This window comes from Coturnix japonica, chromosome 9, assembly GCF_054131305.1.
Source record: "Coturnix japonica strain WE chromosome 9, WE-NBRP24, whole genome shotgun sequence".
In the NCBI taxonomy this organism is placed as follows: Eukaryota; Metazoa; Chordata; class Aves; order Galliformes; family Phasianidae; genus Coturnix; species Coturnix japonica.
The window spans coordinates 26,216,862-26,357,104 of record NC_140671.1 but is presented as its reverse complement, the minus strand read 5'-3'; the positions used below and the strand labels follow the sequence as shown (position 1 = coordinate 26,357,104).

General features: G+C 48.6%; 4 protein-coding genes across 11 annotated transcripts; all 4 read right to left on the bottom strand.

Moving 5' to 3' along the window:
- Window positions 1–29,929: 29,929 nt before the first annotated feature.
- Window positions 29,930–115,975, bottom strand: EPHB2 (EPH receptor B2). Of its 5 annotated transcripts, none has more exons than XM_015882707.3 (16): window positions 115,773–115,975; window positions 87,775–87,839; window positions 83,630–84,314; window positions 58,678–58,833; window positions 57,727–58,062; window positions 46,816–46,940; window positions 43,235–43,397; window positions 42,508–42,616; window positions 42,049–42,164; window positions 39,365–39,487; window positions 38,917–39,164; window positions 37,830–38,045; window positions 36,624–36,773; window positions 34,832–35,025; window positions 34,389–34,544; window positions 29,930–31,752 (listed from the first exon to the last, which is right to left on the bottom strand). In XM_015882707.3, the coding sequence occupies exons 1-16, from the start codon at window positions 115,855–115,857 to the stop codon at window positions 31,644–31,646; spliced, it is 3,036 nt and encodes a 1,011-aa protein (XP_015738193.2). In that variant the 5' UTR covers window positions 115,858–115,975; the 3' UTR covers window positions 29,930–31,643. The 5 variants fall into 5 exon arrangements, with proteins under 5 accessions (XP_015738193.2, XP_015738195.2, XP_015738194.2 ...); XM_015882709.3 differs by having other exon boundaries at window positions 42,097–42,164; XM_015882708.3 differs by having other exon boundaries at window positions 42,049–42,161.
- Window positions 115,976–132,813: 16,838 nt separating this feature from the next.
- C1QB (complement C1q B chain) lies at window positions 132,814–134,784 on the bottom strand. Of its 3 annotated transcripts, none has more exons than XM_015882828.3 (3): window positions 134,621–134,784; window positions 133,991–134,238; window positions 132,814–133,507 (listed from the first exon to the last, which is right to left on the bottom strand). In XM_015882828.3, the coding sequence occupies exons 1-3, from the start codon at window positions 134,773–134,775 to the stop codon at window positions 132,933–132,935; spliced, it is 978 nt and encodes a 325-aa protein (XP_015738314.2). In that variant the 5' UTR covers window positions 134,776–134,784; the 3' UTR covers window positions 132,814–132,932. The 3 variants fall into 3 exon arrangements, with proteins under 3 accessions (XP_015738314.2, XP_015738317.3, XP_015738315.3); XM_015882831.3 differs by having other exon boundaries at window positions 133,991–134,162; window positions 134,621–134,687; XM_015882829.3 differs by having other exon boundaries at window positions 133,991–134,159; window positions 134,621–134,687.
- A 1,265-nt stretch (window positions 134,785–136,049) lies between these two features.
- C1QC (complement C1q C chain) lies at window positions 136,050–137,586 on the bottom strand. Its single transcript, XM_015882834.3, has 3 exons — window positions 137,500–137,586; window positions 136,855–137,044; window positions 136,050–136,677 (listed from the first exon to the last, which is right to left on the bottom strand). The coding sequence occupies exons 2-3, from the start codon at window positions 137,033–137,035 to the stop codon at window positions 136,121–136,123; spliced, it is 738 nt and encodes a 245-aa protein (XP_015738320.1). The 5' UTR covers window positions 137,036–137,044; window positions 137,500–137,586; the 3' UTR covers window positions 136,050–136,120.
- Window positions 137,587–138,301: 715 nt separating this feature from the next.
- C1QA (complement C1q A chain) lies at window positions 138,302–139,984 on the bottom strand. 2 transcript variants are annotated; one of them, XM_015882826.3, is made up of 4 exons: window positions 139,920–139,984; window positions 139,725–139,775; window positions 139,329–139,500; window positions 138,302–139,246 (listed from the first exon to the last, which is right to left on the bottom strand). In XM_015882826.3, exons 3-4 carry the CDS (start codon window positions 139,489–139,491, stop codon window positions 138,681–138,683), a joined length of 729 nt encoding a protein of 242 aa, XP_015738312.2. In that variant the 5' UTR covers window positions 139,492–139,500; window positions 139,725–139,775; window positions 139,920–139,984; the 3' UTR covers window positions 138,302–138,680. The 2 variants fall into 2 exon arrangements, with proteins under 2 accessions (XP_015738312.2, XP_015738313.2); XM_015882827.3 differs by lacking the exon at window positions 139,725–139,775.
- Window positions 139,985–140,243: the final 259 nt, after the last annotated feature.

The following is a 140,243-nucleotide window of genomic DNA, read 5'->3' as shown; positions in this document are numbered from 1 at the left end:
GCAGCCGCACACCAGAGTTTATCCTCCTGTTACAACAGGGAGACCAGATCCACAAGAAGCCAGAAATTAAGGAAACACAGGAAACAGAAAGCAGTCTTCCTGAAGACTTACAAAGGGTGATGCAAGCAAAATTCTACAGCAAAAGATGAAAATATCGACACCTGGGTGGGATAAAATGATTGTCCAAGAAACCATTTCCTCATTAATCAAGAGGACATAATGACTCAGAGAGGCTGTGGATGCCACATCCCTGGGGGCGTTTGAGGCCAGACTGGATGGGCAACTTAATTTAGTACTTGATCTAGTGGTTAACAACCCTGGCCATGGCAGGGGGTTGGAACCAGGTGACCTTTAAGGTCCCTTCCAATCCAAGCCATTCTATGATTCTGTGACTCAGTTTTTAAGGATACAGTAGCTGACATCCTTTTTCTCCCATCTTACACACAAATGCTTTTGAGACTAGCTGGACATATCTTTCTTGTTTGTAAAGACGCATGTGAGAATGCAAGAGGGCAGACTCAAATTACTTGGAAAGTTAAATTAAATCATGTCCTTTTCTGATTCCTTATAATTGGTACAACATTTCACTTTCAGCATACACTGAGCTCCTTCCCAGGCTTTGCATTAGATTGCAGAATGGAGCCTTTTTGCATTCTTGCAAAGATATGATGCTCCCCAGGGCAAGTTTGCATGAGTGAATAGACATATTTCCTCCACAAAAGGCTCTGTCTCTGTTCCCTGAACCACAGGTTGCTTGTTGCAGCTTGCATGCAAATATCAAGAAATATGTATTTCTGCAGATGTTTTTCATGAGAAGCAGAGGTGAGCAGGCCCAGGGCCTCCCAAGGGGTTAGAAAAAGGCCAAGCTGTCTGGTCTGAAGATACCTGGCAGCACAAAATAAAGAACATACAGACAGTATGAAAATTGCATTTCTCAAAGCATTTCGAATGCTTCTCTTTTGCAGGGAGCTTTGTCTACTCACCACAAATCAACAAGCACTAAGGGGGTTTGCCTTTAATCATAGAGTCATTAAGGCTGGAAAAGACTATTAAGATCACTTAGTCCAACCCCACCTCATCCCCACCATGACCATTAACCATGTCCCTCACAATGTTAGCTGCATTCACAGTGTCTGTTGCTGGAGAAGATTTGCATTCCTTCCATCCTGAGATCCTGACAGGTGAAATACATTCATGAGATCATCACTGATTGCACCCTCCACTACTGCTAGAGGCTGGAACAAGATACACAATGCTCTGCTAATGAGAAAGAAGCTGACCAGGATGTAGAACAGACACTTTGTGGAGCATCATAACGTTGTGAACAGCTGAGTCCTATAAAATCCATCGGACCTTTGTCTCTAAAACTTCCCACGGATGTGAAAAGGATGAAGATCATTGAGAAGGCTGGAAGAGTGAGTTAATCAGAGATTGTCAATCATTTTAGTTCTAGCTGCAACTCTGTGCAGTGAATATCTCCTTAAATGCCTCCCCTTCATGCTTCAACACAAAAATACCTGTTTTTTAAATCCAGGGTAATGCTGTCTTTGGCATACAGTGATGTTGTCCATAGTCTGTCAGCAAATGCTACTCTACTATACACGAGAGGTACTGGTGACATTTGTCTTCATGCTAATCTGTACCTCTGGATGTGAGAAAGCACCAGTTATACCTGTCACTCAAAGATCAGTGCTGTCAGCTTGGCCTAAAGGAACTGAGAAATGCATTTTTAGGACAGAATATGCTGATAAAGCAACCTGAGCACCTGATAGAGCTGTAAGTGTCCCTGTTCATTGCAAGGGAGTTGAACTAGATGAACCTTAAGAACCTTCCAACTCAAATGATTCAATGATTCTATGAAACACAAGTACTACTGAATAGTTTTAATTGTAGATAGCCTTCCACTTGTATGGACCCTTTCTAATCTTCAGATAATTATAAGTACTTTCCTAGGCCTGAATCTGCTTCTTGCATAAAGCCTTCTGCATCCTGGTTGCATACCTGCCCTGTGTGAGCACTGATATTCAACACACAGCTTAGAAATGCTGTATGGTTTGACAAAATCTGCCTGAGTGAAAATACTTAGACAGGTGTCAGCTCATACAGCAAACCTTTCTTCTAAGCTAACAAATTCATCAAGCCGTTTCTCATAGGAAACCATTTAGAAGTGCATGTTTGCAAGCTGTAGGATAAAACAAAAGTAGAGCAAGTAGTTGGATAAATGGTGTGCTGAAGAGAGTAGGATGGCATAACTCTGGGATTTCTTCTTGTGACAGCAAATTTAAAGCCATGTTGCCTTAGGTCATTTACAATTATTTTTTAAGGAAATTCATTTTTTTTATCTTGACTTATGTGAGCCCTAAAGAGCAAAGAAAAGGGGAAGGATTCAGTGTCAGATGTCTCGAAGCTGTAAGGAGTTAACATATTTATAAGCATACTCTCTAAAAGGTACTCAGTAAGGATGTGTAAGGTACCTCATGAATAATTCAACATGTGTATGTAGAGCCTGGAGCTGCCTAACACATCCATTCCCCCTGAGAAGCACTGAAGAAGGCAAGGATGGAGGGGGTGAGGGAAGCTCTGGTCTCATGGGGATCACAATGGAGGATTGCTGAGGTACAGAGATTTTTCTAGCACTGGACTTCAGCCTTTGGTAGTTTGTTAACTGGCAATCAGAATTAGTGCTCAATGAAACACTGCTTCTTCCTTAGAGCCCCTCCAGCCTGACCTTGGGTGTCTGCAGGGATGGGGATCCATCATGGATCTGGGCAGCCTGTGCAGTGCCTCACCATCCTCACTGTAAACTGAACCAACTCTGCAGGGTAACTCTGGTTGGCTGTGTTGGCTCCTTGACGGGGACATACAATTCACAATGTTAGTCTAATGCATGTCGGATCTAACTCCAAATAATGTGCAAGAAACGAGTCAAACTTCTTAATAATGGTTCAAGCTTCAATGGGCCTGAGATAATCTAACTGTAAGTTAAACTCAGTGCTGGAGGCATCACCGAAGGTCTGCATAAGTGCTTGCAAATCAGGCAGCTATCTCAACAGATTTCCCTTGTGGATTCCTGTTCCTGATCAACCAGTGTGTGTTTCTCTGTAATACTTGCATGTAGAGTCCCTGCTACATGCTATTCCAATAGTGGAAACCTGTAGGTTCAGGGAGAATTTCAGCTCAGAATGAATAAATAGGGTTTTGATTTTTGTTTTTGCTGCACAGATGTACAACAGTGCATCTGGGTTGTCAGTGCTCCTGCTTGCTTCCTTGATGCAAAGCCTGCTTGCAGTCATCTGCACCAACCTCTACTCAGTGTGATATTTTAGCAACTAAGCTACTAAAAATAGTAGGGTTAGAAATGGTCACTGTAATTACGGTCTTTACTTTCTAACACATTTCACTTTTCAGGCATTCTCCTCAACTTTTGAACTTCCCTGTCACTGTGCTGAGACTCCTGGGGATGTCATTCTGTTACATTTTTATCCTGGTGTTATCTCCACTTATCTCCATCACCTTGGTGCTAACAGATACCCAAAGCCCACACAGCTCATGGCACTGAGCTGTGAGTTGATGACCCTGATGTCACACACACAGTCCTGGAGGTGACTGCAATTGGATTATTGTGCCTATGACTTCATAAGGGGCTACTCTCAGCTGTAAGTACCTACACAATGAATCTAACACGGACCACTTCATGGTCGGGGTGTGCACTCTGGATACCTTATGGAAGACAAGAGATGGACTTTCAGCACTTTGCTGCTGAAAAGGATAAGTATTTTTGCTCCCATACATGTTCAGCTTGCTCTTTTGGAGTTCTTTGCCTCTTACACACACCAATAAACTCATCCTACTTCCTGGCCATGCTATGGAGAGGTGGCTCATCCATCTCTCTGCTCCTCTCACAACTCGGGGTCATCAAGCAGAATCCTCCCCCAGCCTCTCTTTCTTACTTCTCAGCCCTGACATTCTGTTTGCCCCAGGACTCTGGTTGGATTAAATCAGGCCTTGCACACAGCCAATTCAACACCAAGTGTCATCAGAACCATTTTTGAACAGCACACCTTCGCATGATTTTGACAGACAGAGACCTAAACCTGTCTTCAGTGTGACAAGTCATATTCTTCCCTTCATTGGGACATGGATGGGTCAGGGCTGTTTCTCACAGCTTTAGTTTTTCAAAGGCTCTATATCAAAGGCAGCCCTTGGTTTCTGCAGTTTCTTTAATATATTTCACAATGGCCTTGGCCTTGTTAAATCACAGAAACAGTTTCAGCTTTTTTTTTTTTTTTTTTTAACTTTCTTTTCTTTCTTTTCTTTCTTTCTTTCCTTTTTTCTTTTAATCTTTTCATTTTGGGGAACATAGAAAAGGGGAAGTGGTTCTTGAGGGAGGGAGGGAAGGAGGTTTCTTCCTTTCTTCCATGACATTTCTTTAGCATCTTGCTTATCAAAGCAGTGGAAGGAACACACCAAGAGTAATGCGTGCACATGAATTAAATGCTTTTTTCCCCCCCTTCCTTTTAGCTTTGGAGATATTCCTTTGATTCTTTTACTCTCCTACTTTTCTCCTCCACCTCTCATTTTCAAATCTGCAACTGGGAAACTGACCCACACTGCCCCAGTCACCCACAAAATATCCTTTCCATTTTTCTGGCCATGGGCTCAGTGGAAATTTCTATAAACCCCAAACTGAATTTGAGACAGTCAATTCTGAGCGCACACAAACCAGACACAGGTTTGGTCTATCCTGGGCCGCCTGCTTTGAAAAGTGGGATTAATCTGACCCAAACCAGGTATATCATCTTGTGTTAAGACATGGAGTCCCTGTTGGTCATTCATGTCAACTCCCACTTGTCCATGGAGACCCAGAAGAGGCCATCTTGTCCAGGGTGCCACACACTTCCAGGCAGGGATCTTCTACATTTGTCATCCTTATTCTTTAGCTTTTCACTCTTTGCTCTCAACTTGAAACTGGAAGTTTTCCCCAGACTCCTACTTCCACTGTGCCTTATGGCCTCTGCTTTCCCGTCTAACCTCACAGAGCATCCACACCCAAAATGGGGCTGTATTAGCAAGAGCTCAGCTGGCAGGATGGGGATGGGGCTCATTACCCCTTCCTCTGCAATCTTGTGGTTGCATCTAGAGAACTGTGGACAGTTTGAGGGCACTCCAGTATAATGAAGATGTCAGCAAACTCTGCACAGTCCAGTGGATTGTTGCTAAAATACTGAGGGGTACTGAGGGAACTGGGTTTGTTTGACGTGACTAAGGAGGGTATATAATGAATAATGAAGGTATAATGAAGGCTTGGTCAAAAACCTCAGCTCTAGGTTGTACTGGTAGGAGTTGCTTCCTATAGCACACTGTAAGGGATAACACAAGCCTTTCATGGTCATTTCTCATACAAATATAGCCAAGTGATCAGCATATTTCCTGCAAAATGTAATGTTGCTTGTATCCCTTCCCTGCATGGTACCCAGGTGTTCCTGACATGGAAAGCGATGAGAACAGAACAGTGTCTAGAATCTTGCAGAGAGCAGGGAAGGGGTTATTGCCTTTTCTGATCATCTTGCCATGACAAAATTCCTCCAGCATTTTGTTGTTCCTGTCTGTAGGTACACAGACTGCGGTTCTTCAAACCCAGTCCTAGAAGCTGGCCTGAATCCAGAACAGTTCTGTTTGCTCAAACATGCCCTTGAGCAATTGCTCAAAACTTGTCTTGGACAGAGATCAAGCACTGCGACAGTACATCCTAACCTTACATCTTATCACAGGTTCAACCAGTCCAGACAGGAAAGATATCTCAGTATTAACATTCTGCTTCCCTTCCCCATTCAATCTCTACCATAAAGCCTGACAACTTCTCTTGATAATCTTTAGGTATTAGAGAAGATTAAATGTTCTCAGATGTGCACAAATTATTTCAAAATATCAAGACATTACAGCAGGAATTCCCCACCCCATCTAGGCCTTCCATTCTCCATGTAAGAAGCAAAGGAAAAAGCTGCTCCCCATAAGACCCCATTTGTCCCAGACCTCTCCACAGCTTCATTGCCCTTCTCTGGACGTGCTCCTGTTCCTCATTGTCTTTCTTGTACTGAGGAACCCAAAACTGAATGCAGCACTCAAAGTGCTGCCTCACCAGTGTTGGGTACAGATGCTGCCTTCTGGAATGGCTCAGTGAATTTCTGCCCCCACTCACTTTGTAATAGGCTTTTGAAACAGACCTGTGGCAATCTCCAGTGGGGATACATTCTTGGGCAAACCAAAATTACACATAGGTAGGAGTGCTGGAGATACAGCTGATGTGCTGGGATGGAGCAGAAGAACCCATTATGCAGTCAATGATGGCTTTCACAAAAGGCTGGGTAATGGCTGGGAACAAATTTATTCACCATTATCGCTACATCTCTTGAAAATGTGTCTGATTAGGCATCTCACCTGCTATTAAGCTTAATTCTTTGCCCTTAGCAGGCATCTTTAGTCAGAGGGGTGAGAGCCTCTGTTTTGAAGATGGTGCCATGTGCGTGTCCATTGGGAAGGACTTACTTTGCCCAGTAGGTGCTGGGTGTTTTCACACTTTGTGTGCTCCCCCAGGCCTTCACCAAAGGTGTCAAGGTGAATATCAAGCAGACCCGAGGAGCCCCAGGAACCAGGCTAAGGAGGCAGTTGCTATGGTAACAGAGTGGCTTATGGCAGATGATATTGAATGATATGTCACATTCATAAACTCACAGCACCGAGGCAGCGTCTCAGAGGAGCCATTAAAGCAAAATCAAGGAACAGAGAGAGAGCTGAGCTGAGGGTTGACCTCCTGCTGGCATCAGGGCGTGCGCATGGAAATGCACGTTGCATCCATGCACTATGGGGATCATGCAGTTTTCCTGCATGCTTGCATGGTTGTGCTCTGCCACCAGATCACAGTGTGCCTGGGGCGGATCACAGCAGTTACTCTTTCCTGTTTCTTGCATGCAAAGCAGTACCAACACTGTGATGAAGTCACCAAAGCATAGTAATCAGATTTTCAGGGGCAGTGATTTTCTTCGTATCTGGGCAAAGACAGATCCCTTTTGCTCATTTCATAAATGGTGCCCAAATCTCAGGGGTCAAGTGTTGGAGGACGTGGAGTTCTAATCATCCCCACAAGCTTTGTCTTTCCATCATGGGATAGTGTTTTTATACCATGCTAGCTCCCACTGAAAGGAGTTGGGCTAGATGATCTTGGAGGTCTTTTCCAACCATAATGGGTCTGTGGTACTATGAATTCATGCAGATGGTATGGATATAGTTCATGTGATCTGGTCTCCGGTACCATGGGATAGATCTACCTCCCATCCAGAGCCTGGACATGGCTGGGGTATCCACAGCTGCACCAGGGTTGGGTAAAGATGTTGGTATGAAGATGATAGGACTGTTGGAATGTAGGAATTAGGTCCCTGTGCTTCTGGGTGTCAGGATCTTTCTGCAAGTGCAGGGCTGATTCAGTGTTAAGTTCTGTAGCAAAGGGTTTCACTCTTGCTCACTCACTGGCTTAGTAGAGCACCAGTTTATATTGGATGATGTAGCAAACTCCTCACCTGTATGAAGGGACAGATCCAACTGCAGATTGCCCACAATTTTGTGGTGAGGCAACAATCAAATTGGAGCTGTTCCCCTTGGGGCATAGAGACTGTGTGAGAGGAACCCTCTTTGTATCTCACTGATTGAGGCTTTATAACAACAGCATTGTATGTCAACAACAAATGGAAAGAGCAAGAGAGATGTTCTCCCTCCCTCCTCTCAGCCATATGGCAGCAGACGGCTTGTGGTAGAATACAGGTTCAGAGCCTCAGGGAGAACAGGGATTTGAACACAGGCTTCCCACAGTCTGTGTCACTGCCTTCCTGAGCTGGGCTTTGGCTGCCTCTTTTCTTTTTGTTTTCATAGATGATGCTGAAATTTGGTGGGGAAGGACCAGCTTAGGGAAAAGGGAATGGCAATGCTTATTTGTGGACAATGGCAGCACAAGAGCTTCTGCAGAGAAAATTGTCTCATTGCACCTGGAAGTTTGCAGTCTTTGTTGATGCTCTGTATGGTATAAGAACAACAGATGGATCAGAATCACAGTGCTATACTTTAAATTCATGTAATGACATAGCTTTACTATAGGCTTTACAAAGGATGGCTGAGTATGAAAGAAGGGACAGACTCTTTATCGGGGTCTGATGTGATAGGACAAGGGGAAATGGTTTCATACTAAAACATAGAACAGATATTCCTTTCAAGATTTGGAGGACTTTTAACAGGATAGATGAATATTCTTGACAAGGATTGCGGTCTGTGGTGGATCCACAGCAGAGCAAACATAAAAGGAAAGGAGAGAGGATCCCCCTCCTCTACTGCACATTTCCCCAGTGAATGGATTAAGCACAAGCTGCAGAGGTAACAACAGGTGGAAGATGTGCTTGGAGCAAAGCTGACCCTGGGAGGGGAGGAAAAACTCTTTCCCCTGTATGTGTCCACTCTTTTTTAGCAGATATGTAAGTCTTCCAACATCAAAAAGAATGTTTTTATTAGGCTTTCTTTGCCAAATGTTGCTTTCTGTGAGGATCTTCTCATCATTACATCATTACCACTTCAAATTGTGTTTCACCCACAGCAGTTTTAACTGTAATGCTGGACCTCTGGTCTTGGAACTGAGCCATGCATTACGTTCAGCAGAAACTCTTAACACGTTCTTTATTGGATAAGTGGACTTTGAAATGCCTAATGGCTTTAAATCCATAAATATCATTTTGATTTTAGTGATATCACATGTTGTAAATTTTTCTACCCCCTAAGCTGATCATTCAAAATCACTTCCCTAATAAAGTCCATGCTCACAATTCCCTTTACCAACAACAAAGAAATCACCTAATTGACCACACAGTGTTCATCAATCTGTTTTACCCACATACACAACAAAACAGATATACATACCTGCTTTTTGCATCTTTATTTCTCAGTGAAGCAATACCCACCTCATATTGGATCCCTGTCATTACTGGAATTTCTGTTTCTAATGTACTTGCATTTCTCAACTATACTGATTGCAACTGTGGATTTCTCCATGCTGATCTCAACTTCTTTTATTAACTATCTATTCTTTTAAATTCCTTCTTCTTTAGTGATTTTTATCTATTCACTGCCTTTTATTTATATCTTTTATTTTTTTCAGTAGTTCAGTTGTAGACAACTGGGAGGTAAGGAGTCAAGCAGTGGGAACTGGTATTGCTACAAAGAAAAGATGGGCCCTGAGGAAAGAGGAATGTGGGGCAGACAGATGGGGCAAGATGTTGGGGGGAGGTTTGACTTGAGGATACCTTGAGGGTCTGGGAAGAGAAGAAATGGATGGATGCCTAAGAGATGAGATTGCTCTAGGCAGCATCACAGCTACACGCTGAAGAACTGCGACAAGCAGTTGAGAAATGTGAGTGATTGGTGTTCTGCTGTTGGTCTGCAGCTGTGCTCCGTAGCTATAGCTGTGATTTCATCAGTTTATGGTGTAAGGGATGTTGCCACTTCACTGATCAAGGCAATGCTGTCCAGCTGCAGGGAAGGAAGGCGAGACACAGGGAAGAAATAGAGGGAATGGAGAAAGCTGCTTAGTCTGGATATGCACAAGCAACAATGAAGTCAGTGCTGGGTGAGAGAAGACAAAGGGAAAAAGAAAACTCATAAAATTGAGAAATAGGCCGGAGTTAAAGAAAATAAAACAAAGGAAAAGTGGTGGAGAAAACACAGGTCCATCAATGTTGCATTCATACTGAGTGCCGTGGTTTATTGGTATAGCTATGATGAGTTGATAGTTGGACTGTGTAGTCTTAGTGGTCTTTCCAACCTTAATGATTCTCTTATTCAATGTCCAGCTACTGGAAGTTACTTTTAATGCTTTGTTTCTAAGGCCATTGGCTGCTTCCTCTCCTTATGTCCTATGTAGGACATGCAGTCTATCAGAGAACATTGGATAGAATAAGACAGAATAAATCTCATCCATGGGGCAGTTGAGCGTGCCATGGGCTTGGTCCATCAATCTTCTGGAGTCAGAAGCTCTGGTCTCAGTGAAACAGTCTAATTAAGAATCAGATAATTCAGCATTTAGATGAATGCAGTGTCGCTTGGTTGTGTCAAACCATTGTGGTTTCTAAAGAGAAAATCATGTCTTGTCAACCCAAAAAAGTTAATAAAATCAATGAGCAAGACGACCAAAGTACATGTAATTTGCTTAGATTGCTGCAACGCTTCTGATAAGGTTCTTCATAAAAGACTGTTAAGAAAAATGGGTATACAGTAAAGGAAAATGATTCATTGGATTAATAACTGATTTCAATGCAAGATGCTGCAAGAAATCTAATAGAAGTTTTTTGTTTTCCTTTTTTTTCCCCCATTAAGTAGCAGATATAGGAAAAAGCTTTTCTCAGGGAGCCAGTGTTGTTTTTTTTATATAGTCCTTGATTAAATATTAAAAATATGTTAATTATATTGTCAGTGCAAAACATGAATTTAAAATATAGGAGATGCTGTACTTCCAGATGTCTCCTGTGACAGGGCTTTGAACTGCCTGTAGCTTTCAGGTGGATTTTCTTGGTCTTCTTCCAATAAAAAAAGACCCAACAGCCCACAAAACAAATCCTAAAGGAGCTCCTCTTAAACACACTCAGAAAATAAAAGAGATTGTTTCACACTTTTTCCAGTCTGTTCGGCAGATACCACAACTTTCTGGATTGCTGCAATCTCTAAACCATTAACAAACAACCCTATTCTGGATGGAGCCATCTGAGAAACAAGAAGGAATGGATATCTTGAAAGGATGGCATTCCTTGCTTGTTGGTGTGAAGCCTTCAACTGGTGGCCCATTGGGCTGAAATACCCTCTAACCTCCCCTTCTGTCATCAAGATCTTGTGCCTACCACACTGACTGTGGTCCTTTGCTGTTTTGTGGCCAGTACAGTACAATTGTCCTGAGGACTTTACCAAGATTCCGGTCTCTGAGAAAACTACAATCCTTGTGGAAGAAAGGAGATTCAGAGGATAAATGCTTCTTATGCTACCGTGTAAAGTATTTCCTATATTTTATCCTTTGCACTATGTTATTTATTTATTTATGCTGTTTTGTATCTGAAGACGTGCTGTGAGTCACGATGTGTGGATATCAGCTTAATACATTGCACAATGGTGCAATATTCTGTGAAGAGATGAAAGGTCTCACTGCTTTCTGCACAGAGAAATGGGCGCCTGCCACTGAGAACCCTCTGTCTAATCAAGAGACATGAAGGGCAGAGCTTGCTGGATTGCCAATGACAGTGAAGGAAGCCGCAGATGACATATCAGACTGATTAAAAAGTTATTTAGCTCAGGGCATGGCTAATGATGCAGAGCTGGAGTGGTTTGATGATTGTAATTACACTCCCTATCATTGTTATTTGTTCATAGGATGGTAATGCCTAAAGGTCCCACTGGAGCCTGGAACGAAGTTGTGCTGGGTGCTGTACATACACACATCAGGAGCAATTTGAGAGCTAATGATATGAACAGCCAAGACAGAATGGAAGGAGAAACAGAGGGACAGAGATAAGCAGAGCTTCCTGCAGGTCATATCAGGTATCAACCGTGTGCTGAACCCATACAGGTCTCTAGTGCTCTGCCTGCTCAACCAAGTGAATGCAAATCATTCTAGCTTTGGAAATATTTCTTCTAATTCCGTGGCCACAATTTCTATATTTTAGGCTTTTTTATTTTTTTAATTTTTTTTCCTAATTGTCACTGGAAAAGGTGAACATATTTTTTAATGTCAAAATAAAATTGTCATTGGCGTGTTTCTAATTTGTTGACAAGATTCATACGTCCACCCTTCATTGGAAGGAAAAGCTCATATCATAAAATTGGGAAGTCACCAAAGACTGCAGTGCTTTTGCATACAGGTGAAGGGAATCCATTCCTTTCTCTAAGCAGAGAGAATGACTGATTTTCAGAATGATATAGGGGCAGGACAAGGCCCAGCTGCTTCTATTGAAGTCCCTGCTTGTATGGACTGGGAAGATACTGGATCACCACAGCAAGAGACAGTGCCACAAAATGAATCCAATGCAATCTATTTAAAGTGATAGAGAGCAATGAGAAGAAGACCCAACTGCAAGGTGAGCTTTGAGATGATGTTATATTGGAACCAAAACAGCTCTGGAAACAGGCTGGAAACCAGTGCAGATGGACAGAATAAGATGGTGCTTCAGAGGGCAGAGAAATGAAATGGGTTGATACAAATCAAAGTGGGTTGCTTGAGAGAAAGGCAGCCTTGCCAGGCTATCCTTTGGCCCTGACTCCCTCCCAGTATTCTCTCTACAGCCATCAGACTCCTAAACAATAATGGGAATTATGGGAGACTTTAACTTTCAGCAATGGATTGAAAGATAATTACCACTTATGTTGGCTCGGATGTTTTAGATGATGGATTTCTTCACAAAAGTGGGAAAGTATAAAACCATTTTAGCCCTGGCTCCCGTATGGGTTTAAATGTAGTAAAATTTGAATAAAGCGTTATGAGCTGTCTTTTCTCATTTCACATTTCAAGATGGACGAAGCCAGGTCTGGAATAAAGGCTCGGAGGCTTAGAAAATCAAACTTTAAAATCTAAAGATATGAATTATTGAATCTGACTAAGCAGCTCTGGGATTTGAGTGCAGAGAAGGCACGGTTACTTAAAATTCAAAATTCAAAAGGGAGAGAGCAGTGAAAAGAGGTATATTTCAGAGAGTGCAAGGTCTAAAAATAAAGTAAGAAGAACTGGGAACCTATTTCACATAGGAAATCAAACAACAAGAGTAAATAGTTCTTAAGCCACAGAAACCAGGGAGAACAGAACAAAAAGTCAAGTAGGGACAGTGTATGAAGTGTGATGTGTAATTATGCAAATCATGGTTAGTCCTCAGAAAGAGAGCGTAACAAACATAATTCATCTGTCCGGAAGAGGATAAAGAGGGATCCAGACAAGCGTAGGCCTGTTAGTTTGACATCAACACCACACAAAGGTTTTTGGCAAGAAGAGCTAAGACCAGAAAAGTAGGAAAAGTGTGTAATTTACAAGATAATTTATCGAATCTGAATTGTTTCAGAATAACTTATCAGCTTTGTTTTGTAGATTCAGTGCTCACTAACACGGGAGATGTGCAGGAACTGAATCAGTCTCTCTTTCTGTGAACTTCTGAGACATTAACCATGGATTTGGGTTGATGGAAACGAACAAAGTGAGTCTGCAGCAGTTCATGCTGAAGAGAGAATTACCAGAAAAGGAAACATTACCTGTGGTGATGCTCAGTTCTGAAACCACAGCTACTAAAGTAGAGACTCGTGGAGAAATGTAGGCTGGAAGGTACGGAGACCCAACCTTCTGCTCAAAGATCTGACTTCAAAGCTGGATGGGTTCAGTGTGGCCGTGGTGACTTAGACTAAAAATTAGGAATGAGCTTTGGAATTTGCAGGTGATATAAAGTTAGGAGGTACTACCAAGGCTGACAGAGGAATGAGATAACTCTGTTGATTGAAATGGTTCAGGGGGAAGTGAGATTTGGTAATAGAAGGCAGAGGCACATCCTTAAAGAGTCTGAACTAAGGGCTGAGATGTTCAACATATAGCAAATATTAGCTTTCCTTCTGGACAAATGTCTCAAATCCATTTCTTCTTCTGTCCAATTCATCTTCCTCTTTCTTGAAATGTGATTTTCTACACTGGCAGTCGTACTCCCACGGTGACCCTGCCAGTTCTGAGCACAACAGAAAATTTACTGCACCTGCCTAAAGAATGGTAGTTATATATATATAAATATGTATAGATATATATTCCTCTTTCCTCTTTTGACAGTAATGTTTTATGTCTGACTCATGTTTGCCTTATGATCCATTACTGACTCCCAGTCATCTTCTACAGCATTATTGCCAAGTTAGATTTTTCCTGCCCATTACTTGCTGGAATATTTATCCTTACCTAGGAGGCACAATATGTTGCATCAGTGTCTGTCACTGAGTTTCTTCAGTGCATTTCCTTGTGTTGTCAAGATAATTCTGCATTACAAGTGTCCCATGACTGTCCACTCTCAAATGGAGTGGACAAAGGAAGAAGACACTGTGAACTTTGCTAGATAAAAATGGCAGCAGTAAGAAATCATGAGCTCTGATAAGGCTTTGGTGGAGTTTTGAACTGCAGTCATTGGAACTGGCATCCAGAGGTAGTCTTGGCCTTCATTCTAATACGGTATGTTTGTAGTTCAGATGTGTTGTGGATGACTAACTACGACTAATCTCCTTCCTTCTATCTGGCAAATAAGGTTAGAGTGCAAAGAAAACTAACTTCATTTACTTATCAAGTCTATGAATAGGGCTGATCTGCTGAGAAAAACCTGTTCATCTCTCTCCATTTTCCCTAGTGAATCTCTATACCTTCAAAAGATGGGAGGGAATGGCCTCAAATTCCCCATGGGAGGTTCAAGCTGGATATTAGGGAAGATTTCTTCTCCAAAATAGTGGTAATGCATTGGAATGGGCTACCCAGGGAGGTGAGGGAGTCACTGTCCCTGGAGGTGTTCAGGAACCATGGAGATGTGGCACTGAGGGATGTGGACAGTGGACATGGTGGAGATGGGTTGGTATTGGACTGAATGATCTCAGAGGGCTTTCCCAACCTCCGTGATTCTATAGTTCTGCAATTCTAGGATCCGTGGATGTACTCACATGGCGTAAGACATACCCTTTCAATTTGAGCTGTTGTTAGAAAGAGGCAAGCAGATTTAATGGCTCATTATCTCAGCTAAGCGGGCACAGACCTTCATGTTGGAATACAAAACACACCTCATCTCGACCTTCATCCCCCTTTGCCCCTCCACCCTCTTTCTCTGGAAAAATCCCCACCCTATCGTGCAATGCTGTGAATCAGCACCTTTCTCTGGAGCTCTCCAATTAAGATTCAGCGGTGCTTGGAGAGCAGCAGTCGGCCCACACTGGACTAATTAATTTTTCCTGCCTGAATAATTACAGTCCAGAGGTGACCATGAAAACCAAGCAAATCAATTTGTGTTTTACTGAGATCCTCATCAGTCACGGAGCACTAACCAAGAAGAAAAAAAAATGACCAGAGACAGAGCTGGGCCCCAAACAACAAATAACAAAGATTGCTCTGAAACTGCCTGCTGACCTTCCATGCTGGAGGCAGCAAAAATAGCTCACATCATCTTATTTTTCTTCCCTTTTCCCCCTTTTTCAACAGTAAGTCAGTTGCCACAGTCATCCTTTAGAAAATGTAAGCTTCGTCTCCTTTGCTGGCACTCGCATCCCATGCATCTGATTCACACTGTAGCCAAAACACACTTCAAAGCTCAGTTTGTAGAGATGAGCAGGCTCGTTTTGCAAATGTCTTAGCAAGTGCTGGGAGTGATATTCCCGCTTTCCAAACAGAGACAATCTGCTGCTCTACTGAACCAGTGCATTGCTGTCAGCAGCTAAAGATATTTTCCAAGGAATAACTTTTCTGTATGTGCCAGGGATCCAAGCAAACAACTGTCTCCACCTATTGCTTGTTGTAACAACAAACACTCATGAAATGTCTCAACTTTAGCACAGACCATCCTGGATAAATAGTCTCCTGGCATCCAAAGTTTTGTTCTTTCTCATCTAATATTTCCATGAAGATTTCATGGAGATGATCAAGATTTTTTTCCTACATGGGAAACAGGGAGGTGTTGGAGGTGATCGAGACACATGGAGATGTGGCACTTAGAAATGTGGTTTAGAGGACATTATTGGTGACAGGTAGATGGTTGGATTAGAAAATCTGAGAGGCCTTTTCTAACCAGCCTTCATAAAGTGCTGTACTCAGCCGCATAGGAAAAAAATGCTAAAAGCTGCCTTACCTCGCAGAGGAAAAAGCACCTCCGCCTCCAGCAGTGTGAGCATTAGCAAATACCTGCTGAATTTAATTCAGAAGATGATGAACAAAATGATTTGATGCTCACTGTGGCAGTCAGATTTTCCAGCTCTTCTCCAAGAAAAGCCATGCCAAGAAGCTGAGAAGCAATGTCATCATTTTTTTCCTGCAGTGCTGGATACTGGCAGCTACAGACAGTCCACTGGACATTGTTGCAAGAAGATGAATATTAGGGGAAGCTATGATGACCTCCAAGGAGCACAGGTTCTTCAACCAGCCCCATATCCATGAGCAGTCAAGGGAGGCACAAGGTTTTGGGTGCCATAGAGGTAGCATGACTCCATACCTGTAGTACAGTCACAGAGCTGAATTTTTGCTGATGCCCAAACTGAACCTCCCAATCAGAAGCTTTTGTCTGTTACCTCTCGTCAGAGATCCCCTGCAACTCCTGCAATTCTGTGATTCTGCAATTAGGTCTTCCTTCAAGCCTCTCTTGTAGAGTGGCTTGACTCTACATTTTAATCTGTATCCTTGATGACCCAGAGAAGCCCTTTATTACAAAAAGCTATTCTCACTAACTGCATTGAAGTTGTTGGGTTGTGGTGTTGATGGATTTCTGGTGGGCACAGGGTTTTTTGCTTTTGTTTTGTTTCTTTGGCAGCTGATTGTTCTGTTCCATGTTTCCCAAGCACATTAGGTGGCTAGTGGTCATTTTCCAGAACAAATTTTTGTTGCCAACACATTTGATTTTGGCTTTCGAATATGAGGAAGTTCTCCTTTGGATAGACCCAAGCACCATGTTCAGCAAGAATTTGTGAAGAGGGTTGAAATTGTTGGGATTTTTCGCTTTGCTCTTTCTCCATGTTTTCTTCCCATCATCCTCCCAGCTGTCAAGAGAAAGATCTTGTCTCCTCAACTCTACCAACCTCAGCGAAGCGGAGACTGAGGGACCCCGAGGCGCTGCTACCACAACAAATGGCGCGCCAAGAGCTTTTTGTCCTTCATGTAAGCGCCTCCCGCGTGGCAAACCCTCTCCATTGGGTTACGGAGGTTAATAAAAACACAACAAATTATTAATCAACACGGGCGTTCGAAAGGCGCTGTTGGTGCGAAGTACCACATTTGCATCCCAGGGTAATTATTGTTGGCTATAAGATGAAACCCGCCCCAAAATTCGCCCTCCCTTTGCGCCATGGCGCCAAGAGGTTGATTTCTCCTGACGCGCTGAACTTTTGAACCCGACGGAGAAATCTTCTCTTTTTTTTTTTGTTATACAAGAGAGTCACCGAAAGTTCATTGCCCTTTCTCACATTTGCACCACCAAAGGGACATAAGGAAAAACATCAAGTGTAATATCCATCAACGTGAGAGAGGCATTCAGAATACATCACCGATGCATAAACAAAGCAAATGAAACTCTGGTGGCAGGAGGAGGTTCTGGAAGAACGGAGATCCACAACGATATTTAATTATAAATTGCATCAAAATGATTGTCTTCACTCATCAAAGGACTTCTCACAATCATCTCTTTGGTTCAGATGTAAGCCTGAAATCCTGGGTGCCTCCATCCAAAAGCTCTGTATTTTTCTTGGTTCACTGGCTACTTTTTTTCCTGCCAAAGCTCATAAAAATCTAGACACCAATTTACTTAACACGAGGGGTGTGAAATCCCCACTTAGGGAACGTGAGTTTAATTGGAAAATAAAAAAAAAATCATAAATCCAGGCCACTGAGCAGTTTGAATTGGCAAGCTCCCCAGTGACCTTGATTTTTCTTTCTTTCCCCTGATATGTTTTTCCCAATGGAAGTTGGATGGAAAAATCTTTGCTGAAATGACCAAGCTTTTCCTTTAAACAGAGCATTGGGGGTGTATACTTTGTGTTAGGCAAACACTGGTGAAAGGTCTTCTAATAGAGCATGCAAAAGAAAGCAGATAACCCACTTGTTCAGACGGCCCATCTAATGGGAACCTACAGCTGCCAAGTAGTTGCCAGCACCAATGTGTATGGAAATGTATGTATCTGGAGCATTTCTGTAAGTAGAAGAGTAAGTAATTTCAGGTTGGATACTGGGAAAAACTGCTCCGAAAGAGTGGTGATGCACTGGAAAAGGCTGCCCAGGAAGGAGGGGGAGTCACCGTCCATGGAGGTGTTCAAGAAAAGGGTAGATGTAGTACTTATGGATATGGTTTATTGGGCAACATTGGTGGTAGGTGAATGGTTGCACTGGATGATCTTAAAGATCTTTTTAACATTAATGACAGGTATCTCAGACAGGTAGAGATAACAGTTACCAGAGGTCATGACAGTGAGGCTGGAGATGTGGGCCATGGTTTTGCACTGGGAAGAGTAATGATGCACAATTCCTATTTGTGCATTAAGTGTCTTCGAGTTCTTAGAATCACAGAACCATTTAGGTTGGAATAGATCAGTGAGGCCGAAGAATCTGCCATTGTTGGTAAAAGCACTTTATTGTTCCATTGATGCTAATATATTCCTTGTTGTTGGAACAAGAGCTAAACATAGACAAAATCTGATGGGTTGGCAGGGGAATAGTAAAGGCAAAACAGCTCTGAAAATGTTGCTCACAAGACATGAGGCTTCCACAATTTCTGGTAGCTTCTCAGTGAGTCAAGAAGTAATTCTGTGACTTTCAGAGGGTGAGTAGCTGTAGAGGAGGTAGAGGAAAAGCTACCAGCACTATTCTCTGTAGGACTATCAGTGTGTTGATTTGAGGAAGTGGTAGGAGATCAGAAATCATGTTGGGTGATCAAGAGACCATATTTAGCCTGAACACTGTGTTGATAATATTGGATTGTGTAATTAACATCTACTTCAGTAATCCACATTAATGATACTGAAGAAGGGCAAATAAATAGCACATCTGTAAAGTTGGGTGTGATACCCAGCTGGCATCCAGAGAGTCATGAAAATGACAGATAATGAAAAAGAGAGGGTAATAGGAAGGTGTAAATACAGAAGGAAGAGAACCGAGGCTCAGTGTAGAACGTAGATAAATAATTGTTTCCTACCTTTGGGTCTTTTGGAAAACTTTTATTGGAAAAAGGTGCAAATGCACTTCTCTCCCATATATCAACATAACAGAGGAATAAATCTCATATCTTTCCAATGAAAGAATGTATTCTTTGATTAGTCTTTCTCTTCCTCTTGACAAACATTGAAAAAAGATCTTTCAACCTACACTGAGGAGTTTTTCCATATTGGTTCATCTTCCCATTTTCATTATAGTGGGCTGCGCTGTCCATATGTATTTATTACAGCTCACTGAGATTTGCTGATTGTTACCACGGTGCAGAGGATGTTTTATCTATAACAGCCCGTTGTAATTTCCTCAGTACCTGGATTTATGCTGTTATTTGCTCTATATAAATTATTCACACTTTTTTTTCCTTACATGCTGCAATTGATCAGAATTGCTGACTGTTGGGTTTACATTCGTGGAGAACAAACTGCCATTGGGACTGAACACAATACACATAAACATATATGTTATTAAATACCAATTAATAGAGATATTGAAAGAGAGTATATATTGATCTCCCTGAAAATCTTCCCCTATTAGTTAGATCTCTAGAGCTTCTTGTGAATAATGTCCTCACTAACATGAACGTGGCACTTTTGTACATGTCCTACTCTGTTTAGTTGGGATGTTATTTCATTCTGGCCATTTATTTAGACAATTGACCTGGAATACCTTTTTAATTTGGTTATATCCACAAATCCAGATAGCTGCAGCATTATTTTTCATTGTGTTTGCAGTCACCCTGGGTCTTCACCTAAGCAGTGCTGCATTTTCTCCTTTGATGGATTTCTCCATCGCAGTCAGAACAAAGCACCTTCCATATATGTTCCAATGTTTAACAAAATATGGCATCAAGAAAAAAGGGTGAAATGCAAAACCACACTTATTTAAACAGATACAAATGGGCAACGAGAGGTTTGAGACATGGGGAGAAACAAAACAACAAACAAACCGAACAAGAAGTAGAGAAATGGGAAATAGCTTGGATAAGAACTCAAAAATAACAGTAAAATGAACCAAAAGGAAAAAGATTAACAAAATAAAAAGTACAAAAAAATGTTTTTACAAAAGCCCAAATTCAGCGCTAATTGTCAGTGATGGTTTGGACAGAAGAGGGTTAAATGAGATCATTCTGTCTAGTCAGATAACAGTTGGGAGGAGAACATGATGTCTCTTTATATTTACATCTCCTGAAGACCTGTGGCGAGAGTTGTGAGTTGAGGTCTTGGAGGCACAACTTCCAGGGTCCTTTTACTCCTCCCCTAGAAATACAACCTAGCATGGTGAGGCCCTGGCACTGCTGCCCAAAGAGCTGTGGGTGCCCCATCCCTGGAGGTGCCCATGGCCATGGATGGGCCCTGGGCAGCCTGAGATGCTGGGGGGCACCAATGCAGGTGTTGGGGGTGTATGGGCTTTAAGGCCTCCTCCTACCCAACCACTCTGTGATTCAAAGATTCCATGGTAAAACTGAGCTGCTTGATAGCATACTTGATGGGCTGCCACTCCTTGGAGTCCACCATCAGATGGGCTGCCACTCCTTGGAGACCACCATCAGCTCTGTTCTCGTTCCCCTTTACTCTGTCCTAGAATGTCACACAATGCTACGGTGCTGTGGGAACATAAGGGAAACTGTGCTGCAGACATCCCTGAAATGACCTGAAACGTCCAGATTTTGATGTTCTTCGACTTAAAGCATGTTAGAAGGAGCCTTGTTGAGGACAACAAAGGCTCACACATTTATATTGTGTGTAAAGCTGGTAAGCACAGGATGAACAAATCTAGAGGAAAACAGAAAATATAAAGCTATGAGGCAAAATTGTCTCAGAGTTGTGAAATGAAAATGAAGACATAGAAAAAGGGAGGTAAATATTCAAAGGAGCTGTGCAGACAACATGAAAAATGCCTTAAGAAAAACACCATGTATTAAATAGTCAGGGCTGTATCTTATAAATGGAGGAAGATCAACCACTACAGATGTGGCACTGAGGGATGCGGTAACTGGACGGGGTGGGGATGGGTTGGGGTTGGGACTGGATGATCTTAGAGGTCTTCTCCAACCTTAATGATTCTCTGATTATGGGAGAGTTTCCAGGCTGGGAAACGTCAAGGGAAGGAAGCAGCAGACCTGGGATACAAGCTCCAAATATCATATTTTATACATTGATGGCACCAGCACATTCATATGGCAGAAGTATTTTTTCAGAGCTCTGGCTTGCACCAGATAAGGGGAAAACCTGGCAGAGGCACACAAGCAAAAGGGAAATTAAATGGGAAAGAGAAATGAATGCATCTGTGAGCGAGCTGAACTACAAAGGCTTGACTGCATTGTGCCAAGGGAGAAAGCAAACCTGGAGCTGAGCGAAGAGAAATTAAAATTTCATGCCTGCTGTAAAGCAGTGTCAGACACAAACATTATATCAGAAAGGATATTCATCAGCCAAACAGCGCAGGAATCACTGCTGTCAGCAGTAAATTAAAGGGATCCCGATACAAAAATGTAAAGAAATAATCCATAAAAAATTCACAGGAGTGAAACAGGCAAACAGACATAAAATATTCAGAGCAGATATGATATATCTATCCATGAGCTAAAGAGAAACCCTTTGTGGTAACTCAGTCTAGGGATTCCTACCAGGTATTTTTGCAGCTCTCAACAAGGCTCCTTCACAACGCCTTCTGCACAAAGAAGGTGTGATCCTGAATGAGGCTGTGAAGACCTTGACCTGAGCATCAACCACAGCAGTTTTAATGCAGATGTACGGAGGATCATAAGAAACCTTGTAAGCTTTTAACCAACTGTATGTGGTCTTTTCAGGGAGCTGTGCCTAAGACTATCACAAATATTGAAGGTTTGCTTGAATAATAGAATCACTAAGGTTGGAAGGACCTCTGAGATCATCCAGCCCAACCCCAACCCACCCCACTGTGCCCACTGCCCACGTCCCTCAGTGCCACATCTCCACACTGAACCCCTCCATGGATGGTGACCCCATTGCTCCCTGGGCAGCTGTGCCAGTGCATCACTGCTCCCTCTGAGAAGGAATTGTCCTTAATTAGGCCACATCTGCGGGGAGAGCTGAGATGCAGTGACAGATCTTCCTCTAATGTCATTCTTTCTGTAACTATCCCTTTTGGAAGTTGCAACCCCAGACACCCATGGCAGATTCTGATTACACAGCAGTTTCTCATCAAGCCTTTCCCCACTAATGCTCACTGAGTTATGCATGGCTTGCATCAATGTGATGGGAGGGAAATCCGAACCACTCAGTCTCTGTGGAATGCAGCAGAGAAGCTTTGGGGGAGATTTTGGGCTGCTGTTTGTTGAAAGGAGAAGGGAACCTGAGCTATACATTTCACTGCTCATTTCTTAGCAGCTGGCTTTCAAACAGCCACCAGTTACTTGGGGAATGGATGACAGAAGGCAGAAACAGCCTTGTCCTGGAGAGTTCCCTTCTTGGGTCCGAAAAGGAAAAGCTTACAGCCTAGGAAGATGAAGTTTATACATGAGACCTATCCAGCTGAGACTTCTTGTTAATAGTTTGCTCTGAAAGCATGTTAAGCGGTCTGAGAGAAGAACAGGTAAGACCAGTTTTGTATTTGGACAGTATGAATCCCCTCCATAGTGCTCTATTGTATTGCTAGCTATTTTGCTGTATCAATCATTTCATGGAATCACACAATGGTTGGGTTGGAAGGGCCTTTAAAACCCACCCAGTTCCAATCCCTGCCATGGGCTGGGTGCTTCCACCAGCCCAGGCTGCCCAGGGCCTTGGGCACCTCCAGGGATGGGGCACCCACAGCTTTAAGCATCTCATTCTGGGTATGTTTCTCTCCTAATAGATCAATAACCCTTACGTTTATCTTATTTACACCAAAGCAGTGTTCTGGGGAAGGCTGAATGTCTGACAGAGCACCTAGGAAAGAAAGCCACAAGCAAATGCTTCAAACTTTACAATTCACATTTATTTTGAAAAAATGTTTTGTTAAAAATACTCCTACAAAGGCATTGGAGCAGCGGGTTTCTGTTTCCTTTATAAATACATCTGATTTATTTCTTTCTTTATTTTCTCAGTAACATCGATAAGACATCTGACGAAGCCAGGGGAAGCCCTGATCTGAATGGAAGACACATCCCTGTGTAACAAGGACCTGCACACTATCTCCCCATTCACAATTAAAAAAATACAAATACTGTCATGAAAAGTGTTACATCGTCCGCAGGGCCATGGTCAACACACAGGATGATGAACAGTAGGAAACCAGGCTTGGGGATGCCCCTGGAGCCCAGCTGATGGATCCTTGGACTTGGGGGAATGGTAAGATGTGGTGTTGACTAGACAAGCTTGGTTTGGGGTAGCTGAAGGGTACACATAATTCCCCCATCCTATACTGCCAGATCCTTGCAAAGCTGTGAGGAATTCAGAGTGTGGCAAAATCTCCTTACAAAGTTCCCTACATCACAGTCATATTTCCCCGCAGATCTCACCTCTCGGGCTTCAGCTTAAGGCTTCCCTCCAAGACCCTCTTACTTTTTCCTCTGCATTGCTAACCTGAAGTCTGACAGTTGAGCTAGGACAGGTCCTCCTTTAAAAGAAACACAGGCATCTATGTTAGCTCTTCATCTCCTCAGCAGCCCACAGATACAAGATGTCTGTGGCTTCAGAGGGTAGTTTGACTATCTAAGCCTACCTCACCTTGAATAGAGGTCTTGGGTCCCAGTTACAACTCACCTGTGTCCTGCCCAGTGGTGGCTTGGCTAAGTGTGTGTGTGTGTGTAGATCACTGAATAGAACACAATCATTTAGGAAAAGACCCTGAAGATCATCAAATCCAATCATTAACCTAACATGACCAACTCAACCATGCCCCTAACAGAGCTGCTGAATCATTTAGGTTGGAGAAGACCCTTAAGGTCATCAAGTCAAACCATCACAGGTTTACGTGGGACACCCTGATTATTTCTCCAGCAAGATCTATTACTTTTTAGCCCTGACATCAACCAATTGGAGACTCTCACCAAACTTAAGAAGGGTTTCCCTGTTGAGATTATTCTGGGCAAACAACTAGAAGAAAAGCAACCCTACAGTCGAGCTGTGCATAGCTCCGTACCAACTGAAGGTTCCCTTTGACGTGAGGCACCACGTAAATACTCTCCTGTCAGAGACCTTAGGGGTGGGTGTCAGTCAGGATTGCCATGACCATTTATTGAAAGACTGGTAGGAAATACTCAGACTGATGGGTTTGCTCATTTACCTGCTGTAAGAGGTAGGGCTGGGCCCTTTGCCTTTAGTTGTTCCATGGAAATGATGGCCAATGAGCCTAGCACTCTTGCCTCAGTTTCATATAAATTTCTCCTCCTCTCTCCAGGAAGTTCTGGGATGTGAGGATGATGTTTCCAAGGAGGACAGACAGAGTGGGATGTTTTCATCAGAAGAAATGCAGCTGGGCACAGGATCACTGCAGAGATGTGCTGAGCCAGGTCCAAGGAAGGAAATCCTTGGATATGACCCAAACCTAAGCAATCCACCCAGCCCTCCTGTACTGGGAAAGGGACAGAGGACAAAGAAACCATGCAGAGCAGAGATAGCTGATGCCAGGAGACAAGCAGTAAGAAAGAATAGGGAGCAAAGCTAGAAAAATTCTGGATCTCCCCCTTTCACAGGAGAAGAAAGACCAGAGTTGTACTGGAGATGAGTCTCAGAGGGAGTCAAGCAAGACAGATCTGAAGGCAATACAAGGGCACCAAGCACTGCGTGCCTTTCCTTGTCTCTCTTACCTTATAGGGATCTGCAGGCTATACTGAATAAGGAAATAAATCTTTGTCTGTGTCAAGTAGCTTTTCTTTATGCTATAAAGGTATCCTCAGTGACATGAGTTTTGTTGGGAGCTAAGTTGTCTTCAGGACATAAGAGAATCAAATCAGCTTCAGAACTGGGTTGGCACTCAATAACTGAACCTCGCACTCAGCACCTGTCTGCACCTTATCCTGGAGGCCCCAGCACTCAGCGTCTGCTCTTGGATGCCTCTGGGATATCACTGCATGCATGTAGCTCAGCCCTGAATGTCTACATTAAACTGAAACCTCTTCACCTCTTTTAGGAGCTTGTCCCAGGCTCCTTTCCTGAATTTTCATCCTTGAGGCAACGTGCTCGGGTCTGTTTGGACTCATGATTGGATAAGCATGCAACCAGCAGAGATGGCTCGTGCAGGTTGAGCCAATATCCAATGCAGAGATTCCAACACTGCTCTGTGCTGGTTGCCCCCACCAGATCAGGCTGCCCCTTCCAGCCTGGCATTGAGCACCTTCAGGGATGGGGCACCCACAGCTCCCTGGGCAACCAGTGGTGTCTGTGACCCAGAAAGCACAGAAGAGTTTTATTTTTGTGCTGAGGAAGCCAATAAAGATTTCAGTTACACAAATTTGCCGTCCTTTGAATCTAATTCTTACCATCAACACCCTGCAGCAGTGAGTTCCAGCATTCAGTCACTGTGCTTTGTGTCACAGAGCATTTCCTTTCTGCTGCATTTGTTTATTGTGAGACATGGTGGCTCCTTCTTACTCACCTTCACCACATCTTATTTAATGGCATGAAATTCCTTATCGTCATTGTTCACCTCTGTCAGACCTAAACTCAAAAACCTCCAAAGACTTTTGGCTGTTCCTACAGCCCTTTTCTGCATCTCTTAGCTTCCTCCCTTTGAGAATTCAGCACACAAGAGATATCCGGGCTCATAACAACACTCTCATGTGAAGGCTGAGTGCAAACACTTGTTAGCAATCAGAGTCTTTGCATTCATTCTCCAAAAGCAAAGGCCAAGCAAGAGTGCAGATCTGCCAAACCATCAGCCCCGGGCTGGTGTCCACCATACCCAAGGAACTGTTCAACCAGGCTGACTCTTAAGCCAACTTGATGACCACAGACTGCAGTCTATGAATGGGCAGCACAGAAGAAAGATAATTTGGGGGAAAAGAGGGATTTTCTTGTCATGCTTCCTTAGTCCCTCTTGATCTCCTCCCATCAGCTGCTTGGCTGTTGAAGTCTCCAAAGAGTGTATTCTTTCCCTCTTAGATTTAGTAGGATTACCAAAGGACACAGTGCTGTCTGCACTAGAGCTTAAGACTGACCCTGGAGATGGAGGTAGAAGCTACAGTTGAGGTAAATGAAAAATATCCTGAAATCAGCAATGGGAAAAGGATGAAACAAATCTTTTATCATGAAGGTAGAATGGATTTTCTGCACTGAAGCCCTGTGGGGCTCTGAATGGCTATCAGGGAACAGTGAACATCCAACTGCCAGAGGAGAAATGAGTCAGGGATCGGACCATACTATGTGAATGTGGCTGCTATCCCACAAAGCACAGAACTGAGACAAAGGGTGAGATGCTGCTGAGTCATTTGTAGGGCCGCAGAAAACACAAATTAGGACAAAGACAGATTTGAGGGCAGAAATGACATCTCACTTCTAGTCCCAAACCTCTACAGCTAACGTTTGACTGCAGAAATAACAGGGAGGCACAGCAGTAAAATCAGATACCAGGAAACATTTGTATGATGGTGTTCTCATGGAGGACTGTGGAATGGCTCATACATGGAGGTAAACACGGACAGAAGTGGCATCATCTTTCTAGGAAGGGTTCAATGAGAAGCAAAATCATCTGAGAGATGGATGATTCATCCTGAAGAATTCTAAAGATGAGGTCAAAATGTGACTGAAGCGAAAAAGAAATATATATATATATATATATGTTTGCATAGTAGGAGAACTCCAGTAGCTCTCAGCAATAACAAAACAAAATCAGCAGCACAGAAGATAATTTTTGTGGTCAGTGCTCATGAAAAGCCAATGGCAGAAGTGCACTGAATTGTGAACACGGTGGAACCATCACCGTGAGCAGATGGCACTGCTGCTCAGCTCAGGGACTGGAGATACAACACAGAACGTGGCTGTTCAGATACTGCAAAGGAAGGAGGTCCCAGTTATAAGGATACATCAGAATCACAGAATATCCCAAGTTGGAAGGGACCCATAAGGGTCATCGAGTCCGAATCTCTGAACACTGATGACCACCCAGAATAAAGTCTACTTTAATTGTTGGGCATAAAGGACTATTGATCCTAGAGCTGAAAGCACTCTGAATGCCAATTTCTTTAAGAGGTTGAGGTGGAACGCAGCAAAGAAGGGTAAATTTTAGGGTGCTCTTATCTGCACTGGGTAACAGCCAGAGTGCAACGATGCATTGGTTGTTCTTACAGCTCTGAAGGGCAAAATGCTGAGTCCTGTATGTGAAGAACTTGTTAAGCATCGAGATGGAAAAGACCTGCAATAAATCAGCCTCAAATCAGACACATGGAAAGGGAGATGAAGGAATAAAGACTAAAACATATTCTCTCTTACTTTATGCATTTTGGATTCACAAATCCAAGACAGACACAGATTTATTGCATTATTAGAGGATGTAACTGTTAATGATGAAGCAGAGTGCAAGCCCTGATGCCAACCAGTCCAACAACACCAAGATGGCTCTGCTGTACCATGGCTGCCATGGAGTCGGGGGATAAAATGCTCTGCCTTTGAATTATAATATTAAAGTAATGCTGCAAAACTGCTGGATCTTGGGACAGCAACACTGACCAGGACCCCATGGAGAGACTGAAATCTACTGCGTGGTAGTGAGGATACAATGGAGAGAAGCAGCCAGATGACAACAAACAGATCCTCAACTGCTGCAAGCTGCAGATCTACATCAAGTTCATGAAATTCTGCGACTTTAGGGGAGAAAGGAAGATAATCTGTGTAGGGGGGGTGCAGTCTGTAGTGCCCTGTGTCTGTCCCCACAGCTGGTCAGAGGTTCATGGCAGTGCTGTGCCTTTTAAATTTGTTTTTCATCTTTTTTTTTTCCCCTTTGCTGTTAATTAGAGGGCTGAAAGTGACCCATAAAATGCAGTATTGTGGGTGAACCCTTAACCTTTCTACTACCTGTACATATTCATGATACTCTGTGTGATTTGAACTTGGCCAACTAACATATATTCAACGTAGCGTCCTGCTCAGCTCTTCTACTGGATGCCATCACGAGACACGCATGGCCTCAGCAGCAGATGGCAGTGGGCAACAGTGGAGGAGAAGAGGAGGTCTTGGAGGTAGCTTGAAAGATGGAGGGAAAACGTGAAAATTGCAACAAGCTGCCTGAAAAATAACACGGTGATGAGCTTTGTTAAGTATTCACACATGCACACATGCATATGCACAACTATTTCACAGTGTAAATGTTAGCAAGTGACTTTCCCCTGTTTTCCCCTCGTTATTTGTTGAATTTTGCCATCAGACTCGTATTTCATAGCAGTACATTTGATACCCATGAAGTAAAAACATTAAAGTCACTTCAGTGACTCTGCTGTCCACTGGAGCATGCACCAGAATAATTTACAACCAAAGTACTTAACAGGAACTCGGTTCCTCATCCTCCCTGGAAAGCTGTAGGGATGCAGAAAATTGCAGTGTTTTATGGATCATTTCCATCTTAGGTCTCATTCTCCATTAGTCCTGTACAAATACAGGCAGATGTCGCAGCAATGCCTGATATGAATAGATGGGAGTGTATTATTGTAGGACTGACAGCATGTGGGTTGTTTTGGTCAGAGGAAGAGATAAGGATGTGCTTTCTCTATCCTGCAGACAGCTGCCGTGGCACTGAGCTCTGTGTGGTCCCTTCTTTCACAGTGTGTTGGGTCTGGTAGGTAGATGTGTTTAATGCAGTTCAGTGAGGAGGTTCAGTGCATTGAGACAAATAACGTGAAGTGTCCTTCTAGCCTGAATGGCTAAAAGGACACTGCTTGGCCACTGCTCCTCTGTGGTATAAGCACACATGCACTGATGGCAGAGAACAGCCAAGAGCTGTCTGAGAAAAGACAACTGAAGGGCATCACGTGCTCCTTCCACATGGTTGCCCCATAGGAATTTGCTGGTGAGTTTTCTAGTCAGACAGCTCTCCTTGTCCTGCAAAGCTCCCTTGCACATAAAGTAGGTGGTTGGCTGTGGATGGAAGGGTTGGCATGGCACCCTGCTTCCCACAGCCCCAACTGTCACCAAAAAGATTCCGAGACCTTTGGGAAAGCCCATGCCTTTGGGAGCTGACAGCAGCTCCTTGATAGAGCACAGCAGCCACAGTGCAAGACAGAGACACCCCCACGAGCAGTTCCATAGGACAGGTGGCACAAAGAAGACTCTTCTTTCCTTGTGTGCCCTCTGAACGCACTATGTTCAGCTGACACCATCAGTATCCTGCTCTTTAAACTGAGTTCATTTCATGATCTGGAGCAGTGCTTCCTCAATTCAAGGGTGTTCAAAACATCCTTTCAGGTAGATACACACACTAAACACACTGCAGCTGAAATGTCCAGGACCTGCCTGCATACAATGCCTGTTGTCCACTCATTCCAAACTCTATTATCAGATTCTGCCCTGAAGGAGGCAGCAGTGCAAGCAAAGGAGCCAGCAGAGAAGTAACCCTCACTTGCAAGGAATGCTCTGCTGCCACTTACATGTGCTTTCCCATCTGATCTGATGTGAAAGCAGCAAACGCTGAGTACTCTATAAATGGCCATTTATCCAGAAAGATGATGTCTGGCCACTGAGGTCTAAATAGCTTGGAAGTTCCATCTACAGCTTTCCTCTCTGATTCAGCTCCTGGACAATACAGCAAACCAGCTCCCAGTGAACAGGCCTTCCAGCACCCCTTGCTGATATACATGAGCTCTCTACAAAGGACATGGCAATGGCAGAGGTGGGTTTATCAACACAGGCTCAGATGTGTGCAAATATGCCACATGTGGGTGGATGAACCCTACTATGGGGGCTTCAGAAGACATGAGGTGGTGTTGAACAGGGACAACAGTCCCATTACTATAATTTCTATTTGCCCTGCACTTGCTTGGTGGTATTTATACATATCAAACAGCTGTTTAGTAACTAAAGTATTTATTTCTGTTATTTATAAACCCACCAGCTGGTCATTGAGCTTCAACCATGGCATTTTCCTACAGAGACCTGGACTCGGTGTTTGCACTCCTGTGTTATCCTAGAGGCAACAGGCTGAGATGATGCTCAGAGCCAACTGGGCATTGCCTAACAAAGGGATTGTGTGTCCAAAGGGCACAAAGCACCACCACAGAGCTTGGTTATGGTACGAAGCACCCACAGTGTTGCATCTAGAAACCATGTGCACCAACCAACCTTGACATCTAAGCAGACATCTCCAAGGGGCTCTAACAGCCATCATTCCAACTCATAACACAACAACCCTCCCATCTTTCCCTCCCCTCCATATAACAAAACCAACAACCCTTCCATAGCGCCGCTCATCACTGCACCAACAACCCTGAACTGAGCAGGCGGTCACTTCATCTCTGCAGACAGCAGGAATCCCAACAGCTGGAAACACCTGTCAGGTGGAAACGAATTGCAAAATAACAAACAAAGCAAACATGAGGAAATGTGCATATAAAAAACTTTTTCTCCTGGCATATTGTCAATAAGCAATTTTTCCTTCCGCAAGGAAAGGATTTAAGTTCTTGAATGATATTATGCTTGGAAATGTCGTTTCCTTTTCGTTAAAAAAAAAACCAAACAAACAAACCCCCAATCGACCAAAAAAATTCCAACCCCAAACTCACAAACTGGTGTTAACAAAGCAAGGTAAAAAGGACGAATCTCCCAACAATGACAACCGAAAAATAAAGGTACACATCAGCATCTGTAATCAAAATCTACTACATACTGTACTTGGGAAGTCTTCTGGGGAAAGATCATTGGCATCGAGTGAGGACATCACTATAAGTCTTGTGCATATGATATGTATGAAACAATGATGCCATTGGAGGGTGGATGGACGGACCCTTAGGAAACTGTCACTCACAAAACTGTTCCATGACAAGAGAAAATAAAAGAGATGTAAAAAGGACTGATTTCCCCCATTCCCCACCCCCCGCCCCAGTGTTACAGATTCCTTCTCATTTGACGGAAACAGCCTCTTCTAGTATCAGTTTACTTGTTTGTTTTTTTTTTTTCTTTAAAAAAAAAAGAAGAATGTCTTCAGCTTTTGTAGAAGTCCCAACAATTTCTGAGATTCACTTGGTTCCAGAGCACCAAAGAGCTTCAGCTCTCCTCTTCCATTTGCCAACAGGGCTTTCAGGAAGGACTGCTGGGCATTCCCAGAGCTGCCATCCCATGTGAGAAAGAGAAGTGCTTCTTGCCACCATTCTTTGCATTCATCTTAAGTCTCATTACTCCAGAGGTGTCTGGGCCCAGCTGCACCAACCCTTGTGCAAGACAAAATAGATGAAGCTGCTCTATTCTCTTCCTTTGGAGACTCCCATTGGTCTTGGAGCCCTTTTCAAGACTGCAATTGCTTTATTATTATTTAAAAATAATTCACTGTTTGTTTGTTTTCAAAATAGCTGTCTTTTCTTGTTCCCTTTTTCCATTGTTTTTCCATTGTTTTTCACCTCTTGGTGACTTCTCGTTGTCGATGATAGGGCATTTCTTCCTGTTGCCATGATCCTCAGAGCAGCTGCCTGTCTCTGACCCACGCAGAACACTCAGGAACTGGAGCTCAGACACACAGGGGCAGAGGGGAGCAGGGCCTCAAGGAAGTGGAGCACGAGGACACGTCGCTATCAAACCTCCACAGACTGAATTTGGTTCATCTGTGCTCTCATCACCTGGATACTGTTCAGTATTTTCTTCTGGTGTCCTGCTAAAGTGACCCCAACTCGTAGAATGTCCCTTTGGGAGGAAAGAAACAAACACCAACATAAACATCAGCAAAGATGAGAGAGAGTACATCAGAACAAGGCTTTGGAGTGTGCTATGCTGGGAGCTGTAGTCTCCAGACTGTATCCTTGCAATGGATGAATGAGAGCTAGGTGAAACCTCCACTCCTCTGCCTTCTCTTCTCCTGGTTGAACCTCTCAGTCTTTGCTTTTTCAACATAACTGCAGCACCCCCAAAGTACTGGAAACCTCAATACTGAGTGCTAATGCAATGCTCTGCTACTGCTTCTAAGTGGTCTTGGAAAAGCTTTAGGTTTTCTATCCTTGTGTTGTTTGGATTCTTGAAAGTCTGGACTCTCTCTCGTGTTTTGTGAGATAGGAATTAGAAACCTACTTTTACATACTTGGAGATGGCTGGACAGGATGTGATACACAAAGTCACAGAGTCATTCAGGTTGGAAAAGGCCTCTAAGATCATCCAGTCCAACCATCCACATAACACCAATATTACCCACTAAACCACGTCCCTAAGTACCACATCTACCACACTGTTCTGATAAGGCCATGAAACTTCTGCTACTTTATTCTCTTTGCTGAAGCGTGGCAATCTAATTTTTGCACTGCTGCTGTTTCTGATGGATATTAGGCATCTTGGGAAGATAAAGCTCACACCAAGAACATGAGTGTTACTCCACGTTAGTGCTATCTGTGATCATTCCAGCTGAGTTTGCTACTCATCTCCCTGCTGGTGGATAAATTTCAGTCATGAATCTTCTGATCAGAGAATGAATGGAATTCATAAGATTCCATTCATGCCTTTAAGGATTTTCAGTTGCCTTTTCTCTTTCCTTTAGTGTTAGGAACAGAACTTTAAGAGTGGGCATCAATGGGCCTAAATATGTTGCTAAAATATCTGCCAAATATTGAGCTAAGAAAAGGGAACATTCCACATTGGAAGAGTCTGTCAATTTGAATTTTGCTTTTATTCTGATTAGGAATTAAAACCAGTCTTTACTCTGGCTCATATCCAGCTTTTCATCCATCAGGACCCCCACGTCCTTCTCCACAAGGATGCTCTCAATTAGTTCTACTCCCAGTCCATACTCGTATCCGGGACTGCCCTGACCCAAGTGCAACACCTCACCCTTGGCCTTGTTCAGCCTCGTTAGGTTCACATTTAAGCAGATCAGCACTGAAACTACCTGCATTTGGTACAGTGAAGTTCTCTTCAGTAAATATTTAAACTTTTCTGGCTATCCCTATTCCAAGAAGAGAAGGTCTTATGGCAGTTCAGTTCCATTGATACAATTAGGTACTTCTGCAAAGACCACCAATCCTTAGAAGGTGATCTCAAGTAATGCTGTATGTTTTTCCAAGGGTAAAGGTCTTGGACTATCATCCCTATTATTCTGTCCACCCAACCAGGTGAGAAAGGCTTGTCAAAAGCGAAGGGGACACAAAGATGAGCTGAGTACCCTTGTGATAGCACTGAAGGCACACAGAGAAAACTTGGAAGGTATTGTGAAGGATGTGGTAAGGTATTGGGAAGAGTAGCATTTAATGGATGCTGAGCACATCCAAGTAAAACACTGACTTAATTAGCCTGGCTGCAATGTATCCAACAGATATATTGCAGAGAATCCACCAAATCTGGCAGGGTTGGGTTGTGGTGTGGGTCTGATGTCCCAGTTTGGCCAAAGTTCTTCTTCATTTTCCTTCAGACTTTAAGGGCCCTCTTCCTGTAGTACAAACACAGCCAAAATTACCCCCAAAGCTTTGGGGCTGTACCATGGATACACTGGAACAGTCAGAATTGCCATGTGAGTTTCCTGGCAGCAAGTAAGAGCAAAAAAAAGATGAGTTTGGCTGTTTGTGTGAATGCATTCAGATTGAGTGATAGTTTTAAAGTGTGAAATTAGGCATCAATTCCAAGAAACCTTCCTGGTTACCAGGCACAGAGACATCACAGCTCTTACAGATGGCTTTAATGCTTGGTGCTTTCCTGGCAAGGCTTTCTAAAGCTAACTGCAACCAACTACAAATCTATCCCGAGAGGCATCAAAGCCTCACTTAGCCCCAAGGGATCTCAAAAACTACCACAAATGGATTTCAGCTGTTTGCTTCCTCTGAAGAACTTGCTAAAATTCTGCCACTGAGGAAATTTTTTAGTGCATACAGGACAATTCACAACAAAGTGAAACCATGTGGACTTCCAGAGGCCTTTCTTAACCAGCATTTTTGTTGCAGCATGTTTGTCTCCTTTGCCCATAAGTCATACAAGCAAAAGGACTATGGAGTCCAGAAGTGATCTCCTGTGGTTGGAAAGGTGCCTGATGCCACTGTAAAATCTCCATTTATTCCACAGGGGGATTTTGGAGACACTAATGGCAGTTTTCATTTTCACAGTGGGGAGATGCAGTGTGAGAACGTGGGACTGAGTTCTGCAGATACAGAGCAATAGGAAATCTGGTTACAAGACTGCCTGCAGAACAGAGATGGTTTTGCAGAAATTCAACAGACCAAAAGTGGATCTGCAAGGTAACACATTCTACAAAACAACATGAAAAGAAAGCAAACTCCATTAGTGATCAGTTGTTAAGCTACTGAGACCTTTCCTTGTGCTTTGAGACTAGAAGCCTGGGCACTTACTCTACAGTCATCTGAGATACTATATCAAAGGTGGTGAAGCCAGCACTGGCAAAGCTCTCCTTGTACTGGCTCATCTTGATGGCATCCAGCCATTCATCCACAGTGTTGAAGCTGGTATAATCTGGGATTGTGCGGTCAAGTAGAGGGAGGTTAACCCTGAAAAACAGAAGCAGAGAATGATCACAACAAGCAACGGCAAGCAAGCACATGTATTTCTGCACCCTCCATCAGCTGGAATGACTCGGACCAGCATTACCGAGACCAAAGGAGATGGACAAGAGTGACTTTGACATCCTTTACTGATCCTCTTAGTGATCTCTAAAGATCTGGTGATCTTTACAACAGCTACCCAGGAGAGATGCAAGGATGGTGCCCACCAGGCCATAACCAACAGCAGCTTTGCAAACAGAACCCAAAAGACAGTAGTAAGACAGTATACATACCCAGAGGAGAGAGGTGCCATGGCTTTCAGACTATTAGGATTTCGGATCATTTTGTCTAAAGTGTTGACAATCTGTCCAAATTTGGGTCTGTGGTTTCGATCCTTCTGCCAACAGTCAAGCATTAGCTGGTGCAGGGCGTTTGGACAATCCATAGGGGGTGGCAGCCGATAGTCCTGCTCAATAGCATTTATCACCTGCAGCAAGAGGAAGAGAAATCAATAGAGTGGCAATAACATCTTCATCCCTGAATGGAGGAGCAGGCCGAAGTGGTACCTGTTTAACTCTTAATGTTCCTTTTTTAACTCCTAAGGGTGACTGTCATGGTGAGAAGGCTTTGCCTGATGCCTCTTAGGAATCTCCCTGCTGCACCATGGGACCTGGGAACATCTACAGCCTTGCCACATACAATGGAAACAGCACATGCAGAAGGGATCTTCAAGAGGAAACCTTCGCTCCCTGTCACTCTGGTAGAAGGATCTCAATGTCTCTGTCTGTTCTCACACCTTGACTATGGCCACCATAGTCAAATCTCTGGTGAGCTACCTAAGACACCCTCCTGGGGAAGGACTTGGAAGAGCCCACGCAGCCATCAAGCACTTGGCTCTGGCATTGACTGAATGATTTCCTAAGGAGCCTCTCGCTTTGCAGACAGCAGATACATCCCGCGAGGGGGCACAGCCTACATTCTCCATCCCTTTTCCCTTCCCCTGCCTACCCAGATTCTCACACCCAAGGGTCAGGAGGCTAAACTGCAGCGAGTATCTGCCATGTGCTAATTCATAGGGAGCATCAGCTGCAATTAAGTGGTGACAGCTTCTGGGGCATGATGTCCTGCGGCACAAGAAGGGGGAGAAGAGGCTGGGGAGGAAGGGGAGCAGCCAGCATGCAGCAAGATGCACTGAGGAGATGGGCATGGGCTTTGACACCCCACCAGCTGTGTGATGGAGGGAGGAGGCTGCAAGGAAAGAGGCACAGAACAGAAGGGAGAGAACAATGGGTGGGGGACAGCAGAATGCCAAGTGCACAGCGGGATGGCAAGGCAGGGAGAAGGGCAGTGACTCTGTCTGCAGTAAATGCTTGAAACTGAAAGTGATAATGAAACCCAAATGTGGATGGCAATGGCCTTTCTGAGAAGGGCTTAACACTTAACATCATTCTCTCTGGCACACAGAATTGATGTAAAGGTTTTACTGGTATGCTGGGACAAGGAAGCCATACTTCAGCCACCAGGGACTATTTTCAACAAATTCCCCACCAGGCAATGAAGAGGAACTTGCCCTTCTCTGAACCTGACACGGTGTGGATGGAGTTGTATTGACCTGAGAAATGTCTGATTTGCCATAGGGGTGGGAGGAATTGAGAGGGCCGGGTAGGAAATTTGAAGACTGCAGAGCCGGCAGAACGGTAGAGATAGAGATAGCAGTAGAGAGGGTCCTAATTTACTTCCCAGGGGCAGTTCTGAAACAAACTGAAGGCCAGGAAGATGCTGTATATGAAGGTTTTCATACCCAGGCTTGCAGAAGAGAGGTAGGCAAACCTTTGGCACACCAAAGGGTCTACCCAAGACCTTGATGTGTTAAACTGAGGGTATCTGAGAACTAGAGAGCATGAAGGACAGCTCATCAGAGAGACAATATAATAAGAAACATGAAAGATGTTGACCGTAGACACCTCTCCCATGATAGAGAAGTTTCTGGACACGCCACAGGCCACGTCTAGATATAACCATGCCTTCGCCTTGTAATCTGCTCTTGATTTCAGTGTTCCTGCTCCCGGTTTCTTAACAACTCACATCTTGATTGGTCATATCCCAGTAAGGCCGCTCGCCGTACGACATCACCTCCCACATGACTATTCCATAGCTCCACACATCACTGGCTGATGTGAATTTTCGGTATTGAATTGCCTCAGGTGCTGTCCACCGTATCGGGATCTTTCCACCCTACAGGGAAAAACAAACAACTAAGAGAGGATAGCAGCAGAAAAAGAAAGAGCAATTGAAAGAAATGCATCCAAAATACTTTTGTCTGATATACCAATAACATCCTAGAAGGAAGGGACCTCTCAACTATCCTTATCAACAGGATAGGAATGGCTTTGTCCAGCCAGCTCCTGGCAACCTTCAGGGATGATGATCCTCCTCATACGTCTCGTGACCTGTTCAGGGTTGCACCAAGCAAAATAGCTTTTCCTATTATTCAACCTGAATGTCCCAAGCTATGATTTTGTCTATTGCTCCTTGTTGCATCATATGATACCAATAAAAAACTGTTTGGCTCTGACTTCTTCTTACCTGATCTTCAAGTACTACAGGTCACTTTTAGGAGGCCACTCAGCCTTCTTTTCACCATACTAAACAAGCTCAGCTCTTTCCACCTATCTATAGTTATTGCAATCCTTGGCATGTCACAATGTCCATTGTGCTGGCAATGAATGACTGTAAAATTGGAAAAAATCAAACCAATTCCTTTTGAATCTCCCTCCCATCCTTTTGCTGTCATCCATCTCAGACGGAGAATAAAAAAGAATTCTAACTTTCAGGTTTAGGTATTCAGCCATTGTTACAGTTCATGAAGAGCTGTGCTAGACATCTTCTCAATGGCAGCTCCAAATGATCCGGGAGAGATCATTTCCGACAGATCATGCCCCAGCTCCATCAACAATTATTTCCAAGGACAAATCAAATAGGCGATGCAGTGGGGTGATACTGTCTGCATCTGCAATAGATGTTATCTAGGAGAACCACTGGCTGCAGTCTTACTGATCAAGAAAGTCTTCTCCATAGGTATGACTATAAGGCCTATCAACAGCTGCTGGAATAACAACTGGAGACAAGCTTGCAAGAGAAGACCTTCCTTCATTCGATTGGTATTTCCCACCTGGCACATTATTCCCATTGTCGACACCTTGAGAAAAGCATTCTTAACATCAACAGGAGACTTCTCCCTCACTCCTTTTCTCCCCATCTATCCCTCCTGTTGTGGAAAAGCAGCTTTACCAGTGCACTGGTGTAAGTGGGATCAGAGGTGTCATCCTCCAGGAAACGGGAGAGGCCGAAGTCAGACACTTTGCAGACCAGGTTACTGTTGACCAGGATGTTGCGGGCAGCCAGGTCCCTGTGCACGTAGTTCATATCAGCCAGGTACTTCATGCCTGCTGCAATGCCACGCAACATGCCCACCAGCTGGATCACCGTGAACTGCCCATCGTTTTGCTTAGGGAAAAAAGGGAAAGAATCCAAGTGAGAGGTGCAAATCCACAGCCTGCCGTGAGCGGGCAAACAGCCAGTAGTCTTTGTTTACACCACATGTCAAGACACAGCTATGCCACCAGCACCACAAGTTCCCTCTGAAAGAAAGAGAGGGGAGAACTGAGAGCTCACAAGGGCTGGAAGTCACCCTCACATGCCCTACAGGCACCACTACCAATGGCAGCTGACATCCAAAGGTGACAGATCTGCCACACCTTGCACAGAAAGGTTTGGAAGGGGTAATCTATTCCTATTAAGCAAGTGAATTCAACATCCATTCTACACAGTGAATTATTCATTTCAGACTCAGACCTGTAAATATTTAGACATAGCAGCTGGAGGTGAAGCCCTGCTGTGTAAAAGATCTGGCAGAACTCACCTCCACGTCTGCAAAGGAGGAGTTGCTCTGAAATGAACAACTCTCCTCTAGTACAAGTGTACAAACACACACACAATCGCAGAATAACCCAGGATGGAAGAAACCACAAGGATTACTGAGTCCAACTCCTGGCTCCACTTACAGAACCCAACTCCACCCAATACCATTATGACCAGGACAGGATGACCTGACCTAGATGCCACATAGAAGAGTGAAAGAGTAACAAATTATTTCAAGAGTATTGAGAGAACTTCCTTTTTCTTTTAACCCGGACCTTTGATTTATGTAATTGTACTGAAAAATAAGGCTTGGTTCAATCTTGAAAACACATAAGATGACAGCCCTCATGCCAGCACTTCTCCTCAGACCACAGACCTCCCCAGTGGGCAGTGAAGGAAAAGTTATACTGCACAAAAAAGGAATCTCCCCCTCCAGTCCATCTCTGGAATTTCATACCCTCAAGAAGGAGTCCAACGAGCCATTCTCCATGAACTCTGTAATGATCATGACTGGGGAACTCTTGGTCACCACTCCCTCCAGGTGGATGACGTTGGGGTGATCAAACTGTCCCATGATGCTGGCTTCGCTCAGGAAATCCCGTCTCTGCTTCTCTGTGTAACCAGACTTCAGGGTCTTGATGGCCACAAAGATCTCTCTTTTGCCAGGAAGCTTGAGATGCCCACTGCACACCTCACCAAACTCCCCTGTGAACAGAGAGAAACAGGTTAGGCTCGTTGGCCTTCCAGAGCTCTACTTAACTCCTGAGAGACCCCACCATGTTCCTGCCAGTCCAGGAATGCTGTAGTTAAGCATAAAACCTTATTCACGCTCATTTTCCTAGGACATATAAGGTTAAATCCTCATCAAGACTATGGGACCCAGCCAACATTCTCAGTTCACCTACCTGCCCCAATCACCTGCTCGATTTTCACACAGGAGATATCAATTTCTTTTGCAAATTCCCTGACAGCCTCATTGGGGTCCTCGTAGGTAAACGGATCGATATAAATCTTCATCCCTGGAGTCACTGTGTAAAGTAGAGGGAGAGTCAGACAGACGGACACAATTGGAGTGACCAAAAGTTGACATTAAGAGAAATCTATTTGTGTGTGCACATGGGGTTGTGTGTGCCTACATGGGACCGTGTGCCCACGACTGCATGTATATCCATGTATGCATACATGTGTGTGAGTACAATTATGTTTCTGAGCACAGTAATGCATGTGTATGCAGAGGGTTAGCACACAGCCTGGTCCCATTGGCCCTCCTAGTAGACCTTCACAACAGATGCATGGGAAAGCAAAGAAGACCTGAGCTCAGGTAGTCCAGGGCTTAATCCACGAGATGGTGAGGGTTGGCTTGAGACATAAATGGAAGCACACGTTGCTCCTGGTTCTCTTCTATGTGGAGGTGGCTCCATGGTGCCTGGTACTACTGTACAGCCATAAGACTGACCCCTCTATTAGAGATTCTGTGATCCTTCCAGGGGCAATGCTATGAGAACAGAGTGCCCAGTCTCCCCCCTGCATTCCTGACTGCTACCTATAGCCTAGGACAGCTCTAGACCCCAGTCCTGGGCTCTGGCCAGTCTCCAGACTGGGAGTATTTGTAGAGCAGAGACCACAGAAATAGAGACACACCTCCCAGATCCAGATGTAGGAAGGTGGTCAGTCCTATAGAGACAAACTGCTGCAATGCTAAGGACCTCCAGGCTCCCCACACCTTGGCAATTTGTTAAGCATAAGTGTTGCCTCTCTAAAGCAATCACTGCTGGGAAACAGAGTAGGGAAGATGCCTTGGATTGGTGTCTTGAGTGATGTGGCTAGAAGGCTCCCCAGGCCTGTTATCAGTCCGTCTGTATCTGGTGGCACCTCGCCTATTGCGACAGTTGTGAAGGCACAGCTATTAATGCCATCCCAGCCTGAAGCTGTCATGTTGCACACCAGACCCCGGCAGAAAGTGAGAATGTATGTTTACACATGCAGCAAGGACTGACAAACAACTGAGAGCTGCATTTACATAATCTTTCTTGAAGAGTGTCATTTTTACTGGTAAGTTATAGCAATGCAGCCAGCACAATGCTGTTCTGGCATGGAGTCACCATTCAGTGCTCTGCCTTATGGAAAACGTTTCCAAGGTAAGAGCAGAAACACCAGTGAGCCCTGTGCCAAAATATTACTGATATTCTCCAGGCACGACCGTTTTCAGAATAAAGCCCAATGTCTGTAAAGGAGCAAAGTACAGACATCCCGAAGCTGTGAATATAACACGATGTACCTATCAACCGAGATTGGAACAAAGCAGAAGTTTAGTGACAGATCTCTAGCTAGGAAGGAAAAAGGTATTTTGGAGGGCATGCAGCCAAGGGCTGGTGAGGAGAATGAGGGTGAGGCAGGGTGCGTAGGGAGGATGGAAGCAGGAATGCTGGATGTGAGGGAGTGCCTTGCAGTGCATGAGGATGTCAAAGAGACAGGCTGCAAGAGAGGGCATGTTATGTACCGTATCTATTACTTAGAATCGTTTGAGTTGGAAGGGACCCTAAATCTAGTCTGTCACCCCTGCAATGAACAGGGACAACCACAGCTCCATCAGTGCTAGGAGCCCCTCTCTGGGTGTCTCCAGGGATGGGGCAGCGCTACCTCTCAGGGCAACCTGTGGCACTGCCTCACCACCCTCACCGTAACAAACTTCTTCCTTATATTCAATCTAAATCTCCATATATAGATATAGAAATCCACAGATCCCAAAATACCTACAATACACATAGATACAATGCATAGCATACCATATATTTGAAAAAGAAAAACCTAAGATAGATTATATATACTAGGATTCTGGAAGCAGTGGGATGGTCAATGGCAAAGGCACTGTGTGAGCTCCTGCAGGAGGACAGTGCTCCATAGGAAGCTGGCAAGTTGGGGAAGGATCTCTCTGCTGCCCACAAGACAAAGTAAGGGCTGCACAGCAAGAGAAGGTGAGGTTTTGGGGGCACTTGGAAGGGTTTCTGTTTGATGTTGCAGACACTTGCTGAGCATGCATGGGTCAGTATCCAAAACCATGCAGGTTTGGAGGGCACAAACTCTACTAAGAATGTCAGAGACCACAGAGGACAGGTAGTGAATCTAGATGATGCAAGTGGGTGATCCAGGCAACGAATGCCAAACTTTGGTTCTAAGGGATGCAATATGCTGGTTCAGAATGCACGAGGCTGCTATGGTCTAGGAAGGGTGAGAGGAACCAGAGGCATATTTCAGCTGTGCACAGTGCAATCACAGAAGCACAGAATCCTTAGAGTTGGAAGGGACCTCTGAAGGCCATCTAGTCCAACTTCCCTGCAATGAATGGGGATGGGAGGAAGAAGTGGAGGGTGAGCAGACATTAAGCCAAACATGCAGTCCAGATCTCTCCAGTAGTTTCCTGGAAAAGCTTTGCCTTGTTAGACAGAAGCTTTGTAAAGGATCTGGCCATAATTCTGGGAGCCCTGGCTAGCACAAGCATCCCCTTGTCTTCACATGCACAAATCTGCCTGGCTAAGGACCCTGAGCCCTCCCCGTACAACGCAAGGAATGAGTGAACAGGAACACAAACCGAAGAGAGAGCGGACCCCCAGGCCTGGCGGGGGACCACGGTACGTACTGTGGCCACTGGTATAGTGCTGCAGCTTGTCAGTGTACTCAGAGTCTGCACGTTCAAAGCCCCGTCTTCTGGAAAGAAAGAGAGTCCTAAGCACTGTGCGCAGGTCAGATGAGGCTGAGAAATGAACTGAAATGCATTCTTTCCCCACTCCATGGAATGACAGACTAACCCAAATTAGAAGGATTCACAAGGATCATAGAAGCATTAAGGCTGGAAAGACCATTAAGATCACATAGTCCAACCATCAGCCCATGTCTGTGACTGCTCATTGAGTCCCAACTCCTGAACACTTTAACATTCCCATCTCCATCCTCTCCAACTTCTACCCCAGCCACCCTCCATCTTTAGCTGCCACCCCTTTGCACAGCCCCAGTACAGAGGGCCTCAAGTGATGCTCTCAGACTGATCTACCTGTTGCACACAATAATGATGACGACAACAGCAATGAGAAACACCAATCCAGCTGCAGAGGAGCCAATGATGAGTGGCAGCTTCTCCTGGACACTGGTCTGGTACTCAGCTGAAAAGAAGAGGGAATGAGTTATTGCATGGATTGACATGGATGGCCTAGATTCCCATGGCTACTGCTATGGTGTTTCTTGGCTTGGATTTTGTCTGGGCTATCTATGTCCAGAGCATGTCTCATGTTGGCTCTGACAGAGGATATTCTCAAGCAGGAAGGTTGGATGGAACTATCCTTTTTGGGTAGGAATGTTTAGTCCTGCGGATGCATGCTGTGCCTTGCTACTTGGCCTCAAGGCTAGAAAACTAGCTTGGCTTGTTTTATGTAGCTGCGCAAATGTAGAAAGTAAAGACCCAAAGCACATTTGTCATCAACAGCTCTGCAGATGAACATCATAAATTCCATTTCCTTTAAATCCAACTGAACAGGCAGGTGCCCCTGCCAGAAAAGCTTGGCAGAAGTTGACCTAGACCATACGATTCCCTGCATGGAATACCAAGTACCCATATCTCTCTCCAGTGCTTGCCAGATTTGAATAAATTTATGTGACTTATCAATGCACCTTTTGATAAGACTAGCAGGAAGGGGACTAGCACTGCAGCCAGTGCAACTCCATCTTGCTCAATGCTCTCTAGACCTTGTATAGGATTTATGTAGATACAGTTGAAGACTCACCTTCAGTCATGGTCTGGAAGTACATCTTGCCACTATACCGGCCATACCCAGCCACGGTACGTGCTCGCACTTGGAAGACATAGATGGTGCCAGCTTTGAGGTTTTGCACTGTCACAGTGTTGGTGGGGCTCTTCACTGCTGTTGAATTTAACTCACTCAGGTTCTGCCAAGAAATTATACGTCTGTCATCAGAAAAGAGAGCCAAAGCACTGGACATTGCACCAGAATCAGGCACTGCAATGCTCAGAAGTATAGAAATTCCACATTTCTATCCTGCCCCTTTTTGTGTGGTTATTCACCCAATTTATCCTTTTCAGTAGCACCTCCTATCTGGCAGGTGAGGTTGCTTTGGCGGGGTCACTGCTTGGAACAGATCAGCTAAAAATCCTGGCAAATTTGCAACTGAGTCACTGAGAACTGCTGCCTTCAAGTCAGTGCAATTGGCTCGGCAAGCCCACCAAGCACAGGATCACCAGTCAGGAGAGGTACAATTAGAAAACTATGGTGCAATTAGAAAACTATGACCTAATTGCTATCGTGGAAACATTGGTGGGACCATTCACACAACTGGACCATGGCAATCGAGGGCTTTTTGGAATGGAAGGAGAAATGGGTAAATTGCCTTCTATGTTAATAAATGGATAGATTTTAAAGAGCTACATGAGAAATAGCCACAGATGGGTTGAGTTTGTGGGCAAAAATAAGGGACTGGACTTAGAAAAGACATCTGGTAGTTGGAGTCTACTACAGGCCATCAGATCAATGGGAACCTACTTGTGGAGAAGGCCTTAGGGGTTCTGGTGTGCTCAAGAAGCTCAATTACAGATACAAAGACAACAGAGACTGAGAAATGATGAGCTCACAGCAAAACTGATTGCCCTGTTTGTGTAAAAAGCCTCAGAACTGCCTTGAATCTTTCCCAGGAAGGCAAGGAGAGAAGTAGGTCAGGAAGTGTTTTCATTTTCACTGCCCAAGGGTTTGGATGAAACCTCCCAGGCCCTTGGATGGCATTAACACCACAGCTGTTTTAAAATCATCTGTCCAACTGTTAGGGAGTACCTCATCCCCACACTGTCATCCTGGAGGATTTGAAGTTGAATGCCACAGATATGCTTACGAGATGGTTTATAGGCTAGGAAATGGATGTCTGAGGAAGGTATTCTCATACCTATGCTCTCTAATCCCCTCATGCAAGGAAAGAGCATTTATGTGTCCCCACAAACCCATGGCTGGAAGCAGGTAGAGGGTGACTGCAGCTTAATCACTCTCCTCACACCTCTGTAGCACTTTCCCATAAGCCTAAGAGGGCTAAGACTTAAAAATGGCTTGGTAAATCCCTTAATAAATCTACTTTTTCCCTTTGGCATATTGCTCAGACATCATCCTCTCAGCAGCTTGCTTGTTCCCTTCTAAAACCCCTCTCCTTTCACCCCTCTGAGTTCCTCCAGCATGTCCAGGTGGTTTAAAGCCTGTGTTCCTTTGCTGTTTCTCCCACCTCACTTTTGAAGGTTTTTTTCTGGATGATTTTGCTTTGAGTTTGAAAATAACATACTTCTTTCCTTCCTGATAGACTTCATTTAGTGTCCTCATCTGGTTCTTCTCCCTCTGAGCCAAATCTATTCTGAAACTGAAGTCTGATCAACAAAGAGTTTCTTGAAACATGCATAGTCTGTGAAACGCCCGAAGGATCTGCAGAAATGGTTTCTAAAAAGTCATGTTTTATCAGCCAAAAAAAAAAAAAAAAAGCAAAGAAAAATGTCAACCAACTTAATTTGGCAGACAGTTCCTCTCTGCATCTGCACAGCAGCAATCTGTTGTGGTTCCTGAAGCAAACAGAGTCACACGTACAAAGCTAGTCCAAGGCTGGATGCCAAATAATAACACAAATGTGAATTTCAGCCCCCATGGAATCAAATGCATCAGCAGGGATGCTCGGATGTGGTAGGAGGGTCATTCTGGTTACTCTGGGGATGGATGAGTGGGGCCCACAACTCCATAGTCTTCTGGGTAACATCACTGAGCAACTGGGTCTGGGGGTATCTCAAAAGCGTAGAATCAAAGAGTCATTAAGGTTGGAAAAGACCATTCATCCAATGCAACCATTACATTTGCAATCCCAGGCAGGTATTTGATTAAATGTGCTCCTTGGAAGTAAAAAAGATACCAAAATATGTACCAAGAGGTTCAAAGCCCAGGAAGAGAGAACTGCAATGACAGCGCTTGGGCAGCTTGGGTTGTCCCCTCTGCCTGTCCTAGTGCCTCCTGAAAGCCTTTTGCCATAAAAACCATTGCCCAAGTGTGGCTTGGACCACTTGTCCTTGGGATCAGGGACAGACCGTGTCCAAATATATGGCAACAGGGGAAAGCAGATGAACACCTTGTTGCTGGTTGCCAAAACAGGCCACAAAGAGCAGCTTCCCCTTTAGCCAAACCTCCCTCAGAAAACTGAGGGGAAAACAGAAAGAGGATGAGACTAAGAGAAAACAAGACTGGTTGAATGAACTGTCTGAGATCATTCTGAGTGTCCCCGGGGAAAGGACTCTTCTTGCTTTCCAGATGCATCTTGTTACCTTCTCATCCATCTTGCCATGTATTCTGGGATCATCTCCAAGGGTCAAATAAAAGGCTGTGATTTATGCAATATAGGTCAGGACCTATTTAACAGTCTACAAAGAAGCTCCTCCCGCCTCCCTGTTCTCCCTCTGGCTCTTGGTGATGAGAAAATAGGTCACAGGCAGCAGTGGGGGGGGATTAATCATTTCTTCCGGCAACTGCTGGGAAAATATTTTCAGTTCCATTTAATCATAAAGCTTTTTAATTAGTTAGTTTGCTTTTTTTTTTTTTTTTAACATATAGTTTATAAGTGTCTAGGCAAAGGGGCAGATTCCTGGAAGGAGAAATCTCCTGCTCTTCAATCTCCATCTCCATTGGGTAGCATGGATGAAGTTCAATAGTCATGCAGAGCTTGGCATATCTTGGACCAACACTGATGCAGTCTTATGTCCCTTGGTAGACCCATAGGACACCACTCCTCTGCTGGGAGGAGGTGGAAGTGGGGATGGAAGAGTCAGAGCTATGGGATCCTTTCACAGCAGCCTCACCTTGAGTTGGTAGTGCAAAATGTTCCCTCCATGAGGATCTGGAATAGCTTTCCCCTGGTATAACACCCAGGGAAAAGGGTTGAGGCTGCTGCAAATACAATGACACAAAATCTCAAAGACTGGACAGCCAGCTAACATGATCCATCCTGGCACAACATCCTATGTGACATCCCTACAGTTTCCATTCCCCACTAATGGAAGAGGAAAAATTAAACCCTCAACCTGGCTGCTGGCTGCCCGGCTCTCCTTGCAATGGGTCTACCTGACATGAGCAGGAGAGGTGAAGAAAGGAGAAGCTCCTCCTGAAAGACCAACAGTTACTCTGCCTACGCACTGAGCTGCAACCATCACTTTGTACCACAATGCTGACAGCCAGTTCCACCCACGCTGATGAGCCAAATGCAGCAGCCACTGCACGCCCTTTGCATCACCTCCTCTCCCCAAATCTTACAGCCAATCCCTGCTAAGGCCCCACAGTACCTTCTCATAATATTGCAGCTCATAATCCAGGATGACTCCATTGGGCTGGTCAGGTTGAGACCACGAGAGGGTAATGCTGTCCACAGTACGGCTGACCTGGTGCATTATGGACACAGCTGAAGGAGCTGGAAGAGAAAGAGAGAGGCCTCAGTCAGTTACTTGCATGGACATGACCACATCCCCTGGCTGGAGGCAGGTAACTGTGAGTTTCTGCTATTTGGAGCTACTGAATTTGCTACCAGCAGTATCAGGACTCTTGAGGGGTCCGGAGATCCTGGTCTTTGCCTTTAGAAGACATCAGTTAAGGTTTTCACAGCTCATATAATTAGAAACCACGTAGGGCAGCATCTTTGTCAAGAGAACTGGAAAGAGATCATTCATTCTCAGGCAAAATGAGCCCAGGGTTGGAGCAAACACAGCCTTGTTCTCTTGGAAACGTGCTACCAGCCCAGCAATATATAATCCTCCTTGCTTGCCATGGGGAAGTAGGGGGTTTTGTACTTTGACATTTGCATAGAGAGGCTTTATAAGGAACAGGCAGACGCAGGAAGCAAGCAGCTTCTCTCCTGCTTGGTGTGCTGGGTCTGCAAGTTGCACATGCCAATCAAGGGAGGTGTGTACAGCAGCGTGAGCATGCAACACAAACCTGACCTGACATGCTGACAATGGTGAGTCTTCTGCCGAGTCAGAATGCCCTGGAAATAGCACACCCACAGACGCCTCTTGTCCCACTGAGCACAATGGGACCAGCTGCCCACCCTTTGCACTGCCCTGGTGTTGCCTATGTCCAGGTAGGAACACTGCAGTCTGAGCTGTGCTGACTGCAGGTGGGGCAGGGGCCACCATGTGGATCTACCACCCTACTGGGTAATGTTCAGCAACTCTGCTCACTCCTTGCTGTCCCAGTCCTCCGCATTCAGGGCCTGTATTGACACATGGGATCAGTTTCTCATGCTGGTGCTAAGAGAAGACATAGGTAACATTTCCGGAGCCTGTTAGCTCCTGCCCCTGCTATGAACAGGGATACCCTTCATCAGTGAGCAGAGTCCCATCCAGCCTGACCTTGGGTGTCTCCAGGGATGGGGCATTCACCATTACTCTGGGCATCATGATCCCACAGTCCTAAACACTACTCCAGGATGGGGTCTGGCCACCTGATGGAGCTGTGGGTGTCCCTGTTCAATGCAGAGTGGTTGGACCTGATGGCCTTTAAGGGTCCCTTCTAACTCAATCTGTTCTATGCTTCTCAGTAGCTGCTCTTGTTGTTGAAGACATCAGGGAAATGCTCAATAATGAAATCACAGAAAGATTTAGGTCAGAATTGACCTCTGGAGGGTTCCAGTCCAACCAGCTGCTCAGTGTTGAGTACTTTCAAAGTCACATCATTGCGCTTAAGGCCCACGCCCAGCTGACATCCAAATACATCCAAGCATGGAGATCCCAATGGCTCTCTGAGTATCTTTCTAGAAGTATTTAAAGCATGCAGAGTAATAGCTAAAAAGGAAAGAGACACACACAAAAAAGCACAATCTGGGATAGTGCTACTCAGCGATAACCTCATCACAAGGTGCGATGCAGCTCTAACACAAGCATCAAGCACCTTTGTGACCAGCCTCATCCACGCCACTGCAAAATCTCTAAGCTGACTTCCCTGAACTGTTGTTTCTGTATCAGCTATAAGCTTCCGTTTGGTCATTATTTCAAAGCAAACACATAACAAACTGTGAAAAAGAGAAGCCAAAAAAGAAATGAAGTCTTTGTTCTTTCAGCTTGCTTTGTGCAAAGCTCTTTCCAGGTCTTATCCAGAGCACGGCTGGGCTGTGAATGCCAAAGACTCGATGGCAGCATTTAACCTGGCACTGTGGGACCGGTCACCTCGTTCCATAAGCAGTGATTCCTCTTTGTTGCCTTGTGACAAAAGAAAGACAGCTTTGGTGACCATTTCCAGGTCAGTGCCCAGCACCAAAGATACTCCCTTTGCCACTGGTTCTCCCTTGCTCATGGAAGGGGTTTGAATTACTGTTGATGTGGATAAGGGATGCTTGAGCCCCACACTATTTCAAGGTAACATGAATGATTCAAGTCCTTCAAAGACACTTTTCTACATCCTCGTTATCTGGTCCGGCCTCAGATTCTTTGGATTCCTCTTAGAGGAGCCCCGTGGCTGGAGAAATAAACCATGCCAAAAGTAGTGCTGGAGTGTAAAACATGCTTAATGAAAATCCTCTGATATAAAAAGGCGGATGACCTGAAATGTAAAGTCATCACTTGCTCTGGCAAAAGAAGCAGCACAGACACAGTGATGCTCAGCTTACTGAGTATTTACCTTTTGTTCAAACAAGAGAGGAGATTCAATAGCAGAGAATCAAGGCATGGCTCAGGTTGAGAGAGCCCTTAGATATGATCCATTTCCAATCCCTGCCGTGGGCTGGTTGCCCCTCACCAGATGAGGCTGCCCAGGGCTCCATCCAGCCTGGCCTTGGGCACATCCAGGATGGAACACCCATTACTTAAGGCTGAAGACAATGCCTCATGCATATGAAGAGTCTTGCCACCACTAAGGTCAGCCTAAAAGACATTCTGCACTCATTAGCGAAAGGGGAATGGGCAAAGAAAGGCCTCCTTGTTGCTTCTGTTTCACCACAGACTAAACCTACCAATGTGAAGTGCTTTGGTACCTCCCAAGGCAATATTTCTGGCCAAGATAATCAGCTTAGGTACCTTACTTGTGTACAGTTGAAGCTCAAGGGACCATACTGGGGAGAGAGATGAAGGTTGTTTGCTTGCTGATGGACCTCTCATCTTGGACTCTATTGATGTGCTTATTTCTCTTAAAGAAACACAATTCTTGGGCATGCAGTGCACCTACCCTGGGCAAAGCAGGATGAACACCTTGTCTGTGACCATGAGACAAAAGGTGGGGCTGGATCAGACTCTAAGCAACCTCATCTAGTCATAATAATCACTGGGGGGGAGCTGGCCTTTAGATGGCCTTTAAGGGTCCCTTCAAACTCAGGTCTGAACATTCAACACAAGACTTGTGATAGAAGTCAAGCAGTGAATTTAGGTTGGATAAACCTCTCCAAAAGAGTGGTGATGTGCTGGCACAGCTGCCCAAGGAGGTGGTGGGGGGTGTTCATGGCGGCACTGAGGGTTGTGGTTGGTGATATGGTGGGGGTGGGCTGATAGTTGGACTTAAAGGTCTTTTCCAACCCTAATGATTCTGTGATTCAGCGGAGCTGCAACATCTGTGGTTGACTGTGTGTGTGTATATTGCAGACAGACATCCAGTTTTCTTTGAAGTCTGCAAATTACGACAAGCCCATCAAGGCTCTTTGGGAGGCTTCCCTTTGTGGTTACTTGCCACGTTATAAAATGCACATTTTAACTTTCAGGTTGAAATTTATGGACTTCAGCTTCCAACCGCTGGATGCTTTCTGCTTTTCCGAGCAAAACTAAGGAGTCAAGAAAGTGAGTTTTATCCAGATGAAATTAAGTAGAAAAAAACATGAAAACATCTTCTTTTCATCTCCTATAACCTAAGCAGACCGAGTTTCTTGTGTGTTCCACACATTTGTCAGCCCACATATCAATCTGATAACCCCCTTCTGAAACCTTCCCAATCTTTTGCTAATCTAGATCTCAAAACGCATCTCCCAGCCACTAACAGTCAGCAGCACCTCCTCCCTTAGGTTTGATATTCCTCAGCCCAGTTCCTACAAGGCTTTTTTGCAGGCCTCTGTGTTGTGTGCCTCAATTTCCTTCTTGTTCTTTATATTATGCTGAGGGAAAGGAGGGCACAGCCACAAGACTGAGATCTGCTCTCTACCATGTGCTCTGCAGTAGGATTTGTTATTCTCTTGCCTTTCTCAATGGCAACCCCAATGAAAGGAGCACAGTCTCGCCTCTAATGTTGACACGAGACCATGACCTTTGGAGCTCCGGGTGCCTTAAAGAAAGACCATCTTGACTTTAAACCAAGCACTTCAGGACCCAGTCTGTCTTGGCATCCCCTACAAACCCTTCTGTCCTGCTGGGAGCAGGGTGAGAGACCCCAGATGCATCAAAATTAGTGTAATTGCTGAAACTGCTGTGTCAACCTTAGGGCAATTCATTATGATAAAAGTGACAAAAAGCAGCAGGAGGGCGTCACACAGTGAAGAATCATAATGGGAGAATGAGAAATAAATAGGCCTGTTTTCCTCCTTGGTTTTACTCCTGGGAGATGTAGTTTACAGGCATTCTTAGGAAGCTCATATGCTTCCCCATCTCCAAAGCACTAAGTTTTGTCAGCCTGGTTAGAAGTCCCAAGGGCAGTTTTTGGGTACCTTGCTCCTCCTATTCAGCCAGAGCTGAATTGAACTTATCTTTCACCCAGACTCTCCCCCTCCTGCTTTTTAAATACCCAAATGTGAACTCCTCCTCTATCCTACCTCTACCTTTACATCACAGAGAGAGCAAGAATAAAGAGTGCATCATCAGGTCTCGCTATGGGGGAACAGCCAAGCATCCTCCTTGCAGGCACTGAGTAGCACAAGCTGTTGCCCTGTGACAATGCTGGTCCCTGTGCAGACTGAGATGTTGCTGCTGTAAAGGCAATAGAACTGGGCTAGACAAGTGCCAAGCAGGGAAGCAAAGCCCTGGATGCCCCAGGCAGCACCTTCTGCAGCACTCCCTATTTGATGGGGAGTTGGGTAAGACCATGTAGCCCCAGGCTTTGGAATGCTGGGAGACATCAGGTTCTTTGCACAGCTTCTTGTTCATGATCTGTCTATCCATGTGAATGCTGCCAATTGCAATCTGCCCCCCATTTCACACCTTGCCCCCTTGTCTCCTTCACCTGCCAGCACTTCAAGCTCAGCCTTTCACTCCTCGCCTGTCCGTGGGTCAGGGCTATTGAGATCCCTATAATCAAAGGGCCTCCATTCCTCCTCTGGATTAGCTGGAAGAGTCAGGTTACAAGCAGCAAAACCACTATCTCTGATCACTTTAATACCACTAACCCATGTCATGTCAGACAGAGTCAACATTTGCTCTGGAAAACACGACAGAGAGAGAAGCAAAGCCAACCCCGACCCACAGCCTCTCCCCAGCAACACTTTGAAATTACCCTGGGGAAAAAAAGAGGTGAACAGCTGGGAGTTTTCCAGCATCTCCTTGGAGCCCTTCTGACAGATCTCAGTCCCTGAAGTGTCAGGTTACTGGATGGGGAACTGCTTTTATTATAAGAGGGTCAGTAGGGAATTCTGGCATTTTCAATTACCCGCTCGCAGGAGCGGCTGTGATCCAGGGTCAGGATTAACTGCGTGACCTCCAGCTGAAGACAGAGTGGTAGGGAAATGCAGCATGATGCTGCAAGGCACCAGCTAGTCCGGAGGCCAAGGGACAGGGCAGAAAATGGAGAGACAGGGAGAAAGCTGCTCTCTCTTGTGAGTCCAAAGGGTGATGCTGTGCAGCAAGGGAGGACGTGCTGTGATCAGTCATGGAGCACGGGCTTCCCTGAGCCTGAAGTCACAGGGCCTGGTGACATCTAGGCTGGGATCCAGGCTCTGTAATGCATGAAAGAAAAGTTGGAAATGATAAAAAGGCACAGTGCCTCCGTGCAGGGCTATGGGCAGCTCAGATACATGTGCCTGCCTCCCTGTAGGCAGAGATGATGCCTAAAGGATGATCCCCTTTGAGAGCCTATGAAGAAATTCAAGTGCCTGAGAAGAGCATGACAAAAGTTAGCATCCAATTCTCTTGAGAGATGTGCTTCGGTTGACAAGTGACATGGCTTAGTGGGCACGGTGGCCATGGGTTGATGGCCTTGATGATCTTAGTGGTCCTTCCAACCTTAAGGATGCTGTGATTCTATGATTCCAGGTACTGCTGATACCCATGTTGTTTGTGTGTTGAGTGCCTCAGCAATCAACCTCTCAAGCTCAACCTCTCACATCTCCAGTCTCTCAATTTGTAACCCCCCACATGCTGGAAAATCTTAAAAACACAGTCAATCCAAAGCTGGCTCCTGGCTCAGGCCTCTTCTAAATCAGCAGAGGTTTGGTGTAGATTACAGCCTTTAAAGCAGCTCCTAATGCCACAAGCCCAGTCACTTGGCTCAGGCAGAAGAAGGCTTTTGGCTGTCTTTATGCTCTTTGTTTAACTGAGTTTGCAGCCTTCATTTGCACGCTGCCAGCCTGCCCACGGAGAAGGGCTGGACTTTGTTCTCAGCACGGAGAAGAGATGCTCCACTGGCACTCAGGAGAACCTCATCCAGACACAGATATGGGAGCAGGCTTGGGGTCAATCAGCGCCGGGTTCATCCCCACCTCCACATGGAAACCTCATCTGCTCCAGATCAAGGAAGCAGCATCATCAGCTGATAAAGGCTTGGAAGAAGGATGCCTGCTGCAGTGCATCCCCTCCCACCCACCGGGTCTGGCTAATTTGAGGCTCTGCCAGGCTGCCTTCCACTGTGAGCTGGGAAATTCTGCAGCTATCAGGATTATTTTATCACTGTTCCAACGCTGTGACCCTGAATTTTTTTCTTCATAGCACCTCTCCCTGGGTCTCTGTGGCTTCATGTACCTGCTTCTGGCAGCTCCACCTGCCCAAATGCTGGCACTCAATGCATCGTGCGCAAGCAAGGCGATTAGCGCTGCAGATCCTTTGCCAAGTGCAGCAGTAAAGATAAATCACCCCTCCTGAACACAGAAGCAAAAGGTGAGCACCTGAGCCATTCTGTTGGCTCACATACAGCAAGGCCAGCAGCGCATTGCAGGGAGGGAGGGAGGAGTTGATTCACCAAAGGGGACTTTCCACCCGCATCCATCATGGGTGGTTTTTTTGTCTTCCATACAGAGTCAGCTCCAGATGCTTTGGAACAGGTTTCTAAAGCCCCGGGCAGGTGTGGGAGAAACAGTCCTCAAATTCACAAAGTAATTTATGCAACAGGGAAATCTGGAAGTCAGCAGGTGGAGGAGCCCACAGAGCTGGTAGTGGGAGAAGAGCATCTGCTAGGAAAGCTTGAGCCATGTAGATTATACCCTGCCTTGCCAGCATCCCCCCCAACTGCCCACCATAGAAGCAAAAAGAGGAGTCCTGAAGAGCCAGCAGCTGGCAAACCTCCTGCCATCTGGGAGCCCTGGCTCCAGGCAGTCTCCAATGGGCAGAGCAGAGGGGATTTGGGCATGGCTGGGGCTCTCCCAGGTGCTCAGGCCAGCTGCTGCCATGCCCTAAGCCAGCCCAAGGCAATAGGCTGGGACATCGAGTCTTCCAAAGAAGAGGAGGACCTTAGAAGTAACCCTATGGTAGCTCAGCACATACATCCCTGCCTCACATTTCTGCTATCACACAGGCATACAGGCTTCTGCTGTAGTGTCTCTACCCAAAACCCATCACTGACCATTCTGTAACATCTGTCTTGCTTTAATAGCACTTTTTGGTGTCCCTCCATCTTACTGCACACATACACACAGCAATTACACCCTCCTTACCAAGGCTAAACACACAAGGCCATTTTGGTCTCCGCTCTGGAACATGGGTTCTCCTGTGTCCTGCTCATTCAAATCCTCAGCAGCGGATGCTTCTCCTGATCAGTTTATTGGGAATGAATATCTATTTCCTATGCCACACACTAGCTGGTGTCCATGTTGTATTACCTATCCTGGAGTCTGTTTGTAGCTCATTTGGGCTCTGTTTGCAGTCGAGAGCCTCTGACACTGGAACAAATCCTCCTTTCTGACTCCGTGTGACACAAGAATCACTCATATAAGGAACAGGTTCCCAAAAATCTGGATGTTCTTGTTTCCCCAGACACTGGGAGGTCTTGAATTGGTGTAACCTGCAGAGCAGTTCTTCCTCCTCCCTTCCCAGTCAGCAGCAGCCACAGTCTGATACCAAAAGCTGCTCTTCCCATTTGCTATTTAAAACTTCCCTGCCCAAGGAGCCCTTTCCTTCCCTAAGTTTCCCAGGCACTCAGCTCATCCACAGCATGAACAGAGACTGAAAATCCTCCCAGCACCAAGATTAACCCCCTCCCCAGCCCTCCCCAAAGAATGCCACAAATTAGCAAGCAGGAGCGGTGCATTGTCACAAGTGAGAGGGCTGACACATGGCATGGTTCTCAATTAGTCAAGTGCCATTATCCCAAGCATTGGGCCATGCTCAGCTCCTTGACCCTTGGCTTCCCTCCTTCCCTCCTGGGATGCTGGCACACCTCTCAGATCCCATCTCATCCACCCCTCTTGGCATAGATTTCTGGTTCTGGAATGGCTGAGAAAAGGGGTTTTTTTTGTGGCACCCTAAATCTGCATGGTGTGTTTGTTTTCTTTTAGGCGTCAAGGTCTTAGGGTGGATGGAAAGTCCTGGACGTGCCTCCATTCAGAGCTGTAGGGGGGCAGTTCCATATGGCAGGGAAGCAGAGGATGAGCCATTGGGTTACGCTGAGGTTATGCTTTGGTTTGGAAACTCGAATGTAGGTCTTGCTAGAGAGGCATACTGCACCATGGAAGGGACCAAGACATTGCCAGAGAGACCATCAAGGACGTAAGAGATCCTCACACAGCTGAATAAGGCTGCACAGTCCTTGGATGTGTAGAGCAAACAGTGAGTAACTAGAAAGGTTGAAAGTTTAGAATGAATGTTAGTGAAATCCAGACCAGAAATAAGGTACGTATTTTAAATGATGGCAGTAATTAATCATTGGAGAGAGATGTGATAGCGATGAACTGCCTTTCAGAGGCTCAGACTGGCATCCCTGGAGGTGCCCATGGTCAGACTGGATGGGCCCTGGGCAGCCTGAGCTGGTTATGATATATGAAGGTGAAAGATGCTGCTGGATTTCAGTACAGAATCACAGAACATCCCAAGCTGGAAGGGACCCACACTGGACCCCAAACCCAACCCCTGGCTGCACACAGCTCTACCCAAACCCAAACCCTATGGCTGAGAGCTGTGTCCCAGTGCTCCCAGTGTGGGGCTGTGCCCACTGCTATGGGGAGCCATGCCATGCCCACTGCCTTCAGGCGAGGGGACCCTCATCCATCTCTGATGCAGCTCCATGCTGCAGCCAACAACTCCCAGGCTCAATGTCCCACTCTCCCCATGCACTCTCCTCCCAGTACAACACCCTCCATTCTCCTGTCCTGGTTCTGCCTTTGTGTGTGCAGCTTCTTTTACCAACTGCTAATGATCTACACCAAAGCTGCCAGGCAGTGTAAGCTGAAGAATTCAGAACCTCTAATTACAGAGGAATCAGCAAGCAGACAGTTACTGTTTAGTGCTAATGAATAGATACATTAAGGGAGACATCACACAGGCTGAGAAGTGTGAGACCTGATAATGAAGGAGTATCAAACAAGGAGGAGGATGATCAGGGGACTGCAAGAAGATTTGCCTTCAACTCTGCTTTCTGCTTCTCACTGAGATAAGTTCATGGGGGACTGAAACATTTTTGCATGTTATCTTTCTGAGCACTGTGTGTCCCCAACCAAGTGATGCCCATCTGCACCACCACTGCCCTACCAACACCCAACACCATCACCCATACACACCACAGCCTCCAAGGCAACTCTGTGCCAATGCAACAGTCCACAACCATCCAATTTAGTGCTGCCTTGTCCAGGAACCCTAGGGAACATTCACACTCCTTGCACACAGCCTGCAGCATTCAGACCAACCACTTGCTTGCTTCCTCACACCATATTGATGTGCTTCCACCGTGCAATAGGATTAAGCTCAGCTCCAGCCCCAAGAGGTGCTCCAGGTCCAGATGGCTACCAGGCAGGACAGGGAGAGCAGGTCTGCAGGCCACCCAGCCACCAGCACAGCTGCCACCTGCAGCTCTCCTAGGAAACAGCAATGCCAGCGACCCCAGCACGTCCCTTGCCCCAACCCTCCGGGCCAGCACAGAAACTGGCAACGCAAAAGGAAACTATCACAGCTTTGCTATGTTGTCTTCTTCACCAAGCACAGCAGAGAGATGTTGGTGAGCACGGCAGGTTGCCTGCAGCAGCACAGAACCTGGAGCTGTTTTCCAGGCAGCAATCCTGTACAGCTGGCTCACAGCCTCCCATCTCTGCAGCTTTCCTCTGTTTTCAAAGCCTGTTCTGGTGCTTGGGCCAGAGGCTACACTTTCTCTGCAGTTGGAGCAGAGATGACAGCTTGTGTCAAAACACTCGAGCCGATATTACCTTCTCTCCTCAGGAACCAGGAACACCAACAGGGGCTGCCAGCAGCAGTGTGAGCTGCTGCTGCGCCTGCAACGCTGCCAGCAATGAGGATTAAAGGCACCTACGGTGCGTGTGCCTGCTGGCACCAAAGAAATGATTATGGGTCCAATGCCAGAGGGAAATGCTGAGACACCAGAGGATGGTGACACTAGCTGGACTGCTGCAGGGGCTGGCATGGCAGCCCTGTCTTGGGGCACACAGAAGTATCTTTCTTATTCAAAGCTTGGGATTCCCTCTGGTTGAGCTTATTATACACAGGAGAGAAAGCAACTTAGTGCCCTTAGTGACAGGACAAGGGGAAATGGTTTTAAATTAAAAGAGGAGAGATTTAGGTGAGATGTTAGGAGGAAATTCTCAGTACTCTGAACCTGTCCAAACTGCTGGGGGTGCCTCATCCCTGGAGGTGCTCAAGGCCAGGCAGTCTGATGCAGGGGTGGAACCAGCCCATGGTAATGACTGGAGCTGGGGGGCCTTTAGGTTCTCTTCCAACTCAACCATTATATGATTCTATGTTTTTTCCAGGAAATGTCAGGCCACTGCATCTGCATAGTACAGAACAAGAGAGACCACACCACATCTCATCCCACTCTGCCTCTCCTTCAGGCCCTGCTCACAACTCCATCCAGTACACGTGTTCAGTCCCTAAACCCCCACCTCCCCGTCCCACTGGGGTCTGACAGTACACAGGGCCTCTTACCAGCCTGGTTGGTGGTGATATTCACTGATGCAAACTGTGGGGAGAAGGGACTCTGGTCAGTGACCCCATTCACAGCCTGGATCTCGAAGGTGTACTGCGTATGGGCCAGCAGGTCGCTGATGTAGATGCGAGGCTCCGTCAGGCCCAGCTGGCGTGGGGCAAACTGCACGTTGTCCCCACAGCGTGTGCATGCCCCACGGCCCGACCCACAGCTCTTGCAGATGATGTTGTACACCAGATCCTCCCGGCCCCCTGAGTCTCGTGGTGGGGTCCACTCCAGCATCAGGGAGGTTTCATTCACACTGGAGATCACGGATTGGGGGGCAGATGGGATGGCTATGAAGGGAATAGAGAGAACGGTATAAGAACAGGGGCTCTGCTCTGAGCTATGGGAACCCATCCCCAGCAAAGACTCGCCCTGAGCTGAACCCAGCTGCTTCTCTTGTTGAACCTCAGCAAGCCTGAGAAGTGGGTCTACGTGAAAGGAGTGGGGCTCAACAACAAAGATGCTCAGAGGACTGCCTAGGAGGGGTCCTATGAAGAAGGTCAAGGGAGTTTGGCTTGCTCAGGCTGGAGAAGACTATGGGGAGACCTCATTGTGTCATTCTAATCTTTAAAGGGGCACATTAACAAGAGGGAGACAATCTTTTTATATGGTCTGATAGTGATAAGTCATGGGGGAGTGGTTTTAAACTAAACGAGGAGAGATTTAGATTAGATATTAGGAAGAATAAGTTGCTAATTATGGAGTCCAGACTGCTGTGGATGCCCAATCCCTGGAGGTGCCCAAGGCCAGGTTGGATGGGGCCCTGGGCAGCCCAATGTGGTGGGCTCATCCCACAACCTAGAGCAGCAAAGGCTTCCACTGAGTCACCCTAAGTGCTTTGGCTGATTCATGCCTCCTTCCCCAGCTCTGCGTCACCCCTCCCCAGTTGCCTGGAGCCCACATACTGGTGCATGGCATGTCGACAGGGTCAGCATCTGCTCGGTAATATCCATTTCGACACACGCAGTTCGTTGCCCCTTCCGAAGTCGTCCGGCTGTTAATTGGACAATGGACACATCCTTCATCTCCTTGGCTGGCCTTGAAGGTCCCTGATGGGCAGCCTGGAAGAGAATCAAGAGCAATGGTGAGTTAACTTCCAGCTGCCTTCCATCTTGTTGTAGGGCCAGCTCTGTAGGCCCAAGCTTTGGGGTGGAGGACAGCACAACTCCATAGGCCTGAACTGTGGGGTCTTTGCCATCTCCTTTCTCCTGCATGGTGCCTTTGGGTCAAGCAGTGTGAGCCAATAGGGAAAAACAGATGTCAGCCCTAAGGGACAGGGCATGAGAGTCCCCTCCACCAGCACTTCCAAGTGTCTGCTGCTCTCAATGGGTTTGGGGTATTTATGACTTTGTCCCGTAAAGAATAATCTTTAGTCCAACCAGTCTGGAATTTTACCCCTTATTCCCTTTATGAACTGTGCCTTTTTTCTTTGAAAACACACAAAAATAACTCCTGCACTTGGCAGTGGAGTTGGCTTCTAGCTCTGAAAAAGACAGGATCTTGGACCTGCAGGACCAGCTCTCAACACTCATCCTTCACGGGACAGCCTTCCCCTGGGCAATTCCTCCAATTTCCCTCCTGATAAATGTAATTAGCAGCCCACAGTGTTACCTCATACTTGAGATAAGCAATTAATCCCATTGCCAGGTGCTGTCACTGCCAACGACAGTGACAGCGTTTGGAGAGCAGAGAATGGAAATGCAGGAGGGAAAACGGGGTTAAATGAGATTAACTGAAGAGGAACGCAGAGCTCAGCCGACCTCTGTGATGTGAATTAAAGAGTTGTCAATAAAGTCAGAATGCACAATGCAAATGCTCCTGATAAACCCATTCATTTTCCATAAGACAGGAAGAGGAGTTGACAGCACAGGCCTGGAATAAAGCATCTTCCCATTGCTAACAGCTTTTAGAAAGGGATCGGAATGGACCACATCATCCCTCCAAGCACATAATACTGCTCCTCCTGCCTCCCAGCAGTAGGTAACAAGGCTTTGGAACTTATATACCCTGAGATACTGAACCCCAGCATCATCCTTGAGCCACCCTGTCCCAGCCCAGGCACCTTCAGACACAACTCCCTTAGAAGTGACTCCAGCAAGGACTTCCCCATTGCACCCTGCATGCTTGCAGCTCACCACTGGGTGCTTGGTTTACGAGGAATGTGGTCAACTCAGCACCTCTAGTTTCTAAGCCCTCTTCACAACCACTCCACGACAGCCCTGGGGTCACATGAGATGTGTTGGAATGGTACTGAGCATGCAGAGCCTGCAAGTGGGATGCACCAGCTCTGGGGGTGGGTGCAGAGGCATCATTAAGTCAGCATGGGGATGCAATGGGACATTAGGGCTGGGGTGTCACAGAGGTATGGAGAGGCCCAGGCAGGGTAGAGTGATGTCCTGTTTGGGAAGCACCACTGGAAGGCCCTGAAAGGGATAAAAAGCCCCCAGCTTTTTAGCCAGGTTACCCTAAAACAGGCTCAAAAGAGCAAGAGAGCTGGATGACCAAGGAATTCAGCCTGTTGCTGGTCTTCCTGCAGAGCCTGGGCACTTACATCCCCATGCTCTCCTACAAGAGCACCAGCAGCTTCCCCAGCATAACCTCAGGGAGGGAGCACCTCCATCCAAATCCCTGCAGCTCTGTCCCAATGCCAAACCCTTGCATCTCACAGCCTTCACGCCAGGAGCTTGCCAGTAAATCCCTGCTGCAGAGTTCACAAGGTCATCTCCCTGCAAGCACTGTGAGGAGTTCAAGCATCTGGCTAGACCACCACACCTGTGGGCACGCACACCTGCAAGCCCCCCTACTCTGGGAGGCACATCCATCAGTTGTGATGGGAATTTAGGCTGTCAGTGAGAAATGCTTGGAATTTCTTACCTGCTGCTCATGGTTCAGCATCCCTGACCTGTCAGGGGGGCTCTTAAAGAGAAATGGAAAGCTCTCCATCCCTGCCTGAGCACAGGGGAATGAGGTATTCCCAGTAGCTTCAGATTATGGTGGCAAGGACCGCAGACAGCTAGAGCAGACATCAAGGAAGAGTCTTCTTTACTCAAAGGGCAGTGAGGTCCTGGCCCTGTTGCTTAGAGCTGTGGGTGCCCAAGGCCATGGGTGGGTGCTGGTGGGGGGCACCAACCCACAGCAGGGGTTGGAACTGGATGCTCTTCAAGGTGTCCTCCAGTCTAAGCCATTCTATGATTCTATCCAAAGGGCAAACTTGAGCCCCAAACCCTTTAGGAGCTGTATGTTCACCAAGGGCAGCTGCCAGTCCCAAAGACATTCACAGTGCACAAGCTTTCCTGCACGAAGCTGACATTAAGCTGAGAGTTCACGGGTCAGAAGCACTTTGGATCTCTTTGCTCCTGCAGATGCTTGAGAGCATTCAAGGACGTATTTGTATGACTGAGGGCAGCAGTGCTCTCCTGAACGGTACTTAAAACAGTTCAGGTGGAACAGACCTCCAAAGGTATCAGATGCAACTGCCTGACTGCTTCAGGGCTAACCAAAAGTTCAAGCAGATTATTGCTCTGAGCACTGATGGAGCTGTGGGCATCCCTGTTCATTGCAGGGGAGTTGGACCAGATGGCCTTTAAGGGTTGCTTCCAACTCAAACCATTCTATGATTCATATCCAAATGCCTCTTGGAAGTCCACCAGGTTGGACACTGCTGGCCTAGGAGAGCTCCCAGCCCCAGCATAGTGGATAATTCAGCATCCTGCCCACAAGTGAGCAGTTCTAACCCCTAAATCTTATCTCAGCAGCTTGTCATGCATCTAAGAACCCAGAGCTTGAGGTGCTGGAAAACAGCATTGCCTTGGGAGTCACAGGGTGATCTGCATGGAGCAACGCCAGCCAAAGCTCGACAAGGTGCCAAACCACAACGTTGTTTCTGAGCCGTTACGTGCTAGCAGATGTACCAAATGTCATGCTCTCCTTATTCACCCTCTTGTTTTCATACAGAGCAGAGTATGGACTGATAGACGTTCCAGCCACTGCCTGCAAAAGCATAGGGTTGTTTATCTTCTGCTTTAGACTCCTTGTATTAAAGCCATTTATTTTATCTTAGCATTGAAAAAAGATGCTTTCCAGAAAGCAGAAAGCATGTCCCTATCTCACCAGCTGTAAACACTGCAGTGCTATGACTGTTCAACCAGTCAGCCTGTTTCCTCCAAGTGGTCTCCAGAAGAATTTAGGACTTTCACATTCTATTACTTTGTTTGGCCTTGTTTAAATGTTTCCCAAAGCTTCTGCCCTGGAGAGCTCTGCCTCTAATGTTAACCATTACGGGAATGGCTCCCAGCCTTTTAACACAAGGAAGAAGCAAACTGAGCAAGCAAGTGGTGACATCAAAGTTGTACTGATGGAAAACCCCTAATCCCATAAACCCTTCTTGCTTTAATTGGTGTTAAAAACAAAGATAATCTTATCTCAGCCCTATAAAAGAAGGTAGAGGATGCTCTCTCTAAAAGCCTCTCTAAAAGCGCTCGTAAACTTGACAAACATTCCATGTTTAGAGCCCAAGGAGAAGGGCTTTAATCCTAAAGGAAACATGAAAGTAAAAAGGGAGCTTGTCCAGGACGAGAGCCCTTCAAGTGGACCTTCAATTCAATGCGCCCTTCAGCAATGAGCCCATGGAGGGCTGTGCAAAGAGAAGCAGCTTTAAGGTCAGGAGTCCCAAAACCAGGGGCTCCGAGGGGTATCCCATCCCTCATTCAAAACCATACAAGAGTTCTGATGGCACCACAATGCTCTGCCTGGACCCCGGCAGTGCCCTCCCACCCTGCAGAGCCCAGAGGGGCACAAGAAGCTATTCCAGGTGGAGGTGGCCAGGAAAGCTCAGAGCGGGTATGTTTCATCATTGCGTTTTAACGCAGCTTAGCACCCAGTTTAGACAAGCTTCCAGCCCAGCCAGCTGGTTAAACGCCAGCACCGCTTTCCAGATGACAACATTGTTCTCTGTCAGCAGTCAGTGCTGAGTGGAGCTGGCATAAGGGCTGATTAACAAGGGTTACTTATGGCAGTTGAAATCACTAAGGGTGTAAGTCCACAGTTAACTTTCCAGCTCGCAGCAAGCAAGGAAGGGAGGTCACAGTGCCCAGGGCAGCAGCACAGCATCCACCTCTGCTTTCCAAAACACTTTATATGCTGCTTATGTATTTATGAAGCTCCAAACCTGCAACGTGGGCGCGCTGTCAGCCTGAGCTGAAATGATGCAGCACTCTGATGCTTTGAGATCCACCTGGAGCACTTTGCTTCTCCCCAGGAGCTGACAGGCTCTCCTGTCAATGCAGCAACCCACTGCCACCCACACTTCCCTATTCCAAGCCCCTGAATGCTCCTCCTGCCCCCCTGCTCAATGGACCACCGCTTCCTGGCTGCAGGGATGCATGCACAGCGAATGGGATTACTGCAGACAAGCTGATGGCCTGAAGGCAAAAAAGAGCCACTTCTAACAAGAGCACAGAGGTCAAACAGTCATTTGTAGGCACAACTCAGGGAGCAAACTTGGCTTTTCACTTTTCTTAAAGGGACAGACTGCTTAATTCAGACAGCAGTGCTGTTCTCCAATGCAGAGTCCCCAGGAGCTGTCACCTCACAGACCAAAGAACCTCCATCTCCCTTGCAATGTCCAGCTGTCCCTGCCACCTCTGATTCACACATAGCCAAACAAGCACATTTTTGGCCCCTGAATGACTTCAAGGCTTCCCCAGTGACCTGAGCTGTAGTAGATGCATCTGGTGTCACGGGGCTCACCTTGCTCACAGACAGAAGGGGGCTGCAAGGGGACACCATGGGGACCGAGATCACCAGATGCTTGATGGTGATACATGCCCCAGGTAGACCTGCACAACCAATGCTTCCAAACAGCAATGAAGCTGGTTGCTAAGCTTGCCCTTCCTCTGGTTTTCAGTCTGCAAAGAAAGTAAACTCACTGTGTCTCATCCCATCTGCAGTAAAGCTGTGGCTCAGCTGAAAGCCACGCTGCAAAGGAGGGGAGGATTTACACACAGCCTCCCTTACATGGGCTGTATCAGCTTTGAGCCACGGCTGGAGAAGGGAAGAGTGCTGGAAAAGTAAGGGCGACAGTGAGTCATGAGAGGGTATAGCTGGAACTCGTGTCTATTGCTGCATCCATTTGTGTTTATACAGTCTGTCTGTCTGTCCAAAGCATTATTTAGGAGCAGCCAGCTTGCTATCTGAGCCCTGCAGACGAAACAAAACACATGAAGTATTCAAATCAAGAAGATTCACGATGGGGAGAGGTGATTCCTTTTTTAAAGCCTGCTGACTTGAGTGCTGGAATGTTTGGAAATGGCAGGATTAAAGCTACTCAAGCACCCCCTCCTCACCCCCCCCAGCCCCCAAGCTCTCCTGTCTTTGTGCGTCATCACAGCATCTGCAGCACACAATCACGTGCCAGCTCTTCCCCACGTGCAGAGGACAGGCAGGGCATGGGAGCACAGTGGCTTCTGCAGTAACAGGCAGCTGCATGCACGTAGGCTATTGCTGAGAGATCAGCAAGGCAAAAAAAGAACCTCGTTAGGAGAGCTCCCTCCCTGCATTTATTTGATGGATGTTTTGCAATACCAGTCATAGAATCATTATGATTAAGACTTCTAAGATGATCCAAGTCCAACCATCAACTCCATCACATCCACTAACCCATGTCACAGAATCATTAAGGCTCCAAGTTCACCCTGTCCAACCATCAACATGTGCCCACTAACATGTCAGAGAATCATTAAGGCTGTGAAAGACCTCCAAGAGCATCCAGTCCAACCATCAACCCATCCCCACCATGCCCACTCACAGAGCTTTAGAATCATTAGGTTTGGAAGAGACCTCTGAGATCACCAAATTAATGCTTCTGCTTTGCCAGAGCCAGTTTGGAAGCCAACACAATACTTGGGGGAGTCAGAGATTCCTCTCCTGAATACATCCCCATCCTCTTCCTCCCTTCCGATAGGAATGCCCAGGGAATAAAAAAAACCCCCAAAATGAACCAAAGCAATTCCCCTCCATCTCATCTCCATTGACTATTACTGCTGAGAGCAGCAACTACTTTATTATCCTGCTTCACTCCAAATTGAATTGTGTGGAACTGAGAATATTTATCAGGTTTTCTCCCAGAAATCCCCTTTCACAGCAAACCCAGGAGGAGAGAAAACCCTTATTACGACCAAAAAGCAGCATAGGAAACTGTCACAGAGGAGAATTATTTCTTCCCCCTTTGAAGTGAACTTCAATAAACAGGAATTTCTGAAGGGAAAGCAAGGAGAAAATCTTCACATTCCAAACAAGCCATGGCAATGTCTTGGAGACACAGAACTCAATAGGACCTTTGGCACATCTTCATTAGCTGAAAACTAATTATATATATAAAAACAATAAATCAAACTGCTGGGTACTTTGGGTCACGGTTAGGAACAGCAATGGGGAGGTAAAGCAGAAACCAAATGGTTTTAATGAGGATTTCCTCTGCTGGCATTTGTCTCCATGCTCAGCGCATCACTTGGGTAGAAGCTTTCTGCGGTACTGATGGGTACAAGGGATCAACATCAATGAGCAGGAAGGGAAGGAAGGGGAGGTTGAACCCGAGGTCCCCCTGATTTCTATTTCGCTGATAACTTTCTCTGTCAGGATGCTGTGATGTGAGAAAAAACAGCCCTAAATAATGATCTTCCTATATCCATCAGGAGGAGTGTTGTATGGCAACCTGAGGCCAAGCCTACAGAGTTTGGGGAGAAAACAGTCAGAAAGAGGCAATTTTCAACAGCTCATACTCCCCTTATACGGCTTTATCTGTATCCATCAAAATGCACCTTACACACTTGAAAGCTTTTCTCCACCACTCTTCCTTCTAAAGTGAAGGGACCTGGGAAAGAAACTCTCTGTTGTGACACAAAAGGAGGGAGGTATATAATGAACATCACTGTGTGTGCAGAGAGGATTGCTGCTCCACTGCCAATACCTTAACATTTTCCATTCGTCCTGAAAGTAGGAGGAATATCTGCCATCAGCTCCCAGTGCCAGCCAGCATTAGATAACAGGACCCAAGAGCTTTAGCAGTCAGCCAAGGAAAACTCTGTGATGCAAGTGCTGTAGTTTATTAAACCAGCCACTGAGGGACTGTTTCAGGGGACCAGACAAACAGATAATATTGCAGCATATCATTTTCAAGGGGAAGAGATGCTTAGCATGATGCTGGCTTTATAAAGATGGTGGCACCACTGGCAGGGGCATTTAGTGAAAGAAATGGCACCAAGTTCCCATATGCTCTTTGTATGGTGGGGCTTTGCTCACAGAGAGCTTGGATTACTTTGCAGAGTAGGAGCACATTCAGTTTAATGGTGAGGGTGACCATCCTCATCACAGATGAGTGTGGCCCCTAAGATGATGCATCTGAAAAGGCTCCTGCCCTGCTTGGTGAAGGAGGAGCAAGAGATGGAAAAGCAGAGCCAGGTTGCAGTACTTCTCAGCCTGTTCCTGGTGCAGTCCTCATTAATGGAGTGTAAAACCTCAAACATCCCATCCTGACACATCTGCTCCCTTCATTCTAGCAGGGTGCACACCATAGCTTGGAAATGGTGCCATGGAATTGGGTTATTATTGGGTCCACATGGGAACTTGTACTGTTGTGCTCTAAACCTAACGACCAAGGAAGGAGCAATGCCAGCTGATCCCAGGAGGGCTGTCCTCTGCTAACATGCATGTGCATCTCTGCTTAGAGACTCATCCATGCAATGGATGGTACAACAGCTCATGGCCCACGCTACGGCTGCACCAAGATGGGGAAGGGCCAGCAGCTCATTATACCATAAAACAAGGCAGATGCAGGCAAAGCAGCATATGGAAGAGCATGAGGCACCTACTGATGTGCTCCTCCCCTGTGACTGTGCTGGGCCACCACTGCTGCCCTGCCAGTCTGTCCCATTACAGATGATGCTGTGGTACTGGAAACCAGTCACAGAACTGCTATCTATGGTCTAGAGCTGAAAATTAAATTAAACCTGCGACGGGGACAGTTAATTAAAGCAGATTAGTGTGAGACTAATTAGGGACGCTGACACTGCAACCATCAAGCCCTGCGTTGTTAATTAGCTGTTCATTAATGTCAGCTCCCTGTTCAGCACAGAAATATGAACTGTGTTATCTCCTGGGCTTCACTGCGCAGCTGCGTGGCACTGTCCCCTGTGCCACCACAGTGCAAAGAGGAACAGCACTGTCCCCATCTCACCACTGTGCCTCTGGTTGGGACAGACACACGACTGAAGGCATACGAACAAAACAAGTCAATAAATGGAGCTGCTTGGTGTGACTTTCCATCTGATTAAGAGGGATTGGAGCAAAGTGCTGCTCCCTAAGGAGAATATGTGGGAGTGTAGGGAACACGCATAAGACTGTAAAGTGCACAGAAGCAACCATACACAAGCCTATGGAGAATACCCATGGTTTTAAGAAGCACGAAGGGTCTGAATGTGGGTGTATGGAGCAGACACAGGGGTAGAATAGAGCAGACTGCAGGGAATCTGCATGGGATGTAAGGAGAAAACACAGGGCAGCAAAGAGCACATGCAGTGGGATAGGCTGCGAAAATGAGCCTGTAAGTAGCACACAGAATGTTGTAGAGAGAAAACATTGGGTATAAGGAATACCCTGGGGCTGTAGGGAGCACACATACAGGGCAGAAAGGAGCACAGGAGCATTGTAAGGTGAACACACAGGCTTCAGGGAATGCTAATGGACCGGTGGGGAGCAACATTGGGGCTGTAGGAAGCACATGCAGGCTGTAAGGAGCACAAACAGGCTGTAGGCAGCACAACCAGACTGCAGGGAGAAAAAAAAGGCTGCAGGAAGCACAATGCAAGCTGTAGGAAGCACTCATTGAGCAGCATGCAGCACACATGGGTCTGCAGGGAGCACACAACAGTTTGTACGGAGCATGGATGGATTGTATGGAAGGGAGGCTGTAAGGAACCTATAGAAGCTGTAGGAAGTCTACATGAGCAGTAGGGAATACATAAAGCTGGAGGGAGCACAGAGGAATTTCTAGCAAGCAGAAACTGGATTATAAGGAACATGCACAGACTGCAGCAGGAAGCACAGGTGGGCTATAGGGTGAAGAGAGAGGCTGTAAGGGAGCAGACACAGATGCAGGCAGCACAGACAGGCTATAAGGAGCACATTGGAGCCCATCAGCTCCTCTTGGGCTGCTCCCATTCAGCAGATGCACCCAGATCCTTTAAAATCCAGCACCGACCTCTTTCCTTCCCCAGCTCTTCAGTGCAATTGCAGGCAGCCTCCTCTACCCTGCAGGGAAAGCTCCATGATAACAGAGTGCTGATCCACACCAAGTGTTTCCCAAATGCATCACAGCTGCCAGGCTGAAACAGCTCAAAAACCACACAGCCACCCAACCTCCAAGCTCCAAGCACAGTGATACTTCCAACACACAAGCACACGTGCTTTCTCTCCAGGGCTAAGTCGTGTCTCACATCTCACCCTGGAAAAGCAGCGAGGATGCTCACACTTTCTCTTCTAACCTGCATCCTCCTCCAGCTCTGCCAAAGTCCCTTTGCACGATGCATCCATCACCTCTGCAGGGTAAAATAGTGCCTGGTGCAAACTGGTGATGGGGCAGGAGCAAAGGGAAAATGTCCTAATGGGAAGCAATCAGACTCCACCGCTTCTCCTCCCCGAGAGTGTATTTAGAGCTTTCAGAAGGAAACAAAACTTGTTTATCTTGGAGCTAATCAATTTATAGCAATCAAAATAAAACCCATTAGGAGCCATTCCCCGTTTGAGTTTCAAAGAGGCTTCTGACCCCAGGAGGCTCTGAGCTGATTGATTAGAAATTTCTGACACTAATGTGTGTCTTCCAAGGGTCCAGTGTGGCTTTAATTCCTCTCTCCTGAGACCCTGATTGTGTGTTAACATCTGTCAGCCCCTTCCTGCACTTAGGGGAGAAGAAATTCATGAGGATACTGAATTGCATGGCACAGCTGGGGAGAAGGCAGCATTTGCTGGCTTAAACAGCTCCCACAGATCCCTTGGGGCAAATAATTTGCATGATCCTTTTCTCCTTGGGCAAAAAGAGCTGTGGAGCACCAAGAAATAAAACACAGAGTGAGAATGGGAGGTGGAGTGGCTGGGGGAGCTCAGGGCTGGGATTTTGGCTTCTGCATCCCAACTTTGCATCCCATGTGGTGGCAGAAGGATTGAAATAATTGACCCGGCGATGGACGGATCCCATCACTCGACCTGTTTAAAGCAAGGCTGGAGAGCAGCAGTCACACTGCCCAACAGACCCCAGAGCTATAGGGTCAGGAATAGACGCTGGATGTCTCCCAGCACCACCAAAGGGTCACTGCACTGCTGGTGAGGGCCAGAAGGCCAGGCTCGTTCCCACAGCCTCCTTTTCAGGGCTGCAAACTCATTTGCTGCCACATTGCTTTGTTCAGTGCAAAAGAAAAACCCAACCCCAAAACAACGAAGGGTGGATGTGTGTGTATGCAAACACGGTCAGGAGAAGTGGATATATATGCATGGTCACGTGCCTCTGCAATGGGGAGATCGATCAGGGGACAGCACAGGAACAGCATAATCCCTCGCTCAATCTTCCATCCATACAAAGGAAAGGGCTGGAGAACAGGTGGGAGGAGAGGGGAGAAATCTGTCCCTATAAAGGGCATGCAGGAAGGGCAGCCAAGGGCGCTGGGAAGGGGTCTCTATGCAGCCAGCTGGCTCCCAGCTGCCTCCATGCAGCCCCACAGCTTGCCCTCACCTCTCAGCAGAAAGAGCCCCACTGTGGCCTTCCTGAGCAGCACCGCCTCTCACTTTCAGCAGATTAAAGCAGCTAATCTGGTTAATGAAAGCAGATCAGCCTCATTGAGCCACTGGCTGGTGGCTCACTGAGAGCTCGGGTGTGTGATGTTACATACTCTTGGTGGGTGCTGCGGACTTGGCTTGGGGCAAATCACAGCAGATGACACTTCCAAAGGAGACTCGTGGCTCTTGCAAGCTCAACCCCTTGGCCAACAAACCCCTTATGTGGCTCCTGGGGACCACAAGCTGTGCACAGCAGAGCTCCCAACTTCCAGCCAGGTCTTCAGCAAAGGCCGAGTGCCCAGAAAATGAACCATCTTGTCTGACATACTCCATAACATGGAGAAGTCCCTCTTTTCTCATTAGCTTGCTCCAGTGGTTAATCACTCAGAAACACACGCCTCATTTTTTAATTTGTCTAGCTTCAGTCTAACCCTCCTGGTTCTTGTGATGTCTTTCTCTGCTAGATTAAAAAGCTCTTTAGAGTCTGGTATTTCCTTCTGGTAATCATCTCACCTCTTAATCTCCTTTTTGAGAAGCTAAACATATTGAGCTCATTCAGTCTCTCATGGATGGGCATTCTTCAGGGCTCTCAGGACCACGTCTGTATTTCTCTGCAGCACTCTACAGGTCTATTCCTCATATCTCTCTTGAGCCATGTAGAGTTGAACCAGCTGGCATGGGCGGCAGATTGCAGCTGGCTTTGCAATCCTGGCACACTATATGTCACAGGACAGGATTTTGGGGGTTATCAGGGATCTTTATGGCCTCTCCTGCTCACCAAAAGGCTATACGTAAAGGTAAAGCAAGCTACCTGTGGCTGTGTGCAGTGAGGTCTTGGGTGGATGGTGATGGAGAGTGGATGGCAACGTTCAACATCTACATGGAACTGTCCAAGCTTGTGGCTGCTGTCTCTGTTCATAGAATCTGGAACTATCAGTGGAGCCTGGGTTCCATCCTCTTTTAACTGCCTTGTACAGAGCTGTAGCTTTGATTAGATTCACTCCAATCCCTCCACCTCACTGAAATCTCTAGTGTCCAGCTCCAGCCAAGAGCTGAGCAACCCCAATAGGACAAGCTGCGTAGAATCATAGAGTGGCTTGGCCTGGATCATCCAAAGATCAAGGATCATCCATTTGCAAACCCCCTCCTGCAGGCAGGGCTGTCAACCATTAAATCAGGCACCAGATCACGCCACCCAGGGCCCATCCAACCTGACTTTGAGCACCTCCAGGGATGGGGCATCCACAGCTTCCCTGGGCAGCAGTGCCAGGGCCTGATGAACTGCAAAAAATCACCATCCAGCCACAAAAATCCCACCAACATGAAGCATCCAGAGTTCAAACCCACCAGACACTGTATAATGCACAAGTTACACCTCTACTGGCACACACACAGCACAGGGCAGGAGCACAGATGCTGAGGATGCTGCTCATTGGGGTGCTGGAATTAAGAGTCACCCAGCTGGGCAGGGAGCATAGAGTGAGTCCGTGCTGTCTCCTGACCTCCCCACATCAACCAGGTTTACCAGAGCTAAAGCCACTCTCAAAGAGCGGGTAGGAGATAATATGACAAATGAAATTCAGTGGTGACAAAAGGAAACTAATGCACTTGGGGAAAAAGAGGCCTAATTATACAAACACAATGATGGGCACTAAATTAGCTATTAACATGCAGGGAGGAGATCTCGGCAGCACTAGAGATAATTCTCTGAAAACATCACTTCAAAGCCCATCCATCATCGAAAAGAAAAAGAAAGGGAGAAAATGTAAGGAATTATTAAGAAAGGAACTCAATCTGAAACAGGAATGCTATTAAGGAGCCACATTATGAGCAGTGTTTGCAATGGTGCTCACCCCTAGCCAAGGTCACGAGGAGGATGATAAAAGTGATTAGGGATCCAGAGCAGCTTCCATATGGTGAGTCTACCAGATGAGGACCTTCAGTTTGTAAAGAGAGAACTCAGGGAGGTACACGAAGCCACCCGTAACATAGGCATGAATGGGAAAAGACTGCTTTCCATTTCTTACAGCGTAAGAATACAGTGTCAAATATATATATATATATAAAAGCCTCATGCATAAAACAAAAGATGTATTTTTTAACACAGCGCATCATTAAGTTGCATAACTCACAGCCACAAGACAGCACGGGCACTGAGAATACGAACAGCGTGCCAGAAGACAGGAGGAAGCAGCACTCCATCCATGCCTTGTTTCTCTTGCTGTCTGAACAGTAGAGATGTTTGCAAACTGCTAAAACACCACGATGGTTCTGGAAAGATCTGAACGCACAGTGTGCATGGGAAACTCTATGGAAGGCACCTCCGTGATGTGTTTGGATTGCACAGAACAACCAGACCTTACTCTGCTGAGCCACAGCTTATGGGCTAAGGACAGCCACGATCAACCATGACAGCAGGAAGATCTGCACTAAGGACCATGGATTGTGTCCAGCATCGCACAGACATCAATGCTGCAGCCACAGGAGCATAAGCAACTTCAGATTGGCTCTGAAGCACTTGGCCTTGCATGCAACAGGTGTCTGACCCTGTGAATCCCCCAGTGAGCTAAATGCACAGCACAGCATCTGCACGTGCATTAAACCCATTCTAGGAGGCTGCTCTAATCCTTCATTGCTGTTTCTCCTGTGGGCCTTCAGGAGCCTTCTGTTGAATCAGAAGCCACCCCAAAACAGATCAAAGATGTCCACGGAGAGCCTGTCTAAGGAGAAACGGCTTCTGGGCTTCCCATTTGTAGCAAACGATTCCCTTCGTGCTCAGCCCAGTGATTAGTGTTCACCAGGGAATCGGAGCTGCAAAATGAATTTGAGAAGACAGAGCGGTGTCAGACTGTTAGTAGCTCAAAAAAGGATCTTGGCTCCCCTGAGCCTGAATACTGAGCACTTACCATTCAGGCCCCAGCGATGGATTTAACAACCAAACGCTTCAAAGGCACACAGTGCCCTGCCTGCTAGGAACTCCTGCTCCGATTCCTCCCGGAGGAGACCATTAGCACCTGAAAACAGAGAAGCCATGCCCTTGGCCGTAGCATCTGGGGTCGGATGCTTCCCTGCAGAACAATGCAAGATCCATAGGAGAGCCGGGGCTACGAGACAGCTTCAAGCACAGCCACTGTGCTCAGGCTCGTATTTTTGGAAACAGCATCCCAGAGGGTTGCAGTGGATGCTGCTTGTTCTCGCGCCAGCCCTCACTTGGCTGCCTCTGAGTTATTCAAGCACAGAAAAGAGGGGTTATTGGTTGCAGGAGGTTTCGCATTTTCTCTGAGCAAAGCACAGATTTGGCCTGCCTGGTGAAGCTCCTGCAGTGAGGCAAAGCAGCCTCTTTAGACCAGGATGCAAAGTCACGGCTAACTTAGCAGGGCACTATTTAAAAGGACACACAGAGAGGCTCACATTGTCCGCACAGTCCCGTCTGCAGGAGCTGCCTTTGCTGCAGCCCAAATGTCTCCACTGTCATCTACTCTTCCTTTGTTTCTACTCACTCCTATGGCAAAGCTGCGAATGCCAGCACTGTGCAATGCTTGGAAGGTTGGACATGGACAGGCAGCATTGCTATGGGCTGCCCTGCAGAGCTTTCCCTGTGCACCTCAGTATCTCTGGGCTGCCTGGGAGCCTCCTTCCCTTCTGCTGCTCGCCAGCAGCAATGCTGGCAATAACGAAACCTCTGTGCGTCTCCAGGGAAGCGGGACTCGGAGAGGGGCACAAAGACTCCCGCAGCTGTGTGTTTGCAAACAACCCAGCCGAGCTGTGAAGAGGGGCTGAAAGCAGTAATTGTCTTTAATTAAAGGAGGTTGGAGGCATCTCAAGCTTTGACAAAAGACATTCCCAGTCTGCTAGCAGCTCCAGCACTCAGTGTTGCTGCAGCCACAAGCAGGCCCATGGGTTCCAATGCACTGTGTGACAGCATGGATACGGGTTGCAATGCCCATGAAGCAGAATGATGCATCCTCAGACCCACAACCCCATTGCTTTGCAACAACCTGAGCCACACGTACCCGTGTTGGGAGCCAGCAGCTGTCTGGAGGTGCCCCCAGGTTAATTAATCCTCCTTGTTAGCATGGTGTGGTAGCTCAGGGACTCTGCCCCCAGTGCCCTGTGTAAGGGTGCCAAGGGATGGCCCACAGCCTGCAATACTCTGCCTCCTCCCCCCACCACGCATTTGCTTTTGGCCTTCCAGCACGGTGTGCAGCAAACCATGGCTCTGGTTTCCATGGAAACCCCATCTTGCTCCCCCACAAGCGTGTGCGCACGCAGCTGGGCTGCGGGTCAGGTGTGTCCTGCAGGCAGAACCCCAGAGATGGGGCCTTCCCCTAATAAACCACCCCCCTGAGACCCTGAATGGCCCTATGCCATTCCATTGGGCTCTATCAGTGCCACCAGAGAGCTGAGCACAGCGCTGCCCCTCTGCTCCCTGTGAGGGGCTGTGGGCCATGAGGGGCTGTAGGTCGTCATGGGGCCTCTCCTCTACCTCTTCTATTCTAAGCTCTACAACCCAAGGGACCCCAACCCAGGACTCCAGGGCACACTGCTGGCTCACATGCAACTTGCCATCATCCATCCCTTCTTGAGGAGCCACTCTCCAATCTCTCATCCCCCAGTCTGTACACAGAGCCAGGGTTTGCAGACAGACATGGGGAGCTATCTCTCTATCCCTATGATTCCATTATGGCTGCCTTGCAGCTCCAGAAAGCCAAGCTTTGCACATAGGCAAACCCCTGCTGAGGTCCATGCTGAGGTGTGTAGCATCAGATACACCCAAATATCATCAAAGCCTTCAAGCGTGCAGGGATCATGTGTGCAGTGCATGCATAGAGGGCTTGATGGATCCCAGACAAAGTGCCACACGTGGTTCCCATGCACGTATTTCTGCCTGGGAAATCCTGGAAAGAGCAACCACGCTCTGATTCAAGAGAAACAAAAACAAACTGGGATCGGTTCCATCTGAGCCAGACAGCAAAAAAAAAAACAACAACCTTTCCAAAAGCAAGAAAAAGACCAGTTCTAATTATAGGGTATCCTGAAGATACATACACTTAAGTTTGTCACTCTATTTGCAAATTAACCACACTCATGGTGACAACACGATTAAGCAGTGGCATGATAAGAGTTTCTCTTCTAACCTCCTAATCCTCTGCTAGAAAGCAGAGCAACTGGTGTAAGAAATAAATGGAGGTGAATAGGGCCGCCCTGCCATTTGCAGTGCCACAGACCTTGTGCAGGTCCTCAGGCTGGGATTTGCTTAGCAGCAGCTGGAAGATCATGTTGGAGTAAGTCTGGGGACGTTTATCCTACCAACAGCTTACCACCTCTTGTATTCTTCAGTCGGTGCCACAGGTCCATTCCCAGGGTGTAAATTGGAAGTAAAACACCGACATTATAGCACGGATCAATGATGGAGCTGACGTAAGTGATGGTAATGGCATAACCACTGTACTTGTGAAGGTGACTGCAAATTACAGGCTCCTCCATACAAGAGGAAGGGCGGAGAGGCACTGCACCCCATGAGGCACGCTGTGGACTGCAGGTAGCTCTGCAAAGGCAATGCAGTGGGAAATTAAGGCATTTTTTAGTCTGTAATTGGGGTACACAGCAGGTAACGGTGAATGAGAAGCCTATCTGGGTGTGAGTCATTCCCCAAATGTTCCAACTAATCCTGTTTTCCCCACTTTTACCGTTCCTGATTTATTAAGTAGGGTTGTACACATACACCAAAAGGGTCAGAATTAATTTGTCTTGCTCTGCAGTGCATTGCCAGGAAAGGTCTGCAAATTTAAACCCTCTTATGTTTTTTATTCCTTCAGCTCTATGGATCCTTATGGTGCTGGTTGGTATAGGAGAGCAGCTCCAGCATCTCGCTGGCTTTGCAGCCTGAGGCATCGCCTCCTCCTTTGTCACACCTCCCTGCAAACCAAGCACTGTGCTGTAGGCTCCTGAGCCATCTGTGAGACAGCACACTCAAGCACTAGAACAAATGGGCAGGTCATTTGCCAGAGCAACGCTCTTTATCATGGCTAGAGCAAGATGTGCCCGGATAATTATCACTGGTGCACGAGGCTGGAGGGATATGGAAAAGGGGAAGAGTAGCAGAGCTCACAAAGAGTGAATTGATACCAAGATGCCTTAAGACAGATCAGCATGAAGCCCACTGAGATCCCTGGGTGGTGCCTTATGCCCAGCCTGTCCCTTGGTGCTCTATATACACGAGTACTTCAATCCATACACACTGTACAGCCCAGGAAGGTGCAGACGCTGTGTTCACTCATAAAGGACAGAGAGAAAGGTGGAACAGCGTGATGGAAACCACCAGCTGCTGTCTGAAAGCAAACATGCCTGTGATGCTGCACAGACCACTTCCACATCTCTGCAGAAAACCTCCTGGAGAGCTAATGCCATAAAAAGACAGATATCGTGCATTTAATGGAGTGTGCTGTTTGCTGTTTGACAAATATTATCTGCTGCTGCTGCAGCTTCAGAAGTCACCACCATCTTTACAAAAGCCATCCAGAATGGGAGAACTGCACCCACGTTACTCCAGTTTATGGGCTCCAATTTGGGCTGCACCCCCAACCCACCCCCACCATGACCAATGTCCCTCGGTGCAACACCTCCATGGCTCTTGGATACCTCCAGGGATGGTGATTCCTCCACCCCACCCCGGTCAGGCTGCTCCAATGCATCACCACTCTTTGTGAGGGTTTTTTATCCCCTAATATCCAAGCTATTGTAATGCTGCACCGCAGTGGTGTGCGGCTTTGCTTGTATTGCAACGCAGCATGGTGCCACCAGGATGCACACAAAGCTTCAGAGCTGCTCTCTGCTCTGCAAAGGCTGCAGGAGTCCGAGCTCCTTTGGCCAGATGAAACCATGAGAACTGGGTTTTCAGAGTTTCCATTTATCAGGATCAAAGCTAATGCACATTTAAGGTAAACTGGAGGTAAACTGTTCTAAATTCACAATCCCCAGTTGCATCCAAGGACCCCAGGATGATGCTAGCATCATTTTAACCCACCAAACAAGGAACAGCTCTGTCTCTGAGGACCAGGCAGCCACTGGGGCTGCTATATACCTGGGGAAGGGCTTGTGTTGAAACTTCCCAGTGCAGAGGTCTGAGGTGCTGGCTCAGGGCCTCTTCTGCTGGCAAATGCACTTCCAAGGCACTCACAGCTCACCCAAAGCATATGGCACCGCTCTGCAGTCCCGCCTCGCAGCACCTGGTGGCCAGATCTCACAGCCCTCCCTTTCCTGTTTGCTCTCTTTTTAACACCTTTCAAAGCTCTTTATATTTTTCCTTTCCATTCTTAGACACCGGTTCCCCAAATGTCAAGACATGATGGCAATGATGGCTCAGATGCGCTGCGCTCACAGATCATCTTGTTTGCACCGTGTCCTTCACGCTGCTCTGTCCTGATGGTGCTCCACTCACACAAGGACTGAGCACTGCTGCTCGGTGTCACCGAACCCCAGTCCTCCTTCACAGCATGCAGAAGTGTTCATTTCACTCGGCCAACACTAATTTCACCTCGTTTGAAGTTCGGTCTACATAAACACAGCAATCGTGTTAGCTATGAAACACTTTGATTCCATTTCCTAACCTTTATGGGGGCTTTTATGCATACTTTCCAGTGATATACTACGTTGCTAAGGCAGATGGGGAACAATAAAGAGTTTCCCTGGAGCTAATTAAGCTAATCATGGCTTCTAGATTAAATTTTCTGTACGTTTTTTACCTTGTGCAGCCAAAGTAAAATACCAGCTCTCTCAATTGACATCGCACCAGCTTGAAATAAGGGGCTCTCTGTGCAAAGAGAACGTCGGAGGGTATTTCCCAACATTAAAAGTTAAAAATAATCCCTTGGTTTTGGCCCAATTTTCAAATGAGAAACACTACGTTCAACAGCAGCATTTCTTTTTCCCCCCCAGTCTTCCCTATGTTACAGACAACAAAGAACTCTGGTTACTCTAAGGTAAACTCTGCTTACCCCACAAACACCCTCCATACTCCAGAGCCCATAGCAAAGCCCTCTTTGCCCCCATCAGATCTCTCAGCTCCTCCATTCCAGCTCAAAACTAGAGGTTAAAGCACCTTCCATTCATTATATGGCAACAATGAGTTAAATCCTGGAAGCTTGAGCCACAATCCCAGCTATTTATTCCAGTTCCTATTAATGTTTACCAGTTTTCTCAGAAATAAATACAAATAAAAGGAGGCCTATGAGGGCAAGTGAGGAAAAGCAGGAAGAAATTCGGCTCTCCAGAGGAGTCAGTGCAGTTATTCCCAGCTCACATGGGTGTAGCAAGAAGAGGAATGCAATGTTTGATCCAAAACGCTGCTTCATGTGCAAAAATAAGTCAGGGGAAATTTTCTCATCTGCACAGATGTGAGTGAGCTCCATTGAAAATCCCTGTTGTTGCTGGACCTGAGATACCCATCCCTTCTCTTCCAACACTGGAGCTGAGAAACCCCTCCCTTCTTCCTCAGATATCCAGCCCTTCTTCCAACACTGGGTGCAAGAACCACCCATCCTTTCTTCCAACACTGAACCTCATCCAATACTGGACTTGAGAACTACCTATCCCTTCTTCCAGCACTGGATATGAGAAATATCCATTCTTTCTTCCAACACTGAACCTCAGACACCCCTCCCTTCTTCCAACACCAGACTTAAGAATTACCCACTCCTTCTTCCATCACTGGACCTGAGATACCCATCCCTTCTTCCAACACTGAGCCTCATATACCCATCCCTTCTTCCAACACTGGACCTCAGATACCCATCCCTTCTTCCAAAGGACAGTGAGAGGTGCCTTACAGACTGAGATATGCCGCTATGTTGGGCCATATGGCCAACTCTTTGCCAGGACATCACCTCCCAAGGCTTTGGACCACCAAAAAAAGCCTCAGCCCCACCTGTCTGACATCTCTTTGCTGTCTTGGCTCCCCCAGCTCAATTCCAATCTCCATATGCCCAAATGGGATGCAGGAATGTACAAAGCACAGGTTGGTGTTGCTTCTGATGCACGGTGCACCAAACAGGCTTGGGGTGGTTAATATAGAGCAGCTACAATCCCTACCACAGCCCTGACTGGATTCACAGTGTGGAGGGGTCAGCAAGGAGGGAGAAGAATCAGAGCAATGGAAAGAAAGACACCAGATTCTTGCTTTACAGATGGAAAGGCAGGAGAGGGAGAAGCCCAAAGAGAAGTATCCACAATGACATAGAGCCAACGTGGGCTGGGAGCATTCAAATTGTCAACAACCTTGTAGAAAAGGCAGACAAATTCCTGTTTTGTACTTGGGAAGAAGCCAGGTGATGTAATCATCTTATAGGAGGATGGTGAAATACTTTCCATTCCAGCAGAAACTCAAGATGTTAAATAGCAGCTACTAAAGTTAAACATTGTTAAATCAGTATGTCAGGACAGCATCTACCTACGAGTTTATGAAGAGTTGGCTGAGGAACCGGCGGACAGTTAATGTTCACTTTCCATATGCCATGAAATAGTGCAATGTTTAAGAGACGTAGGAAAAAGCTATTCGTTACATGAGGCAGTTTGGCCTATTTTAGGACTGCCAGTGCAACATGGGTACCAGTCACATAACGATGTGCCAGCGATGGGATCCGGTCAGTGGAGGATTAAGGGAAGGCAGTAAGAATGGTGCCAATCTATGTGTATTTACGGAAAACAGATTAAGGCAAATTAGCCTCACATGGTTTTTTGATGCAATTACAAGATTGGTTGGGAGAGGTAACAGCGTTAACGCAATGCACCCAACCTTCTGAAAAGCATTTCCCTTGGGAATGCATGATATTTTGCTTCAGAAATTAGAGGGTCCGCAGACACTGTGGCACATATTCAACGCATTAAAACTTGGCTGGCTGATGCTGCCTATGGTCTGAGATCTAAGCAGGGAATGCACAGAGAGCAGGTCTGTTTCTACTAGAGCCAACAGGTTTGATTCACGGCTCTGGGCTGTTTAACATTTTTATCAGTGACCCAGGAGAGAGCTCCAAAGTGTTGCTAATGAAGTTAGCTGACGAGATGAAAGTCAAAGTGTGGTGTGCACAGAAGATGGTGGGTCACCGACACGCAGCAATGTGGATGGGCACAACCAAGCCATACGCATTTCAATACAAACACATCAGGTCATGCCTCTTGGGAAAAGGATGCAGGCCACAGTGGTTCTCTGCCCATAGTCCTACTGCAAAGGATGAGGTCCTGCCCCAGCAACCAGCTGTGCAAAAGAATACGGCCAAAAACTGCTGCTGAAATGGTCAGAGTGAAGATGGCATGGAGGAATATAATGGAGTGAGGTGCAACCCCCTCCAGCACTCAACTGTATTGATCCATGGGATGGAGGCTCTGCCAACTGGGAAGGGATGGGGAAAGCCAAAAAGCTCTTAGCACAAAGAGGGCAGAGGGTCAGGGATTACTCTTAAATAGCCACACGGAAACCACAAGTATGGGAACAGAAGCCCCTATGGACACAGTTCATTCAGGTCCAAGTGCCAGGCAGCAGGGGGCAGGTAAGGAGGCAGGGAGACCACTGGAAGCATTTAAGATAACTCTCCTTCTCTGGGAACATTTATATCACAATTGGCCGTATCTGCTCTAGCTCAACCAGGAATGCTTCCTGTAAGAACTTAATTAACCCTAGGGCCTTACAATTTATTGGCTGGGTCCCACATTATCTGTGGAGGCCCAGAACCAAAGCAGGCATGGAGCCACAAATAGTTGCTTATCTTCAAAACATCGTGTCTACATGGGATATGACCGTAACACAGTGGGAACACAGCCTTCATGGAGCCCACATAAAGGCCCCATACCTACAAGAACCAATCCAGACCATCTTTTGCAGCCTCCAACAGGGATGCACCATGCTCCAGCAGTAATCCCAACAGCCATGCCCCTGCCTTTAGAGCTGCACTGAGGCTCAGTCAGCGCTGGGTTAGTGGAGATGGGGTGTTGGGGTTGATGGAGCTGGACAGACTGGGTGAGGACATCAGCATCCTACATCCCAGTTCTCCACACCAGGGAAGGAGCAGGAGTAAGGCACCTTGCTATTGCTCTAGCTCAGAAACAACTGTGACCTTATGAGACAATGCTATGAGTCTCTTACATCACCACCACCTTCTGCAGGAGAGAATCATCAGCAAGACCAGGGCTCCCTGTGCTCAGTGTTATAGGAACACAATAAAGAAGAGCCTGCCTGCTGCACCAGAAGTCCAATGGAGCTGGAAGAGAAGCTGGAGATAGAAGCAGAGCTGCCATCCCTGAGCAGGCAAAGGCAGTGCTCAACTGCCGTCCAGCTGAAGAGAGAGAGCAAGGAGCACAATGGCTCTGCCTCCTCTGTTGAGGAGCAGAGCCAATGAATAAGAGAGGCAGAGACAGAAATGCGCTTAATATGCTGCTTGGGAGGGACGGGCGGGGGGAGAAAAGGGGGAGGCAGCCAGACAAAGAACAGGGGGATGTAGGGGAAAAAAAAGATGCAGGCAGAGAGAGCAGGAGAAGGTGAAGCATGGGAGCAGGAGGACGGGGCTGGGAGGTGCGGGGCCCCCGTCAGCGCTGCGGGAAGGATTGGGGCAGGCAGCATACAGCAAAGGGGCGATGCAAAGTGCAGAGCCCTGCGGGATTGGTGAGCAGGGCCCAGCAAAATGAAAATCTCTTAACCACACAGAATTGTTAACTGCCCCCAAATCCTTTTGTGCTGGGGCTGCAAGCTTAAAGGAGCTTAAGCTGTTAGATGCATGAACTTCCTCCATAAATATCCCTTGTGTGCAGTGCCGTGAGCAGGCTTGTGTTGTATTAGCCAGATGAAAAGCACAGCAGAGAAAATGAGCAACTCCTTCCAGTGCTTGCAGCTGCACTGAGGGGCCGGGCTGACCATTGCTTGGGGTTCACAGAGGCCCATTAGCAGGGCAGCACCCTTGGGCCACATCTTCGCCACGTCCTGTTTGGGCTACATGCGAGATCACTTCACTCCAAGAGTCAGTTTGGATTTGCTTTTGTTTTGCTTCTGGAAAAGGGCCCAGATTTCCTCCCACCCCTCAAAACACGCAGAAAAAAAAACCTGCCGGCCATATGTACGAGCAAGTCCCCCAAGCCAGGAGGCTCACACACTGCCCATGCAACAGGGACTGGGAATGGGCAAGGGTGCAACTGCAGCAGTGCAGTGATGCAGGACTGCACCCCCAGGGTGCTTTTAACCCAGCCAGATAGATGAGCCCCCCAGCCATTCCTTCTGAGAGCAGACGTGTGCCATCTCTACCTGGTGGCTCACATAGGAACCAGAGGAATCCTTCCACTCCTGCAGAGCCCTGGGCCCATCCAGCTCCATAGCCAGAGCTGCCCCATGGAGACGGCGCATTGCCGGCCACCGCGTGATTGATGACGGCGGGGAGTGTGGGGCTGCATGCACGCCAGCACCGGCTGCAGAAACAGCTGCTGAGGTACTGGACCTCCCAAAATCCTGCTGCTGCACAAAGAGGAGAGACAGCCCTTCTGCTCTCTCCCTCCACCTCGGCCCCCTTCCTTTCCAGCTGACAGAAATGGTCTCTGCAATGGGTATTCGAAGGGACCGATGCGTGGCTGGGCTGGGGAAGCAGAGCAAGTAGAGAAAGTGAAGCTGTATCAGAGCAAAGCATTGTGCAGGGCTGGAGCGAAACACAAAAATAACCTCGAGATGGAAAAGCTGACATGAAGCATTTTGGCTTCCTTGTGTTGATATGAATGCTCCACTTGGGTGTAGTAAAACATCCAGCTGGGATTAGCCAGGCTCCCTCTGCACGCTGCACTGAAGCAGTACTCTCAGCAGCCTTGGCCCTGCTGCAGCTGGAGGACTCTTGATCACCACTAATGGGGAGAGAAGAGCCACATGGAGTGGATATCAAACATCCCCACACACGGCAGGCCCTGCAGGTGGATGTCCCTCCAAGTGAGAAGCTATGCAGTAAAAGGAGGATCTCCACAAAAGGCTTCACTTCTGTTCCTTTGGCCTCAACGTGTAATTCCTACATCACTTTCAGATTTTGACACTTCTTCTCATGTCCTCCTCAGTCTCCCTTTAGTCCTCCCCCACTCCTTGCCCCTGTTCCAGCCTATCTCGCTATGGGCCCAAGGCATCCTTCAGCACTGAGGCACCCCACTGAGCTCATGGAGTCCAAGGAGAGCACTCGGAACCTGGTCCTGCAGGTCAACCCTTGCCTGCTCAACATGGATTGTTGTAATCGCACGGCCCTTCTGCTGGTGATGTGATTGCAGAGGAACAAGAGCAGCCATTCAGCCTGCAGTCCCAACCAAGCGTGGCCAGAGACTGTTCCCCTCTTTGGAACATCCATTTCCCATCATCAGCACCTTCCCCATACTTGCTTGGTGCTGCCCAGCCATCCCTTCCTGCAGCAAGTAGAGAGGAGAAGCAGCTCCTTCCTTGCAGAGTTTGGCATATCTATAATTGATCTCAGAGAAATTCCAGCTCTGCTCAGTGTGTCGATGCTATCAAAACTGTAATGGGATTTTCATGTTCAGCTGGGACAGGGAGGGAAGAATCAGTTTGTCTAACGCTGCAGTTTGCTCTGCTTTGCTCTTTCTGTCCCATTCTGCTACAATTCCACTTGCCCTCCTCTTCCTCCACAACCCCAGCAATTCAGAGCACATTCATCCAGCACACTATAGATAAGCATACCTGCTTCCATGCAACCAAGGAGGAAACTTCCTCTCTTCCAGACCCTCTCCACTTTCTCCTGTTCCCCAGTTCCACCCCAGACTCCTGGGAGGTGGCTGCAGAGCAGAGGCACAGCTCAGTGGCTGAGTGTCCCTCCTGGGAAGCACAAAAGGCGGCAGCAACTGCACAGCACCTCTGGGCTCTGCAAACCCGGAGCTAAGGCAGAGCCTCTCCAATGGAGAGATGAACCCAATTCCCTTGTGAGGTCCCTCCCAGCCTGCAGATCACAGCCTGAAAAGCACCGATACAAGCACAGCAGCGAGATGAGCACGTGAGGAGCAAAGAGAAGGGTTTACCTCTGCAAACGGTCCCATTCTCCACCGACTCATAGCCCGGCCTGCACATGCAGCGGCCGATGGGCACCAACCACTCGCCATCCCCATTGCAGTACAGCTTGATGGGCACATCCACCTCCTCTGCATTGTTGATGCACGTCCCCCGGGCTGCCACCAGAGATGTGCTCTCCGCTCCCGAGAGGGTTTCCTGGAAGACCGCCCCGTTCTGAATCACACGGGGACACTTGCGGTAAAAGACACGGACTGCAATCAAGGACATGCAGCCCCCATAGTCCTGGAAGGCCAGGTAGAAACCGTTTTTGGAGACAGGTCCAAAACTGCGCACCTCGGTGTTAATCTTCATCACCCGCCCACCAAGGTCCACCTGCGAGAAGCTCTCGTCGGCAGCAATCGTATCTACCTTCATCCAAGGGTTTTCCATCCAGTTAGGAAAAGTCTTGGTGGCAGAGTCAAAGTCTGATTCGTAATAATAGAGATTAAAAGTCTCCTTACAGGAACCTGGGACATTGGGGATGCTGCTGCAGTCCCGAACAGAGAATTTCATCTCCACGTGGATGCGATGTGCTCCTCGCCTCCGGATGTACTTGGTCCTCAGCCAGTTGTTTTGGCTGGATTCAAAGACATTACACACCTGGTAGGTGCGGATGGTGTTCATGTTCTCATCGTATCCACTCACCTCTTCCCACTGCAGACAGGACACAAAAAGTCAATAGGGCTGCAATGACATTCACAGGATTAAACACAGGGTCCCCACCTGCTCTGTCTCGGTGCCATGCGGCCATGCTGCCCTAACATAAGCTGTGCCACATCATACCATCACATCACCCCAACCCTACATGTCTCCAGAGGGGTCTGACGCTTGTGGCACCCCATTGGCTTTATGGCAAAGCCACCCCATGCATGGTCCAGGTGTGGCAGGGCACTACAGGGCCACGCAGCAGTAAGGTCTTAAGCAGGGGCTTTCACCCGTGGGCTACACCGTCCTGCATAGGCCTCCTCTTAGCTGCAGAGCCTCATGGCTAAGTAATACGATGCCTTCAGCAGATGTATTCCCACCGGTGCCGCTACGGTTACAACCGTGGCAGACAGACCCTGCTTTATAACATGACTGTAAAACCTCCTTCCAGGCTGCAGCCTGAATGCCATGCAAGGTGCAGGGTGCCAGCAGGACAGCAAAGCCCCTCTGCAGCTCTGGAGGTGTCTCCATAGAGCTCAATGTGGCTACAACACACCCATACCTGCACCCTCTGCACATTGGCCTTGTTCAGCTCTCTGTCTTTTTGTTCAATCCCTCAGCTCTCGTTGCTGTCTCTACCCTTTGTAGGGTGGGGAGACACTTCAGAGCAGGTCAGAGATGTGATATGCCCACTGGGATCCATCAGGATGTCTGTGGTTGAGGTCAATATGCTGCTGAATACCTTGGGAATAGGAAGGTGAAAGCGAAGGAACAGGAAGATGCTCAGAGGGCAGGAGCACATCTCCTATGAAGAAAGGAGGGAGCTGGGGCTGTTCAGCCCGGGGAAGAGAAGGCTCTGGGGAGACCTCATCATCACCTTCTAATACTTAAAGTAAGCATATAAAGAGGAGGAAGATCGATTTTTTAATACCACCTGATAGTGATAGGACAAGTGGGTGATAGGACAAGGGGTTGTGGTTTTAAACTAACAAAGAGGAGATTCAAGATAAATACCAGGAGGAAATTCTTTACTCAGAGGGCAGTGAGGGCCCTGCTTCCCAAAGTGTGGATGCTCTATGCCCAAATCCATGGATGGGACCTGGGCAACCTGAGCTGGTGGGGGCAGCCAGCCCATGGCAGGGCTTGGAACTGAGTGGGCTTCAATGTCCCTTTCAACGCAACCATACTGTTATTCTATGAACGTTGCTTTCTCTCTTAGGTTTGGGTGATGCCAAACATTGATGGAGCAAGAAGAAAGTAAGCACATGGGATTCCCCTGCCCCAGTGCACTTTGTGCCTCCCTCTACTCCAGCCTCCACAGGGGAGAGGAGGGCAGGTCTGGGGAAACATATGAAGGGAACCAGGCTAAAGAGCCAGCTGGAATGGCTGTTCATGAGCTTGTGGAGGCCAAGCAGCTTCCCATGGACATGAAATCCAACGTGCAGAGCATCACCCTGCCCTGGATGCAAGACTTGCCCACAGTGCAAACCTGCTGTCACCACGTCCCTGCAGTCAGGGCTGCAAAGGGAGGCTCCCGAGATGTGAGACAGATTGCTTTTTGCACATCAAGGCTAACAAACAGCCGAACAGAAGGCTGTCAGAGAAGATCCCCAAACAGCTCCATCCATTCCTGATGGGCCGTGGCTGCAAATCTGCTACAAGGAGAGGAAGAGAGCATCCTCATGGAATGCAAGGGGAGGATTTGCTTTCTTTTCTATGCATACATTCGGTGTGCTAGTGGGAAAGAAAAGCAGGATTTAGACAATTTTTTGGGGAGGAATCATGGACAAAACATAAGGAATCAGTTTCTTCTGTTGCTCTGCATCTGGCACAGACCTGCTTTGCCTGGACCTCTCCTGATGCCAGCAGCTCTCATCCCAAAGAGCTGCAATGGACACCAGGACCCACCTACCTGCCCCACAAGCCGGGGCTGCTCAGGCCCTACAACGCCCTGCTCCTTTCTCGCAGCTGGGAGTGAAAGTCACTCCTGTGCATCAGCCCCTGTTCTTCCTCAACGCTTAATTAGAAGCCTCTCCCTTTCTCCTCGCTCTCTAATTAACATGCCGGGAACTCAAAAGAAGAAGGCAGCACAATAATACAGAGAGACGGCTTCCAGCAGGCCCAGGCCTCATTACTGCAGGGCTGGCAAAGCGTGCTTTACATATGGAAAAACTGCAAACAAGAAAGGCTGGGCGAGGAGAGAAAAAGACTTGACCTCTGCTCTGGCCCATTGTGTGCCTGTCATCCCCCCTCGGCGGCCAGGCCGGTGTTGGCGGGGCGGGCGTAACGCTTTATCATGGTGATGGGGCCCGGTACCCAAACCACCACATCCCAGCTCTGGGCATGCAGAGGAGGCCAATCTTGCAGGGTTTAATCTCCTCAACACAGGCTTTGCTCGGACATTTCTTTTCTTCTGCCAAGCTGGCCATGGGGAGCGGGTTTGCTGTCAGGTTTGGGGTGAGGCCTAGAGGAATGTCTTCATCTGGCCCTCCTGGTGCCTTGGTGGGGTTGTGTGAAGGGAAGAAGGAAGGGAAAGAAAGAAAGGAAAGAAAGAAGAAAGAAAAGGAAAAAACAAGAAGAGGAAAAACTAAGGGAAAGGAAAAAAGGGAAACAGGAAATGGAAAAGGAAAGGCAGAAAGGGAAAGGGGGAGAGAAAAGGAGGAAAACGGAAAAGGGGAAATGGGAAAGAAAGTGAGAAGGGAAAGAGGAAAAGGGAAGGAGGATAAGAGGAAAAGTAAGGGGGAAATAGGAAAAGAAAGGGGAAAAAGGGCATGGGGAAAGGGAAAAGAAGAAAAGGGGATTGGGAAAAGGGAGAAGGGGATAGGAAAAGTAATGGGGAAAAGGAAAGTGGGAAAGTGGAAAAGGGAAAGAGGAAAAGGTGATAGAGGAAATGGGAAAGAGGAAAAGGGGTGGGAGAAGGGGAAAGGGGAAAGGGGAAGAGGAAAAAGGGGAAAAGGGGGAAGGATAAGGGAAAATGGGAAAGGGGGAAGGAAAAAGAGGAAGGGAAAGGAGGAAAGGGAAAGGGGAAAAGAGGAAAGGAAAAGGGAAAAAGGGAAGGGGGAAGAAAGGAAAGGGGAAAAAGAAGGGAGAAATGGAAAAAGGAAAGGGGAAAAGGGAAGTAGGGGAAGGAGAAAAGGGAAAGAAGGAAAGAGAAATGGGATAAGGGAAAAGGAAAAAACAAAAAGGGGAAAGGGGAAAGGAGAGCCTCTGGGCTTGGGCCAGGCTGGCTTTGGCCATGTAACCTGAGGGAGAGTGTGATGCTAGACCAGCAGGCATGGCTTGGCTCAGGGCACTGCGAGGGTACCCTGCCAGCCCCACCTCCACCCCAACACCAGCTGGTGGATCACTGGGAGCTGACACTGGCCCTAGGCTCCTCCACTTCAGCAAGTGACACTCCCACCCATGTTTGCTTGTAGTCAGCGACACCAGATTGGGCACCCAGCTCCCATAAAGCAAGAGGATAACTCACCCCTGAGGGAGGATGCACCATCCAGCCCAGCTCTGCCGTGGCTGTTGTGGAGTCCATCAGTGTCTCTGCAGGAGGAAGGGGAAACAAGGAGTCAGTCCATCACCTTCCACTTACATTTGCAAAAGTGGGACGCTTTTTCTCTGCCTTCTGCATGGTAGTCAGTATCCTCAGCCATGCAGCAGTGGTTCGGATGGAAAAGCACTTCAAGGACTTGCCATACTTAAAAATTAAACCAACATTAAAGCCAATTTTCCAGGCAATTTGGGCAGAAATAGGTCAGATGCTGCTATTGCTAATCAGCACTGAACAGTGGCCGAGGATGGCTTAGGCAGGTCACACTACATGCACAAGCAAGACACAAACATGAAATCCATTTTGCAGCTTCAATTTCCCTGCCCTCCCAATTACTACAGAACAGGCAAGGAAAGAGTCCCTTCTTACAGCTCTGCAGCACTCAGGAAAAAGCACCATATGTACAAGGTGTACACCCACCCAGCTTCAGCTTGCTCACCAGGAGAGCACCGATATAGTCAAGATGTCCAGTCACCAGCCTACAGATCCAACAGTCAGCCCCAATACAGTCAAGATCTCCAATTTCCAGCCTACAGATCCACAAGACAGCCACAATACAGTCAAGGCCTCCAGCCATCAGCCTACAGGCTCAACAGACAGCCCTGATATACTCAAGATCTCAAATCACCAGCCTACAGACCCAAGAGACAGCCCTGATACAGTCAGAATTTCCAATCACCAGCCTACAGAACCACAGACAGCCCTGATATAGTCAAGATCTCCAATCACCAGCCTACAGACTCAACAGAGAGCTTCAATGCAGTCAAGACCTCCAATCACCAGCCTACAGATCCAACAAACAGACCTAATACAGTCAAGATCTCCCACCACCAGACTACAGACTCCACATGACAGCCCCAATACAGTCAAGATCTCCCACCACCAGCCTACAGACCCAATGAACAGCCCCAATATATCAAGACCTCCAATCACCAGCCTACAGATCCAACAAACAGACCTAGTAGAGTCAAGATCTGCTACCACCAGACTACAGACTCCACATGACAGCTCCAATACAGTCAAGATCTCCCACCACCAGCCTACAGACCCAACGAACAGCCCCAATACAGTCAAGATCACCCACCACCAGCCTACAGACCCAATAAACAGCCCCAGTATAATCAAGACCTCCAATCACCAGCCTACAGATCCAAAAAACAGACCTAGTATAGTCAAGATCTCCCACCACCAGCCTACAGACTCAACACTGTGCCATCTCCCATGGCCAGAGCAGAGACAAAGAGTTCCTGGCTCTAACTGTGTCCTGCTCCTGACCACTAAAAACCCCAACATCCTGCCACGAATTCCCAAAAGGCATCCCCACCTTCTCCACTTTCACTGCTCTGAACCAAAACGAAGGGGAACAAAAGATCAGCGCCGTACAGATCCATCACTTAAAGAGATAAGGCTGGATGCAGAGATGGCAAAACGACTTTTATTCAGTCCACGTAAACTCCCTTTTCCCATTAGTAAGCCAAAAAGTGCCTCGCCATAGATACGCTCCTTGCACCTACTTCTGGCAGTAAATCATTTTCAGACTGCGGGTTGTTACTCACTCCTGCTTAGAGCCAGCGGTTTCCAGTTCACAGGAAACCAGCATTTCAAAATTTGGTTTTATTCCAAAAGCAAAAAAAAAAAAAGCAAAAATAGTTCTTTTCAAATGTTTTTTTCTCCCACTACGAAGAGTTCTTGGAGAACAACTCGTCCAAAAAATGTTGTCATTCGGATTTATGACATTTCTTTTTTAAACGGAGCGGTTGTTTACATAGCTTAATAACAGTGTTTATTTTATCAAAGTATCGTCGCTTTTTCATTACAACACCCGTGGCACTTTGATCTAGAAGGAAAACAACGTTCTTCACCCAACGCTAGCAAGGAGCTGCACTAAAAACCAACGCTATATATAGGTTGATTTATCTTAACTATCGATGACACTGACTATCGTGCGAAAGAAGATGCATCATAAACCAGCATAATTCCCCAAATAAAAACAATCTTTTTAAGCATTCTGCATTTCCTTCCAAGAAAACATGGCACAGTGAACATGTGCCCAGACCATTGCTGAAGCACACATTGTCCATAGCCCTCAGTGTTGCCCCTCATCCTCTGCTAAAGAGTTGAACATGGCCTTAATATGTTGTAGGGGAGAATCATGTTGGGTATTAGGAACAATTTCTTCTTGAGAAGAGTGTTGAGGTGTTGGCACAGCTGCCCAGGGAGCTTGTGGGGGCACCATCCCTGGAAGGGTTCAATGTGGAGATGTGGCACTGAGGGATGCGGGCAGTGGGCGCAGTGGGATGGGTTGGGGTTGGATGGATGCTCTTAGGCATCTTTTCCTACCCTTAATAATTCTATGACTCTGTCCTCTTGGAGTGACACATTGGCTCAAGGACACCCCATTTTGACATGATAACAAGGAGCAGAAATCTGCAGGTTTCAAGCAGATTTTTCTAAAGGTCAATTATCTTCTCATAAATATATATCTTCTCTCTTACTTTAAAACTGAATTCATTCTGCTCAGCTGCAAGTTATTAGATTTCCTTTTACTTTCAGACTGTTATCCAAAACCTCCTTTTCCTCTTGTGCTGCTCAAGGGTGGCAAATGAATCATCTCCCAGCCTTCCCCAAGGTAACCAAAAGTAACCGAGAGTCTTTCATCCTAAATAAGGTCCCTTTTCTTTGGGGCTCCTGTTCGTCTTTCTTTATGTAGGGTGGACCCCAAGACTGCATCCCAACTGCACGCAGCTGTGACATCCCTTTGTGTGACTTTTTGCACATCTTTTCTAGTAAATTGCTGTCCTGGCCGAGGTCCAGAAAGCATGTGGAGATCAGCTGACATGTTAGCATTTGGCAGTGGTTGCCTGAATTCCATATAATCGTGAATAACTGATCTCCACGAATCAGAGCAAACCTCATTAGCCGCACTGTCTGCGAATGTGCATGTGAAGCCAGGTTGGATTTCAAGGGTAGGGGGGGCATTTGCTCCTTCATTGATGCTTGACCTCAAAGCGCACCACAATGCCTTACTGCCTAAATAATCACAGAGTCACACAGTGGTTTGGGTTGGAAGGGACCTTAAAGCCCACCCAGCCCCAACCCTTGCTTTGGGCTGCTCCCCACCATGTCAGGCTTCCCAGAGCCCCATCCAACCTGGCCTTGGGCACCTGCAAGGTTGGGGTAACCCCAAGAATAATGGCATGCCACAGATCTACCTTGCATGTGTACTTGGCCAAAAGCATCTCACACTCTCCATATAAGCTTTGAAGAGGCCATATAACTCCCCACAGAAGCTCAGTGTCTCATCCTTACGAAGTCACTTATTGTTATACAAAGGGAGCACACGCTTCAGCAAATAAATCCAGCTTTGCTCACTGCCACAGCTGCCTCCTTCACGGTGCCATCCTCCAGGTTTGGCAGCAGATATGGGACCCCTGGCATCCTGCATAGAGCAACAACCCTTTGGTGATGGTGACAATGCACTGCTAAGGGTGGTGGGGGTGGTTGCCTGACCCCCAGCCCACCTCTGGTGGCTGCCTACAGCCACAGCTCAGTGGAATGCTTTTGCTAGAGCAGTGTTTTCTCAATATCTTTGTTTGTGTTATTCCCTCCCGTGTGTTTATCCGCGGATTCACATGCTACCCACAGCACTCTAAATAAATCTACAGCTGCTCGAAACTAGCAGACGCAACTCTGGCCTGCCTCCCACCAGAAACCGCACTGCTCCCCACGGGATGGTTAGGAGATAAGTGCCTGTCCTTTTCACTTTGAAGATGCTTTCAATAAGCAGCTCTCTGCCAGTGCTGGGGCTGCTGCAGGCACGACCAGGGGAGGCACTGCTGCTACAAGAGCATCCCCAGACTCTGCCACACTCAAGGCTCCAGCTGGAGCACTTTGCATGCAGAGATGCATCACTGTCAGCACACCGCAGCCTCTGGGATGCTCATGGTTACACTCAGACAGCAGTGGGCTGATGGCACTGATAGGACAAGGGGGAATGGTTTGAAACTGAGACAGGGGAGGTTTAGGTTGGATCTTAGGAAGAAGTTTTTCACCCAGAGGGTGGTGATGCACTGGAACATGTTGCCCAAGGAGGCTGTGGATGCCCCATCCCTGCAGGCATTCAAGGCCAGGCTGGATGTGGCTCTGGGCAGCCTGGGCTGTTGGTTGGTGACCCTGCACACAGCAGGGGGTTCAAACCAGGTGATCATTGTGGCCTTTTGCAACCCAGGCCATTCTATAATTCTATGGCCTTTCCCACCTGAGACTGGAGAGCAGAGGACAAGGATGGCAATAGGTGCTGGCTGTGATCAAAGAGAGGAGACTGGAGAGTGACAGGAGCAAGGAATGGTGGCAGAGAGGCTTGAAGGGATTAAGAAAGGATCTGTGCACACTGCAGACACACTTCTCTGTGTCCGGAAAAACAACGTCTATGGAGTTTTGCCAATTTCAACCAATTTAGACCATCTGGACCTGAGTTTCTCAGAAGTCCTGGTAAATCCTTTGCATCTGCAGGCTCCAAACTCATTGCAGATAAAGAAACAGCTGGACAAATAAATAGCCCCACAGATAGCTGAAGCCTCCACCCTCATTTTTCCACCCACAACTTTTTCCTTTCTCCTCGCACTTCTCACATCAGTCCCTCCCTCAGAGCAGGAAACCTTCCAGCTTTTAATAACACAGGGTGCAAACTTTGAGGTCCGCCTGGGATCCTATTTTCAAGGCCAGGCTGGATGTGGCTCTGGGCAGCCTGGTCTGCTGGTTGGTGACCCTGCACATAGCAGGGGGTTGAAACGAGATGATCATTGTGGTCCTTTTCAACCCAGGCCATTCTATGATTCTATGGTCAGTGCTGGATGAACAAGTTGCCTGGGTCTCACTATTGGAGCAAAGGAGCTGGAAGCTGAAATCCCACATCAGGCAGACACAGGTCATCCCATAACAATGCACCCCATCAGATGAACCCATGCTGGAGTGACACTGAAGAGAAGCTGTGCTGGATGAGGCTCTGTGCTACAGCCCAGCACAACACTGAGCTCCTCCATGCAGGCACACGTGCTCCTGGAACAGCCATTCCAGCCTGGCCTCACGCGCAGCCACCGCATCCCTATACAGGAGGGGCGGTTAATGAGAAACCCGTCTGTCCCCCCGCCCCAAAGAGCCCTTGCTGCAGATCTATTTATCCTTCCAGAAGTTGAAAGGCCCCTCTCTGCCTCCTGTGCTTTACTGGAGCCTTATTATAATATTTTTGCCAGCAAGAGCTAAGAGGGGCTGAGCAAACCCAGTGGCCTTTCCCTGCAGCACCGAGTTTTGCTTTGCCTGGCTGATGGCCAGCGGAACAAACTGAAACCCAATCCCCCCCGGCCGACCCGCTGGCGCAGTAACAGCACGTTGCATTGTGAGCCGGCGGCTACAGGATATTTTGGATACTTCACTCAGGGATCCACTTAAACTCCAAGAGGGAGAGTGATTGATAGGGAGAGAGACGAAGCAATGACTGAGCCGGGATGGGGACTGCCCGCATCCTGCCTTGTGCCTGAAGCCCCAAAGGAAACCCCAAGGACAGCCATACCGTGCTGCAGGAGTGGGCTGTGCTGGCAGTCCCAGTGGGTAAGAACACAGGAGCAGGCAGGTATTATGCTTCTCAATGCTTCTCCCTGAGAAATCAGGTCCAGATAGATAGAGAAATCCATAAGCAGAGGCAATGCCCAGCATCTCCATCGCCCTGAGCACATTCAGCCTGCTGGGGGCTAACAGGGAAGAAGGGGAACCCTGGAGATATTGCACAGCTCCCACACAGGGTCTCTCTCCCCATTCCCTGGTTCCTCACACCCTGTCTGTGTCTGCATAACTGGATTCAACCCCAGTGGACAAAACCCAGGACTGACTGACGCTATGTGGGTATTCCCAGTACCTCACCAGCCACCACCATCCAAAGGGATCTCAGGCACTACCATGCATGGTGCTGGCTGCTCCACTGCCAGACAGCTTAAAGCCAGTAGGAAACCCCCCCTAAAAGAGGGGACAAGCCCAATTCTTGCATGTCACCCAAGCACATCTTGCTTTCCAATTAACCCATCCATACAAAGTAATGCTGCCAGACAGGGCTCCCCAGCTCATTCACCTTACAGGAGAAATACAGCTTGGCTCTGGCACCTGGGAAGACAGAGAAGGGCTGGGGCTCCACAAGGAACTCAGATTTTGGGATCTTTCAGGCTCGGGGCTCTGTTGAAGATGCAGGTTAGGTTGGCTGTGGGTGATAACCACACAGCCCGGCTGCCAGGCTGCCCAGAGCCATCACTGTACACAGTGATCCTGCTTTCCTGCCACCATTTGGCCCAGCAGAAACCTGATAACCACATCGGAGCCCCCCAGAAAGCTGCTCCAGCAGCACCAGGGTCTGGTAGCATCTTCCCCATGAGGAGCTGGCGTTTGTAGGTGGTCTGAGTTCAGCCGAGGGCAGGCTGCAAGCAGAGACAATGCAGATGCTAAATGCCAGCGAGCAGAGGCCCTCCTGCTGCTCCTGGGAATGCAGTAGCCACACAGAGAAGGCACAGATGCAGACGTTTAACAGCCATCGCTACTGTCAGTGCTAATGATTCGGGCTCTGCAGTCACACCAACCCCACTGTCTGCAGGACACACTGCAGGGGGTGGTTAACAAAAACTCATCCCTGCCCATGTCCTGTCTTGTCCATCCCAATAGGACAAGCCCAGCAAGGGCAGGACACAGCTAGGGATGTGTCCTTCCTCACCAGGAGCTGCAGATGGGGATGGCAGCCCCCACCACCTGCTGCCCTGGTCCTGCTCATGGCATAGCACAGCCATCACACAGCCTGGCCCTGACCAAGCCCTCGACCACTGATCCTGCTTTTAACTGTGCAGCAGTGGATGCCTTGGCTGGCTCCTGGCTGCAGCACCTGTAGCAAAGAGCAGCTTTACAGCACCATAACCTGCCCCATGCCCCAAGGCTGGCTGGCACAAGCTGCAGGTGCAGGGCTGCACCACCCAGGCACCCAGAGCTCAGCATGATTCTCTATCACATTCAAGTATTTATGCCTTGGGAACAGCAGCAGGGTAACCTCAGGAGATGAGAGATGTACCAAAAAAGCCCATAGACTGAGTAGCAGCACCAGTTAAGCAGCACGTGCCGAGCTTTTGCATGACATCCATCCTTCTTCTCCACTAAGCTCTCTCATCATTTGATGCAATGAGCACCTATAGGACCAACAGGAGCAGTGTGAGCCCAGGGGGCATTGAATGTGACCAAGCACTGTCTCCTCCTCCCCATGGGGCAGCATCCCCAGCCACCCCAGCCTGAACTCAGGTGTACACAATGAGCCCCATCCCACCTCCCAGCACCGCTGGCACTAAATGAGGTTTTGTCACCCTGCATGGTGGCACAGGCTGGAAGCAACTCATTCCCAGCAGGCTGCTGAGCCCTGCTCAGCATCCCAATCGAGCTGTCCTTAATGGGCTTCAATTTTAATTTGCTTTTATTGGAAAACACAGATGGTGACCCCTCCTCCCCCCCCTACCCGAACACATACTGGGTAATAACATTTACGGGGGGAAAGATATTATCTCCAAATACAGCCAAAGCTCCAGCAAAAGCCCCACCACCATGCACTGACGTGCAGCTGTGCTGCACAGCCCTGTGCCTGGCTCGTAAAGGCAGGGCCACACAGAGAACAGGCACGCCGGGTGCAAGGGGAGCATGGAAGCAAGACCAGGACCCAACAAAAGAGCAAGATTAGACCCTGCTATGTCACAGCACGCCAGCACACCAACCTGGTGAGCCCCTTTTATGACCAAGCCTTGCAAAGCAATGCTGGCCCACTGCAGAGGGATGCACAGAGCAGAGCCTGGAGGAGCTGTGCTGGTGGGATCTGAGCCTCAGAGCTCAGGGTGGCTGCAAGGAGGTGACAACAGCACTGTGCAGGCAGCCAGGTCACAGATGAGCTGCTTCAGAGGACACTGAGCAAGCCAGGAAAGGAGAAACTTTCTGTTCTGGCAGCAGCAACTTGAAGCAATGGTATCAGGAGCAATGCTCTGCAATGCTCCCAATGCACACAGCTCACCTTGCTGGCCCTGAGACAGCAGCATGGCAAGTAGGGATGCTCCAGCAAACACAGAGCACCTAAGATGTGCTGCAGCACCCTCACTCTGGGTGGATGCTCTCCGCTCCGTGTTTGGCTCCACACATTCACCTGCCAGCCAAGTCTTCCCTCTTTTCACTGTTTTTACTGACAGGCTGTAAATTTACTTCTGCTTGGCAGCCCCAAGTGGGAACAGCTTCAGAGGAGCCAGCTGTAGGCTCGTCTGTGCTGAGCCACAGAGGGGTGCACCGTGCCCTCCAGGCAGCCCTGGCAGAAGCAGGGGGGGGCTCCAAATTGGGCTCCCAGCCCATGGGACTGACATAGGAATTCCCGAAATCCCTGGCAGGGAGTTGGTGTAGTGCTCCCGGGCTGACTGGTTTCTAGCAGCTCTCAAGGACAGCATTTAAAGCAGCATCTCTCCTCATTGGTGTCCTCGTGGATAGAGCGCAGCCACGCCAGAAATGTGAATCCCGCATCTCCGCAGGCCCCAGAGCCGCAGATAAAGCGATGTCGGAGACGGCAGCTGTTAGCAGTGGGTATTTATAGTGAGCTGCAAATGTTTCCTCCCTTGGGAAAACTCCATCGTCGATACCTCACCACAGAGAGGGGCTTCCTCTTTCACTGCAAGCTGCCCTCGTCAGCACGATAAACCCAGAGGATGGCTTTGGTGCTGGTGCCCAATCAATGCGCTCCATGCTCACCATGCAGAATCTCATTAACCTTCCTCCAGGTTGCAGATATTAAGAGAAATGTCTCCTAAAGAGTGGTGATGCATTGGGAAAGGAGGTGGGGGAGTCCCCAGCCTTTGGGGTGCTGAAGGAATGTGGAGATGTGGCACTGAGGGATGTGGTCAGTGGGTACATTGGGGTGTGTTGGGCTGGAGGATCTTAGTTGACTTCCCCATCCTTTATGGTTCTATGGTTTTATTCTACAATTCCTCCACATCACAGGTAGGAGACAGCTGAGAGGATGGGGTGGAGAGGACAGCCTTCCCAATCAAAGGTCCCTATAATGGAACAGCCCCAAAGCAGGCATGGATCAGCTGTAGGATTGCTTGCAAAGCTGCCATACCCTGCAAGGGCTGCACTGAGAATTCAAGGGCTGCAGAGCAGCACATGAGCAGGGAAAGCATCCTGGAGATGTTTCTGCAAATCAGCCTGAAGAAGAAGCCAACAGCCTATGGAGCAGCATCACGCAGGGACCCTCCCTTGGGGATGGTGGGGAGCGCGTGCTGCTGCTGGGAGATATTCCTGGAGACACCGACACTTAAAGGGACTCATTTCCAACACAGAAATACCACAATCAATGTGGGCAATCACGGCGCAGACCTCATTTTGACAGCTGAAGATGAGCAGATCAATGAACCGGAGCTGAGCAGTTGCTTAGGTACAGACAGACAGAATCTGATCACACAGATGGGGGAACAGATTTGTGCACCCACCAATCAGAAACACACTTGGAGGTGCAAAATGGGGGAATTTCCTAAAGTTAAAAGGGATTATTATCAAAAATTGATTAAGGGAGGGAAAAAAAAAGAAGTCAACAAAAACAATGAGGAGTAATTAGAGCTGGCTTACAAAGGCTTTGCCAAATATCTCATAAATCTGCCATCATAAAAGAAGGCACCCTTGGTTAAAAACTGCCTTGGCTTCGAATAAAAGAAAACAAGGCAGTAAAAATAAACATATTGTATAAATTAAAAGTAGGGGGAAGTTGGCAGCAGTGAATTAGCAGTTATAAAACGCAGGCTGAAGGAAGTGAAGGTAGCCATGAAAACGGCAGCAAAGAGGAAAGAAAAGGAACTTTGAAACACATGGGGAGCAAACAAGATCAGAGTGAGCTGGAGGGGATGCTCAAGTGTAAAGGGGAAGGCACAGAGTCCTGATGCATGTCAGTGCTGGTGCATGAGAGACCCTGAGGCATCGGTGGAGCAGCCAGGAGGTAGAATAATACAGCAAGCATTGGGAAGCAGTAAGGAAGCAGTGTGCCTGCACCCCCTGAGCGCTCTTGATAGGACACATGGTAGGGACACTGTGGGATCCACATACAGATACAGCTGAGCAGTGCTCAGTGCTTGCTGTCTGAGTGTTGTAAAAGCAACACACTCCCAAAGTTTAGCATGCAGAGCCACCGAGGCGTTACCTGACAGCCTCGACATGGGAAATCAGGTGAAAAGCCTTGTGCAGGGAATGCAGCATCCCCTGAATTCCCCACTCAGCATGAAGCAGACTTATAAATCAGTGCCTGCAGGAGGAAAGCACACGAGATGCAAGTGCATCCTCTCCTTGCTGTTGCAATCCAGATGATCCCTGAATCCCACAGGAGGGAGGGCATCTCCGACGCTTGGATGCACCAAAGCCCTATGGGCACAAAAAGGAAAGGACCTGACTGTGAGTCATTCCTTGGTGCTGCTCTGGGGACACCAGGAGGGTGGAGGGCTCACATGGATGGGTTTTCTCCCTGCTTTGTAGGACTTTTGAGCCCAGGTGACCACCAGACTCCTGCCATCCCCAAGCCCAGCAGAGCTGTAAGGACAAGCTGCCAGCTGGGCACTGTAATAGGGTGCTGGAATCTACCCATCCAGCTGCAAACCCTCCCTAATAACTCCCTTGCGACCCACCACTGGGTGCTGCCTGCTTCGGGTTGATGTGAAAAAAGGCCCTTTAAGTGAAAAACACTTTGATTCCAGGAAGCAGCTCTCCCACCCACCAAAGCGGGACAGCATGTTCTTCCATCACCTCCTGCTGCATCCTGCCTGCAGAGCAGAGGCCCTGGGGCTGCTGCCACCCCCCAGCACGGCCCTCTATCTGCTCACACTGCCGGAGATTTATAGACGAATAAAAATCTGTTGGCTGACCCTTTGTTTACTCCTCTTGGAGAAAATAATTAACTCTTGGTGCAGTTCTGATACACAGAACATGGATTAGAAGAACTTGATAAAAGTGTCCTTTAAAGCTGCCCAAGCTCAAGCAGTGGCCCCCATTTGTCCCTACACTGCAACAACCCCAGGCAGGACTCCATGCAGATTCCACCCAGCAAAAGCTGGGAGAACCACAAGGAACAAATCCCTCGAATGGGAATAGAGGAGCAGCAGTGCCTGTGCAGCACTTCTGGACACACAGAGGGGACGTTTCAGCATGACATGGCATGGGATGGGATGGAATGGCATGGGATAGGAGGGGGATGGCATGGGATGGGATAGAGTAGGGTGGAATGGGATGAGATGGCAGGGCATGGTATGGGATGGGATGACACGGCATGGCATAGCATGGGATAGGAGGGGAATGGCGTGGGATGGGATAGAGTAGGGTGGGATAGGATGAGATGGCATGGCATGGCATGGCATGGCATGGCATGGCATGGAATGGAATGGAATGGAATGGAATGGAATGGAATGGCATAGCATGGGATAGGAGGGGAATGGCATGGGATGGGATAAAGTAGGATAGGATGGGATGAGATGGCATGGCATGGCATGGGATGGGATAGCATAGCATGGGATAGGAAGGTAATGGCATGGGATGGGATAGAGTATGGCGGGATGGGATGAGATGGCATGGCATGGCATGGCATGGCATGGCATGGCATGGCATGGCATGGCATGGCATGGAATGGAATGGCATAGCATGGGATAGGAGGGGAATGGCATGGGATGGGATAAAGTAGGATAGGGTGGGATGAGATGGCATGGCATGGCATAGCATGGGATGGGATAACATAGCATGGGAGGGAAATGGCATGGTACAGGATGGATTAGGGTGGGATGGGATGGGATAGAGTAGGGTGGGATGGGATGAGATGGCATGAGATGGTGTGGCATGGCATGGGATGGGATAGCATGGCATGGGATGGGATAGCATAGCATGGGATAGGAAGGGAATGCCATGGGATGGGATAGAGTAGGGCAGGATGGGATGAGACAGCATGGCATGGCATGGCATGGGATAGCATAGCATGGGATAGGAAGGGAATGGCATGGGATGGGATAGAGTACGGTGGGATGGGATGAGACAGCATGGGATGGCATGGCACGGGATAGGGACTCCAGCAGGTCACAGCCATGCTGTGCTACTTGGGGGTGGCAGCTGCAGGCATCCATCTGTTTTCAATCACGGAGTCACCGGCCAAGTGTAAAACAAGATCTGACCTTCAGTGATTTCTCCCTCTTGACATTTTTTTTCCCTTCAAATATCACAGATTGGCCCAGCGGGGTCACTCATGTGAGAAAGCCCTAAAATTGTTCCATGTTGAGATGTCCCTGCCTTGCCTAGTGAGCACTGCCCAGTGCTCCTGGCTCAGCAAAGGCCTCAGGAGCAGCAATATTTCGCATCACAGAACAGACAATAGAAGAGAGCAGCGAACAGCTCAGCCACCACCAAACATACAGTGCATGGGATGCAGCAGAGCATCTGGTGATGTTCCAGCAAGCAGAGCCCATCAGAACTCACTACATGGATGGTGCTGCACCCCAGCAGGGACTGACATCCAAACCAGGCTCTGGGAGCTGAGGAGCCCCCCAGGAGCCATAGGGCTGGTGACTGTCTGGACTGGGCCTGTTGTCATTGGCACAGCAGCGGGTGTCCCGGCGCGGCGGCAGGCAAACAAAGAGCGGTTCACGGCTCCATCGATCCGAAGGTCAGCCGGGTGAAGCGCGAACATCTGGTCTGATGCTGCCCAGCGTGGGTCGAAGGGCTTCCCCGGGTTTATTTAAAGATGAGCCTTTCAGAAGGAAGCATCCAATATTGCTTTTAAGTTTCTCAGGATGGAAAGCCCTCCCCGGCTCTGCTTTGTGCCAGGTTGGAGCCCTGCGCCTCCCAGCCCAGCCATCCAGTGTGCTCTAACAAAAGGAATGGGCTTTTGCTGCTGCAGGCTCTTTCAGAGCCAGAAAGGGGACTGCCTGCCCAACCCTGCGGCCCAGCACGTGCCCATGGACGCTGGAGACAGGACAGCATCAGCCAGAGGGAAGAGCCGTGGGGGTCGAAACGGGTTTACAAGAAATCAGTCACCTTTGATCCACAGATTACCAGCAATAGCGTATTGACTACATCCCTGGGTGAGCTGCTGCACAGTTAATTAGACACGTTATTAAAAACATGCTTCTCTACTAGCCTGAATTAGTCCAGCTTCCAAGCCACAGAGTCCTGCCCTGCTAAATTAAGCAGACTTTCACTACTAACAACCTTTCCTCCAGGCCAGTACCAGCAGACAAGGCAGAAGACACTCCTTCATCTGCTGGGTAGAGCGAAGGGCAGGCAGGTTTTCCATACACTGAGCCAAGGTGTCTTTATTTTGACTCTCCTTTGGATGCAGACACCAGAAACAAACCCCATATCTATGGATAGGCTCCCTTTTCCCCCAAAAATCAACCACTGATTTGTCCTGCTTCCATAAGCAACATCTTAGGCATGGGTCAATGGTTGGACCAGATGATCTCAGGGTTCCTAGGATTTTATGGCCTCAGCAAAGGGCACTGCTATGTGTTTACTCCTTGGCAGTTGTTTCAGAGCTGGCCCCAATGCCCATGGCACCCAGCCGCTCTGCCGCTCAGCCCCGCTGCCAGCCAAAGAGCCCGCCTCGCTCCCAAAGCCTTTTTTATTAGAAACACACACAGTCACCAAATGATTCAAGTGGAATCCATTACACAGCATTTAGTACATATCATTTGTATTTCACAGCCGGCAATCCTTCCGATTTCACAGAGTAATGGCTATTAAAAAAACCCTGCTGCAGCTGATGGGAAGGGATCCATGCATTGAAGATGGAGGGAGCATTTCTTCATGCCCAGGTCTACCTGCTGTAACTAAGACACACTTACATTGTTCAGCATTACGTCCACAAGGTATCCTGGATGTCCTGCACAGCAGGAGCACTGTACCATGCTTCACTCAAATCAACTCAAGGTTTAGCTCCTCTCCCATCTCCTCCCAGATGCTTCATTCAATCCTCAAACACTGAGGACTCTGGGGACATGAGGAACCACGGCCAAATGGAATCACTGCCATTGGCCACTGTTTTGGGACTACTTCATCCCATAAAGTAAGAACAACAGGTGATTCCAGCATGAGAATCTTGACCTGTTAAAGACCTGTTCAAAACATAAACTGTGACACAGCCTTTCCACTGTCACATCCAAGTCCTACATTGCCACCACGATGTCTTCTTCTGGCAAGCCAAGCTATAGTGCATGATTCTGAACTCTGTCTGCAGAAAGCTTGGATGGAAATACCATCTGGGAAAGGCTCCCCCACGTCATTAAGACCTATCTCCACATTAACCATCCACGCAAGTAGGAACCCCATCCCACTGACAGCACAATCCCTTCTGCCTACTCCACAATGCCCATCTGTTTAGTATTACGGCTTAGTCGGTGGAAAAGGAAAAAAGAAAAAGCACTTCATTGTGTTATGGAGCATAAATTCAGCAGATATACAAAGACAGCAAGTCATGGGTAAGGAGGAGTCTCCTGTCCTAACAGCATGCTCAGGGCTATAGAATCATAGAGTGGATTATGTTGGAAGGGACCTTAAAGATCATTGAGTTCTGCTGTGGGTTGATTGTCCACCACCAGATCAAGATGCCTTGGGCCCCATCCATGGCATTGGGCACATCCAAGGATGAGGCATGATTTCAGAAGATGCTAAAAGGACTCTTTTTCCTTAACCCGCAGCAATACATCAAGTCAACTGAACTCAACCCAAACCACCAGAGATCCTCCCTGGTGAGAAACCAACAAATGTATGTGATGGACACAGAGACAACAACTCGGCTCCCACCACCAGATTTCTGCTTCCCACACTGCTTTGAAACACTGGTGCCTCTGGTAGCCATCAATATTTGTCATCATTACGCTACACCATGCCCTGCAATCGGTGAGGACAGGCTCGTTACATAATTTTAATGCACAAAGTACATTAAAGACCCTGAGGTCTACAATTTCATACCTCATAATGATGTGGAAAGAGGGCTGAATCATTGGACTGGAAGCAAGTAACTGGCCCGGCACTGGTGATCACAGTCTGCACTGACCAAAAGGAGCACAGGCCAAACCTGAAACACCTTTCTCCAATGCTCTAATTGCAATAATTTCCCAGATCTTAGAAAAATTCCAAGCAGAGTCAACCAGGAAGCAAGAGAAACATTTACTTTTTTTGCTCTACATACAATCAGAGCTTCATTTGCTGCAGTTCTTTCTAACACTTTGTAAAGGACGTCCACGGGCCAACCAGTCTATGGCCTATGGCCACAACCCGAATGAATGCATCAAGACCACAGCTCAGCTCATTGCTACACAGACAAGGCTATGAGAGGCCAACAGTGATCATTTGCTTTCATTTCTGGTCGTTTCAGATGTGATGCTTTCATAAACAAGCCCAAGGAACCGTGGCCACATGAAATTCCTTTAAGGCATCTCAACAACAGGTAGAAAAATCAGATTTGGGGACTAGTCATTAACTTCTAATTGGAAGAAAACCACAAGAAAGCTCCCTAGACCTGCTCCAGTGAAAAAACGGGCAGTGGAGCAAACCTACCCAGTTATTTGCAGTCCCGTGTTTCCAGTGTCTCCTTTGCCAAAATGAACTGAGATAAGCTCAGAAGCATTCAGGAAGGGAGAAGACTTCCTAAAGACTTCCACTTGGCAAAAGCAGAGTGAAAAACAGATGAGCCATGAGCCCCAAAGAAGTATAAGGTAGGAGATAACCAACCTTGAAGTAAAAAAGCTCATAACAGAATCATGGAGTCATTACAGTTGGAAAAGACCATGGAGATCACTGTGTCCAACCATCAACCCATCCCCATCATAACCACTCATGGAATCATTAAGGTTGGAAAAGACCTCCAAGATTCTCCAGCCCAACCATCAGCCCACCAACCATGTCCCTTTGTGCAGAGATGGGAACTGGGAGAAAGCCCTAATAAAATCAGGCATAGCTCACAGGGATGGAACCAACAGGCTTCAAGAATAAGCAAGCAGGATCCCAAGAAAAACAGATCCAGAGGTCAGCAACCCTGCCCATAGCAGGGGGTTGGAACTGATGATCTTTAAGGTCCCCTCCAACCTAAGAGGATCCACGAAAGGATGAATGGGAGAAGAGCTAAGGAAAACTGGTGAGCCCTTAAAGACAGGAGCATCTCAGTGCAAAAGAAGGACCAGGTTAGATATTAGGACAAATTTCTTCTCCAAAATAGTGGCTGGACACTGGAATGGGATGTGCTGGTGGATGGTTGAGTCACTGGAGGTGTTCCAGAAACGTTTAGAAGTGGTACTAAGGGACACTGGTTAGCAAGCAATACTGGTTGCAGGTGGACGTTGGACTCAATGATCTCAGAGGTCCTTTCCAACCTCAGAGATTCTATTTTATGATGAAGTTTAGCAGTTACACTGTGATTACAATGCAGTGAAATCGTGAGCATTCAAGGTCTCGCTCAGGCTGAAATCACTTCTGGGAAAATAATGAAAACGCTGCTGTAATTCAAATCATAAAGAATTAAAGAACGGGAGTATAATTAGCAGCAGTCAACATACTTCTACAGGAAACGCATCTTGTCAAACAAATCTGATTTCATTCTTCACTGAGATTACAAGTCTGATTGGTAAGGGTAACCATGTAGAGGCAAGAGGCTTTCAGAGCACTGAACCAGGAGGCGTGACGGTGGCACGGGGACGCAGAGCAGCACTCCTCCCATCACCAAAAACATGCTGAAGGGATTAAGAGCTGATTAGCTGGCAGGTTTCATACAGCTGTTCCAAAGCTCCGCCAACCTCAGAGGGTTTGTCAGGATCTGGCCCCAGATTCATTTTCACCTTACAGCTGGAGAGGGATGAATGAAACTCGTGTTGAAATATCTACTGCTGTCCCAGACTCGCAGAGCATCCTCAGGTAAAGGATGTGGGATTCCCCTCCCCTGATGTTTGCCATATGGAAAAAATGATGCTTCTACTCTAATGGAGTTGTTAATTTTCTACAGATAGTAATGTCAGAGAGAGAAGAGACTTGGAAGACAAGTAGGAAGATCTAAAATAGCCACCCTAGACAGGTGGACTGAATTGCCCTCTGCAGGATGCTGTCTGAAGGGGGTCTTCCCAGCATCTTACATTACAACTATCATTTTTATTCCAGTATTCCAACTGATCAAATCATTCTCTAAAGCAAGCTGGGGCAGGGGCATGACCCTATAAATAATATAAAGTATGCTACAAAGACACTGCTCACTGCCCAGCCTGTGTTTTAGGGTTTCCAAGAGCTTCGGGGAACAGGTTCAAACTACAGCAGAAGAAAATCAAAAGGTTGGAGATGTGCTGGAAGATGGGAAAGGGACATTCACAGGCTCTTGCCCACCCCGAGGGTAGGCAGCACTCCTCAGTACCCCCAGCAAATGGCAAATCCATCCTGAAAAATCCCCTAGCAATGGGGAGGGAGCAGCTGCTGCTGTCAGTGCCTTCTGGGCTTGTCACCACTGCCTCTTACCCCCTGCAGCCCCAGCCAGCTCTACTGACATCCAACACCGCCTCTGCCAAGTCAGCCCAGTTGGGTTCCCCCACTAATGCAAGCAGAAAAGCCATTCTTTGGGGGCTCCTCTAACACGCTGCCTCCTCCCCCCCGCCAAAAGACTTAGTCAAAGCAAATGCCAGACCCATTAAGAGCAAAAGACCTCACAGCCAACAGAGGAATTCTTGGGCTTGATGGACTGTTTATAGAGTCTTTTATAGGAAGGATGGGTAACCTAATCCCAACTACAACATTTTTTATGCTGCTCTATGAGGGTTCAGCTGTGATTAAACTGTTGGCACAGTCCCATGGCACATAAAACCATGGAGACCAGCAAGTCTCATCCCTGTCGGAGCCCTGCAAATGCAAGTGAGAAAACTATTCCAAGCATTAAAGGCCGCTGGGCCCCGCTGCCGTATCGGTGACACGGCTGCTCCCGCTGCAAGCATCACTGCTTGCACCTCTGACAGCTTCTGCTGTCTCAAGAGACCAAAATAAAAGCAGCGTGGCAGTCACTGTGCTGATCTCAAGCTGCAGTCCAGAGCGGTACAAAGGCTCATCTCCCCCAGGACTCATTCTGGGTACCAGAAGCTGGATACAGGAGATGCGATGGCTCTTGCAAAAAATATCCACTCGAGTGTCACGGGGCTCCATATCCTTCTCTCCAAGCAGCAGCCCCATAGCAGCACACAGCCTCCATCCTAACACACCAACCAAACCCAATAGCAACAACACTTTGCTATTGGTTAGGCCGATGGGGGACTTGGGGAGCAGGGTTAGGAACAGCAGATGAGTAGGGACCATCACAATGGGCTTGGTGGGTGAGATTTCAGAGAGCAGAACATGTAAGAACCAGTGGGCACCAAGCCAGCATCTTCGGGCACTTCCAACACAGTGTTCGTTTCATTTTATTGTTATACAACTGTTACAGAACAAAGACTTCATTTTACTTTGGCTTTGTTGACTCATCCATCGGTTTGGTTGCCCTCATGCTACCCAGGGCCAGCACACACCTGTTCCAGGTGGGCTCCCAAAGCTCCTGTTGACTTATGGCCATGCATGGTACTATGAGATATGGGTTAGTAGCTTGTGGTGATGGGAGGATGGTTGGAGATGATCTTGTATGTCCTTGCCAACCTTATGGTTCTGTGATGGGCCTTTCACACTCCAAACTCTGGAGCATGCTGATTTCAAACCCCTTTTTGGCACGGTCATAATCCAGTGAAAGACTTTACAACCTCTGCCTTGAGCATCCTCAGAAAAGGGACATGTCCCTCAGTGCACAGCTGCTCCCTTTATGTGGCATGGGAGTTTGCCAGCAGTTTAATTTTGGTCCAGCAAGAGCCTGCAGTACATTCCTGTAGCCAACGGGAGGAGGCTCACGAGTGCTTTCTAATGCTGTCACCTGATGCCATTAACATCTGCGTGGTTTTACCCCTCCAGCAATGCACTGAGCCTGGACTCCTGGACATACCCTGTGCAGGAAGATGGGAGCTCTAATGAAATCCAGGCAGTGTGTTCAGCCCGCTGGATGACAATGAGAAATGACAAGGGACAACCTGCCGGCTGCGGAGCTGGGTGCTGTCAGACACACTGGTTGAGGAAGCAGGGATGCCCTCTGATGGGGAAAGACAAGGAGGAGAAAGCTGAAGAGCCCTTAAACATCTGGGGCTGCCCACGCTCCACACACCCAAGCCCAAATGTAGCCAAGAAGCAAATCACCACCCAGACATTGAGAAGCCAAAGGAGGGGTCTGTGCTCCTGCAGAGCCCCAGTGATCCCTGCCAGGAGACCCACAGAAGGGGCAGGCCCTTCTCAGCACCTCTGGCCACCATGAAACTCAAGGCCAAAGGACGGCACACCCAGGGCTGACCTCAGCAGGGCACCCCAGCAGCCAAGTAACTCCTGTTTTAAGTTCTCCCTGGATAGCCCACACACTAAGGACCTCCCAAACACATGGCAGAAGGCCAGGTCAGCTTTCCAAGGGCTCAGCACCCACAAAAGTGAGCCCAGGTCATATTTAGGCCATGCAAATTACAAGGCAAGACTTCTGCTTGGGGGTGACCTGCTTTGCTTCCTCTGGTACCAGACCCTACCTGGGAGGCAAAGGCTTTGCTGGTCCCTCTTTGGCATTGCTTATTTCTCCGCTGTGCCACTCCCAAACCTCCTGCAGCCCCAAACCCACTGTGCCACATCAGCCAGCCCCAAGCACAAGAGACCCAGACGACAAACGGGAGCAGCTGCCAGCAATGCTCAGTGTTTCCAAAGGATCCGTGCTTATCAAAAGCTGTCGCTCCGCAGCCAGAACAGGTGTCAGTCACAGCAAAATCTCATGGCAGCTATTCAATTTGAAGGCACAGGGTTTGACATAGGGGGAAAAAAGAAAGTAGAGGGGGGAAAAAAAGCATCGTTGGCAGATTCTCTGCTCTCCATCTCTACCATAGGCCTGGTGGAAGGAAGGTGACACCTCCCACTAGCCTGACACCAACCCCTACTAACACTGCCAACATCCTAATTAGCACCTTCCCTGTGCTTAACCTGCTCCCAACTGCTCTGCATCTGTCCGAGGACATGGCACGGGAACTCAGAGCATCCCTGAAGGTACAGCAGCAGTCCTACATGCACCCCTTCCCCTCTGGAGCAGCTGGCACCGCCTGCTCTTGCAACCCATGCCAGTGCCCCTGCTGCTCTGCTATGTGTCTGCTGTCATGGGATTTCCACACGGCATCAAGCACACTTCTGTGTTTATCCTTTGCAAGCCTCCACAGCAGTGCTAACGTGCTGAGGATGGAAGAAGGGCAGAAGATCCCAGTTACAACGGGGCTACCCAGCAAACGAGGCTTTGTCCCCAGGACAGAAGTCCATGCCAGCCATCCCTGTTCCCCTTCCACAAGGCATAAATAACCAGCTTGCCATTTCCTCCTGGAGCTCAGCAAGTCGTGTGTCTGCCTGCACTCAGCACGCAGGTGCTATCTCGGTGTGCACACATGCAGCTTGCAAGCTGGGGCGTGCACACAAAGGGCTGCAAACAGCGCACCCAGCCGCCTCCTACACCTTGTTTTATTCCATCCCTGCTGCCCCCAGTTCACGCATTTCTCCTGCTTGCTTTGTCCCCTGATAGCAGGGCAGGCTTAAAAAGTAAAACAAGGCAAAGATTTATGAAGTGAGGCTCACGGTAAAGGTTTCCGAGTTACAGTCTTGGAGCCTGGAAACAGGATTACAAGCAAAGCAAATCATAAAACGCGACTGTAACCTCGACACAGCAAGATGTGACCCCTCACGTGTTCCAAGCCTATCTCACACCCAAGCATGTGGTGTGCACAGCCTGCAGGCTCACACCACTGCACAACCCTCTCCTGAGCTGCTCTTTCTTTATGCCTTTGCAACCATCTGAGAGCAGCACGCTGTCCTCCTCCATCAGCCTGGGGATGGATGGGGTCCCATACAACCCAATACAGAAATCAAAGGCGGCATACAAACATGAGTAACTTTTAGCTGGCTGCAGAGGGACACAATGAAGGATGCTGCCACCTCCTTCCTAAGAGTACCAGTCACTTTCCCATTCCTGAAGGGAGAACACAGTGGAGCCAAGCAGAAATGAAGGAGTGGAGAAGGCTCTGGGGGGAGCTGAGTGACTCAGTATCTAAAGGGGCTGTAAGAAAGGGAACAGACGCCTAAGCAGGGTCTGCTGTGACAGGACACAGGGAAGTGTCTTCCAGCTAAAAGATAGGAGAATCATAGAAGCACGAGGTTGGAAGAGACCTCCAAGATGCAGAGATTTAGTGGATATAAGGAAGGATTTCACAGTGAGGGTGGTGAGGCAGGTTGCACATCGAGGTGATGCTGCCCCATCTGTGGACACCCAGAGCTGGAGGGGCTCTGAGCACTGATGGAGCTGTGGGTTGTCCCTGCTCATTGCTCCCACTCAAACCAGCCTATGACTGTATGATAAGAACCTTCAAACCCATACAATGATGCACCCAAAGCTTCCCATCCACAGACATTTCCTATGACCCCCAAGCATCAGCGCAGCAAAGGACAGAGATGCCTTTTCCCTCCTGCATCCCTCTGCTTGTATTATTCAAACCCTCAGAGTGTCTGGATAGTTCTTACCCCCCCCTCCCCCCTCCATCTCACCTCTTCTCACTGGGAAGACCCTCAGAGCTCATATAGGAGCAAAGCAAAGCCAAACCCTTCGCTGCCCACCCCACAGCCACCTCCCCCTCCTCTCCCACCCCACAGGCTCGGCAGCCAGCCACAAGCAGCCCAGGAATGGGGCTGCCGAGCCCATTGTTCCCTTTGTCTGGCCCTCGGAGCACGAGCCTGAGCTGCTCATGCCATCCCCTCCACCTCGAGGCCGTTCGCACGCCCAGCTGCCCTCGCTACCCCCAGCCCATGGGGTTGGGGCCCACAGGGATTGGGAAGGCGCTGACCCTGGGAACACGGCCATGGGATGGCAGAGGCTGGGTCAGCTGGGAGACCCTCTTAGAGAGCCCACAAAGCTCCATCAGGCTTACCAACAAGGAGGGAGAGATCCATGCAGGGACCCTCTGAGAGCCCTGAAAGGTTCCCCAACAAGGAGAGTGAGACCTAAGCAGCAGAACCAGCCCTGCATAAGGCTCAGATCCAGCACACAGAGGTCAGGAGGGTCCATGGCCACAGCAGTGAGTAAAACAGAGCAACACACATACATACATGCATACCCAGAGAGGTGGTGATGCCCATCCCTGCAGGCTCAGACTGAACAGAGCCTTCAATGAGCACCTGGTGGAGCTGCAGCATCCCTGTTCACTGCAGGGGAGTTGGCCCAGATGGCTTTTAGGGTCCCATCCAGCTCAAGCCACTCTATGATTCCAGGCTTTGCCTTCAGCAGAGTGCTTTGCCCTCATCAGTGCCCCTTCCGAACACAACACACCACCCCCATCACCACCTTTTACACACCCCATCCCAGGTCCACCCACCTCCACTGTACAGCCACCCCCTGTCCTTTCCCAGCCATTCCCTCTTCTGAGCCCATGCTTTCAAAGAGCCATCCACAATGACTTTAAGATCTCTTTCGTAATATGCTAATAAGTAATTTAAAGACCCGCCACTGTGCATGCATGGGTTTAGGGTAATTTTTTTTTTCTCCATGTGAATCCCCTTTTCATTCATCACTGACTACGTCTAATCTGCCACTTTATAGCCCGGTTATCCAGTGTCATGAGATCCTTTGAGTTGTTTTTATGACAGAACCCTTTAGGTTGGAAGGGACCTTAAAGAACACCCAGTCCCAACCCCTCTGAATAATTCCCTATAATCTGCAAACTTTCTTGCCACGCAGTTCCCACCCCTCTCTCGCACGCTTAGAAATACATTGCAAAGCACAAGCCTCACGCTGACCCCCATCCATTGGGAAAAATGACTCTTTGTTTCCCCTTCTTTAAGCAGATTTTAATCCATAAGAGCGCCCTTGCTCTGAAATTACTAGTCTGGAGCTACCGAGATCACCCAGGGAGCTCTGCTTAAAGGATGCATGTCCTGTCTGCTCCAGCCCCAACATCTATTTTCCCCATTCACTCTATAAAACGTGACCCCCTCTGCAGACACTCCAGCCCTGGGGCAGCCCCATCCCCAAACACTCTTGTTTTGAAGGGGGAAATTCAAGCTGTCCTCAATTGCTCCATTCTGACTATTTTTAACTTCCACCCCCCTCCCCCCTTGATTTCCCAATTCTGTTTGGGGTTTGTTTGTTTGCTTTTTCCCACAGGTTATTCTTAAAACTCCTCTTACTCTCCCATATAAGGGCTCACATCCACCACCCCACAGTCTCCTATTCTCTTTTAGACATCACTTCCACCTCCTGAAGAACATCCCTTCCCCTCCACTGACAGCCTCCAGTTTGCTGTCATTGTGTGGATGCAATACCCACCCCTGAATAAGGTAAGGCTTGAAATGAAGGTAATTTATCAGACCTAATTAATGAACTTCTAGAGCTCACCAGCCCTTCCTCTCTTTCCCACCTTGAGACAGCACTGAGCTGCAGCACAGCTGCTCCCATGGAGCCGGTCCGGGACTACAACAAGAGATCCTCCTCTCGTGGGCTCTCTGAAGAGCTGCAATTATTCACAGTCACTAAAACTGTAATTTCTGAATAACGCCCCTTTGTGACATTGATTCAGTTGCGATGGAGGCGAGCACCATCTGCAATTAGAGCCGCGTTTTCTGCCCTCCAAGCCTGTTTAATCTCCCTTAACGTTTGGCAATCAGTGCCACCACTCGGGTCAGAGGGGTAACAGAGCACTGAGATTCAGAGGGGCTGACATGGTGTGATGCTCATGTCCTCCCTCACCTCCACCCTGGCACAGATCACCTCCCATCCTGCACAGACACACAACAATGTTAAATCCTAGTATTGATGCATCTCTGCAAAGCCACATCCCTGCTGCGAGTGCCAGGTCCTGCACACGTCAGCCTGTTATCACAGGAGGCCCCATCTTTCCCCCCCTTATCTCACTGCTGAACTTTTGCCTTCGAGGATCTCCCTGTTGCACACAGCAGGGAATGGGCAGCCGTGTTTCCAGAGAGCCAGAAGAAGATGAGAGCTCATTTGCTCCAAGACTGGAACTTAATGTCTGCTCTCCCAGCCAGGCTCACACACAAGCACCCACCTCTCAGCCCAGCATTGTGTGGCTGGGCCGTGAGTGCATGTTGGGGCAGTAACACTGGACTTAAACTCATTTATCACCACTGCAATTGTGCTCACACAAAAGCAGAAAGCTGAGGACCTGGTTATTTACCCAGCTTCTCCAGCAGGTTTTGCAGTTCCACCGGTGTCCACCCTTCTTTACAGCCACTGAAGGTATGTGTACACAAACTACGAGTGCAGGCAGATCCTTCAGCACAGCAGACCCCTGCTCTCAGCCCCTCAGTAACATCCCCAAGGCACTGCTGTTGTACCTGCATCCCCTTAAGTCCTTAAGTGCATCCACTCCAAGCCGTGTCCCCATAGCTGGCTTCTCATAGCCCTGTCCCCATGGTATCTCTTTCAAGCACCCCCTCCCTGGGCTTGGATGAACCTATCTGGAATTACAGCAAGGACTGGGAGCAAATGGGAGAAGTAGAGAGTCCCTGCAACCTCAACTAATAGATGGAACCTCAACTAATAGATGGATATCTGAATTGGGCACCAGCATATCAGTCTGCTCCCAACTGCCCCAGCAATGCAGCATTCACCTTGTCAAAAATTAACCCAGGGAATGGAGCCGTGGGGGAAGGCAGAGCACACAGAGAGGTATCACAGACCCAAAATCAAGGTCTCTGCTCCACACCTCATTGCAGTTTTACAGTGTTTGTTTCCAGCTTGGTCTCAGCACCGGATAAACCAAATGCTGAGCTAATTGATGCTGCTCCTCTGCCTGTGGGGCTGGAGGAGGTGGTGGAAGAGCTCTGCAATGGGTCACTCCAGGGCCACAAGGGCATGAGAGAGGGGAGACTGCGCTTGAACATTACAATCTGCTGTAGCACACATACAGAACACAGCACACCCCATCCCAAGCGTGTGTATATAGCTCAATAAGACATCATGTGTCTTATATACACTACAACCATGCACGAACAAGCAGCTCCTGCCTCCAGCTTGCAACAGCAACAGGACCCCTGCCCACCCCACACCACATGCTTTGGAGCCCACAGCCCCCCATGCCCTAATATATAGATAGGAGGGCCATCTCATTTCTCCTATCCCACATTTTTTGGCACAGATCTGGCTTTCCTCCAGCCCTTTGGGAAACCTGCCAGCTCTGCAAGGTTTACTAAAAGTTAACTCCAAAGAGGGGGTGAAAAGCGCCTTCATTTGATTCCCCTGCCGGGTGATATTCAAACTCACAGCTCCCATCCTCATCATCCCCCCTTTACCCCCACCCTTGAAATACCTTGGAAGCATCCCTGCTCCAGACACGCCGTGCCACGCAAGCACATGCGAGCAGGAGCACAAAGAGGGCCGGCAGCGATAGCAGCACTGTTCCTAATGGTGTGGTGTGGGATCCAGACCCTTCCAGCTCTCCTTTGTTCTTCAATTTCTTTCTTATATAAAAAAAGAAACACACACACACACACAAAAACTTCCCCTTCCATAAGCCTGAACTTTCCCAGCCGCACACAGATACCTTGCGACGGCCCAAACAACTACACACAACTCTTCCCCTCTGCTTTATGTACGTTGTCATCCACCTCCCTGTTTTCCATATTGATTTATATTACGTTTTTTCCACATTTCCTTTCAGCAGAGACATTTTTACCCCCAAGAGCAGCTCCTCCCCAGCTCAGGACACGCATTGTGCCGGCCATGGAGTAATCAACTTCCAATTTCCATGCACACTCCTGTTTATATTTCCTTCCCTATCGGCTTTGTTTCTAATTAAGGTTTGCTCAACGCTACGACAATATACAGTGCACAGAGAAATATAAAGCACGTAGATAAATAAACACGGCGCACACACGCGCACTGACTAAGGCTGCGCTTTCAACCACGGATCCCAAAGCACTTTGTCATGTTCATTAACAAAACCTCGCAGCTCCCTTGGGAGGGACGCCTGTATTATTTTACGCCTTGTAATTAGGCAAACTGAGGCACAGGAGGAGACTGAATGGTGAAATTAAGCAGCATTACGGCAAAGCTCTGGAGTAGAGCTGGAAACAGGGCTCGGGAGGAACGTTCCCTGGGTAAATCACCAGATTGGAGCTGGATGAGCTCTACTCTCCCCCATGTTGGCCATGGACATGGTGGGGAATGCGATGGTGACACTGCCACTATGGGAGGTGGATGCAGCCGCCGTGTCCTCAGTCATCACCCGTTGTTGGAGTCGCTGCCCACACCAATGGGGTCCATCAGGAGAAGCAGATGGACGCCGTGCCTGAAATGGCAGCTCCCAAAGGGAAGGATGGAGCAGAGCGGCACCCAGGGAGCTCAGCCCACGCTCTCCTGCAGCGTCGGCTCTGCAGAAGGAGAGGAAGGCCAGGACACGGCTCACACAGCCCCAAAGACACACAGAACATGGCAGAAGGATGCTCTCAGATGGGGACGGCCAGCAGACCTTCAGCTCTCACCCCACAGCATCCCATCTCACATCCACCACCTCGGTGACCTCCCCCATCCACACACATCCCTTCCCCATCCCTCGGAACAAGCATTTCCACACCCAGCCCTGCAGCCACGGCGATGGGAAGGTCAATCCGTTCCTCTTGTTTCCAAGCAAAGGAACGGCCCCATAGTATCCAACACCTCCTGGTGGGGTCCCACAGGAGGCTTCCAACCCCCAACCCAGGATGGGTGCCCCCACACCCAGCTCTGAGCATGAACATCACTGTGAACGTGGCTGCTATGGGCAGCTTAGGCCATACATCCCACTTGGACATGTGCTCCTACAAACGCGCTCATCACACCCCCCCCCCCACCAACCCCTAATTAAAACCATACCATGCTCATTTGAATAGCATAGCTGGCTAGCGCTCTCCTCTGCAACGTAAATAGTCCTATTTATGCCAAGCTCCCATATTGTAAATATCACGATGTATAGCCGGCCAACCCATGAGTCATCTCCCAAAACTCCAACTTAATAAATGGTGCCTCATCTAACTGCTCCAGACAAACACCGTCCGGACGTCTCCCACCACCTCCACACCCAGCAGTAAAGCACAACCCCACGGAGCCCCCCGACCCCCACGGCACCGCAGGCGTGGCTGAGATGCGATGCATTGGGACCCCAAAATGGGAACCCGGTGTGAGACTCCCAGCCACGCAGCCAGCCCTTAATGGCAATCCAGCCCTCGGCCGTACACCCATCCTTCGGCCACGCACCCACCTGCCGCTGTCTCTGCTTTGTCTCAACCCAAAGGGGGACCCTACGGGGGGGTGCGGTTGGAGGATGCATTTGGCCTTGCTTAAGGTGGGGGACCCCAAAGCATCCACGGGTGAGGAGCTCGGCGGTTCCCAGCGGGAGGCGCGGAGGGAGATGCCCACCTCGGTACGGGGATGGCGGAGGGAAGAAGGGAAGGGCCGGGGTTTGGGGGGAGGAACGGCTCCACCTGGGGCAGCACTTCCCCAGAACTTCGCCTTCCCTCCTTCTGTCCCCCTTCCCCCCCTTCCCCACGACACCCCACACCCCCAGGAAGGGGTGCGGCGTGGAAGAAGGGGGAGGGCCGAAGGCCACCCCTCGATTAATTAAATAAATAATAATAAACGAGAGAAAGAAAAAAAAAAAGAAAAAAGAAAAAAAAAAATAAAACAACCTAAAAATTGCAAAATAAGAACGACCATCATCATAAAAGAAGGGGTTCTGCCTCGGAAAGGCCCCTTTCCTTACCTTCCACGGCGGCGAGCAGAGGCAAAAGGGCGAGGGGCAAACAGCAGAACCACAACGGCCCCATGGTGCGCTCCGGGCCGGGCATCACAAGCGGCGGCGGAGCTCCATGGAGGCGGCGGAGCGCAGAGCCGAGCCCCCTCGCTGGGGCTGGGGCCGCCGCCGGCGCGGGCACGGCCGCGGGCACGGAGCGCACCGCCGGCCCCGCCGCCCCGACCGGGCCGAGCCACCGCCGCCGCCGAGCGGGGGAGCGCCCCGCGCCGCCCTCCCCGCCCCGGGGGCGCCGCGCTGCCGGAGGGGGCGGCGGGCGGAGGGCGGAGGAGCGGGGAGCGGCGGCGGCTCGGGGGGCGGTGGGGAGCGGCGGAGGTGCGGGGCAGGAGGAGGGGGGAGACAAGGGAGGAGGCTCCCCCTGCGCAGAACGATGGTTTCTCCCGGAGCTGTCGATCATCCAGAGAAAGCCGTGATTTCAGCCCAAATCTTCCTCTCGGGGTTGAGTGAGCGCTGCGAAAGCCGGAGGGGGGGTGGAGGAAAAAGGGGGGGAGCTCCCGGAGGGCCGCAGGGATGCCCCCGCCTCCGCCCTTCCCACCGCCACGCCGCTCTGTCGGGGGGCGGCACGGAGCCGTCGGCCTCCGCCCCGCTGCCCGTGCTCGGCATCCCCCGCCCGATCCTCGCCCCAAAGCGTCCACGAGCCCAGAAAACGCGGCTGGTGTGGATCGTCTCGTTGGGGGCACAAAGAGGGTCCGGCAGATGCCCGTAGAGGGACTATGAGAGTTGGTGGTGGGAGGCTCAGCTTGGTTCTAAGCCACGGACCCTCTGGGGTTACCGACCCAGGTGAGCTGGGAGCAGGAATTCCTTCATTTCATCTCTAAGGAATTATATACAATCCCCCTTCAGACTAGATGGGGTCAGGTAGGACCCAGCTCCTCCTCCCCATTACAACACCCAGCACCCATAGTTCCCTATGAGCCTGGGGTCCCAGGATACCCACCGAGAGGCATGGAAGGAATGGGCTTGTCTCACCGTTCCTTATCACCCTGCTGCACCAGCAGCTTGGACATCTGGAATGCCCTGACCCTATGAAGGGAACTCATTTTGTGTCAGGTCAAGGCTCCCTGACGACGCTGGCCAAAAACCAGACGACTTCCCTAACTCAGTGTAGCCAACTGTAGGCTCTGATCCCCTCTGGGAGCTCCTACAGCTCCAGAGCATCCCCAGGGCTGTTACTGCTGGACCTCACAGATTTACTGTCTGACTGCAGCAGTGATTCTGAAGCTCATATGTTCTCCTTTGGAGATGGGTTTGTCTCTGAAGATGCTATTCAGAGGTGAAGTGTAAGGGCTGCTCCCACCCCATGTCTTCACTCTGCCCCTCGGAAGGGCTTTGGGTGGATCAGTGTCCCACCAGCCCCTGTCCTGCATCCCACAAGGGTTCAGCAGCCCAGACTGGACAAGCAGATTCCATAAAGCACAGTCACGGACCACAGGAGCTGATGCTTTCCTTGCTGCCATTGGGTGTCACTTGGAACTGACCACCCCCCCACCTTAGGAACAGGGTCTGTTGGTTCTGCCCTGCTTGCTGCTCCCATTGGGATGCTGAAATCCTGCTGCAGGGAGAAAATCATGCCTGGGAAAAGCAACAGCACCGGGGTTAAAAGAAATGGGGCAGCCACTTCAATCGCACGTGTTTGCTTCCTATCAAAAGATGGTTCCCAGGCAGACAAGAGCCACAAGAGATGGCATCTAGAGGACATTAAAGCGGGTTTGATGGTGACTCATTGCATGCAGCATTTACAGTTCCCCGGTGCAGGAAGAACAGGTTGTATTTGCACATGAAGCCTTTGGCTCATCGCACCTGGAGGAGGTGGCTCTGTGGGGTTAAAGAGGTGCAGTGGGGCGGGAGGGAGACGCCGAGGGAAGGGATGAAGCCACCTCCTCCCAAATGGAGGCAGGATGAGCTACGCCAGCACCACCCACACACTGTGATCTAGGCTGGATCTCCAGGATCCAGAGCTCCATCATCCAAACTACTCACAGAATCATTAAGGTTGGGAAAGACCTCAGGATGGTGCAGCCTTCAACCCACCCCTACCATGTCCCTAAGAGGGAATGGGTGGCACCTAGAGCCATAAATCTGCCTGAGAGCCAGCACTGAGACACCCCGTGGGGAACCGGCACCTCGCTGACGTCCCTGTGTGCAGAAGGAAAGCTCTCAGCTCCCAGCTGAATCCCTCGGGCTCCGTGCAGCTTCCAGGGGCAGGTTGGGAGGAGGGAAATGCCAACATATTTGTACAGAAATTGGAGTCTCCCTGCAGCAGCAAATCCCATAAAAGCAAAACCCAAGTGAAAAGCAGCTTCAGCTGTTCTGGCTCTGGCTGTGACGGGCTTGGCCTCAGGCCAGTGAGTTAATTCTGCCTATTAACTAATAGTATAGTATTGTCGGCAAAGGCTCATTGCTAAACTTATGTTTTTAAGATATCACTTATCATTCAAACACTTAACTCTTGATCCTCGAACATGTACAGGCACCATGTAGCCCTGCAGCCATGCTGCAGATAACCAAAGGCACCGCTGGCTGGGGGGGGGGGCAGGCTGTGTTTAACCCTTTTTCCCCTATCTGAATGATAAATGGTCTGAAGCAGTGCTGCCCAAAGGCAAGCAGCCACTGCTTTGCACCTGCTCTGTGTTCCCAATCAGGGATGCAGGAGCTGTTCCCAATAGCATTCAGTGACACAGAGTCAATCTATGTGATCACAGCCTGATCCCTAGAATGGACCCCCTCTGTCTTAGAACCACAGAATCATTAAGATTGGAAAAGACCACTATGATCATCCAGTCCAACCTCAACCCATGCCCACTGTCTTCCCTTGCCTCCCCCCTCTATCGCCCCCAAATGCTGTGCAGTCTAGCACAGAATCCAGCCCAGTCCTTTGGGATGAAGGCTTGGAGCAGCAGGGATGCCCCAGGCTACCAGGGCTGCCCTGGCCCCATCCCCTGACATATATGGTAAGGGCACATTAAGCAGGGTACTTCCTTTCAGCTCTGCTCCCAGATTAGATTTAGGGGATCTGGGCTCCAGCCCCATCCAAGCAGAGCATTGGGTCCCCACCCCACTGGGGGCTTGTGGCAGAGCTGAAGCAAGATTAGGCAGTGAGTGTGCTCTGTGCAGATAGCTGGGTGCCTTGTGCTGAAATGTGACACTGGAAGCTGTTCTTGCTCAACCCGTTTGGCTTGTTGTGGGGTCCTAACGGAGGAAGCAGCTCCCTTCAGCACTCCTCCAGCATTTCTGAGCTCTGCTGTTAAATACCTGCACACAGTCAGCTTTGATGCTACATGGAACCAGAAGTGGAGCTGAGGAGGAGAAGCAGAAAGGAGGAAGGCAAGAGGATGGGATAGGTGACCTGAGCATCATCCTGCACCGGGACCCCAGGAATACACAGAGCTGTGGGATTTCATCTCTGCAGAGGGAAAAGTGTGGCTGCAGACAGCAGTGAGTGAAAGGTACCTCGATTTCTGTTGCTGTTGCCTTCGATTTCAGAGCCTTCGGCTAATTTAGGAAGCAGAAGTCAACTGGTAGATTGTGATAAAGATTTGAAGAGGGTTGCACGCCTAAAATGAATGGAACTTCTGAATGGTATCCATGGGAACAAATTAAAGAGAAGAGGCACTTTTGAAGCATTTAAAACAGATTTAGAAAGCTGGAATCGGGCAGGAAACTTTGGGTATTTTGCTCAACAGCTAATTTGACACCACATTATGATGACAGTCAGAGCCAAATCAACCTTATACCAAACCAACGTGTGGGATTTACCTGATCGTGGCTGCATGCTCACTGTTAACAAAGGAGCATTTGGAAAGATAAAGGTTGTAAAGTCGTCTCCTTTAGGGCTGCAAATATGTCAAACTTTCCACCCCCAAAAAAGAAGTTTATATAGAGGAGGACCTTATAAAGGCATCTTTTTAGAGGTGTGTAAAAGAGAAGGATGTAACCCTTGCTGTCTTGTGGCTGGGCATCCACAGCCCAGAAATCTCTTCAAGTTACTCAAAGGAAGGCAGAAGAGCTGAGGAGTCAAACTCGGCTCTCTGGTTCATACTATGAGATTACAGAATGGCATCCTCAAAATTGAAAAGGCTGAAATGGCATTTAATGGGAAACTGGGAAGAAAATGAGCTGGTTTGGTTTGTTTTTTTTTTTGTTTTTTGTTTTTTGCCGTTGCTGGTGTTAAAAGCAGGAGTTTTGCAAATGCTTATGAATGCTATGAGAAAATGTAATAGTGTGTGTTATGTTCATGAGCAAAACCCTGAGATAGCGGCAGGTTGACGAGAAAGCAAACATGGCATCAAAGACAACAGCATGTTGTGAAAGAGCTCTTTTCTGCTAAGAGGTGATTACTGTGAGAGGGCAGGAGCTGAAGGAGGAACCACATCTTCTTGAAGGACAGCAGATGAAAAGGAAACGGTGTGTCTGGGTTGTTCTGAAGAGGAGAGCAAGAAGGGAGATGCGAGGGCATGGAGCAAGGTGTGCGGCGTGCAGACAAAAGCCCTCCAAGGTCTGCAGATAAAAGGTCAGGAGTGAGAAGGAGCTGTACACCACAAGCTGTACAGAAGGCATATCTCATTGTCTCTTTGGCTGTAGGAATTTCCACTCTTTTTTTTTTTTTTTTTTGGCTAAAATGTGACTGAGCTGGAGCAAGCCATCATAAAATGAAGTCACGGCTTGGATCTTAGAGCTGACCCAGCTCCAACCCCTTGCTATGGGCTGGGTGCCCCCCACTAGATCAGGTTGCCCAGGGCCCCATCCATGGCCTTGGGTACCTCCAAGGATGAGGCACACTTGGCCCTACCTATATAATTGATAAAGATATTAAAGATCCCAAGATGGGCCCCTGGGGTGTACCACTCATCACCAGCCTCCACCTGGACACAGAGCCATCGACCACAGAAGTCCTGCAAGTGAGACAGATGCTGGATCTGGCAAATTCATTCACATGCTCTTCATGCTAATACTTACTTTCAGGAGCCGGCAGGAGATGGTTCTGGCGAGGGCTGAGGGGAAACACTGCCCAATTAGCAAAGATGGATGGAGCGTGGAGCAGCCCATCCATCTGCTCTTTGGGCTTCTGCCCTGGTGACATGAAAGACCTGCCAGCAATGTCATGGAATCATAGAATGGTTTGAATTGGAAGGGACCCTAAAGGCCATCTGGTCCAACTACATTGCACTGAGCAGGGACACCCACAGCTCCATCAGTACTCAGAGCCCCTCCAGCCTGATCTTGAGTGACTGCAGGGATGGGGGAGCATCACCTCTCTGGGAACGTGGGTTGCTGTACACTTCACCTGCTGGGATTTCCAAAGGCTTTCCATTAAGACTCTTGTCAAAAAGTTTATTTGAAGAAAATACACAACAAAGAAGTACAATGGATGTTCTGTGTCTTTTTGACTAAGAGATGGTGGCAGAGAGTAGGAGTAATCAGTGGGTGCTGTAAGTGGAGGAGGTCACCAGTAAGTCCTGAAGGGTCTGAGCTGGGACCCATCTTGCACATGGGGAAAACAGCCACAACCTCATAAGAACCATGACCATCAGACAAAGCTTGGATGAAGCTTGTGAAGAAAAGATAGGTGCTCAGGAGAAGGTGATTCTACACATGAGCATGGGAGCTCCTTGGCAGAGGATTCTGTGGATGCTCACAGAGATTCAAATGGAGGCTGTACAAGTTCTTGAAGCAGGGATCCAGGAAATCCATAGGAACAAAGAAAGAATTGGGACATGTTCAATATGGGTTGCTCTGGACTTGTGCAGCCCATAGACCATCTCCTATCTGTGATTAAAACCCTTCCTGGGCACACAGGAGATGGATGTGGTGGGTTTGCCCCACAGACATTCCCTGGCACCAGCATGGCATGGACAGGACCTCTAGCATGGCCATGCCAACTGGCCGCTGGCCCTGTGTGCTCCAAGCTGAGCTCATGAGACATAGATTGCTGTATCCCATTACTCATCCCCAGGCTGTGATCAGATAGGCCTTTAATTTGATTTTAATTAAAACAACTCTCTGCTTCTTCTGTTCTTGAGATGGTTTGCATTCTGTCTGGAAGGCTGTGGTTGCCAGGAGGAAGAGCTGCTGCTGCAGCCCTGGGCTGGGGCTGTAAGAGATGAGCAATGGTGGGGTGCTGGAGCAATGGAGCAAGCAATCCTCCAGACACAGAACATGGACATATAGGGGTGCTGGGCTGGCTATGCACAGAACACATTGCTCAACAGAGAGGAACTACATTAGTCCGGATTTACCTGGGAGAGAAAATAGTTCTTTTCAACTGGTTTTTAATTTGGAGTCAATTTCCAGGACTGGCTGTTCAGATGTCACTGAGATAAGTGATCTGTGTTTCTCCTCAGTCAAACAGGCTTTTCCTTCTTTTCAGACAAGCAAGACTGTGCTCTCTAAGTAGATGTTCCAGTCAATGAGGTGTTAAGCATGTAGAGCCCCAGTGTGTAGAGCTGCCTCCAGGGTAGATCCAGCTGCTAGTAAACCAACCATCAGCACCAACTTTGTCCCCAGCTTCCAGGAACGACTTCAGACAGATAAATTGTCCCAGGACCTGGACCAAGGAGAAACCTGGAAGATACAGCTACAAAAATAAGGTTCTATGTGATACTACAGATGTGCTACATGGCTGCATGTGTTCCTTTTCCTCATGCCAAAGCAGGAGTTTGATGGCAAGGAGCATGTTTGGAGCAGACACTGTGGAGGCTCAGCAATCTCCAACACCAGGGTGTTCACTGAAAGGGACTTCTCCAGTCTTATAGAATGGACACAATAATGACACGGTGTCATCTGACACATCAGCTGGACATCAAGGTTAGGGAGAAAGCCCAGAAAGAGGTTAAAGAAGACCAGGTAGTGTCAACATCCTGCAAATGCAATATCTGGACATGAGGATGTCAGCATGAGATGCAAGAGTGGTGGATGGAACGTCTGAGATAGAGGATGAACACAACGTATGCCTTTAAAACAACCGCCTTTGGCAGATGGACATTGCTGGGAGCTCCATAGTCCCTAGGGCATGTGGTAGGACAGTGATAGAATACCATCAGCTCCAAGACCCCCCCAAAAGGGCTGCAGCAATGTATGAAATCACAGAAGCACAGAATCAATGAGGCTGGAAAAAAACCTCCAAGATCATCACATCCAATCATAAAACCTCCATACCCACTCATACAGTCATTAAGGTTGGAAAAGACCTCCAAGATCACCAAGTCCAACCCCAACCCATCCCACTGTGTCCATCAGAGCCACATCTTTATGTTTCTTGGGCACCTCCAGGGAGCCTGGTGCTTTAAACATAATGACAAGAGCAGGTTTGCTTCACTGGAAAATAATACCTACCTGCTCCCAGGATCCTGCATCCAAAGATGTCCAGAATGGGGCCATCCACTGGGAGGTGAGCTGCGTTATCTGACAAAGGGGGATTATGCTGTGAAAACTGCTCGTTGGGGATTGTATATTAACAGGATATGCTCGGCTAGTTGACAGGAAGCAATAAAGTAATTTGAAGGAGACTGGGAAAGAGTGTGTGAGTTCCTGCGTCTGTGTTAAATCACGGTGCTAGATAAGCAAACAGTGCAGCCCTGGAGCCCTGTGCATGAGGAGCTCTGCCAAGAGGGAGCTGGAATGGCAGCAGATTGGGAGCAGGCAGCAGCTCCCAGCCCTGCAGGCTCCCAGGGCTCAGATCCTGCAATGGGGGGCTGAGGAAAGCTGTCCCTCCTAGCAGAGTCAGGTCTGGAGGAGAGCCAGGATGAGGAATACATGCAATGAGACCACAGGGCTCAGATTTAAGCAACCTGTTTGGATCCTGCTGTGTGTGTTTGTTGGTGAGCACAGCACTGAGCTCACCAGCCCTTCCTCAGCCTCCTGCATCCTGCTGGAATCAAATATAACAAATAATCATCTTTTTTTTTTTTTTTTTTTGCCCTCGTAGGCAATATTTTTCCTACCCCTTTTTTTTTCTGCTATAGGCAAAACAACCCAACAACAAAAACCAGCACTGACCTGTGATGAGTGTTGAACTTTTTCCCTATGTTTTAAGAACTCCTAGGCTGCAAGACAGGAAATTTCCTCTGGCAATGGATTATGCTCCATACTGTATCACTCTGAAGCATCTAATGCTGTTCTCCCTGAGTAAGACTTTCTAGTGGATGGGGCACCGAGCCAGTGAGTTTTAGGCACTGGTGCATCTGATCAACACATTCTCCGAGGAATTAGTACCGAGAAAGTACTCACAATCCTGCAGCTCAGCAGTGAATAAGATTCCCTGGATACCTCCATGCACAGGCAAATAAATCCTTGATGATATTTTTCATAAGCATGTTTCATGGAACATCGTGAGTCCTCCCTGCTTAGGAAGAAGGGATCTGAAGGCAGAAACAGAAAGCCAGACACACCAAAATAGGACCATGTCCATGTATTCCTCTTTTCCATCATTCCCTTCCAGATCAGTGCTTGCCCCTGCTTGTCCCACCAGAATTAGCATCTCCATGTGAACTACCAGAAGCAGTTGATTGATATCCAACAGTAATTGCACCATATCCAACAGTACTCATTCAATAACCAACAGTAGTTGCACAACATCCAACAGCACTTGTTTGATATCCAACAGTAGCTCAGTATCCAGCAGTAGTTATTCAGTACCCAACAGTAGTTGCACAATATCCAACAGCACTTCTTCGATATCCAAATAGAAGTTGTTTGATATCCAACAGTAGTTACACAACATCCAGCAATAGTTGTGTGATATCCAGTGTTAAGTCCTCCTCAGGAAATCTCCTGATGAGTTGCCTGCACATCAGCAAAGCCATGTGCATGCAGAAGACTATAAGGCAGTAGGGATGGTACAGCCTTTTGCTTGCTGCTCATCCCTGGGATTCCCAGCTCAATGAACATTTATCTACTCATGTCTCTTGTTATCACCAAGGGATATGAGAAGGAAATGCTTCCTTTCCTTTTTCTGCAGCTCTTAGTGACCCGTGGTCATAGCACTCCCCTGTCTTCTCAAGTCTTCACGAGAGCACAACAGTGAGTGTCAGGGGGAGAAGTGCAGTGAAGGCAGCTCTTGGAGATGAAGCAACTGGGAGGTGCCTGTGTGATGAGTGAAGTGAGTTGAGCTGAAGCAAAACAGCCTGCGTGCTTCTCAGTTTGGGGTATTTGGGGGCTCTGGGAGGTCTGCAGCTATAAATGGGTCTTTGCCGGCCTACTCAGCTCAGGTTTAGATGGGGCAAGAGGAAATCACAAGGTCTAAGTTAGTGCCTCTCTCTGAGAGCAATGGTAGGGGTGAAAGGCAGGTGGTGAGCGCCCATTCTTCCTCCCATGTGCCTCTCCCAGTTTTTAGATTATCTAGGCTGGACAAAAGCAGTGTATTCTCCCATGTGTGGAAGAACTGCACCAGCTGGCTCTTCCAAATGCATCCGGGTCAGCCACAGCTCAAAGTCTACTGACGGTAATGTTTGAGTTGCTTAAAAGAACAAGGGGAGAAATTATGATGAAAACAGGCTCGTGGGTTGAGATAAGGACGGGGAGATCACTCAACAATCACCAGGAAGGGAGATTAATGTTATTTATCACCTACTGATAACAGACTTGTGCAGTGAGAAACTAAAAGCAAACTAAAAACACTTTCCCCTAGCATCCACCCTCTTCTACCTCCTTTCCCTGAGTGGTGCAGTAGAATGGTGGCTGTGGTCACTCCATAACACCATCAGCTGTTGCTCCTCCATGTCCACTATGTGCTCGATGTGGAGTCCCTCCCATGGGATGCCCATGACATGGGGCAGCTGCCACCAAGGCCTTGCCACATAAGCATGACACGGTGGTGCAGTCCTTCCTATCAGGCTGGTATGACTGATGCACAGTGACCTCCAGAAGGATGTTTATCCATCACTAGTGAAGACTGTCAGTCCACTGCTGTCTGTGTCTCACACTCTCTCACCCTGGAGAGCTACACGCAGACTGTCTGACCTTCATCACTGCCTTGGCATCCAGAGTTACCTGACTTGTTCATGAATCATTTCTGTGTGCGGTAGAGAGAAGAGTGTTCTGCAGATAATGGACATGTCTGTGGCAATGCGCCTCTGATTACAGGGCTTTGGAGCTTCCCAGGTGGGAAGTAGCTGTCACCACTACACTCCTGCCCATTTTCCATGTTTGAAAGCCTCTGAGAGCCTGATGGGACCAGAACTGCCCAAAGCAGCAATAATCTGACCTCAGCCTCACTCCTACTCACATCTCTCTTTCTCTAGAAAAGCCTGGGAACCTCAACCCTCTTTGTTTCTTCAGCACTTCGTCCTTCTTTCCTGACATCCCCACCCAGCTGCAGGAAAGAGATGATGTTCTCTCAGTGCGTGACCCAACTGCATCATGGTGGAGTTGGAAGGGCTCCTGGTGGCTTCAGGCCACCAAAGAGGAAGGACCACTCCCTGGGCTGGACAGGCACCAGGTTAGAAAAGACACACAAGCAGCCTTATCTGCAGAAATTAAATCAATCCTCAGCCCATATGAGAGGGAACATCACGTTCTGGTCTGGACTGACCCAGTTAGACACATTCTTGTGCTCACCCATTCACAATGCAAAGAGTTGAAAATGCAGGATGAACAGGAAAAAGGAGGCCCAGTGAGTGTGAACTCATGGGAGATGGGGATATTTGATGTCCTGCAGCATCCACAATTGGGTATCACTATCATGTGTTGTTTACTGAGTCACCTTCCTCATCATATGGGGAGGGGCTGCACTAAAAGTACCCCTGGCTTTCCCCCGTCTCATAGAGAAACACAGTCCCATGTCTGGCCTTCTTAGGAGCTGAAAGCCCACTGAAACAGAGTTCCTTGGCAGACACAGGGATTTCCTTCCTTCACACGAATGCTGTTGATGCTGCTGCTCACCTTCTAGTGTGGTCTCCTTAATTTCCTTTGAGTCATGCACCCACCACTCCAGCAGGGTCATGGTGCCCCACATGAGTACACTGACTCCCCACAGGGCCGAATGACAGCTTGCAGATCCACCCCCAGCCCAGCAATGCCAAGGCACCATTAGGCTTGTGGAGGCACTGTGAGGGTCGCAGAGGGTCCTGCAGGGTGGCTGGAGGGCTCTTGTGCCTTGGCACTGCCCATTGCCCACAAGAATGGCCTCCATGCTCTTGCTTCCCCCAGGAGCTGCTTCCCTTCCCCCATCCTCAGCCCCCTCCCTGCTCCCACTGTGGCATCCACAGAGCCGCATTGACCGCAGGCTCTGCAGCGGCATGGCATGGCCTTATTCTTCCTTTTCATCCTTTTCTCACTCCCTGAATGCACTTTGCTTGCTTTGGCGGTGCAGGGCAGGGAGAGCCCCTCTCCCCCCTCGCTTGGGGATCCCCCCCAGCAGATGGAGACGGGGGCTGTGAATGTGCACGAAGCGAAGGCCCTATAAGAGGATTTGCTGGTGCCCCTTTCATTGCACGCCTTTGTGTTCTGCTCCGCTGCGGTGGGACGCCCCCGAGTTCTCCCCCGGCTCTCTCCCTTCCACTCCAGAAGAAAAGAAAGTGCCTATAAAGGCCTTGTTTGTCCGACTCAGTCTGAAGGGACCATATTGCTGTAGGTGCAGCGGGTCCCGGCGTGACGGCGTTGTCCTTTTGAGAAAGGGTGATGTGTGGCTCCCTCCCGGGAGGGTCCGCACGGGCGGCTTAGCCAGGCGCTGGGAAAAAGGTTTCAGTTGCATTTCAATGCCCATTGAAACCCCAAATCCCAGGCGTTGGGTTCTCCAGGGGCTCTGCTGCCAGACAAAGCGCTCCCAAGGCCACCGAGGCAGAAAGTGGGGGGACGAAAGGCTGGAGAGCATCGTTGCCTTTCCTATGACATCTAGTGGTAAAACCGAGGAAGAAAGAAAATGTCGGCTGGATTTTCCTGGCCCAAGCACGGTCATCTCCTGCTGCGGCATTTTGCCCTTTGTATTCCAGCCTTTTACAGAGCAGACAGCCCACGATTAGCGGGGAGGCAAAAACAAGTTGCACAATGGCCCCAGCAGCTGAGGGATGTCAAACAGTCCACCCTGAAACATGCACAGCCCCCCGTCTGTGTTTTCAAGGCATGGAACAGGGCCCTGAAGCATATGTCTGGGCTGGAAGGGGAAGTATGCACAAACACGCAGCCATTCTCGCTCCACTCTGAGCTCCAACATGCCCCCTTGGTTGCTTGCCAAAGAGCTCTATGACATCTACATCAGGAAAATTTCCAATCAAGGGTTGTGCACATGCTGTGTGTCTTGCTGAGCACAGAAACTCTCGCAGCAGCAAGAAGCAAAGTGAAGAAGTGCCCCAAAATGTGGCTGCAAGGATGCTAGAACTGTAGGAGCATAGAATCATTAAGGTTGGAAAAGACCTCTGGGATCACTGAGCACATCCTGTGGGACATGGAAATGCTGATGGTACAGAGATTGCTTTTCCTGAGCCAGGGGATTATTTCCAGGGATATTGGCCCCTGGCTGGGGATGTATGGGGGGGACTAAGTAACAGCAAGGACCACTCACTTTTTAACCAAACTATGTTAAGGTGACAGCAAGAGTCTCGATATCATACTAGACCCATGTCCTGTGGGTGCCCCATCCTTGGAGGTGCACAAGGCCAGGCTGGATGGATCCCTGGGTGGTTGTCTGATCTGGTTGGGGGCAACCAGCACACAACAGGGGGCTGGAACTCAATGATCTTTAAAATCCCTTCCAAATCAATCCATTCGATGATTCTGTGATTCTATAGACATTGGAAAATCCACTCTGTAGAGCAATCATTAAGGTGGGAAAGATCTCTTAATATCATCCAGACCAACCATCAACCACTCTAGACCATTTCCCTCAGTGTCACATCCACCCTCTTATTGAACACCTCCAGAGATGGTGACTCCACCACCTCCCTGAGCAGTCAGTGCCATTTTATTTGTTGATTCTTCACCTGTACCTACTGCCCAAACCCTCGGGCTGTGCTGTGAGGCTGTGCCAAGCGTTGTGCCACGCCATGAGCAGGCAGCCTTGCAGCTGAACCCAGTGTCTTTTCCTTGCTGTTGATCTTTTATGGCTGCAGATTGCTGGAGGAAACCTGGGGGCCATTGCCTGTCTCCTCTGACCTTTACTTCAGCCTCTCTGAGCTCTCCTAGCACAAGTGATGTTGTGCGCAAGTGGAGGTTTAGGTTTAATGTTAGGAAGAAATTTTTTACTCAGAGGTAGTGAGGCCCTGGCACTTCTGCTGGTGGCATCAGCGGGATGATGATAACTCAGGGATCATTGTGGGAGCAGAACCCAGGTCTTGGAGGGTGCTGGGGATTCCCTTGCTGGTCAGGCAGGCATGCAGCCGAATGTGTGTCCCTCCCAGCTCGTCTGGAATCGTGCTGATGACCTGCTGCTGTTCCGTCTCCTTGGTGACTGCACATGCCAGTATCCCCAGACAAAAGCTCTCCTGGCACATAATGGGAACAGAGGGAGTGCTGGGCAGCAGCATTCAGCCCTGGGGGCTGCGTTCCTTGTGCTCAGTGTGTTCCTAGTGCTGGGGGCTGTTCTGCAGCCTTCAAGCCCTGAGTCAGACAGAACTGCAGCCTCACAGATAATTCCTATTCAAAAACCAGATGGGTATTTCAGGTATGTGCCCATGTGTGCTGCACACATTTCCCTGGGGACCTTCCTGTGTCTTTGCAGCCCTCACAAGACTGCACATGGCAGCATCTCTCAGCACAGCTCCTTGCTGTCTTGAATGATTTTTTTCTCTGCATGTACATACAAGATTTAGGGCAGTGGGGGGTGAGCAGATGAACAACGGACTGATCTGCCTCAGTGTAGATCTCTCAGCCTGGTTGTGCATTGCTATAGTACTGCATGTTGAAAGCGTGTTGTTTTTACAGGGTTATTGAATGGTTTGAGTTGGAAGGGACCCTCAAAGACCATCAGGACCTGCAATGAGCAGGGACATTCACAGCTCCATCAGTGCTCAGAGCCCCTCCAGTGGTGTCTGAAGTGATGGGGCACCACTACCTCTTTGGAAAACCTGTTCCAGTGCCTCGCCATCCTTATTGTAAGAAACTTCTTCCTTATATCCAGTCTAAATCTCCCCTTTATTAGCTGGAAACTATCTCCCCTTGTCCCATCCCAACAGACCCTTCTGAGGAGTCTCACAGCCCCTTTATTTGCGTGGCTTGCTTTTTGCTGCATGTGCCTATTACATTTGCTGGGTTTTAATGTACACAAGAACTCACCTCCAGACTCATGGCAGTATATAGGCAAGGAAGGGCTCAAGTCTTCTCTTACAGCCTCACAGAGCTGAGCTCACAGCTCACACTCCTGGCACATTCTGCAAAACAAGGGCTGAAGCAGCTGTCCCTGTGCATCCCTATGGAAACCTGGGCCTAGCTGTGGTCTGTAGGCCCCCCAGGCCTGCAGCCTTACAGGGGCAGCAAAACAACCCAGGGCTGGTGCTAAGATCCCTGCTGGAAGCCAAGAGGATGCATGAGGCCTTTCCAACCTGTTCCCTGTCTGCCAAGCATCCTCCCCAGCCGGCCACCATGCCATAGGGCCTTGAAGGCCTCATCCCATCACCCCATGGTTGAGCTCCGGTCCCTCCCCTCCTGCTCTCCCACCCCAGTGCCGGTGCCCTGAATGCTCCATTTGAAGCTAATTCTGGCTGAAATCTGGTTTGCTTTCCAACGTTGCTGCTTTAAATTGGAGAGATTGACCTTGTAGCAGGAGGTGACATGCAGATGCACATCAGCGGCCCGGCAGCGCGGGCGGCGGGGGCTGGGGGCTGCTGAGCCGCCTCGGGGACAGGACGACTATTTTATGAGTAATTTAATATCTGGAACACAGACTTTTCATTCCCAGAGATCTGCTGGGGAAAGAAAGAGCCTTTCTACAGCTCTGCAAAGGCTGTTCCTCATAAGGAGGCAGGGCTTAACCCTTTGGTGTCCAGCCCTCCGCAGCTGCCAGCTCATGGCAAGCCAGTGTGTGTTGTTCCAGGCAAAATCTCATTCAAATTCAAAAATAAAAGCCTGAGTAGGCCCAGGGAAACAAGATCAGATACCTCAAGGTAAGATATATGGGATGGAAGTCATTGTGCATCCTTGCTTTCTTGTCTCAGAGGGCTGAGTTCTGTATCCATTCCCTGCTGGAGAGCCACTGAGGCTATAAGTTCTTATCTTGCACCCAGCAGACCTGGGGCTGAGCCTTAAAGGAACCTTAAAGACCATCCCATTCCAGCTCCCTGCTGTGGGTTGTTTTCCCTACATGAGATCAAGCTGCCATACAACCCGTCTTTGGGCACCTCCAGGGATGTTTCATCCATTGACTCAGTGCTGGGAGGCTGAGGGGAAAGAAATGCTTTGAGTTCTTCAGGAGGGACTGACTGGGTTCAAATTAAATGAATCAACACCTGTGAAAGTGGTTGTTAATGATGTTAGACACCCGACCAGAGTGCAGGACTGACATCCCTGGCTCATTCTTACAATGCAGCCACGACTCCCACTCTAAACACATTCTCTGATGTGCTTTGATCTCTAATTTAGCTTCACTTTCCATGAATACTGATAGGCACTCAGCACGCTGCACAGTTTCATACCCTGCTCCGGGTTACCACTCCCTCCCCTTCAGCTCACCAAATCCATATAAGCTCCAGCATTGAGAAGGCAAAGCATCCCACTGCTGCTTAGCTGCAGCTTGGCAAAGCATATATCATACAAACCTGCTCTGAAATCACCTACAACCCCCACCTTAGCTTTTAGGCGATATCCTCTGAGCACCTGGTGACTGCGTGGGCATATGCTGGACCTCGATGGAGGTCTGACTCCATAGATGAGGGCCACAGCACCACCTGGTGCAGCTCCGAGGTGTAAGCTCTGGCTTGGCCACGAGGAGATGCTGCTTCACCAATTTTAGCTGTGATAGCGTTTAAATGAGGAGAAAAAGAGCGAAACAGAACAAAGCAAATAAAACAGAAAGGGGGGGGAGGGAGGAAAGAGGGAAGGGAAGGGAAGGGAAGGGAAGGGAAGGGAAGGGAAGGGAAGGGAAGGGAAGGGAAGGGAAGGGAAGGGAAGGGAAGGGAAGGGAAGGGAAGGGAAGGGAAGGGAAGGGAAGGGAAGGGAAGGGAAGGGAAGAAGCAGACTCATTGCTGAGAGCTAGGCTGGTTCTGGCTGACACCCAGGGGAGGAAGCATTGCTCTCTGCAGCAGTTTTCCCACTGATTAAGCACAGAGCTGCACTTCAAGAGATAGCTGCTCTCTGCACTGACCCTCTGTGGGTACAGCCAAGACCCCAGGAACTGTTTGGCTGATGCTGGTGTTAGGCCAGACATCAGTTTTGAAAAGGGGCTCTGACAAAGGACCTTTTCAAAAGTCTAAAAGGATTATATCAATCATATAGAAAGGCAGAAAGTTTCAGCATCTTGTCCATCAGCATCCCGGATCCTTCCCTACAAACTTCTCCCACCCCCTGCTTGTCCTACTGCATTGGGTCATCTCATGCCAGACAGAGGGCTTTGCATTTGTCTGTGCTAAATGTCAGTAGGTTCCTAGCAGCTCATTTCTGCCATTCAAAGGGCAGGCTGGAGTCTCTCTGAATGGCAGCCCTGTCCTCCAGTTTATTGGCAGCTCCTCATTTCCTTGCATCCTGCAGTTCTGATGGGGCTTGTGAGGAGGCTGGGTGGGTGTACACTGCCATGCAAGTGTTTTGGGGTTCAAATGCTGAACCATTTCTCCCATACCGTCCCACATCTCCTCCATCCAATCCCTTTAAAATCCCATACCCTACAAAACCCCCTTCCTCTTTGGCATCCACATGCAATTCACACACCACAGCTTGGTGCCACCTGCCTGACAGCCCCCAGTGGCAGGGATAGTGCTGGGTAGGGTCTTGGACTCATCAGCCCTGGATTGGGAGTTTCCCTGGGTTCCTCTGTAATGAGCTACTCTCCCTTCCCTCCTCCCACACTGTACCTAAGGTGTGGGAAAGCTCCAGGGCTGAACTCAAAGATAAGGAAGGAGGCAAATTCTAGGAGTCAGCAGCGACACAACAAGCTGTCATTTAATGTGAACACAACATACTTAGGGCACCAAATCTGGAACTAAGAGTCATTCCAAGGGGAGACCTTGTCTCTCACCAGGGTACAGACAGCAGCTAAACCTCAGGGAAAATCAGGAACCCAGAGAAGATGCTGTCAGCCCCTTCGATCCCCACGACAGAGTTCTTCTCTGTTGGCTCCAACCAGACAGACTCATTGGCTGCCAACCTGAGCACCACACCTCCCGTGGTGACCTGATAGCTGTTTTGCACGAAGTCACAGAACGTCACCACCTTCTCGCCCTTGCTACCACCCCGTCCCTTCTTTATTCTGAGGCACAGGTTGCCCTTGGATGTGACATGGTAGGTAAAGTAATAGACACCAGGGACCTGGCAGGTGAAGCGGCCGTACCGGTTCTCATAGTGTCTGTTCTCATTAGTGATGATGCGGTCGAAGCGGATGGGCTGCTCCCGGCGTGGGAAGATGCTGATGGTCCTGGCAGCAGAGAAGGCAGACTTGAGGGTGACCTTGTAGTCACCAGTGTCTCCCTGGGGGCCAGGGGGTCCCATGGGGCCTGGCAGTCCCTTTGAACCTGGGGGCCCTCTGGGGCCAACCTTCCCAGGATATCCTGGTTCTCCTGGGTCTCCCTTCTCGCCGATGTCCTGTTCATGCTCCATGAGTCCAGGAGGACCTAGAAAACAGGAGGAAGAGGGATTGTGGCCGCAGCCAAGCCCTGTGGGTCTGCAGAGGGGAACTGGAAAGTGAACCACAGATATCTGTGCTGAGATGTGGGACAGTAGAGCCCCCCAGCTGGCTGGCATGGCTCCCCTTGCTCTCTGCCCTCCCCAGGTCCTTCATGATGTTTTCTTCTCCCCATGTCCCTCAGTGCCACATCTCCATGGCTCTTGAATACCTCCAAGGAGAGTGACTCCGCCACCTCCCTGGGCAACCTGTGCTAACGCCTGATATTCAACCTGAACCTCCCCTGGCACAACTTAAGGCCGTTACCTGCTATCTTATCTAGTTGACTGAGTATCACCCAGTCCTGATAACACCACAAAGAACCTGTTGTAAAGGGATTTCTGCTGGATTGGTCTCCCCCAACCATGTGCCTGGCACCAGCTCTTCCTGCTCTCATCGATGATGTTTTCCACACCCATAACTTCCTCCTTACCTTGCTCGCCCTTTGGACCATTCTCCCCATCTTTCCCATTGATGCCAGGTTGGCCTGGTGACCCCGGGATGCCTGGGATGGTGCCATAATTCTTGCAGAGCGTGGCACTTGCCAGCTGCGCTCCGGTGAAGCAGATCAACATCACCCACATGGTCTGCATCTTGTCTTCCTGCTGGAGCACAGAAGGATGCTGAGGTGCCGCATGGCTTCTAACAGTGGGAGGGGTGGGGAAACCATTCTGTGCTGCTCTGGAAGAAGATGCCTTCTTGAGTGATACCATGAAGGAGGGAAAACATTTTGTTGTAGGGCCAAATCCACTTTCCTTGTGGTCTTGGAGGGATCAGACCCTTTGGGATCTCATCTTATGACAGCAGAATGTAGAGTCAAATCACTGTGCCTGAGCAGTTTCAGAACAGTGCTCAGTCCCTGACCACCCCTTTGGGCCCCTCTCATTCCCCCTTTCCTTCTCCTCCTTCCCCAGGCTGGGCAGAAATGTTTAGGATCCCACCAGAGATCTCCTCCATCCCCAGCCCAGCACTCCCTTTCTGTTCTGCCCAAGCCACTGAGAAGCCCCAGCAGCACTGGGGTGATTGTCCCTCTGGTGCTGCCAGGTCCCCAATGCACTCCTACCTGCAGGAGGGAGCTGGGCTCAGCCTTCCTACTGTCAGCTTCTTGTTGCACAGAATGGGAAATAGAGAGGGACACACTGTTGTCCTGCTTGGAAATGACCCTAAGGGGAAGCAGAAGTTTGCTGCAAGGATAGTTATGAAAGAATCTGGCCACATCCCTTTTTATATCTTTAGATCCAGTCCTTTCTTCAAGTGTCACTTTCATATCCCTTATGAATGCTGTCAGCTCAGCAGAATGTGAAACCCTGGAGCAGCAACGCGGAGCCCCATAGGTGCACAGGTCTGGTCCTGGGAAGCAGGGAGATGTCTGCCCTACCCTGCAGGGTCTCTGTGCTTTGCTCAGCTGTGCTTACTCTGAGGAGTACTGCCATCAGCTCCATGCAAATCCAGGGAGGAAAGAGCGCTGCAGGAAGTTGTGTGCTCTTTGTTGGCATCCTTCAGGCTTCCCTGTGCATAACCAGCTGTGCTGGGAGATGCTACCAGACAAGAGGACATGCCATGGCCTAAGCATCTATGAATCTGAACTCCAGGCTGAGAATGGGAAATGATTTCACCTTGAGATACGAGCATTTCCAACCTCAAGTTCTGCTGATGCCCTGTTGAAGTATAGCATAGGACATTCAGGGGAGATGAGCTCTTGCTTTCTACTGTACAGGAGGAATCTCCATTGGGTTTTGGTGGGTTCTGCAGCCTCCACAGCCATGAGCTCCTTCAGTCTGGCTCTTCTGCTTCCCCTTCCCTTTCCCTACCATGGCCCCCTTCTGGCACAGATACCACAAAGAAAACCTTGCACCTTAGGTCTTTATCACAAAGCCACATCCACCCAGACCCTCCAGTCAAGACCTGGCCACTCTTCACTTTAACACTGGGAAAATAATTGTCTCCCTTGAGGGGGTTCCTTGGGTTCAGCCCCAGGCTTTTTTCTCCCAATTAATGGTAACCCATCATGCAGCACCCTCAGGCACCCCTTTGCCACTTCTTCCCAGTTAGCAACAAAAGCTCCCTCCCTGGTGCCTGTGCTCTGTACAGTTGGAGGTGGTAGAGCCCTCTGGCTGAGCTCTGAAATTGTTTGGGTAGAGTCCCTAGTGAGAATGGGTCCATGGGGATGTCCCAAGGTTTTCTCTGTGGTCAACCAAATGGGATCCAGTTGGATGGAAAAGGGAATATCAGAACCCCTTCCTGGAGGAACCTCAGACCCCCTTCTGTGGGTACTGTGGGTGTGTGATCATGGGAACAGTCCCTTGATGCTTTTGGTGCAGGTGGGGTCCATACAGATGGAGGTTATGAATGGAATAGGGGACTCAGGGGTGTCCAGGTGCTGTGCAGACAGAATTCTCACATACAGAGGCTCATGGGCACACCACATTCAAACAGACACACACGGGCTTCACCTGCAGAACCAGTCATGAAAATAAAGATACTCAGCCAGGTACATTGGGGATGGATTTATTGAGAGGGAATAGGACAGAGCTGTGTGTGCTGGGTGAGCCTTGGTTCTCCTCTAGTCTGGGAAGAGCAGGAACCCTGAGAAGATGCTGTCAGATTCACCAATGCCCACCATGCCATTGTAATCATTCACCTCCAGCCACACCTGGTTCCCAGCCTCCAGATGGAGGAGGACTCCTCCAGAAGTAACCTGGATGGTGTTGGTCTTGTGGTCACAGAAGCTGGACTTCTTAACCTTATCCTGGAATAGGATGACGCAGAGGTTCCTTTCCATTGAGCTGTGGTAGACAAAGTAGTAGAGGCCGGAGATCTTGCTGGTGAACTTGCCTGTAGTGGTGCTGTAGACGTCGTTGGTGTTGGTGATGACATTGTTGAAGATCACGGGGACGTTCTTCATGGGGTGCTCACCAGTCTGTCTCGTCACTGAGAATGCAGACTGGTACATCCTCTTGAAGCTACCTGGCAGCCCCTGCTGTCCAGCAGCACCCATCACCCCTGGGTCTCCAGGGGGACCAGCAGGACCAATGGGACCCATCTTGCCCCTGAAACCTGGGCTGCCAGGCTCCCCCTTCATGCCCTTGGGACCTTGCATAGAAGGAATGGCTGGAATACCTGTAATGCAATGAGGAATGGAGTCAGCCACAATGAAAGGACATGGAGAGAAGCCCCCAGCACCTTCCCACCCACCCTGTCTTCCAAGCACTAAGCAAGTCTCCAAGTGTTGTGACATTGATCTTCACAGCTTGCAACCCAGGCAGCCCAGCCTCAGCAGGCTCAGTGCTCACTCACCTGGTTCTCCTTTGGCTCCTTTCAGCCCATCACGGCCATCCCTGCCTGGCACACCCGGCATGCCTGGCAGGCCTGGAGCCCCATAGCAGCTGTGTGGGGGATCGCTGGTCACTGCAGACTCCAGATGCAGAAAGAGAATGATGAGGGCGAGATGGAGGTGCTCCCTAAAACTCTGCCCCATTTTGGTGCTCTGGATCAAGGAAAGGGAAAGAAAGTGCTGGGATGAGGGGCCACAATAAGGCAGCTTTCAGGACATGGGACAAAGGAGGCATTGTGCTATGAGGGACACAACACCAGGAGCACCTGGCTGTGATGTCTGTGCCTTCAACATCATCTTCTTATACTAACTCTCAGATGTTGGGGAGGCAGGTGAGTGGAAGTAGAGCTCATCATCAATCCCAGCCTGATGAAATCTTGTGGTGCCCATTTCCAGCCCCAGCCCCAAGCTCTCCTGGTTCAGCATCCCAAGCCCCCTGCAGATATGCATGGTTATTCCCCCATCAAGGACAGGCATAAGATGTGTGCAGCTGGTGCACTAACAGTGCCTCTGCCTCCTGCTCCTCTCACCCCACCCAGCACTGCATCTTGCTGCAGTTTCCTCATCCACGCAGCCCACCCCAACATGAGCCCTGCAACATCTCTTACCTCCAGCACAGGATCCAGCGCTGTGGATCCCTGCCTACTGCCAGCACTGCCTGCTTGCTCCAAACAACACGGGTCGGTCGCTGCAATACCCTCCTGAAGGAAGTCACAGAGTTAGGAAAGCTCCCCATGGGGACATGCAGCCTCTCCAGCTGAGTTTCACATCCTCCTGCCTGGCCATTTTCTTTGAGCAAGCACTTTCCTGGTCATCCAGCAAGCCCTGCACTCGTGCGAGGATTCACCACTGCAACAGCAGGGGCTGAGAGGACGGATGTGGGGTGAACCACAAGCAAGAAATGCACCGCAAACCCTCCCTCCCTTCCTTCTTCTTATTGTCTTCTCATTTCTAAGCGGATAGACAACAAATGGGTGAGGAGCAGAACCTCAAACCATCTCCACAGAGCCAGGACAACTTGTGTAACAAAGGGCTGGTGCAAGGACACCCCAGGCTGTGATGGGATGATGTTGCATGTGCAGCAGGAGCTGATGCTAGTGACTAAAGGACTACCTCTCCTCGAGGCTGACTTCTCCACCTGCTTGGTGCTGAGGTCCCAGCATTCCAGGTTAGGATGTTGTTCCTTGCAAGCAGGGAAAGGAGAGATATAGAGTAGTCCCAGGGATTTCCCCTGTTCTTCCTTATAAGTGAAGGCTGGTTGTACACCCTGATCTCTCATGATCAGCTGGGGTTTTGTTCTTGGCCACAAACAATCTGGGGTTGCATCCCTGCTTGAACAGCTTGGGACAACCCAGGACATTATCAGTTAGCTAAAAGTGTGTGGATAGGAAAAGAAAACCCAAACAGTCATCAGGAAAGAAGAGTTTTATTTGCAGAGACGGGGAGGATGTGAGAGGCCATGCTGGCCTTGTGCAGAAACACACTTACAGTGGTTAGAGCTGCAAAAGCAGTGGCACACAGTGATTTCACACAGAGAGATGGTGACAAGTGATCCCCTCCAGCACGAGGTCTGAACTTGAGGCTAGGAGCCTTTGGCCTCCAGGAGGCACTGGGCTGAGCTGCCTGGCTCCTGCAGTCAAAAGGGATCTCCGCTGCTCAGTTGGAGGCCATCCCCTTTGCTGTCATACCAAGCCACCCCACATCCTTGCAGGGCACAAACACATGCAGGCACACACACAGGTATAAGCAGCTCAGGTCTGGGCTGGCAAATCAGAGGGCTGTTGGTCCATCAGCCCGTCTGTGGGTACAGCAGGAAGCCGCTGAAGACACTGTCTGCCTCAGAGCCTTGGTAAATGTTGCCCTTTGTCGGGATGGTGTTCACAGACACCTGGTCGCCCACAGCCAGGCTCAGCACGCTGCTGCCCGAGTTCACCTGCAGGATGTTACGGCTGTTGTTGTCACAGAAGCTGACCACACGCTCCATGTTCTTGGTGATGCTCAGGCAGAGGTCTCCGTTGGAGATCACTTGGTAGGCGAAGTAGTAAATCCCAGGGATGCTGCAGGTGAACACCCCCGTTTGGGGGCTGTAGGAGCCCTCCTCATTGGTGATGATGTTGTCAAACACCACCGTGGTGCCGCGGAATGACGGCATCATCCGCGAGGCAGAGAAGGCAGGATGCTGCTGCTGCTGGAAGCTGCCAGCTTTCCCCTTGGCCCCTTTGAGCCCTGGCATCCCTGGCAGCCCTGGAGGACCTGGTGGACCGTGGTAACCCTGGTTCCCTGGGATGCCAGGAAGCCCCGATTCACCTTTGTCTCCTTTGGGTCCTCGGATGCCCGTCCTTGGTGCCGATTTCCCTGGGGAGAGGTAATGGGGAGGCACCATTCATGCTGTGGTTGTCATGCCCATAGCACTCCCACATCCCTGGCTTGCCCTTACCTGGCTCTCCCACATCACCCTTCTGCCCTGGCCTCCCGTTGAGGCCAGGAATCCCTGGGAAGCCATCCTTGCCATTCGGTGCCCGACACACCCCATCCTCAAGCACTTCCATGCCCAGCACTGCTGCCAGGGAGCTGGTCACCAGCCAAAGGCTGAGCTGCATCGTGTCTCCCTGCACACACAGCATGGGGGGGTTGGGGTGGAGGTAAGCACAGAACAAACGTGTATGGTTCATGCAGAAGTGGGTGCAGGTTGGACACAGACATACAAACACAAATACGTGCTTTCCTCCAGATCTGTGAGCATGTGAAAAGAGACACGACAGAATAAACAGGAAAGGATGGAGAAATAAAGAAAGTAAAGGGCAAGAGGGATGCAGATCCCCAGCACACAGACCTGGGACAGAGGAAGAACATCCTGAAGATGTATCAAGAGCCTGGAGCAGACCTGCAGAATGCAGCCATCCACATGGTGGAGAGAAGGCATATTTGCAACTCTGCATCTTCTCCCCCTTTTCCTACTTCAGACACTTGTAAAAGGGACAGGCAGCAAGAACTGTAAAGAGGTCCCCATCTGTTTGGGGTGACTTACCTCCTTGCTGGATTGAGAACAGAGCTGCCAGAGCTGGCTGCTCTGTTTGCTGGCAGCTCTTCCTTGGGAGCAGGGCTGGGGGGAATGGAATTGCATGCACAGATTTTGAGGAAGTGCCAAGTTTTGCTTGTTTGCATGGTTCTCTTTTCTGCGCTCAACCCTGGCTGTGCTGGGAACTGTCAGGGAACTGCCTGCTCAGCAAAAATGCTGACCCCTCAGAGGGAAATCCTGCAGCACAGGGAGGCACAAAGACATGGGAGGCCCAGAGTGAGGTGGCACTGCCATGCAAGGAATGCCCCCCATGTGGTGGTGGGGTTCCTAATG

Coding starts and splice junctions, on each gene's coding strand:
- EPHB2 (XM_015882707.3), bottom strand. CDS start 115,857: ATGCCCGGCCCGGAGCGCACCATGGGGCCGTTGTGGTTCTGCTGTTTG. Junction 42,165..42,507: donor ATCATTATTGTGTGCAACAG/GTAGATCAGTCT, acceptor CTTTCTTTCCAG/AAGACGGGGCTTTGAACGTG. Junction 36,774..37,829: donor CCACTTACACCAGTGCACTG/GTAAAGCTGCTT, acceptor TTTTCCCTGTAG/GGTGGAAAGATCCCGATACG.
- C1QB (XM_015882828.3), bottom strand. CDS start 134,775: ATGTGGCCAGATTCTTTCATAACTATCCTTGCAGCAAACTTCTGCTTC. Junction 134,239..134,620: donor AGCCCAGCTCCCTCCTGCAG/GTAGGAGTGCAT, acceptor ATCTTCTTCCAG/AGCAGCACAGAATGGTTTCC. Junction 133,508..133,990: donor TGGTCCAAAGGGCGAGCAAG/GTAAGGAGGAAG, acceptor CCTGTTTTCTAG/GTCCTCCTGGACTCATGGAG.
- C1QC (XM_015882834.3), bottom strand. CDS start 137,035: ATGGGGCAGAGTTTTAGGGAGCACCTCCATCTCGCCCTCATCATTCTC. Junction 136,678..136,854: donor AGGAGCCAAAGGAGAACCAG/GTGAGTGAGCAC, acceptor ATTGCATTACAG/GTATTCCAGCCATTCCTTCT.
- C1QA (XM_015882826.3), bottom strand. CDS start 139,491: ATGCAGCTCAGCCTTTGGCTGGTGACCAGCTCCCTGGCAGCAGTGCTG. Junction 139,247..139,328: donor GGGTGATGTGGGAGAGCCAG/GTAAGGGCAAGC, acceptor ACCTCTCCCCAG/GGAAATCGGCACCAAGGACG.